The sequence below is a fragment of the Apteryx rowi genome, unplaced genomic scaffold (assembly GCF_003343035.1).
Source record: "Apteryx rowi isolate R43461 unplaced genomic scaffold, aptRow1 scaffold_8, whole genome shotgun sequence".
In the NCBI taxonomy this organism is placed as follows: domain Eukaryota; kingdom Metazoa; phylum Chordata; class Aves; order Apterygiformes; family Apterygidae; genus Apteryx; species Apteryx rowi.
The window spans coordinates 209-144,387 of record NW_020451093.1 but is presented as its reverse complement, the minus strand read 5'-3'; the positions used below and the strand labels follow the sequence as shown (position 1 = coordinate 144,387).

The window sequence follows — 144,179 nt, the reverse complement described above, 5'->3', positions numbered from 1 at the left end:
ACATGCTCACTTCATTAACTCCAYCGAGTTCCCCCAAGCCATACTGTCACAAAAGAAGTGCTCAGTTTAAGCATTCTAACGCTCTATCAGTCCTGCAAGTTAAAAATGAAACTTTTTTTTTTACATGAGGGTTTGCACCAGGGAGCAGCAATGGCCGGCTGCTCCACAAGGGAAGGTGCACCAGGAGCCGAGGTTGACCACCAGGCCGGCTGGAGCAGTGACCCTCCGACGACAAGCCGGGGTGCAGGGTGATAAGTCTGGGTCCGCATCAGGTCCGGAGACAGTGCTGAGAGTCGGACGCAGTCTGGAGATCACCTGGCAAGTCCACAGGGAGGAGGCAGGTCTGAGGCCGGGCTGGGAAACCAAACCAATACTGAATGGTCTAAGTGCTCTTAACTAAATAACATCTTTATTAGTTGCAGAAAAGGAGAGCTACCACCATTATTTGAGAGCTGTGATTGTGGTTCCTATGGGCACTAGACATGGACCACACTCTGAGTTCCTGAACGTCAGTATCCATCATAGACATGCAATGAAAGAAAAGAGAAATCCCAGGCTCCCTGAGAGTCCAACGTGAAGATGCTTGTTGGGGCTGTAGGGAAATACAGGATATATTTTCTCCTTTGGCATTCTCCCACCTATCACCACTAAATGCCTTACTAACAACACAGTGACTGTGCTGGGAGATATCAGTCAGCTTCAGAAATCTTGTATCCTGAGAATGCTTTCCCAAAGTAAGTTTATTTAAACTTACACAGTTTCAGATAGGGCTGGCTTTTCCAGATTTTTTCACTTTTAACAAATCAGGAGGGTTTGGGGCGGGGGCGGTGGGAGTTGCTTCTTAAGAAATCTAATATCTTAAAAGTTCTGAAGCAGCTCTAGTTCCTATGCAGAGTAGCTCACAGTCTAAATGAGCAAGACACGTAAAGAGCAGTAAAAAGAAAGAATTATTCCTTTACGGAGGTAAACAGAGAGGTAAAGTGTCTTGCCCAATATAAATCTTCTGAGTAATCATCTAGTTAGCACCTTACTCAGAAGGCTATTTTAAGCTTTTTAAAATGCATTCCTTTTACTTTCTGTCCTATATAATAAACACTAGACAGCTGCTTGCATTCTCATAAGTGCAAATCATTATTTCTTCTTCTGTCATCTGTTTTAAACAGCAGAGTATGATTTTGCTGTGATAAAGTTCTGGAATCATAATATATAAATCTGTTTGTGATTTGTAAATGTCAGTACATACGGTACTCAGGCATCTGATTACTGACTGCCTCAAGCATATAAACTAGCATATTAAAACCTTAGCATTCTTGTCAGAATTAACTCATCTTAATTCTTCCAAAAACATCCCTCCCATGCAGGAGCAATTTCTTTCAAGGCTTTTTAAATGTTCTTTCATTTAAGCTATTCCACTTGCCCTTGTAAAGGCTAGAATTTGTTTCAAAAAGACCCAGCTGACAACTAACTTATATGGATCACGTGCTCCAAGTCTTTCAGTTCTTTATTTTTCAGGGACAAATATGAAATAAGCAGAAGTCTAAAAGTCTTCGAAGAAATCCCAGTCATAGTCATATACCAACATTTGCATGCAGCTACCACAGCTGTGATGGTAAATAGGGATTCAGGCTAAAGCTGTTAAGAAAAAAGAAAACTCTCTTCTTCCCAGCTGGTAAAATTTCAAACATTCACCGGAAACAAACAGTTTGCCCACAAGTGTCATGACTCAAATATCACCTGATCTCTGCTGGCAAAAGAACCTKCTCTCTCCCGAGCTATCCAGTCCTTGCTCATCTTGCCATTCGATGGAGCCCCATCTCATCCTTCTTACCCAGATTCTTCTTGGTGGAATTTACCTTTGCCTTCTTGCTGCTCTCTATCACTGAATGACTTTCCTTTCAGTTCGGTACAGACTGACAAAAAATAAACATCTCCTGCTCCGTGTGCTTCCAATTTAAAGTAACCTCCATCTACCATTTTTTCCTTTTTGTAAATTCAAAAATTAGCACTTTGAGTGCTGTCTAGTACTGCAAAGAGATGCAGAGCAGTACAAGCTTCAGTGTCCCCATTTGACAGAGGCACACACCAAGAGGGACAGATAAAGCACCTTCCCTATTAAGGCTTGCTCTGCTTTGTGTGTTCTAGTCTGTCCTCTCCTTACATCGCTTGAAGACACATACTCTAAAGTTAAATTGTGCATTATTAATATAATTAAAAATATAAAGCATACATGTACTATATGTTTAAACAGAAAGCTTGATTTCTCTTCTTGTCTAAATAGAACTACATTGCATATATTAGAGTTCTATCCTATTTTTCTCAAAACTAATTCTGTAGAAGCAAGATTAGGCACTGATGTAGTAATAGTGAAAAAAGATTTTTTGACAGTAAATAATGTAGCATCTCCAGTAAAACAATCACTTGTGGATAAATGCAAAAGAATTATTCCATAAAACATATTACAAAGCTGAAAAAAAACTATAATTCCCAGGAAGCAACTCCCTGTTTTTTGTTTTTTGGGTTTTTTTGGGGGGGGGTTGTTTTGTTTTCTGTTTTTTGTCCGTGAATATCAAGTTTGAGCAATAACAAGGCAGCCCCTTTTTCATATGATTTACAGCTGACAGCATAACACATCTTCTGGAGAAGCCTGCCTCGTGAACATATTCTTGGATTTTACATAAGGGGTTTTCTTTCCAAATGAAAACAAGGTTTAGCTAAGCATATAATATAGTATTACCGGTTGTCTAAAATTCTGCAATTTGTAAGAGCCTCACTGGATCCCAGAAGATGAATAGTAACATTCCCTCATACTCACTTTCAATTAAATGAAAAAGCAGTAGGAATCCTACTATTCTGCCATGGGATAGCGGAAGGCTTCCACGGTCAGTGCAGTACGTAATTAGTGAAAAACATTACTTTGGAGTACATTGTCAGCACCCTGCCGGGGGAATTAGATGTTCGTAGCTGCCAATATGTCTGATTTCTCACATGCTGCATGGAAAGTTTACTCCACTGTGACTTGAGACTGAACAATGAACAAGAGTGAATTTACATGTGCATATTTTTATTTTGTTTTTCTAATGAAACGAGAAATAGTAGTAATTGCAGTGTGATGCAATATTAATGGATGCTTCCACATACATATTCACCTGGCTTATAGACATATATAAACTCTTTCAAAACAAAACACAGTAATTGTTAAAGCGATAGCTAAGGATTCAAAGATACAGTCACACTCCTCTATGATGAAGATGCACTAGATTTTCCATAGCAGTCTAAGGAATTAAAAATCTGTTGCAGATGGGTTTGATTCTTACCACTTTCTGTGCCTCAGTTCTGCTTCAAAAACGTGGATATAATGTGACTTCCTTGGTCTCCAGGGTCTACTGAGGATTACAGCATCTCCACAGCCACAATGGTATCTTCCTAGATAGCAAATGTTTCATACTTAGCAAGGTGATTGTGCTCAGCTGAGACCTCTGCACACTCCCACACAGAACACTAATAGTATCTCCCTTCGTCCGCTGCCACAGCAAATGGCACAAGTTCATTTTGGACAAACTGGGCATAAGTAGAAGGAGCGAACCAGTGGTGGGTGTTCTGAAAATGAATACTGAAGTATTGCAAAGTCAGCTAGTAAAAATACTAATGTTTCACTGTTCCCCCCGTGCATGCCATCAGTGCACTGTAAGTTTAAGCTTTGCTTATCCCCTTTGAAACAATAAATAGTTGCATGTGTCCGAACAAGGTGTATGGATTTATACAAAGGTTTCAGAAGTGAAGAAAACTACCTCCAACTTACTGCTTGCACTCCCAGGGAGCATAACACAGAAAACAACGTGTTGTGTAGCTGACGGTGTGCTAACTTTCCTTTACAGACAAGCCATAACAGCACTTCTAAAGGAAGTGCAGTAAGAATAAGCACCAGTGTTAAACACTCTCATAGACTTGGATTCAGTCTGAGTCCATGGACAGATTTTTTGCATCTAAAATAAATACCAAATCCCCAAATATGAAAAGGGGTAGGACTGAGYTTCTGTAACCTAGATACATTCAGTAATGCAGAATTAGCTGACTAGGCCCAGCAGCCAGTCTCGCTCTATTTGTAATGCAGTGTCAATTATTTTTGCTTCCCTTTCTTCTTTCTGAAGCTAGGACAGCCCAAGGAAAGACCCGTGCCATCTTGAAATAACCACCTTTTTCTCCCAAATTCAGGCAGATGAGTTTTTAAAAAAAAGTTCTCAGATGTTATGCATGTTTGAGAAATAAGTAAATATTATTATTTAAAGCAAAGAAACACATACTTCTAAATTTAATTACTATTTGTACAACACCCATTTATGAGGCATTTGTCATCAGAAAATTAAATTAATTGTTCATCCCCCACTACTGAAATTCTACACTGGTCTATCCTACGATGAAAGTAATTTCAAAATAATGGCATACTGATTCCTGATTATTAACAATTTAACAGTTATGTGATTAGCATTTTCAATTAACTAATACAATTCATGAAGCTGATTAAGGCAGCAGCACTCTCCACTGAGCACGGACTGTATCTACAAGCTTGTATAATTGCCTGCAACACTTAAGGAGGAGTTACAGGTTAAGGAATTAGCCTCTGGGCCACTTGCCTCATGTTGGTGATTTAAACCATATACTAGACTTCTTATTCACAACTTTTTATAATTACCACAGACCTATGTTAAGGGGATCTCTAGTTATTACAGGTTGATGCTCATTAAGCACAAAAAAAGCTACAGACATCCACACTGCAATTAAAAGAAAGGACTCATAATCTGAATATCACTGCTTGGCCAAAGTTTTAAATCCCTTAAAATCCAAATATCCTCAGGGGGCTGGATCTAGTCTGTTTGTTATATTATGGAAAGCCTACAATATCATCTGTTTCATGTTGTGTATCCTTTGTTAGCTCATTAAGGGATAACATATACCGGGCTTCCAACATTATATCTGGGGAATTAATCCTAACTTCCTATGAGCTTGAATGACAGTAACTTCTCTTCAAATATCATAAACAGTAAAAGTAAAATTTCCAAGAATTAATATCTCTCATTTCAATACTGGGGAATCAATTTCTAGAACTTCACAAATCCACATCCCAGACGTATATAGTATCAATTTATATAACTTCTTACTACTCTCAGACTGTATCAAAGCAAATTTTTGGTGACGTGTATGTCATGAACTTCCACTAGGCTATGAAAAGTCAATTTGATGATGTCTATCAGACATTTTTATGGACAGCCAAAAACAGGCAAATATGTACTAACTCCTCCTCACTTCCTACACTAGACAGAGACTCTGATGGCTAGAGCATATGCTGCAATGAAAAAACTGCAGGACTTTCAGGGAGGGCTCCAATCCTATGGAGATCATTAGAGATTAGATACTTATTGTAGCCTCCATCAGTGATCTTTGTGTTTACATCAGACTCTACCTACCTATTATTTACACTAGTAGAGGTCCAAGTGAGGTCCGCTCATATGAAATGACTATTTCAGCATAAATGGCAGGAATGTTTATGGAGATGCTGATCTTTGATTTAGCCCTGCCCCCATGTGGTCTGTTACATAGTTTTCTTTTAATAAAGTAATATTGCCGAATACTTATTAAAGTCAACACTTTTTTTTGCCTTCTATTCCTATTTTCAGTCTTCCTCATCCACTTTTTCTATATTCTCAGCTTGATCTAGCTACCACTTCCATTCCTTACCATTTCTTATTCTGTTTCACATGTTTCTGACTATGACTAGCAAGTTCTAACTAGATCACCACAAATCTTCCCATGATTTGTTTATGATATATGACTCAGTTGCTACATTGGATAAGACTCAGGTTTGTATGATAATGTTATTTCAGAAAACACTATAATTCAGAGGAAATATAATCACTTAGTTGCAGTCATATCATTGGACTGGATCTAGAAGTGGGAGGAATTCCCAGTTCGATTTCTGTGGTGGAATCCTGCTCTTGGGAATTGTCTCCTCTTGAGTGGGCACCCAATATACAGTGGAGCGAAAGTAACTCCACTAGCCTCAGAAATTCTGGACAATACTGGCATGTAAAATTGAAACCATCTCCCTTTTCATACCTTATGTTTCCCTGATCTGCAGGTTTTCATCACAGTTCAAACGGTGTTTGAAGTCAGTATGAAACAGATGGGCACACTGTCCTGCATCAAGGCCTTCTCTCCTTTCACTCAGAGATCCTGCAAGATGGCACACCGCCCAGTTTCATGCTTTTATACCACATGAGACTCCATGTAGAAATTAAGAGAGAGGAAGGTTGCAAAATCTATTTATAACAGTATAGAACAGGGACACACAGTTGTTGAAGGCATCCACAACTGAAAAGAGAAAGGCAGTTGCATGTACATAAGAAATAGTGCAAGTAAACACAATTGCCTGTTCTAACATTCCAGCATAGAGACACATCCACCAATGTAATTTAGAGTATTTTATAGTGAAGTAGAACAACTACTAAGACATATGTCAATTTTTTTTTTGATTCCTATTAGAAGCTGAAACCTGAGGTCAAACTATGCAAAGGCTGCTCCTGTAGTGGAATTTATAGATGCTGAATGAGGACCTTTGAGTTACAGGTGGACATCTCCAGAAGACATAAAAGGCAAATGTGACAAGGGAGCACTCTTTATATAAGTCTGGAGACGCTGTATGTCATGAAACTTGTTCTACGCTACAGTAGATGAGCCCCCTGTGTACAACAGAATATTGTACTTGGAAAAAAAACTGTTGTTCACTGAAAATTGTGCACCTTTGATATAATACACTGCCAAGTTACAATCAATATCCGAAGCTACTCTCTTTCCCAACTGCTACACCAGATGTTTCCAGATAATGCCTGTCCTTAGCTGAGTAAAACTACACATCCTCATGATACAAACAGTTTTCATTAGGTCTGATCTACGAGAAGATCAGGTACAGCATGAAGTCCCCTATTTCATTTTTGCGCTCAGAAAGAGCTATGTTAGAGGAACCTCAAGGCTGTAGATGCAACCTCAAGGCTGTAGATGCAACTCTTCGAAGGCTGGGACTGCCAGGACTGGGGCTGCATGAACTTCTTCATATTGCCCCCAATGTTGACACAAACATGATAAACTTCAAGATCAAATGATTCAAGCTTGTCAAAATTTAGAGAAGCTGAGAATAAGATCTTGTGTCTAGAAACACTGGGCAATGCTACTAAAAAGGGGTGTTTCCAGGCTTGTCCCTAATATGTTTTAAAAAATGACTTAGAACATGTGTTAATACAACATGCTTTCTTTCATGTTCATTAGATAGCACAAAATTAGAGAACGAAATATACTTTGAAGTTTTAAATTCTCTTTCTCACCTGATTTTTCAGACTTATATTAGCTGCAAATCTGACATTTCTCCTCAGAGGTGTGATGTCAGAAGCATTATACATAGTTTGCAATATCTTATTTTGCACCCAAATTTTCTACCTTGCAGCAGCAAGTGGATTCGCACTGTGAATACTTTTTTTTTTTTTTTTTTACCAGAGAGGGTTTTTTTTTGTGTTTGCAGAATAGACGATTGGTTAGAGATTGAAGTTTAACAAAGGAGGCTTCTGCTGATATAACCTAGTTGTGTTCTTTGCTTCACAAATTCATCTGGAAAAATACTATATGATCTTACTTACTGAACTCCAGTTCACTGCAAATCCTGAAGTTCATTACAGTTTCCCAGCGCTCAAAGAGACTTCACTCAGCCTTCTCTAACCCATTTTTAAAGGGTTTTGATGTCCTGCAATGGTGTCTGGGGACACCATTCTTACTCTGCCCCCGTCATATACCAACCATGCTTCTAAGTAATAGTAAAATGTGCTTCTCCAAAATAATTTTTTCTCATAAAATGCAGAAACTTTTTGCAGACAGCTACCCACAAACCACATTCCTGCCTTCTGTCCTGTCTCTAATTTCCTCTGGACACCCATCCTCAAAATAAAAATCTAGAGATGAAAATGTTGCCCTTGAAGTTGGCTGACCTCCTGCTCTGATCACCAAATAGAGGTCAATTTTTCCTGTTTGCTAGAAACACACCCATTTTCCCAATACATTTGTAGTCACTTATCCATGTATCTCTTTGCTGGAGGGCTTCCACCTTTCCTGATTCTGCTTTGTATCTTTGTAGAAAGATTCTGCTCTCCATCCTTTGCTCTGACTACTTCATGCTTCTCTCTCTCCAAAAAGCTCTACAGCCAAGTATCTATGGATATGATTCTCCTCAGGTCCATTGCCGCTTACCAGGAATAAGAAAACTCCATGGTGGCTTGAGACATCTACAGTCAATATAGGTGATAGGCAAAGCAGAAAATTTTCCCCTATGAAAGGAATATATTCATTTCTTTGCCCTTAAAGAAGTACATTATACTATGCCCATGTATAACCCTAGCACCAGTTAGAAATAGTTATAAATAAGTACTTATGACTACAGATGCTGACTTCTGATGATAAACTACTTAATCATGAGCTAATGGCTCTCTTACAGTCAGCTATACCAGTGCCAGAGTCTGCTGGCTCGAGTTGCCCTCTATGCCCTTGCGTTAATTACTTTGACTAACTACAGGAGAAACTTATTAAATTTACTGATTGCACTGTCCATAAACCAATATTTCTTCCACATCAATAACCAGAGTACATCTCTCTTTAGTGTTGATGATTGTCGATTGTCTTTATGGTCCGTGTTCAAACCCAGTGAAATTTCCCCTTTTTTAGAGGACCAACATGGAGCACACCAAGATTCAGCGATTAAAGTTGTGTACATGCCTTCTATAGCCTTCTCCAGAGAATAATTTTTCTTCCAACTTCAAAGCTGTTAACATTTCCCTTGATGGACAATCAGTAAAATAGACAAATATTAGACACCTTTTGACATCTAAATATATGGAAATTTACAAAATATCCACCTCATTCCATTGACATCTACTTCAAATACCACTGAACCATTCTTACAATTTTCAGAGGTGCTGTAACTGCCCAGACCTTATTATTAACATTGTCATTTTCAATTTCTTTCAAGGACAAGACAATGTGGTATCATCACTGGGTATCACTAGATATAAGTACCTCTCTTGTTCTATGGATTATGAAAGGAAAAACAGCAGTAAGTCAGACATGTCCTCAATATTACTAATTTTAATGCCAGTACATCTGTTTGTATATGTGTATCAGGTAATACATTCTTTCAGCCAGCTGCTTCTGTATTATAGTTTTCGTTCTCTCTCATAGAAAAGTCATTGCTAAATTTCCAGGTTTTTCTCTTCAATTAACGATGAGTTATTGCATTTTGCTCTTCCAAGACCACAAAATTAGATATCCTCTTTGCTCAGCATATCTCAAAGCCTAGTCAAAATGTCACCCTTCTGCCATGTGCTTTAAACCTTGGTCTCTCTCACCCAGAGCTGGTGACTATCTTTCTCCACTTTTAATTAGTATAATTACTTATCTCTGTGCTTCACCAGTTACTGTTGGTAGAATACAGAGAAGGGAGCTATACAGTATTGCTTCCATTACTACAAGGTAACAAACCCTGGGTTTTGCAATTATTTAAGAGACAGTCTGAAATGGAACAGAACTCTAATTTCTGGTGTCTCCTAATGCATTATTTTCCCTACATGTTATTCCCCTTAGCTCTTGAGATAGTTATTTTGAGTAAGAGCCTGTGTGGTAGCACAGCACAGACTGCTCAATACAGAAGGATTAAGGTATCATTAAACACCTTGGTACTCAGTCCTGGAGAGAATGCAGCATAATTAGGATAAGGACCCAAGGCTTTCTGATGCACAATAACTTCCCCAGACTGTTTCATAGCATTGCAGCATTGCCCAGAATTTCAGCAGTGCTCCAGTCCTTCCTCTAAAATCCCTTTCCAGTTCAACCCGCCCTGCGCAGTATGCCACTTACTTTGCAAAGGAGCTTTCAGGAGGCAGCATCTCATCACGCCTGAGCTGAGAGAACATTTCCATGGCCAAATGAGAGATTTTTTTGAGTCATCTTCCAACCCTTTTATTTGGAACAAGGAATCTGAAGAAGAGGCAGAAAATGAGTGTAGGTATATATGACAAACATCACAAATATCATGAAAATATTTATAATGTATTCCAAACATGGAAGCCATCGTAGAAGAATAAAACTAAAGAGCAATTCATTACACTGCACTTTTGTCACTCAGCTGCTGTTTTAGCAGGCATATGGAATACGGTAGTTACCCATGCTAGATAGATACACATAACATCATCATGCAGTACCAAGTTTTGTGAGTCCATGGCATTCTGGAACTAAGCTGGGCCATAAAATATTGAGAGATTTGGACTTGAGTCAGAAATAAATTTTCTTGAATATGAGAAGAAAAAAAAAGGAAAAAAAAAAAGAAATATTATTGACCATGCCAGAATAAGAATCACAAAGTTTTAGAAATTACTGACCATTTTTTTCTAATGTTGAAGCTAGAAAGATATTGAAGAACCTAAAACAAAATGGCCTTATTTTCCAAGATTCTGAGCATTCGTTCACACAGCTGGAGTGGTTTCTGCTCAGTTTATATTCTATCTCTTTCCTTGTAAAAGAAATAATTTCCCACACTACTGTCTGTCACCTCTCACAGTGTTATGACTACAAGCAGTCAAAACCTTACAATGAAACAGGTTTCTGTTGGAAAATGACTATTAGTAATAAAAGATGCAATGTTTCATTGCAAAGGCTCAGTTTTTACAAATTTTACAAGGCTTATCCTCTATGAACCTGAGTTAGGTTTTTCAGCTTTGGTGTCGATTCAACTTGCAAACATTTATAACACTTCAGTCAAGGAATCAGAAGCCTTATGAATCCCATTATGAATCAAAGAATTCAGAGTCAAGGCAGCGTGTGGGCTTTAATGCCTTTAGTTTCCCTGTCACAAAACTATGATCTTGAAAATTACAGACTTGCCATTCCAAGACAGTGATATTAAACAAACTTCCAAAATCTCAGACCTACCAAAACTCATATTTGCAATTGCATAGTCATGAGACCCAATTATTCAGTTGCACTGCTGCTTTTTGCAGAGACAGGTTTCACTTAAAATAAGAAGAACCATGTAGTTTTCAGTTAAAATCTCCTGAAGATCACAGGGAACATGCTTAATTTTAAAGAGATCACATTTCCAAAATGAAATTCACATAGTTTCAGTTATATGCATTTTTTCCTTGTGATTCTGGATTTTAACTCTGGGCAAGACATTTTTTGAGACAATTACCAAAAAAACTGTTAAAAGGAAGTTAAGACTCATAGCCTGCTTTAGAAAGAACAGCAAGACCCTCAAGGACCATTGTCTCTTCATATTTCTGTAGAGCTCCATGTGACCTCTTATTTGGATGCATTAAAAATAATCATTTATATGTCAGAGCAGAGTTAGAGGACTCCAAAGACACATGTGTAAGTTGATTTCTAAGAAGTAGAATTTAAAGATTCGTATCTTTGCACTTATTTCTTCTTTAAAGAGAAATAACCTTTTTAACATTGGACATTCAAAATAGTAAATGATGTGTTATGAAAATTATTGATTAATATATATTCCATTCAAGTTCCTTAAATAAGCCCTTCCACTTAATTCCACTTTATTTTAAAAACGTGGAAAAAATCTTTCTTGACTTAAGCCACAGAGAATTGAACAATGTTAAGACTACCTATGGAAAAATGCAGAAAAGTCACACATTACTTATTTAATTTAAAATATTACTTGGATCTTTGCCAGTTCAGTTACTTTATTTCAAAGAAAGCAAAAATAAGTACTTATTTGGCAGCTATACTGAGTATGGACTTATGCCACTGCTAAGTAATCTGAAAAGGCTTTTCCAAATTCTGTTTCCAGTGCACTAATAAAACTTCCATTAAATTCAACAGGTTAGGTCAATGTTGARAGATTCTTAACTCTGTAACCATCTAGTGGCACACGTCCATCTTCATGTTCTTTGTAGCATTTTAATTACAGGGGCAAGGGTGGACATCTATAGCTGTGGACATGAACTATTTCGCTCTTAAATAGACATTAAATTTTGAATCATGCACTACTTTCAAATTATTTATATATCTTTGAGCATGCTTGGACAACCAGTGAGGAAAATACCTATACTACTTTTTTGCTGTTGCCATCATTGACGGATTTGCAGTTTGCACTGGTTAGGAAAAACAATGCTGAATTTTCACATTGCAGCTAACAGAGACAACCAGTTATTTGCTCTCGGTAATATTGGTTTAATCCCATCAACTTCAGAATCAAGATGGTTTGGAAAACACATTCACTGGAAGTATCCTGGATGTTGATTTTCAGCTCCTTAGCTATTACCATACAGGCTGACAGAGCAGGGTCCAAAAGCAGCATGCAACAGCCACATCATTGTTCCCAAGACGCCAAGAGCCGAGCGGCATTTCCTAGAACGCCTTGGTTTGCGTGGCTTGTGCGATCAAGGAAAGACCTGGGGCCAATTTGTCTGTTGGACATCTTGTGGCATATGATGTGATGGACTCCAGCTAGGGAGACAGAGCTGCCCCTTCAGGCTGCTAGAGAAAGTAAGGGCACAAACCTTCTCCCACAACAGGACCTGCACTTCACCAGAAACTTGAACCTGCACATGGACTTCCTGACAAAGCAAGTTTTGGCTTCAGATTATTTTTAAATTTAGGCTCAAAAGGCAATTTAGCACTATTCTCTAATGATGCAACATAACTAGAATGCACTGCCTTACAAAGCAGGCAAGGATGGGCTTGCTGAAACTTTTGGGGATTCCTGCTGTAGTTCTAAAATTATTCCTGATATAGGTTTAATTACTATCTTGTCATCCACAGTCAAAGCATTAAGAGGAAGAACATGCACACCATAATAAAAAAATAAATAAAAAAAACTAGGAAAAGCTTTGCTGAGGTTCTTTACATTTTTATGATCCTTTCCATGTCACTTTTAGGAGGAGGAGAGAGTGTTCGGTGGCATAAGAAAGGACATATAAAATTATATATTATATACACACTCATCTTTATTAATGAAGCAAAAACAGAAGTGAAAATGAATATATGTCCTTCCATAATGGAAAATGCTAACAGGAATAGTTGTGACTAAACATCCATCTTTACTAGTGTCCAGGATTTTAATAAAGTTAACTCAAAATTGGGATTGAAATCATAAAATGTTTTTTAGCTGCCAGTACACATATTCTAACAGTTTCCCCCTGAAGGTTTGACCCATGCCCTTAATTCATCTATTCATATGTGAAAGTCCCCGGCATCCTTAGAGTACCAGAACTTGAGTCCTGGCAATCCAGATAGGGAAAGCACTCAGGATCTGGGTCCTGCAGCTTCCTGTTGTATCAGGCAGACATAAAAAATAGCCAAACTTCAGAGTCCTGAGCAGGAACTTCTGTGTCTATATGATAGTTAGCTCTGGAAGTCTAAGTACTCTGCTACCTAAAAGGCTCGTATCCTAACTTCCCTTCCTGACATTTTCCAAAGCTCACTCTGCTTTACTCGTGTCCACAGCTCCTGAGTATTTTCTGAACTATTCGCTCAAAAAAAAGATCCAAAGGTTATTGACTTCTAAAATCTTCTCTCCACAAATGGATCAATAAAGTTGCTGATGACAAACAACAGCTCATCACTCATTCTCACTGCATTTGCCTTTATATCCACTGAAAGCAGTCAGAGAAATGAGGACCCTACTGATCCTATAAACTTCCCAGGACATACGCTAGAAGGATTATGTGTGTGCACGGATGGATACCTGTACATCGTCAGAGATCTCCAAAAACATAACAAAAAAATCAGCTAATATGTAGCCAAAGTAGGAGACAAGAATGCCTCTTACAAATATTTTATCAAAGAGTTCTCAGGATGAATTGCCAAAGGTGATTAAGAATGTTCTCAGAGAATAATATCTGTGGAAATTTTTTTCCTGCTTCTTAGTAGTCAGCATTGATTGGCTGGGCTTAATATAGCACTGTGCATGCAAACTAGGTATGAAATTGTTGTTAGCACTAGAAAATCACCTGCCATTAAGCCGCATACAGTGGATGCAAATTTAGCACACTTGCAAATGGAAAGCAAGCTTGAGAAGAGTACAGCATGTCCCTAGAACTACAGCTTGGAATATTAATCAGTTTGAAACATATTTAGACTGGATGAGTTGGGATTAATAACGTCTCAGAGATAATAGATCTTTTTTCTTTAGATAATCGATCCATGTTTTACTTTATTACTATTGCACAGCTGTTTGGCAGCCCTTCAGAAACAAATGGGAGGTTCCAAAGTTTCCTAGTGAACAGTTTTGTCCACATTACAAGATCTCTCATCTCAAGCAGTATTTGTGGTCCCAGCTGACAGGTGAAGAACTGAGTGGGCAGAAGTAGTCCAGAGTGGGATTTCCAAAGGTTGGCTCATGGCACTGACTCAAATGCAAGAAGCACCTTTCTTTCCCCCCACCACCTCAGGGCTGGAGAGCTCCTTACTGACTTACCTGTGGTTACCCCAGCACTGCCAAATTCCCAACTGCACGTCAACATAGTTTTGTAGGAAAGACTAAGAGATTGGCTGCTTCCAGAGGCCAGTGGTTGCAGTGCTCTCCAGTGAAACAGAGATACAGACTTTTCTTTGAATGCAAAGGGCCACCTACTAAGTCAGGGTTCCTATTATGTATAGCCTGTGCATGAGATTGCAAGGCTCATGCCCTCTCCTCTTCTTCCTTGCCTGGAAAGTCAAGTCCTACCATGTTAAGGGAAGTTCTAAGGTACTAGATAGCAATAAATACAACATAACATTATAGCAGTTCTCTTGCACCTTGTGTCCAATGCAGATTTGCTGTCCAGCTCAGCCAGGCATATGAAGTGTCAGTTAAGGGAAAAAGCTTACAGTCTCACAGAAGTATTTAGTAGGGGAACTTAATGTAGGAGTCAGAACTTAATCTCACCCTTGGCACATCAGATCTGGGAGGCCTGCATCTGTAATTATTAAGGGAAAAGGGGAGATTCTACACTCCTGGAAGTGGGGTGGGGTTGGGAAATCCAGGTTCATGCAAGTTCGTCATTCCAACCCAGATATAGGTGCTGAGGCAGAAGAGAAATGGGACTGCATGCACCTTCCTTCTGCATTGTGTGCTGCCTGGTTCAGGTGATCCCGCAGCTTCCTAACTAGCTGCTCTGACATCCACTCTGAGGTGCCTGACTGGGAGTTAAGCAGAGTCTGTCTCGGGACATAAGTACCTAACAGGTCTGTGACATTTACTCAACAACTGAACACCCAGAAGTTAAGCCTAGTGGTGCTCTAAGTCAGTGTGATACCCTATAATAGCAGAGTTTCGTGAGATGGCTGAACCTGAACCAAGGCCTTCTTGCCTCCCAAGGTTGAAATCCAAGTCCACCTTCTTCCCCCACATTTTGCCTGAGTGCTTCATACACACTCTGGCTCTAACACTTGTCTTAACTCACAGCCAGTGCAACTCATTAAACACGAATGCTATTCAGTAAGGTAGAGAGTAGGGTCCTTTTTTTTTTTCCTTTTTTTTCCCTGAGTTGGATTTCTGTGGGTTTAGGAAGCAAAATGGTCTCACTTAATGGGACCAGAAGTTCACCAGAGATGGCAGAAGGAAAGCATAAGAGGATACCATTTGGACTAAGAGAGGAGTGGGACATCTTCTCTGGACACCAAGTCAGCTTAGCAGTCTCATGAAACCTTCCCTAAATCTTTTTTTTAGGTCAGAGTCCAATATTAAAGACACACCACTTTTCGGTGTCCATCTAAGGTTAGGCAGCTCTTTGGTCAGCATGCTCATACTATATTTTTCCCTGCTACAGCTTTACGTGCTTAACTCAGCACTTCTGAATGCCCTGCAGGCACCAGATTACACATCTTAACAGCAGCTTTGCCATACCTGAGACTCAGATCTCTAAGGGCATTTACATGGATGCCTCCCACTGTTTTCAATTAAGAAGTCAGGAGCTTAAATATTTCTGAAAATTTGATCCTATAAGTCCTCCTTTTGCAGCCTTGGCCCTTAAGGTTTTAGCTTCCGTGCCTGGAACTATCATTTTTAATGACAAAAGGCTTAGATTCAGACCTCAGTGATGGCATAAATACAAGATTTCAGTTTCTGAGAAGTGATTTTGAAATACGAGATAAATATGCATCAGTTCCTATGCAACATGGTTTCTAACCTATTTTACTGCTGACTATCAGCCTAAAATGAGATTTTATACAACCCAACTTAAAAATGGGAGTTTATCATAGAAATGCTGATAGACTCTTTGTAATATGTTATATGTTAATGCTTTTAAAAGTCCTTACTTGCAATCTAATTCAAAAAAAAAGAAACAGAGAGGAATGAAACATGACCACTAATACAGTCTTTGCACTGTGAAAAGATCTCAGGGCATTTCCACTTAAATGCATTACCCTAGGGTAATTCACCTTTCAGTTGCTAGTAAAAAAAAATGCTATCCTCATAAAAAAAATTTGCCTCAAGGAACTTGACAAAAGTTGAACTCTCTCAGTAATGAGATTTTAATGAGCTAGCCAGTGAAGATGAGGGAATTACACCAAGATTACTTTTTTTCTCTTTTACAACTACTGCTGCATCATGATGGACTAAATATATCTCCACTGATACCACTGTGTTTCTTCATGGTTTTACAATAGAGATAATTTAGGCCTAATATCTTTTTTTGTTATTCCATTGTATTAGCTACAAAAACACCTTTGTGCTTTCTTCTCAACAGAAAAAAGTCTTTGTTACTCCAAGTACTGAAAGTCAACCAAGTGGATGTATCTTCCAGGATCCATGTTTAGCTAGTGTTGGCAAAACAATGTCACTGCAGTTTTTCTTTCTTCATCAAAAATTTCGCCACAAAGCACAGCTTTGCCTCAGCTTTTCATTTACTTCAGTCTTTTGTCCCAGGAATTAAAAGGACTCCACTTCTAACCTCCCCTCACCTTTGTCATCCCAAATTGGCAGCATATTTTGTGTGCTTGCTTTCCTCTGAAGTTGGACATTGGTATATTCAGCACACTAGCATGCACGGATCTGAGGTGGCAAGAAGAATACTCATTCTTCCATGGTTTGGCCAATGTGTCTTGTTATCAGGATTATGACCATATAGATCTGGGTTCAGAAAGGAATTTTCCTTAACACTGATTGACAAATATTTTAAGGATTATGAGGGGGGATGCAAAAAAAGCAGAAAGACAATCCTCCAAAGCACAGAGGTTGAAGCCATACACACGTATTCCTTTCTTACTGCAGGAATAGGACGTTGGAGTTTCCTGCTYTCATCAAACAGAACTGTTTCTGACAGGAAACTATTTCACCCTATCTAAAGTCTGTGGGCTTAAGACAGGGGTCAAGTAGCAGTCTGTGATACAGGGGGAAAAAACAAAAATCAGATTTGATGGTCTAATGGACTCCCTGGCTTTCTTTGAGAGCTAGACTTGAATCATATGACCTTGATTTTATCAGATGGCACCAAGTACAAGACTTGCCAACAGTGCTGTCAATGTTATTGTGTTGCATTTGACTCCATGACATCTGAAAGCTCTGTTAATGTTCCTTTTTGGCTAGAACATAACTAAAATCTTCCTGTAATGAAGAGCAGTATTGAAAATCTCTGACTAGAGAAGGTAAACACAATTATTTTCCTCTTTATTCATGCCTTTTGATAAAGTTCATTTCTCTTAGCTATATTTACTGAGTTAATGCAAATAATCAGGCAACTGAGAAAGGAAATGAGCAGCAGTGAAACTCTAGTTTAAGAGAATTTATATGCAGACATACAGCATTATTCAGCTATGCAATAATTATATACTGAAAAAATATTTTGCTTAGGAAAGGTTTTTGCTGCATACTGATAAGGTTGTTACATTTCCATTATTAAATATTTTTAAGAAAAAAATCTGGAAATAAATAAAGAGACAGGCATACTGGGATGTATACCTATTTTCAGAAATAAGAATTTACTTGTTTTAGCTAAAGAAGTTCCTTTTTTGGAAGGACCAGTTGGTATCAGCCAAAGTACTGACTGAATATCATAAGCACGTAAATCAATGAGTATAGACATAAAAACTGTTGTGATACATGTTCCAGATATAATTTGAAATTGAAAAATCCATTAACACTGTGAAGGGATCTGACATATGCTGAAATATCAGGAATAAGACAAGAAAGGTATTCTACAAAAATGCCATTTTCAGGAAGAACAACAACGAAAAGATAAAAATCTCTCCCTTCTTCCCTTTTCTGTTATTACACCTGTTTCATGTGGGCTTATCACAACCTAGTACTACTTCTCATGCAACTTTTTCATGGACTGACACACTACAGCACCTGTAAAAAGGTGACCCTACCTGTGATTTGAAACTAAGTGGACCTTCATGTGTCATTGATATTGATGTCTGTAGTATCTCATAGGATAAGGAGATGAAAAACTGAGCTTTGACAAACTCAGAAAAACACTTTACTTTCACAAAGTGTTTAAGCATATACTTAAATGGCACTAAAATCAGTGTGACTTAAACATGTGCTTAAACTTTACTGAATAGGGATGATGAATTCAAGAAGGCTTAGGCATGGAGGAAGGGCTGCCCATATGCATATGAACTGAATAGCTGAAGTCAATTTAATGGTAATTCACCAGTTYGTGCTGTCTCACAGTAAACCTACAGTGATGTGAAACACAGGCAGCTGATCAACCTAGCCAATTCTTGTTTTATATCATCTACTGCCTATGACAATAAAAAAATTAATCATCAGCCAGTGCCACTTATCACCCTCCATTTTACTACCTAGACCTATGTCTATAATTTAAAGCAGCTTGCAAGAACTGAGGATATTCTAATCTCAGAAATTTGACCCATGATCTAAATTTTCTGATGTCTCTTTTAATTCATTATTAATATGTTGGTTATTTACCTATGTAAAAACCCCTTCAGATGCTCTCTTCAGGGATTTATTCTACACCATGCAGTCTCCTTACCATAGTATCCTAGGACTTTCCAGTAGTACATTATGTGCTGTTACCAGCATTCTTCTTCTCCAGTTCATTTTCTTCACACCCTCTCCCCATAAAAGAGGATGGGTGCACAGGGAGTGGGTTGCTGTGGGTATTCCCACTGACTGTAGAACACATATTAACAGATAATCCTTACTTGGGGCCTATCACATTCCCCTTAAAAATCAATGGGAATCTTGCCACCCACCTCAGTGGCAGCAGAAGGAAGATTAATCTTTTATTATATTTAAAAATCAAGGGGGAAAGAGAAAGCAATTCTACTTTAATCTGAGCTATTTTTAGACAGCTACAGCTTTTAGATACTTTTAATCCAAGATCCTCTCTGTCTCCTGCCCTATGTATTTTTTAAATAAACAAATAAATAAATGCTACCACAAAAGTAAAAAAAAAAAAAAACACATACTAATTACACACATAATTTAGGAAGAAATTGAATTGCTGTGATCAGTGACAGGGAAAAACAACACACGATACAGTATTTGTTCAATACAGATATAAAAGTAAAAGCCAAGAACAAACAAGAGAGTAACATTTCTCTTTGAACTCATGGATTGCTTGTTTTAATTAGAAGCTAACAGGCAGACTCAGCAGAAGGTGACCACCTCAAAGAGATCGGAAAGGACTTCTTCAGATCTCTTCAGAGAATATTTACAATTGCAAATAAGATCAAGGAGCAAACACAAAGAAGTAACAGTAGTCTCCTCCAATCTGAATAAAACCCAGCTCCGTGACAGCTTTCAAGTTATTTTAGCTATCCTGTGTTAATAACCTCTCTTAAAACAAAAGCAACAACAAAGAAGGTTTAATTACCAATTTTTACTAGGTATCTTAATATGTAAATTTCAGGGAACTTTAGAAATGAGGCAAGTGTTATTTCCTTCATTTTACTGAAAGCTGTGGCACAGAGAGATGCAGTGTGTTACCCAAGGTCAGGAAGGGCAGCAGCAGAGCTGGAATAGCGCCCGACCAAGCGCAATAGTCAGCAATCCCCTACACCAGAAGGCAATCAGAAAACAGTAATCAGAAGCACTGCTGCCCCTTGAGAACCAGTTTACTCTGAAGAACTACTTACACCTCTGAAAATATTCTCAGTTACTAATCTGGAGCCCATGCAATAACGAATCAGAACCAAAGAGTGCATTTAAAGTTGTTATCCTGAGCACCTGAGTAAAGAAAACTGGGCTGACAATAAACCTGCTTCATTGCATATCCATTTTCCCTTTACATTCTTCTGCACATGAACCCTCTTTCCCATTATCCATCTCACTCATTGTATATACATCATTTTAAAAAAAACAGTAAAATCCAAGTGTGGAAATAATTTTTCATAAGCGATGCAAAATCAGCTGCTCTTTAAGATGACACCATGTCTCCAGTGTTTGGTTTCTCCACTCCCACACACATTACAGATTGCCTAAAATGGCACAAGGACTATATTGGGTATGATTTATTGCCTTGATATATTGAACTGAGCAATGACAGAGCTCCCGCTTGACAAGTTTTCGTTTCTTCATGGCAAGTAATTAGCCTTCATATTGCCAAAGGGCTCCTCAGCTGCCCTGTCAATGCTGTTCCAACCTAATGAAAATACACCATCTTATCGTAAGACATTTACATTATTCACATACTGCTTTCCAGTGGTGCCTCGCTAGCTGCAGCCTGCTTAACTTTGCTAGTTTATTTGCTGCAACAGAACAGAAAAGTAGGATGCTCAAGAAGGAAAGGTATCATTCAGCTGCAACCTCGCCTCACTGTTGGATTAGAGGCCTTCTGACACTGCTGTGCCAATGATTTTAAAGAGACTGGGTGAGCACACATTTCCTAGCACACGTTTTCAGCTATATATTTGCTCTTTAGCCTTCACAGAGCTGCCTCTTGTCATTAAGCACAGCCCTGAATAACAGGTGGCATTATCATCCACACCTCATCAGAATCATAATCTCTCTCCTAATTCTTCCTCCTCCTGACAGGTAGCTTACAGCTATCTGATACTGACACCAAATTCCTCTCCTACCAAGCTGCCGGTTCTCTAGCCAGAAAGCAAAATCTATAACCATACCTCTGCTGTTCCCTAACTACCTAGTCAGAAAAAAAGCTGTAAGCAGGTCAACCACCTGGCTAACGCTTTCAGGCCTGGACCAAATCCTACAGCCAGGCAACCCAATCGGGGATGAAAGAGGAGCTGTGAGGCCATGCACTCCAGGTCACAGTACAGCCAGCTTGATACAGAGGGAAACAGCCGGGTAAGTAATCTGGTCAAATCCCTCAAATGGTGCTATGTCCAGTGCAGTATTAACATCCCACTGCGGGTATGGAAACTATAATGTGCCTCAACACTTCAGCACAGGTCATGCATAGATCTGCCTGAGCTAACTTTACTACAGCCAGTGCAGGTGTCAAGAGCAATTTTGCCTAGCAGCAAGATCTTCAGTGATGCTGTACAAGACCACCTGGGACCACTGGTCAGGAAGCTGGCTGTTCAGGCAGTCAGACTTGTGTGCAAGAAAAAGCATATGGTGAGAGTGAAAAGACAGGATGACAAGCTGCCATAAAATATGCATTCAGCTGGGCTCTTGTATAAACTTTCAAGGATGATATTAAGTCCTTTCAGAATTTAATGTATCCTCTTCATCAGTCCAATCCACATATTACATTAGATTAGAGCACACCCAATCATTTCAGCCCTCGGCTTTCCCTCGTCCTGCTTCTTCCACCTTGCAATAAATTCTGTTCCTGTTTCTCAGATAAGGGACTCAGTTCCTCATCCACAGATGAGTCAATACACTGGTTTTTCTACTGACTCTGAGCCTGAACTGCCAGGGAAAGCAAACAGGAAGTAAAGCATCGTTATGAAGTTATTGAGCAAAAAAAACCCTAATTCCTTCACCTAGAATGGATGCTGGAGAAATATGAATTTTACGTGGTGGATTTCAAAGCTGTCAGCGAGTTGTTCAGTACATTGCCAACAATTTCAGTCTACCACTAGTAAGTAGAGAAAAGAGGGATGAATCCTGCTGGGAAGCCAGCACCTGGCAAAGATACAACTATAGAAAGCTATTTCTCTGCTGAAACTATCTTGCTTACTGTCCAATGGAGTATTTAGTGTAAATTCAAGAGGCTAACTGACATCTGGACTGCTGGAGCCCTGCTTAGTTTAAGTCAGACAATGGTCTAACCCTAGGTGAATGCAAAAGGATAAAATGAGGAATAAGGACATGCCATGCTTCTCTATGGTCTTCCTCAGACCCTCTCATAGGGAGAGGAAAGCAGGTCTCACTGCCCTCTGCTTAATCCTGACAGAGAAACACAGTGAGGAAAGATGAAGCACAGTCTCTGCTATCCCACTTGATCAGACAACTGAGAAATATGGATGATAATATTATGGACTGGATGTACGATTCCCAGCACATTCCGCACCACAAAATGAGAGAAAATGCAAAAAATATTGTCGCCTAAACCCCACATTCCTCCCCGCGGCTCCTTTGGGGATGATACAGACACATGTAACTCCTAATTTTCGTCCATCAAAGGGTTTTCAACTACTGCCTTTCACCACATGCAGTAAGAATGCCTCATCATTGGCCTACCCATTACTTACTTGTCTCATTTCAGCTTTCAAGACAAACAACTCTCTGAAGTAAAACTACTGTCCAGGAGAGCAAAGCCCAAAATGGATATGGCTTTTGGTCTGCCTGGGTTTATTTTTACTGATATTGTCTTTGATGCTAACACTCTATCTTGAGCTTGCTTTACAAGGCAACGGATGACAAAACTAATAATGCCCCAGGGGGTCTTCCGTCTTAGTTCCTTGCTTACTTCAAAAGTGATCCCATGCCAGTGCTATTATGTATATAGGCACCTTGAAAACTGTGTCAGGAAGCAGATACTGGGCTTCTAATGCTCAAATCAAAGGCTGCAGATAAATAAGGTGGTGGTGACCCAAGAGAACATGCTGTATTTCCTCTAATTGCTTTTCTCCACTTTTTCAATGTTCAATGACAAAAACCTACTGAAATTTCAGGATAGGGGAAGGAAAAGGGTCTAGAAAGGAAAAGTAATCACTTTATGTGGGCCTTTTTCAAGTCTGCTTAAGCCCTAAAAGAAGTTCAGTGGCAAAGTCTTGGAAAGGAACTAACGTAGCTGCAGCTTTTTCAGTCTGGAAGAGAGACTAGTAAGAGAAAGTAWGTTAAATTTGTCTACCACTTAATTTGCATAAGTACAAAAATTAAAAACAACAAAGGCTGAAAGTTACGGTGAAATAAAGCCTATTTATAAGCATTTTGATGACAAAAGAAAACCTGATAAGCTCCTTCTCTTCTTTGCTTTTGAGCAACTTATTATCAATTTCATTTAAATCTTGCTGTGGATCATATAAGTTTCTATACCACTCTTCAGAGTGCTGAGCAGATAAAAGAGGCTTCCCAAAGACATGAGGTTTTTTGCATTCACATTGATCCCTTTTTGTCTCTCTATTCTGTCTTTCCTTACTGTTTTTATCCTTAGACTATGATACTTTGCTATGTTCCTGCCAACTATGGCAGACTCTTCCCTCCAGCTTTTTCTGTGGCATTTGACTTTCCTTTCTCTTTCTGTTCCTGACACTATACTCCCCTATACTTCATTACTTTCTCCTTTGGTCACATCTTTCTTTCTCAGTTCCCTATGGCTGAGAGGTTGTTGCCATTCCTTGTTGCATTTAACCCATCCCCAGTCAATGTTGGCATTTTTCTTCTCAAAGTGCATTTACAGTGCAACTCAACAGCTGAGCTGTTGAGACTAAAAGTCCAATTTGCAAAGGTGGAGTTCAACTAAGACGTAGATGCAGGCTGACGTAGATACACATGCCAGTTTAAAGGCAATGGCAGTGCCAAAGATGAGCATCTATCATTAGACTCTGACAGGCTGCCACTGAGCTAATGAATTAACGAGTCATGAGCAGATGATGGGAACTGAGACACCCCGCAGGATAAAATTGGTGCCCTTCAGGGACTGAACCAGAGAAGTGGAGAACTTGATTCTCAGAGAGGCTGAGTCAAGGGGAATTGCGGGTAATCAGCATCACTTAACATCCTTTCCCTCCAAAATCACCCACTGATGTGGACCCTTCCTGACTATTTGGCCATTGTGATGCCACCCATGTACATCAGGGATCTTTAAAAGTACGCCCTTCTCAAGCACACTCGAGTAAAAAAATTATTTTTCTATGGAGTTCTTAACTACAACACTATTTTCAGCTTACCAGTGTGTTGTAGCCCTTTGTGCAACACATGCAAGTCTAAGTAACAGCAAGATTTTGCTTGCAGCAATGGAGCAAATGCCAAATCTGTGTCTTAATCCAAGAAAGGCTTATACTGAGCCAATTGTTATTATAGCATTGCCAAATAACCAAATATTCTGCTTTTTCCTAGTTTTCTTGCTTTTGCAAGTTTCTTCTTTATATTACAGCATTTAAACAGACTGGACTGTGCAGAGGAAATTACAATTCATAACAAGGGGAAAAAAATCTAGTATTTTAATCTGTTCAGTTTTAATAAAAATAGGGAAAATTTGAAAAATATTATGTTTAAAACTCTGCCAAAAGCATTACTTAAAGAGTAAGAAAAAGAATTACAAGCACAATCCAGTTAATATCTGCATAATTAGTGGTTCAGGTGTCATTGAGAAGCACACTTCTCTAGCCCATGCAATCCAGTAAAAAAGCCTCCCAAAATGTAGTAGGAAGGAGCTTTGCCTTCTTAAATGCCAGGCACTCCTACAGTCTCACACAGAGACACAGAGCCTAGGAAGTAAGCTCTGAAAGACAGGACAAAAAGAGAATGGGAGGTCATAACAGCTGCAAGATGGTATTTGGATTCATTTCTAATAAACACACTTTTCTCAAAAGCTTGTCACATCTAGATTAGATGTCCAGCAGGTRAGAGGTTTCAAATGCTATTTTCCATCACATGAAAAGAGATAGGACTAAAAGCATATACTATCATATATCCAGAACACCAACCAGAAGAGCTAATGAAAAACTCACTTCTATAGGAATAGCTCTCTTATCCTCTCTATGGGCCTGTCACATAAAGCATATTAGAGGAGTAAAAATGTGACAGATGCTACTAACTCTTCCTGGATGACATTACTTGTAGCATGATTATGAGATTAAGAAGGCATAGCGATAACATCTCTTCTTTTTCTTGCAATGTATTCGTTTAATCCCAGACACACCATCAAAAAGGAAGAAAAACAGAGAGCGAGTATGCTCTTTAGCAGTGTTTCAGTCACAGAGATTAAGGAAATGGTGCTAAAAAGACATGCTTTTAAAAACAATGAATTGGAGATGCTATCACAAAAAGATCATTTAAAGTGCAAAAGAATGGGTTCATCTAATTAATGAATCTAATCTATATTGATAATGTTCAGTTAATGTATATGCCAATGGTCCCTATTCAAAATGGCTGATGTGAAATCCTTACAGAAGGACCTAAACCAGAAGTTTATGTGCCTGGATCTCGATGTACTTCCAACACAGGGGTAAAGTTAATCACAGAGGATTAAAACAAAGATGGATGGAGGTAGAAATTACTGGTTTACATCCTTTGCTGCAATGATGGAAATTGGACTTAAGTACCACTTTGAATATTTAGAAGTTCTAGTATGGAAGAAAAAGAGAACATCCCAGTATACCACTAAACCTTGATGTCAGTATTCCTCTTTGAAGAGTTTATGGCATACAGGTATTCTCTGCTGCACTTTGAACACTGTTATCTGGTACACTTTAACACTGACTGAGCTGTTTTAAATCTACTGAAGATCCTTATATCCTACTAAGAACTTTGGCATTAGAGAATCCAGCCCAATACTTACAAACGGAAACAAGATATAGTAATAATACACCAGTGGATAAGAGTATTTTTAAGATTTTTATATAGTTTCAAAAAGATCAGTCCATCTCTGTTGTATCTTCTAATGAAAGGAGTATCCGTTATGCTCTCAAAGTACTTTACTATCTCAATGCAAACCAGAGGAGATATTATTCATTTATTATATCATAATAAATCATAATTAGTGTGATATCATCTGTTGATTCTCATTATCTTTTACAATGAGACAAAGAAACAAATAAAAAGGTCATTTTCATTAGATGTTTCTTCATTGTTCTAATATTCTAATCAGTACTCATTTCTTAACAAATGTAATACAACTACATTGTCCTGTGAAGCAGGCCTGGGAAATAAGTACATCCTTAAATAAAAAAAAGCTTATCCTTTGCTTGTCACTAAAAGGTGAGAAAGCATACCAAAAATGCACAAAGGTCTAGCTGCTCCTACGCAGCTCCATAGACTCGTGCTTTTTGCAGGCCATTTTAACAATGCATCTGTGTGTCAAGTCTAAAATGTGCAACGCTTTGAAGTGCCAACAAGGATAAATGAAATTAAATAGAGTTTAATATAAAAAGAACCAACTGTAGAGCTAAAAAAAGGAGGCGATTTACGAAGCCTGTTCTGGGTTTTCTTTTCTGATACGGATTTCACATGTGATCTTTGGCAAATAATTTTTTAAGACACAACTGAAGAAAGACTTTGGTTCCAAAGTCTTGCCTAATTTCCATTTGAGCAATGCAAATCCAAATTACAGTCCTTAAAATCACCACTCAGCTGCCACTCTGCAAACCCCTAGCCTTTTATAGCAAAATGCTTTTTACCAAAAATAAAAACCTTTTAAATTTTTATTTTCCTGAGCATGTTGAGAAAGACCTACTTCGACTTACCCTCCTCTAAACTATGGCCTATAAAGAGTCTTTAAACACACATATATAAATATTTATATAGTCAAGGAAGAAGGGAGTAAAAGCCAGCTTTCTCTCCTTCTGGAAAAGCATCTAAACACTGGGCTACAGATCATGTAGATCTTGCTTGCTGTCTCTGGTACAGTGAATCTTTAATTTTGCTGTATAACATAAACTTGCATCTACAGGTGACACTGTGATTTTTTTACTCCTATCCCAATCCCCCCAGTTACGTGTACCTTGGGATACATTGTCTCTTCAGACAGTGGAGGTGTTACTGAATTCGTAATTCCCATATCCTGGCTCAGCTTTCTAACCAGTTAGCTGCTGGATAACAGGCAGCACCTTCTCCTGAATTTTGAAGGTTCTCTGCTCAGTTTTTGTTCCATTATTCCAGGAACAGGAGCAAGGCTGTGATCCTCAAGCAGAAGAAGAGGCCTCCCCATTGATCTCTGGCACCTTCTACCGTATTCCTTTTCTTAGGAAATAGCAAAGACAATGGTGCTTTGCTATATGCTCTCCTCTCAACCTACTGAGCTCTGCTATGAAGCATCTACCTTCCCCCATGCTTTTGGTGGAGAGAGTGGATGCCTAGTTTAGCTTAGGTCACATTGAGGCAGGCTACCACTAAATTGCCTTATGCTTCATTTACAAGGGGCTAAACGTTTGCACATTGGCAGTGACCCTGGATCAAGTAATAAACACTAATTTTTAAAGCCGCTACAACTCAGCTGCGTAGCTGAGCTATGCTGATTACCTTAAACTATTCATACAACAACAAACTAGGTTGCACAGCATAGCTAATATGCACATGTGAAAGTATCTTAAGGAACAGTACTAAAGAAAATGGGTCTAATCGTAAAGGGTCTAAGAATGAAAACAAGAGCACATCCTTACAGGGAGAAAATGAGGTGTCAGGGACTGTATTATTTCACTGTTTAGGTCTCTCTCTATACTAGAAGATGTTGAATGCATGAAGAAATGTTGTTGCTTTATTACCCCACTCCATGCAGACATTCATATAGAGATATCACATTGGCCACAGAGCTACCACTTTCAGTAGCCACAACTGAGATTAATATGGTGGGGAGAACAGTGCCAGAAAGTCAGAAGCAAAGGGTCCATAGAGGGAAAGGGTTGAACTGTGATCCTCAGTCTTTGCTTAGCTTCAGCCACCCTCTCTCTTAGTTGGACTGCAAAGTGTGTGTAAGCTATTGACATATTGTACGAAAGGAATGGGTGTATAGGCAGCTAATGCAGAAGACCTTAGCCTACAAGACTGTGTTCATGGACTTACCTTCAAAAGGTGGAACAAGAGGATTCCCACTAACATAAAAACAGCAGTAATTAAGAACTCAAAAAGCTGTGAAATAATATAGGGAGAGAGAGTGAGAAGGAAGAATACATAAATGTTGGACAGAACAGAAGGAACCCCATCTGAAAAGTTTAACTCAAGCAGAAAGGAAAAAAAAACATAAATAAAAGTTTAAAAAGAAAGAAATGACAGTTTCACCTTCAGATAAAAGCTACTAAAGGAAAAAGAAAGTACAAAATGTAAAGGGATATTTTCTTTAAAAAAATACTTTACATATTTCAATTCTTGTATTTCCCTTGGAGTTTCCATATTTCRGTCACATAGTTATCCAATTAAAATGAAAACTCTGTATTATCCTTTAGGCGAGGACAGCTGCCAGCTGCTAAGTTTTATAAAGTCTTTAATCTTCTCCATAAATATTTAACAGGAATTGGTTGGTACACAAGCCAAAGTAAAGTAAGAAATCAAAGGCATGAGCTCTGCAGTAACCTCTGTATTGTCTGAATGGAGACGAATTACCAGAACAAAATTATGACTTTTCTCTTTTTATGTTAAAATATTATTAAAATGTATGCAGGCAACTTTTCTGATCATTTTCTGATTTTCTTTTCCTCACATAATGTAAGAAGAGAAGCAAAGAACTAAAAAGGTTTTAAAACTGAGATTAGTCTGTCTTTTCTAAACTGAATCTATAGTTTACAGCATAGCAAAGAACCAATCTTTGCCATTTCATCCTGTATGCCTTCCATGCTAATTAGGGTTTTTTTAGGCACATATTTGAAGCAATTACTGATGCAACAGCCCCACAGCAAGCCTGGGAAGACTGTCAACCCTTGCTTGGATACAAGATATTCTAACAGGTGCTCAACTGGGGAACTCAAAGACTTGTACTTGTAAAGCTACATGTGGTCATGGTCTTGCACAATCCCATTTTTGCAGGAAGCGGAGGAATAGCCCTGTTGTCCATAAGGAAAGGTCACACAGGCCTTTGGTCCCAAAGGACCTGTCTGCAAAGGACCAGCAGCAGATGACCCGACCCTACCCAGCAGAAGTACCTTCAGGATGAGCATACAGCAGAGTTACAGCATGTACAGCAACAGCATTAAACATTATCCTCTCTTGGGCTTGAGAACAAGCTTGACCACAAGTTCCACCTGTGTTATTGGTCCTTCTTGGCTTCAGTTTCTCCCATGCCTCAGCTGACCTCAGTAATATACCTGCTTGGAATAAAAATTAGATTCCTTGATCCTTATTCCATCACCCTCCTCTTTTGCATTCACAATTTTCATGTTTTCTCTACTTAGTGAAGATAGTTTCTCGCCTATTTCATTACCAGGCCTGTAGAAACTCAAGAGATGGAAGACAGCACAATGAGCAGTCTCAAGCCAATAAACAAGCACACATTGGCAAGGACTGCTCTTAATCCTATCAGCTTGAAAGTATCTCTTTAAACATCATGCTATTTCAACAAACAGAATATTAAATAATGTATTTATATCTGAGCACAGAAACTACTCAAGAAGAGGATCAGCTAGATGACCTCATGGTTCTTTTCTACCTCTGCAATGAAAGTAGGCATCCAAGTCAGCTGAACCCAGCACACGTGAGTCAGAGAGGTGCTTTTGAAATGATTGTTTTTTACCAAGTCAGCCTCAGCATAAACAAAAACCATTTTAATTTCCAGAAAAGCTGCATCACTTACAACAATATAAAATAACTATCTGTGTCAGGATGTCAACCTTGATGTAAACAGACAGTTAGATATTGGAACTGCACTCAGTAAACTAAAGCTGCGTATACTATAAATTGGTTATAAGGCACTCCCAGGCACAATGGAGCAAAGCACACGCTAGAGCTTGATCCTTTTGCTTTCTGAATCAATAGAAATATTCTTTTCAATTTAACAGGATGGGATGAAAACACTAGAATCAGATTCACAGAAGTGGCAGAGTGAATTGTGAGGGATGCTGGAGATGAAATCAGATGAAAGGGGTTATTGCCAGGATCTTTGTGAGTGACAAGTGCTTTTCAGAATTTTGAATTTGGGTTTTAATCTGAAACCTGGAAACAAAGGAGCCTGACTTTTCAAGGGAAGATCTTTGGCAATGTTTTTTAAGGCAGGAGCAGGGGTGGGAGAGGCAAAAGAAAAGGGTTCTTTTGAGATTTCTGGAAAATAAAATCTTGAAGTATTCAAAAATCACTAGTCATTAAAGAAAAATATCACTCAGTCTCCCTGCTCTGTCAGTGATGGGTCATGTAAATTTGGCAAATTATAGTCTGAAGTACCAGTGACTACAAGTCTCTCTGAAGTTAATGAAAGCTGCAGAGACTAGGCACACTGAAAAGAGTCATATTATTAGCAACCCTTCAACAAAGTTTCATATACTTAGATGTAATTCTGAGGCAGTACCCACTCCTCTTTTTTCTTCAAGTAAACAAAAAAATCCCGTTGAATAAATCCAGGGTGGGGGTGGAGGGAGAGCGGAATGTTTCAAATTACTATGAAGAAAGACTCCAAGTACAAAGCCAATGGGGTAGTCCACCAAATCTGTGATTAAGATGCTATTTGAACTTTGGATCCAAAATAAAGATATTAGTCCTGAGTTCTGTTAGCCATATTAGATTAGAGCACAGTCCTTTGTAGGACTCTGAATAATTGAACAAAGGAATTCACTGCTATGGTCAAGGTGAGCAAAACTTGATAAATATTTTCATGGAAGAACTCATCCTCATAAGAAAATTTTAAAGCACAAATTCATCCCTGACATGTATTCATTATAGATGAGGGAGYTCGATGCAAGGATAAGCTAGTCAAGATAGGCACTAGGAGAGCCTCAGAAAATCTGCACTTAGCCTAGCAAGCAAACTCGCTTTTGTCAAAGAAGAGTTCCTCAGGCTCACAAGCCTTAGGGCAGAGCTAATTAAAGTTCAGAAAGAGCAGCAAGAAGTGATGAGCATGACAATTCCTCTGATGGAAGAATCAGTCCAGGGGAAGCCAGTAGGAGGCTGAGGATAATCACCCTGAGGTGAGATGTGTCAGAGCTGGGGAAGGCCATATGAAAACTGGTGATACATGGTTGAGAAGAGCTGGGGTGAATAGGAGGCAGTCCTATATTTTGTAGTGTGGGGAGGAATCTAGTAAACAATACTTTTTTTCTGCTTGATATGAACTTAACTTTTCTTCAATAGAAGGACAAGCAGTTTGTGGGCAGAAAGACAATCCAACTTCTGGACTAAACCTCTATGCCCAAATAATTAGTTCTTTAGCCAGCTTTAACTTTACATAGTGATATAATTCTGCTTGGATAAAGCCATGCATAGCGGCAGAAATACTAGAAGCAGCTGCAAATACATGTAATTCAGCTGTACAGACTACAAGGGACATTTGGTTGCTACAAGCTGAAATGTGGCCTATGACTGCTATGGGACAGGGAGGAGAGGGGGAGCACTTCACATCACATCGTGTCCAAAATAGCAAATTATTCAGCAGAGAAAAATAAGAATGGCAGAAGAGAATGTGATATCTTGCTTGTATGTACCTAGACAGCCCTGAGGCATCAGGAAGCAGTGGAGAGAAGCACAAACACCATCACTCTTCCATTTCAGATCTCCCCTATGGACAGCACACATAAGATACAGCACAAGACATAAACAACTTGAAAGACAGGGCATATTGCAGTTCTACTTTTACCTGATGCTACATAAGAAAAGATCGCTATTATGCTAGTAGAAACTTCTAAAACAGTGCCAACTGCCTCTAACTGATACTTTAACTGATTCCTTCAGCAAATAGCCAGCAATAGCTTTTATTTCCTAGGTTACTTCCCCACAACAGTAATCGAATTCTTGTTAACAGTTTTCAGTCATGGAGGAAATCTGAGCAAACTAATCTCTGATAAAGCACCTCTGTTCACAGCTGTGCAATCTGAAGTATTTCTGAAGGAGAGACATATTAAGCCTTGAAATTCTTCCATTTATTATCCTCATGCCAATGAGAAAATGGAACATTTTAATTGAGTTTTGAAAGACTGTTTTCAAACTGCTGASCTAGAAGAAAAGCCCTGCAAATCATTTGCCATAGATTTCTTTCAGGACTAGTGAGAAACCTGACATGAAGCAAAAGAGCAAGTCTTCCACAGAACTGGTGAATGAGTGGTGCATACAGATCAAGTTAAACGCTATTTTTCACAACCCTCAACCAGCGCTATGTATGCGTTGATTCAGGAGCAACACAACTATTTTGCAGCACCATATCATGTGCACCATTTAAGTTTTCCTTTAAAAGGAAAGAAAATATATATAAACAGGTCCAGATCCTCTATTTTATAGTTCTTGCCTCTCAGCAATGCAAACAGATAGACATTCTGCTTAAGATACCCTCTGCCTATTCCTCTGATTTGGGGAATTCCAAATAAGTTATCATAAAACTTACATAGACAGTTCATACTCATTCTGATAAGAAATGATTCAGCATAATTCAGCTCACTAGAAAATACACAGCACAGCACAATACTACTAGGCAGTAGGTAGTATCTGCTCTAATCTAACTATCCATAATTCCAGATAATATAAGTGATTTGTGTTTGTTTCTAAGACTGGATTTATGATAATAAAATGGACTGCTAAACTCAGAAATGCTTCCAAGTGAAGAAGAATGCACAGCACAGTTACCAGACAGGAAAAATATGGAATGATATAACCCTCATTCTTGCACTTTCAGACCTGGAGATTACATTCTGGATTATCTTGACAGGCTGGATTGCARTACTTGATATTTTGCTGCAGAGTATACTTGTGTCAAATAATTGTTCTATGAGAACATGAAAGAGACATTTATCAGTGAAAAACAGGTGGAAAGCAGAGATCAAGCACACTGAAACATCTCCATGAACTTTCCCATACACGTGCTCTGGTGATCTCACATGTTCAAATATTTTAATATTAGAAGTTTGACCTGGTGACAAAGGMCAAGGAAAAGGCCAAGGTACTCAGTGCTTTCTCTGTCTTGGTGTTCACTGGTGGGACTTGCCATCAGCAGTCCCAGGTCCATGAGACCAGTGGGAAAGYCTGGAGCAAGGCAGACTTGCCATTATTGGAGGAGGATCAGGTTAGGGAACATTTAAACAAATTGCGCAGACACAAGTCCATGCGACCTGATGTGATGTATCCACCAGTACTGAGGGAGCTTGGCCAGTGTCATTATAAGGCCACTCTCTGTAATCTTTGAAAGGTCATGGCAATCAGGGAGAAGTTCCTGAAGACTGAAAGAGAGRAATGTCACTCCTATCTTCAAGAGGACAAGAAGGAGGATCTGGGGAACTACAGGCCAGTCAGCCTCACTTCAGTCCCTGGGAAGGTGACGGAGCAAATAATCCTGGAAACCATTTCCAAACATAGGAAGGACAAGAAGATGATTGGAAGCAGTCGACATGGATTTATGAAGGGGAAATCATGCTTGACCAACCTGACAGCCTTCTAAAATGTGATGAGTGGCTCAGTCGGTGAGGGGAGATTCTTCTCAGTGGTGCCCAGTGACAGGACAAGAGGCAATAGGAACAATTCAAAATAAAGGAAATTCCATGTAAACATAAGGAAAAGCTTTTTCACTGTGAGGTGGTCAGACACTGAAACAGGTTGCCCAGACAGGTTGCGGAGTCTCCATCTGTGGAGTTATTCAAAACCCAGCTGGGCACAGTCCTGGGCAGCCTGCTCTAGCTGATCCCACTTTGAGCAGGGGGACTGGACTAGATGATCGCCAGAGGTCCCTTCCAATCCCAGCTATTCCGTGATTCTGTGAAATTATCATTTCGGTTAATTGTCCATATACCTTTCAGTGGTGCAGTTCAACAAAATTGTGAGATGTCTATTATTTCATCTGAAAAAGGTATGTATGCCATTAAGGAGGACATGCCTGATGCTCTGTGTGTACTTATGAAAGAGCCCAGCCTCTTTGGTAATACACAAAGAAACTATAATTTATGTTTTATATATTTTAAACCTTTCCTAATTCAAAAATATCAGCACCCACACGTGTTATTGGTCATACTCATGAATCCTAAAGTCCAGGGACTTGTCTCCCATAACCAAGGATCATCTTGGTTCTGATAAAGAGATCACCAAGATCCCTTTAATCCTTCTTCGTTTTTATTGAACCATTGCTGTTTCACCTACAGTATCATGGCACCTGCTTATAGTCTGTTAGTTGCTGCTTGATAGCAATCACTGCCTCTCCATTTTTTCTCTTAGCCTTAGTATGTGTCTCGACAGTGATGCTGTACTGAATAATCTTACCTAAATCTGTTGTATGTATGTCTCAAATAGCATGAATATTGAATTTCAAAATACCACTCTCCATTCTGGTACTTCTCTGCCTCAATTTCCCTTCTGAATCTGCTTGTTTCATTTATTTAATTTTTTGGAGCAAGGAGCATTTCAGCTGAGGCTTATAGGCACTACCATGACACAAATAGTAGGAAATATGAGCAATAAATCTCTCTCACTGCATGCTGAAAGAAGGTCTTGGCTTCTCCCTCTATGTGCATCTTCAGAAAATAGATTGAGATTATTGAACACAAGAAGGCTTTGCCCCTTTGAGATGAACATAGTGAGGAGGGAATGCAATCAAATCAGACTTGAATAAATACATTAAAACCAAACCAAAACAAAACCACATTTTCCTTTGAGAATTCAATATCATGCCCAGCCTTCTCCATAGATTTTCTCCCAGTCAGAAGTATTAAATGCTGCTATGGTGCCAACTTAATTGGCCAATAATGAGTGTCTGGGGTTGGACTTAATGTGGTCTCATCAGCATTCAGTAGCACTACATCATACTGCGGCAGGGAGGAGAAAGAAGAGGGGGAGGGAGAGGAGATAAAAGGAAAGAAGGATTAAGACAAATATTATTTCTTAAATYACACAGTAGGCTTTCATGCTAATGGATACCCCCTTCCAGACTTCATGCTAAGTAAAGAAATTGGCATAGTATGTAGTGAAGACACTAGTATGTTTATATTTCCTTTTGGTGGTCACATTTTGGCAGGAATTTTGGCAGCCTTATTGCACAGAGACATGTAGACAAATCATTCACTCTGTAAACAAGCTTTCATCAGAGCCAGAACAACATCTACTACTATTCTCTTCTTCTCCCTCTACACTCCTGAGCCAACACCGTTTTTTTGTCTGAATAAAGAATAAATAGGGTATCTGAGGTCTTTACAGCACCCCAGTGCCAGACCTTTATTTGGTGCTAATGACCACAGGGGACAAAAGACCAACATCAGTACACATCTGCTGACACTCTTCATTTGCAAAGATCCACCAAAGGCACACCTGGAATCCCTGACAAATGTGTACAGCTCACACTGAAGCCTGTGCTGCTGTAGTATCCCTGCTATCAGTATACATTCTAGCTGGAGCAAGCTGGCTTGCTTTTCTAGGCTGCAATCACATCATCCAGCTGTGGTGTACACACATCCCTTGTCTCTGTTACAAAACACCTCTAGTGCTAGTACTGCATTTAATAAAGAGTATTTAGTACAAATGTTATTCGAATTGTCCCCGAATTTTATAAGCCTATAATTACGCTTAATAAAGAAGCCATACTTGTTTGAGGATTTTATCGTATTTTCACCCTTAAATCGCTGCTTTCACCTTTTCAACTGGGGCCAAACAAATCAGTAGTTTACGCCTTTAATGGTACACTAACATTTATGAACAAAAATCCACCTTGCTTAGCATGGGGCTTGCACTGTCTCCAGGCGCAATCCCAGGAAGGGCTGTCACCCAGCCTGCCCCAGCACTTCTGGCATTCCCATTACCTTTCCAGTTCCACAGCTGACCAGCTGTTTTGGCTCCTGTGGAAGGATGCAGTCACAATCCTAGTTTCATTTCCGTGGACTCGCACAAAATTTGGTAGGAGGAAATAACAATACCATTTCCTCTTCAGGATTTTGGCAAGTACATGCACTGCAGTATAAAACAGAAAGAGGGAACTGTAATGAAAATACAAGTTTAGATAAAGTTTCACTTATAGTGTTTGACATGGTGTTACCATGAAGAGAAATGTCTCTAAATGTCTCTTCCATTTAAGAGTCCTCTCCTGATAACATTGCTGGATGCAACAATAGATAATTACTTTCAAACTTCATCAGTTAGTTACATGTAGACAGCTCTACAGCAATCTCTAACTGATTCATTCCATCTGCTTCAGAAACCGTACCTGAAATTTTAGAACTCTTATAAAATATAATTCCTATCTGGCGGCTTGCAGAAGTTCTATTAAAGGTGACCATAGATTTCTGATTCCCATTTATATTTGTAAAATTAATAATTTCTCTTATATTTTTTCATTTATATTTGTAAAATTAATAATTTCTCTTATAAAAGAAAAAGAGATTTGTTGTTAAAATGAAAGGTCAGGAGCCCATATATCTAGGATATATTTCTGCCTTGAATCAAGGGTGCCTGCAGATCTGGAGTAAATCATTCAATATTTGTGTACCTAATTGTCTTTGTAGAATAAAAAGTATTTAATTTGAAGAAGGGTTGCAAAGGTAAGGTACTGTTTATAAAGGACCTGAAATCTTCAGGTGGAAGGACAGTCTGGTATCACCAGATTAACGTTAAATATCTGTTACAAGCAATGGAAACTAAGCTAAATTGGAGCTATCAGCACGCAGCGATTAGTCAAAGCCAGTACAGTTGCCTTGATTCTTTTCCCTTTGTAAGTCCCCTCTGCACACTGAACAAGGTGGGAACCCTGTAGAGAACTAATGTACGATAGTATAATTTAAGACTCTGCACATATAGTTAATGTTGCATAGCCAACAATAAATCTGACATTTTTCAGCTTCCAAGTACTTGACTTTGCAACCTAAATAACTTTCTTTATGAGCTGCATTGGCTTGAATAAGAAGTGGACTCTAATCTGGACACACATCACTTGGAAGAGAGAAGAAATAGAAGTGAAATAAGTTTATATTTAGAAGTTTTACCCGGTCCTACAGCCTACTTCCCCTATGGTCAATTTGGCAGTCACACACCTGCTCAGCATACAGCTGCATTGCATGCAGGGTCTGGCTGCATTTGCCTTAAGCCACTTCTGTTGTGAAAGGGCACTACTGAGACCTGCAGGACTCTCAGTCCTTGGTCAAAGAAGCATTTACCAAGGAGCTGAGATGGATATAACATCTCTTTTCCTCCCTCAAGTGCTGCCTTTGCATTGGCCCTGACTTTGCCTTTTCCCTGAAACCAGCCCAGAAACTCATATCCCGGCATCTACATCCTATCACACCCCARCCCTTGGCACCTGGAAAAGTCCTAAAGACTTGATTCCAATTTGAACTAAAGCATGTCTTTCAGTGAAGGAATATTTTTGCTATCTAGAGAGGCAGCAAGACTCAAGCCTTGCACTGGCTCTTTATTACTTGTACAACATCATCAAGGGGGAAGGCTGTGTAGGTCAAATGAGTGCCCAGTTTCACCTGTGTAACACCCACCGCTGCCAGCGTATTTGCACAGCAAATGGGTCTAATGCTGAGGACAGACAAGGAAAGAACGGCTTTTCTTTGTGGTGCTGGCTGAGCAAACCTTGCAGGCACTCAGCTAACAGTGTAAAAAATCATTCAAAGCTGTCTCTTGTCACACCAGCCTCTGAGTAGTATTCTTTGAGAGCAGTCTTGTTGAGAAGGAAGATGCTATCTTTATACAGTTTCTTTTTGATCTACAAATGCATTTTAAGGTAGAAACACGTATTTTTAAGTAAGAACATAGACACCAGTTGGAAAAGAAAGAAAATATAGCATGTATTAGAATGAAGCCAGTAATGGCAAGAAAGGCAGGACTATGATGAAATATTTTCTTTTACAGTATGGATAACCAGCTTCAGCATGCCCTTCACCAGGCCCTTCACAAAACCTTGAGGGCTGACCCAGGCCCTACTGAAATGAGCAGGAGGCTTCCACACAAACTCTTTCTAGTTGCACCCTGACTTGATTGCAGATATTTATACATTCTTTGTAATAGACATAGTATTTTGTATCTACTGACAACCAGTCACCATCATTACCCAGCCTGTGGGTGACTGACAGGTTTTCCATCATGTATATGTAAAACATGCAGAACTAACTAGGCTATGATCTGACTGCTTCACGTTTCCATTTATCCTTGTGGCAGTGCCATATGACTGACAACAGGCAAACAACAGCGTAGGATCCTTCCTAAGAGTGTTTTTGCCACAGTCTCCTGATACAATGGTGCAGCCCATGGRCCGCAATAAAACATACATAGGAATGCCCTTGTTGGTCTCTAGAAGGGGCTGTATCCAGCCTTGTCCTTTGGTTTGACTTTCACAAACAGCAGAATGAAAAATTCAGCTTCTAATTCCAGAGAGTCACTGCAGTCAGACGAGCCTCCCTCCAGAGACAGGAGTGAGTGGTTGAAGGCCTTTTAAAGTAATGTTGGCATTAAATATATTCTTCCTCAACTTAAACGTWAAAACTAAAGAAATGGCTAGAAAAGTATAGTTGCACTGAGTAAATAGATTGCCCTTCATTTTACCGAGCCACGTTCCGATTCCAGTCTAGTCTGCTCTTATGTCTCTAGGAGGATCATCATTGTGTTAAGAAAAAAAAGGTCACAGGAGTTCCAAGCTGCAATGTGCAATTTCATATTACACCAAAAGCAGATACAAGCAGATACACCAGTGAGCCACACAATGTGCAAAAATACCACGTGCTCTTAGTTCAGTTCACAGAAATATTACTGGTTAGCATATAGTTTCTTTTTCTAAACCAGCATAATATGAAGTTGCCTTTGGAAAGGAGAATTAGAGCAGGGTCACACTGAGAAATAAGGCAAGTTCAGACATTTTCAAAAAAAAAAAAAAGCTTTGATTAGAAAAAGTATATTCAACACTAAAGTGAATAGAAATACATTTTGTGCAATTCTGAACACGACATTTGCAAAAATGTACTAATGTGTAAGGGACATGATGGTAAATACTCTCCAATTCTTTTATTTACAACTCTGCCCACAATTAACTATATGATATTGGGAAATCACTTRTTCTCTTTGTATCACCTGCAAAGTATGGATGACAATAATCACAACTTCCCAAGAATGTATTAAGACTACAGTAATTAATATCTGTATGTATATCTAAATGTCCCAGATAAAAATATTATTTATTATATTATTCCTCTAGTAAGCAATAAAACCATGTGGTATAACCCACCTGAGGATTTCTCTCTTTTATACAAGAATCAGTTGATATATGCCAAAATTTCCAGGCAAATAGAGATAGTATGTGCCTTCATTTTGGGATGTCCAGCCTGTGACACTTTAAGGAGACTTACTCCTTTTCGAGGCAAAACACACTGCTGTCAGATGGACACCTATAAACCAAAGCACACCGAAAAGCTCCTCACTTTGGAAAGCATGGGCCATGTTTTGTATGCTCAGAATTGAGCTACAGGAAAATGGCTATAACAGTTTCTCCCCTCTAATGAATGTTTGATCTCTCACAAAAAGATTTCAAATGAAAACCCCCCACTATCTTTGAGGAGAGATATAAAGACTCTTTCCACCCTGCTCGCTCTGCGCTGAGTTAAAGCCTATGTTGGGACTCAGGCTGCCTCTGCAGTTTCTTTAGGTTCTGTGTATTTTTCATTTCTTAGTCAAAAATTAATTCTTGAGCTTTTTGCTGCAAACACAACCAAATCCAAAATGGGATCAGAAGATCATGTATTTGAGAAACTTAGTGTCGTTTTTCATATTTAAAAAGGAATACATATGCAATGTAAATATGAACCCAGAGAGTGCTCTCTTTATTTACAACCTCCTGGTTAAGGATGGTTTCTATGGCAGCAGAAAATCAGAAGGTTTTTGTTGATCCCCATACACACACCCCAGAGGAGCTATTCAGCTACTGAATTTAGGAAGATTCACTTAGCTTATTAAAAATATTTTTTTCTTCTTTGATGATATGCCAGAAGTGATAAAGGATCAGCTATTTATATCATATTCTACTTTAAACTTTTCCTTCAATGTATCTGCAACTATATTTTCTTACTGCTGTTCTGTGTTTTTAAAAGAGGCATTTAGAGAGACAACAAGAGCATTTGATTATTCAACAACAGCTGAGGTGGGAAAACCACACTGATTAACAATATTAAGCTGGGGAGAGTTGCAAAATTAGTTACAACTTTACATTACACCTTTACAAGCAGGTAGCTCTAGGTTCATAAGAATGACATTAGTTTTTGGAAAAACAGCTGTATAGCTGATGATCACAAAACCTTGGAAAAGTAGACACATTTACATTTTCTATTTTTATATCTGATAGCAGAAGCTGTAATCACTGATTCATTGTGCAGATATGGAAAGTTACATTCTGAAATGTTTGGCTTAGGTAAAATGTTGGAGAAAAAAGAAAGACAATCCTCTAAATTACCACCTCAGAGCCACAGATTAGCAGCCAAGTTCCGAGACAAACACTGTGCTCTCTTTAGATTGCCAGTRAAACGCCTATGTACTCTCAAATGGTACAATATGTAGATACACGGTAAAAGAAACATACAGCCTGGCATTCAACAGTGGTAAACAGCTGCAAGAACACATTTAGGATATCAGTTCAGAATTATTTAGACTGTTCGGCACTTACAGACTAATCTTGTTTCTACTCATGATTACACTTCTGTTCACATCCGTGGCAGAGATTTGACACCTTGACTAGATATTTTCCCTTTTGCTTGATAGTCTTTCATGATAGAATATCTGTCAAGCTACACAGCTTCCCAGCACCAGAAATTTGTCTATATAATGAACATTTGGTCAAATCTGTGCTCAGTCCAAAGTATTACYATGTCCATGTTGTATGAACACAACTCTGGGTTTAGGACCGCATGAAGCCTTGATACTTATTAAGACAAGATGATGAGAAAGACTAGATCCCTCTTGTCCCTTGTCACAAGTCCAAATACATCCATACCTGCAGTGTGGACAGGATAGATATGCTACGTTTGACCTGGCTGCTACTACATATCCCACTTGCTCTTGCAGCAGTGACACATGGCTGATGCCAAGAAGACACACAATCTGCTAGGTCCTTCCTAGGACTCTGTTGTTTGCTTAAGAGCAAATATTGCAAGGACTCCTGCACTCTGAGCTATGGGCATGCTATAGGCAACAGTACACATACACAGCATGTGCACAGCTCTAATTTTACAGTACCTTCCTCTCAGGTGTTTGCATGGCAGACTCTCTTAGATCCAGAAGACAAGCAGCTTTGACTCAATGAAGAATATCTATGCAGATGCATTCTGCTCTCTATAGGACCTTTACCATTTTCTCTGCAACTCCAGGCTACCTTACAGAACATAGCAAGCAAACAGAGGCCACATAATTTCCCTGGTGTTTTCAGGAGGATTCAGGTACACAAGAACAGTAGCTTTAGGTCTCTAGTCAAATAACACTGGTTTATGGAATTTACATTCTCTATTTGCAATTCTTTGCAAACCCGACCTGACCTTATAACCTTAAGGTTATAAACATTTATATAGATAAGCAAGTTTGGGGGATAATCCAGTTTTGCTCAACGTACAAAACTGCATACATGGAATGCAGCTCAGCTACTCACATACCCAAACATTTGTGGAAACAGTACCCCACTGAGTCTTTCCAAAAGCTATTTAATTTGGGGCACTGTCTGTATCCCACCAGTGTACTTAGCACTTAGTATTTCCTTTTATTCCAGAATGCCATACTGTTGAAATGAACTTCATGCTTGCCTCCAGAACCCAGCAGAGAGGTGGATGGTTTTGGTCCTGACTCTGCCATCAGACACTTTCTTTCACTGACCTGAATGAGAGGTGGATCATGCCTGATAGATACTTCTTCCATCAAGAAATTCTAGTGGAAAAACAGGTTTACTGCATTTTCCTGGGAAGATTTTCAGTTCTGTGACTGCTTCAGAGAAATATTCTCCAGGTACAGAGAAGAAGTAACACCTYGCTCCCATTGACTGTAGTATGAAAATACGCTTCATTTCTATAGAAATCTCATCCTTCCCTCTCGCAGATGAGAAGTGACTAATTTCTGCTGGAAGGAGGAGAAAAAAATCCATATAAAAGGCAATAAAGTGTTAGCAATTTCCTTTTTCCTCCTGATGTTACACCTTTCTCTCTGTCTGGCAAACACTGTCCCAAAGAAGTTCTCCTTAAGTCAGATGAAACTGAATAATATATTTTAATATCACTGCAGGATAAGTTTGACCTTTAAATATTAATGTTTAAATATTAATGAAATAGCAGGAAGAAAGCAGACTGACAGGCGTAATACAAGTCAGACAAAATAGCACAGTAAAATTATATGCTGCTTTGAAATTCTCATTAGTGATAATGAGATATGCACATATAATCCACATACTGATCTGAAAATGTACTCCAAAAAATCCAGGTAGAGTAAACGAACAGAAAATTTTACTAAGAGTAATTATTCTTATTTTATAAGTTGGAGGCAATTCTTTAAGAGAGGGAAAGTCAGACACCTGTACTTATGCATATAAGTGGACCTATTTTTTTAATTGGCCCCTCACTGCATTCATTTGCCAAAATATTTTACCCAGAGGCCTATTTCCATTCCACCACTRCAGGAAAATCTTAATCTTTACACATTTCTTCATAGCAGCTCACTATCCTATTCTTTAATCAAAGTGTAATCTCTCAGACATGCCCTGAGTACTGCTTATAGCACTAAAGCTGTCTGAGAACAGTAGAAAATTACACACTGCAATTATAAACATTTCCCCATGAAGTGCAATATAATAAGAGACACATCGCTGAAGTAGGATTGGTTCTTCATTCAGGACCTTCACTGCAATATAAAAAGGCAAAATCAAACAAGTCAGGTAGGGACATTGGGGACCTTTCAAATCATTCACATTTCAAATCATGTGTGCAAATCTACAGGATGGTTTTGAAAATGTGACTCAAAGAATCTGTCTTAAAACCAATGAAAATAAGACATTAATAACAGAGAGCTTAACAGATCGACAGCTGCTGCCTTACAGACCTGTGTCTCTGCTGAAGTTGCATTGTTTAATGAAAAGATAATGCAATGCTGGAAACCATGTAATTTAAAAATTATTTACAATTAGCTTATCTATCTTTTTTGAAGACAGTCAGCTACGTGGGAAGGTATAAAAATGCCGGGTGGACATGAGGTTCAACTTCCCTGGAAAAAGTAAATATTCTACACTAATGTCAGGGAAATCAATTATTATATCTCCCAGTGCATCACCTGCAGGAGAAAAAATATATCCCCATCAGCATCAACTACAGGGCCAGACTTATTCAGAGCTTTGCCTTCTTCTGTCAGAAGAAAAGTGATTAACACTAATTTAACAGGGCAATACAAATGACTGTACTTTTGCAGGTAAATGCTTACCCAGAGCAATCAGATTTCAAAGAAAGCCTCATAGTGACCATCAAATAGCTCTACATTAGCCAAAATAAGAGTACTATAAGATCATCAATGCAGAATACAACTGAAAATGCTACTTTCACAGTGCTCATTTATTCTGAGGATGCCAAAGTCTGTATGTGTCCTAAATCTGAGTTGCCAACATAGCACCTTTTACTTTAAGTACCTGCAGGCTTAAGAGACATATTCAGTTGTGAGGTATTGAGTTTTTCTCCTTAAAGAGAGCTGTGACCTAGTCTTTCTCCTAGAAAACTAAGTGGAAGGTAAGGGGAAGTAAGGGAAACTCAAAAATCAGCTGAAATTTTGCTATCATGTATTTTTTGCCTTTTTTTATATACAAGTCCATAAAAGCTTGGCTAAAGAGAGAGATTTTCTTYCCAGTTGTTTCTTCAAGTTGTTAAGGACATAATTACAGAGGATCCATATAAATATTGAGGGAGACATTTCCAAATTGAGTAAACTGTTGTAGCTCAGATGAAACAGAAATGTGAGAATCTGAATGAAAACTGATGAAAATCATCCATAAAAGGCCTTTCTGTGTCAAGAACTACTTAGGACTCCTAAATTAGGAGTTCAGTGACTCTGTCCATACTAGTCGGAGAGGGCATGCCTTACTGTCACTCCAGTGAGGGAGCATCCAGCCCAAGTGCCCCAGCTCAGGGGACCCTGGCTGCACACACGGCATATTGTTCCTAAAGCCATGACACCTGCTCCACCTGCCCCGTCCTTACAGTGTTTCTGACATAACCCCTCTAGTACTTACTTCCCCACCTATTCATCTGCACCACGCACAAAGCCATGGCTCAACACGCAGTCCAACAAAGTGCCCTCCCACCTCCTTACTCTCCCTAATGATCTGTCATGAGTTTATTGTGCCAGAAACCTGTAACAGGCTCATGAAATTCAGGGGGAACAATGGAGGAAACTGGGGTCTGGCATCCAGCTTATCTCAGAGCCTACACTCCAAACCCATGTGAGATACGGGCTGGATGAGGCAGCCTCAAAGCACAGGAACATGGCTGACCTCATGCCAAACACATCTCCATGTTCTTAGTGAGTATCACCCACCAGCACAGACGCTCATTGTCCTTCTGATGGGAGATGATCAGCAGTGAACCATTAATTTCAGGATATAACAGGCCTCTTGAGAAAACATAGTTTTACCTTTGAGGATATGTAGAGAGAGTGGTGACTGACACCCTGTATGTGCACAGGTGGGAGACATGGCATTTTGGCATCATCAAAGCACTGTCCCACTACTGTTGTCAGGGTATGTGAGGTGATGTGCTCTTTTCAGAATAATGTGATGACATTCAGAGTACAGCAAAATGAAGTCTTCTTGTTGAAGTCCATTATCAYTTTTCTTCTTTTTTTAATCAAACGCTTCATTCTAAGGCACTTGAAACAGCGTTTTTACAAAGGAAATCTTGTTGCACATTTACTATCCAGACAGGTAACATTTTCAAATGCTTACACTTGCTATGGTGTTAAGGTCGTGGAGCCTAAGAAGTCACATAGACACCTGCTTCATTCATCATACCTTGCTGTACATCTATAAAACACATGTATGTCCTATGCTCCAAGTCTGCATGTGCATCCTCACTTTAATTTTTTTTGAATCATACAAATCCCAGCCCAGGAAATTTTTTGATATTTTGCCATCTGAGTCAGTTAGGACTCTCACTTTTTTTGCTTTCTTTAATCACAGATTAATGTATTTTGTCATTCAGGGATGATGTACTTCAGTCTTCATTTAAAGCCCTAAATCACCCTTTTAAATACTATACAGTGAGTACATCTGCTCTCTGCATGGAGCTTACCTATACAGATTTGTTACCTCCTTTTCTTCCTTCTTCAAAAATCTTTATTCTTTATGGACATGGATGAGAAAGGGTGAAACATACTATTTACTAAAAGGATGGGCATTATATTGAAGCAATGTCATTTTCAGATTACAACGAAACAAAAAACCTTTCCATTTCACTCAGTCTCACTGAAAAAACTTTCTTTGATCCTTTACCCTCCAGCAAATGAATGAAGGCATAGGCATAAAAATGCTACAAAGCAAGCTGGATATCAGGACTTTCTCTTATGTTTTGTGGAGAGAGGGCTGAGGGAGGCGAGAATTGCTGGTGGGCTCTCAGAGAGACTGGGGGCACACCAGGACAACAGAACAGCTGACTAGCCCAGACCCTGTTTCTGACAGGGAGCAGATGCCTAGGAGGAACAAACATATAGTAAAATTCCCCACAAAATGCCCTCAATGTCCATTAAATTATGTCTTCAGAACTTCCTGGCATCTATGTAGTTAAGCAAGTGATGTAGTGTATGCTAAATCCATCCACAATATTACAAACCACTACCTCATCTCAGCTGACAGGAAGTCTTCAAGAACAAAGAGGAAAAAATCACCTCATTCATTCCAGGGTAAATTGAAATGCCACTACAGAGGGCTTAAACTCACCTGCTTATTTCGTCCCAAAAGCAACAAGATTTCTCATGTGGTCAGAAGCAGCTGAGGAACAGTTCAAGGAACTGCTATTAGCAACTGTTTCTATGAGATAAAATGCCTGATCCTGTGAGTATTTCTCTGGATCTCTCCTTTGAAGAAGGATATATAGGAAAAGCAGAAAGATCTAAACCCTAGCTAAAGGAAAAGAACAAGTGAAATTTCCATTTCTCCTTCTCACTACAAGGATGAAGGCAGCACTCTTCCAGTGAAGCCTGTGACCCAGAAGATTAGAATATTCTGTGCAAACAAGATTTTGAGTTTTCTGCTTTAGTCAAGGGTGTAAGCTACACAGTAGCAAGGGAAGAGAAGAGAAAATATTTCTACCCAAGGATGAAAAGATGCATCATCCTTCAACTTTGATTCCCTACAAGCCCTAAACCTGGGGCAAAGATTGTTTGTTACCATGTATAGGTAACCATGAGTAATTACTGAACTCTGTACAAAAGGATATCAGGAACCCTTCTGGGAACTGATTCCAGCATTACAACTTAATCAGGTAATGCTTAAAGCCTACAGATCCAGATAGAACATCTACTGCTATTTTCAAAACATTCAACTTTYTTAGTTACAATTCTTTTCAATGAGATTTAATCTCATGTTAGATTTTACAAAAATCTCATTCTATGTCTAACTGGATATTAGGAATCCACTTCTGAAGTTGAGCAACTGAGGTGGCTTAAGAGAATACACAGTTTTTTACAACAGATCAGATGATGGGCAGGAACTTGTTCAGCTAAAGTAGCTCTGTTGCATTTTTGCCTGCATTCTAAATGTCTCTCTCTCTCTCTCTCTCTCTCTCTCTCTCACTCACTCTCCCCACCACCCGCCTTGGGGTGCTTTGGGGGTTGTTTGGGGGTTTGGGGGTTTTGGGGGTTTTTTTGGTTAATGTGAGTTAGGTTTATAATTCACTTCAGTGCTTTTGAAAAATGTAACCCTAGAGGTCTCACCTCAGACTGTGACTGACTTGTATCAGACAATTTACAAACACAAGATAAATGTACTCGCTACATTGAGGATTTTACCATTCAGATAGAAATGACAAAAGGTAAGGAAAAGGAAATATTTTCTCTGTTAAACAGATCTAAGATCAGAGAGCTTGAGACCTTGTATCACAAAACCATCMTTAGAGACCTTGACTATGTTAAGAGCCTATTCATCCCGTACTCCCTATAGTCAATGAAGAGAGACAGGCACCATTAGGGAGCTCACATGACATTTGAACTGCTTTCTGAATTGAGCACTTTAAAACAGGTATCTCTGTTAATGTCCATAGTTAGACAGCAGGAATGAGTGTGTAAGTGATTTATTTTAATCATGCAACATGTCTGTGGCAGACCTGAAAGTTCAATACGTATTGTCTCTGAGTCCCAGTCCCATAATTGAGAATAGCTCATACTCTTAAATAATTTTGATTATATTATTAATGTTGTTTCTTTATACCTACCAATTACATGAGAATGTTTTAAGCTGTCAGAGTATGGGGGAGTATAGAAACTAGATTGTTTGCTATGGCTGAACATTGTTTCAATCACCATGTACTTGCTTCCTTTACTAAGACATATCCTCTAATAAAGCTCTGTTATTTCCTTTCAACAGAAGTCCAATATCTGATGTGCTATTGCATGCTTGGTAAATGACCTGTGTTTTACCACTATGCAAGTTAAGACGGAACATCTCTCTCTGCACRACTCAATGATTTAATAATTATTAATGAGATATTATGCCTTTGTACATTTCTGGCAGATGATTAAGTGCACTTTAAATGTTTAACATAGCTTTTAGAGGCTTGTATTAAGATGCTGCACAGCAACTGAAACTTCATATACACAGCTAAGAAAAATTCCATTATAGCTATCTGGGAACAGTTGCTGAGTTTTTGTGAAGCAGACAAAATAACAAGCTTCAGTCAAAATACTCAGTGCTATTTGTGTATCAAGCAGTTTTATCCCACAAAGAAGTTTTGTGCTCTCAGTCTACACATATTCCAAATTTATATCCAGATACTCCTCACCATGGACATGGTTTTCTTCTACAAAATCTTGTCCAAAGACATTTGCCTTCTGCCAGATGTGCAGAACCAGCCTTCCAGCTCTCTTCCTTGCCAGGGAAAGAATGCCGCTGTGCTGTGAGAACCAGATATCTGCAGGATGTCTGCTCAGAAAAGCCGTGGCAAGACACTGAGTAACTTGCACCAAACTGAACACGATGATCTGTAAAAGAAAGGTTGACCTCTACAAACAAATGTGACATGGAGGTCTGTTATCATTAACTCAAAGAAAACCCATTTCCTTATAATACTGACAAGTCTGAAGAATGAAAATATAGCTGGACATTGGGAACAATTTATTGTTTTCCTCCTTTGCTTGGTTCTGCAATAGGCGCAGGTAGCAACTACAATACATAATATGCATTATCTGTTTTCTGTACCTCCTCACCTTATTCAGCGTTGCCTAAAGGATGTTATTCATCAGCTGATTATTGCTATTAATCAGTGAGGGTTTGTTTAAGGAAGTTTGAAATGCTTGCAAGGTACAAAGCAAGAATTTGCTCCAGTAGAGGACAAAGCAGTAGTCCAAACAATGCATAAACCTGATATGATTATGAATAATATGTGCTCTTGCTCTCTACAAAATTGCCATTCCCATGCACCTTACTGCAGTTTAAGGGAAGGAGAGGCAATAGTGAAAAGTGGCTTCAGGAGTAGAAAGGCCACAAGCGAATAAGGAGATATAAAATTATTAGTTTGTTACAATTAAATTCAGCACTGGTCCTTGGCTCTGACAAATCCTTGAAGACAGATTGCAATTTTCCTGAGCTCTATTTGAGTAGGACTGTGACAATATGGACAAAAACTAAATTTAAGCCACTTTCATGCTGCCCTGTGTTGGAGTCCCTGCTGCTTACTCTATGGAAAAATATGGAGAGATGAAAAGTTTATGCTTGCTGCCAACAGCTTAAAAGAAACTGATATCTAATACCCTTGTACAGTTCTATACACCATATACGACCAGGTCAGACAGGGGTAGCTACTGTCATTTGGAGACAGATATTATTCTCACAGTATCAGCTTTAACGAGATCTCTACAGAAAGGACACACAATTACTTCTCCAGTAAAAATATCCAGTCACATACCTCAATACAGTGGCATCCCACCAGTCTATAAATTGACGTGACACAGCTTTTTGTCAGGTCACGCAAACCAAAAGCATCACAGCCAGTTAAAGCCATCTTGACTCCCTGTGAAGGCACTGAGTTGCAAGGGTCTGTCCAAGGATGGTGACTGGTATCTGATAAGGAGCAAACTAAGAGAAACAAGGTCAGACAGTCTCGAGGAAACGACATTTTTACTGGTTAAACACCTGGTAAGTTAGACATGCATGTACTATGTTTTGTTCCTAAGACAGCTTTCTCTGAAATACTCTTTCTTCATATAAAGTACGCAGAGTTTTAGGAAGGCTGCCCAGTCATTGACTTCTACTATTAGTGTTACCAGGGAGAAGAGAACTGTAGTCAGACATATTAAAACATCCAGGTAAGGAGACTGCACTAGGGCCAGCCTGAAGACTGGGAAGATTGTGATTCTCCCTGGATGTACATGATTGTTCAAGATCTGACACCTGGGAGAAAAGGCACTGGAAGATACCAGAAGGGTCAGATGTGCAATGACTTGCTGTGCTGGCAAAATAAGAAGTGTGACTCTTCTTTCATTTCATTTAAAATTTTTGCCTACTTTTGGGGCACAAGGACAGAAAATCTTTTCCTTTTAAATTGTCCCATCAATCTGTAGAGTACAGCTAATCACATGAGCAACAGCAAATTATATGAGCAGTATCACAATACCAAGTTTATAGTCTTAATCCTATACATGCCCATAACCACCAGTAGAATTTAACTCTGAGCTATTAAGAAACATTGCCATCTACTGGTTTCTTCAACAAGTCTTCCACAGAAAAAAGAATWGGTCTAGTTAAAGCTTATGGCTGATCATAAAGTCATGCTTGCTCTGAACTTTTAAGGGAAAATGTCACTGATAATAAAGGACAGGCAAGTGAAAGTTGCAAAGGCTAATGCATTATGACTGCACTATATAGGTTAAGCCAACGTGCGCAATAATTATAACTATCACAGCTTGACACAGTTTATAAAGGCTTGAACTATAAAAGCTCAGAGTTCAATAATACAAGCTATTGAGCATCTCTTATGGAGTGCTGACTGTCCGAGCTCCCACTGAGTTTCAATCAAAAAGTGCAATATTAAAAAATAAACTGTGAATTAATCATTCTCATTCTCAGGAATATTAAAATCCCTTTAAATGGCAATCTGAAAGGGTCTTAAAATTAAAAGTAACTTGCACCAGTTTTGAGGACATGCAATACTACCAGAATGGCATAAAGCAGGAGAGTAGTGTAAAACTATGGATATATAAACATGCCAATATTGAGCAAATGAGGGGTGGGTCACTCCAAGGAAACCACTAGTAAGTGTATTTCTACCTCTTTGCACCTTGCAGCAAATGTCAGTCAACTCACTYGATATTTTGCTGAGGGATGAGTCACCTTGTATTCACTATGGTGTAAAAGCACACATATGTACCACAAATTAGTTGACATGCTCTACGTTCATCCTTTAGTTTCTTCCAGTGTCCAGGTTTGTAAGAATCCAATTCCCTGAGAGTTATACTTTGTACCAACATAGTATTTTATTAACACTTGTGTGTTTAAGTGGTGGTAGTTAACAGTAACACACTTGTGTTTACTTAGTATTACAATAGTGTCTAGAGTTCACAGATATATATGGGCCTTCTTTGTTCTAGGTCCCATATAAACACATTTTTTAAATTAGTCCTTGCTTTAAGGGCTTGCTATCTAAATAAAAGCAGGCAGTGGGAGTAAAGAAATGGTTATCTTCATCTTACAAATGAAGACATTCAATATTGTCATTGTATAGATGTAATAAAGGAAGTTAGAGCAATCACTTAAGGTAATATGAACATCTAGAGCACTTTGAATTCTGTCCTCTGAAGTCCAAATGTCTTGACTGCAAGACCTTATTTATTTTTTTTATACAGGAAGAAAACAAACATTTAAAGCATAAATGTCATTCTGAATATATGTATGCTGTCTGTATTACTGAAATCAGGTGCCTGAGCTCAAGGAGTATTACAATTTAAGGGATCAGTTGCCCATCCACATTCAGAAGATTGCTAACGCCATCATTTAAATAATGTGTTCTTTAATTCAATATGTTCATTCCCTTCTGTCCTAAAGGAAGAATGTTACATTGTTTAGAATAAAGGCAAAGGGAATTTCAAACTGTTTCATAAAGAAAATATTACTCTTCAGCTCAAAAAGGCTTACAAAGTTTAGGAAGAAGCATAAAGATTTAACTATGTGATGTTATCTGAAAGTTTTTCACAACAGTTGCCATTTCTTCCTTCTCTAAATTTTGGACTTGTAGATGCACACATGAAGTTGAATGAGACTAAAGAAAACTCAGAAAAATATTGCACTCTGTTCTCCATTGTCTTTTTCACCAACAGCTACAAGAAACATAGGGCTACTATTCAATGAAGCCAAACTTGGCTTCAGATTTCAGGACCCCACTTTAAAACAAACTAACAAAAAATATCCTCAATGCCATGAYAGAATTGAAAGGTTCAGAAATGTGTAGAAAATTTTGTATTGAAACTGTTTTGCAATATTTACTAATTTACACTTGTTGTAAATGAAGAAACAGACGCGATGGACAACTTGTTAAAAAAAGAAGTAACCTCAATTCTTCCTTCTCTTCCCTCTTCAACTAATGTCATTTTTGTTTTGGAGCTATCTCACAACTAGGGTGACATCTTGTGTTCATTCTCTCCACAAATGCCACAGATCTGACTTTATCCAACTACTGTTGGATAAAGCTCTATCCCTATGATGCAARTTTTATCTTCCAAAGGGTTGCAAAGAATCTTAGCTGACACTGTGTACTTCACTTACTGTCTCAGATTTCATATTCTTTCTGAGTTTATTGTGACTTTATATTATTTTAACAGAGCTATTCTAAATGAAGATATGTTAATGATAAGGCAGTATAAAAGGCACACCCTTGCCAAAAAGGAGACTAATACTTTTATTAGTATTCTTTAAATTAATAAGGGCAATGTAAAACGAAAGCTTTTTACACCTGATAAAATTATTTGAGAGATTATGGACCTGTCAATCTGTAAGTTATGAGCTAGCTACTATATCTGCAGTTTGATTAATCTGTTCATTAATCCCTTGACCCTACCAGTAGCCCTTGCGGTATTTTGAAAAACCTTCATTGTGCTTACTTTTCAAAACCTAAAATATTAAGAAATGGATCTTCATATGTACAAAAAGAATATAATGACTTAAAATGCTATGTAAACAAAAGTGACTGTACCTACAAAAAAAAAGATGATTTTGCAAGGTCATGTGCGAAAGAGGCTATTTATCAACACTTAAAATGGATCATGGAATGACTGAAACAAACAGCTGTAAATAGCCCCCTAAAATAAAATAAAAAATAAGTTTGATTATTATTTCATCCAATTCAGAAAACCAGTTAGGTTCTGAGAATCCCAAAAGTATTGTGTAAGTTTGAATTACAAATGTCAGAAAGAACTTTCACACATTTACACTGCAGTTACCCCCATGGCACCCTCATGACTGCCAGTAGTACATTATGGATGTGCACTGCACTTGTATTATGTGTTGTTTCTTCTCTCATTGCCTCTGTGAGGAGAAAACTGTGTATAGCRCCTTGTTTTCCTGCAGCCTTTTGGTTTGCAGTGTGTAGGTGCTAAATATAAAATGACTATATAATTATCCTGAAAATAGCAAAATTTTCGTAGTAAAAATGAGTTATATAATAGAAAGTTCCACTGTGACAACCATGACAACAAAAGGGAAGTGATCCTTCCCCTCTGCTCAGCAGTGGTGAGGCCACATCTGGAGTACAGTGTCCAATTCCAGGCTCCCCAGTACAACAGAGATGGACATACTGGAGTGAGTCCAGCAAAGGGCTACAAATATGAATAAGGGATTGGAGCACCTGGCATACAAGGAGAGGCTGAGAGAGCTGGGATTATCCAGCCTGGAAAAGAGAAGGCTCCAGGAAGATCTTATCAATGTTTATCAATACCTGAAGGGAGCATGTAAAGAAGATGGAACCAGACTCTTCTCAGTGGTGCCCAGTGACAGGATTAGAAGTGATGGGCACAAACTAAATACAAGAAAATTATGTTTTAACATAAGAAAAAGCTTTCTGCTCTGAGGGTGGTGAAACACTGGAACAGATTGCCCAGGCAGGTTGTGGAGTCTCCATCCTTGGAATGTTCAAAACCTGACTGGACACAGCCTTGAGCAACCTGCTCTAGCTTAGCCTGCTTGAGCTGGGGGGTTGGACCAGATGATCTCCAGAGGTCCCTTCCAGCCCCAACTATTCTGGGATTTTGTGATTCTGTTTTCTTCATTTCAGAGATTTAAGCAATCTTTTAGAGAATTGGGCCCAAGTGATGGTGCATTTTGGAGAAGAGAACCAAAATACTTAATTCTGTAAATTTTGGTGGGAAGCAATGTCCAGGAAACAGGCCACTTGTGGTAGCCTCTGTTACTGTAGGGATGAGCTACAGCATTTTATACTAGGTGGCATTCCTAAACACTGAAGATTTTTGCCCGGAAACATAACATAATCTAGCTCACTTCAGTTTACTTAATCTCCTACAATTATTTGATCACCTTTGCAGTAGCAGAGCTGATGATGTAGTAGTCATAGATGGTAACAAATACACATGGCTGGGTATCATCTGCAAATTGCTAGGGTCTTGAGTCCAGCTGCCAATGAGGTTGAATTCCATTACTAGAAAAGGAGACAAGAGAGAATTGATTTTTGCAGGTTTTCAGCAGTGAAGAATCAAGTGGGTAGGAATCACTTCAGGAAAGGCCCAGACTAGGGTAGTACAGTACCTTGGACTCCTGCCACCTAGCTCATGTTGGACAGGAGGATTTCATGGTCAACCATGCTAAACTCTGCAGAGAGGTCTAAAAGGGTGAGATTAGACATTAGTCATCTATCTGTATAAAAAAGGAGATAATTCATTAGAACAATTTCAATGGTTTCAGTTCCTTGTCCTGGCCTGATCCAGACTATGCCAACTCTGGAATATTAGCTTCCATTTAATGAACTAAAAAGGGCAATGGTGATAGCCTAATACTTTAAAGTATTAAGCTGATTCTCTGAAACACTTGAGCAGTCATAGGTTCCAGACAATCCATAAGAACTATGCAAAATCTACAAGGTCTTCTATAAAGTGCAATTCAATCTATCTCTACTTTTCATCCTAGCTGCAGGTCTGCAACTGGTTTTGATTTGGAACACATTCAGGTACATACAGATCTGCATTTGCAATTTGATACACAGAACAGTTTCAATTGTAAAAATTGGGGTAAATTAGAAGTTTACTATAAATTTACCTTAGGAATTTTATTTGATCCCACTGTATTCCATACTCTACACAAAGTGCTGATGGTGTAACAGTTATAACTGGGATAATATCTCCAAATGACCTACAGGGGAGACATAATTTGGAAGCAATATTACACCAAAACCTTTAAAATTTGTGATTATGATAGTCTAGCCTGCTTTTTGCAAACAGATATGTTAATCTTCCTATCTTAAACTCAAAAGCTTACTTAAAATTTGCTCATAGGTTCAGTGATATTCAATAATATACTATGGAGATATAATTYGCACCAGCAGTTTTTAACCCAAGCTGACATTAATATGTTCTATAAATCACATCATCTGTTCTCCATGTGATACATCTTTCAGACTACACCATTTACATCAGTTTAGGGTGGGTATAGCTTTTCTCTTTGAAAGCCCAGATTTTAGAAGTATATATTTCAATTAAATTGGAAAAGTGATTATTTCTGCAAATACCTTTATATTCATGACTTGCATACGTATACAATTTTTTTCTTATGTAACAGACAGATTTGCAAAAAAAACTAGTATCTGTCTATCTGATACTTGATTTTAAGACCAGTACCTATCCAGAACTGATTACTGTCTGACAGATAAATTTGATCTAACAGGTAAAATTATAATCTGTTAAAAGATGTTAAAATGTTAAAAATGAAAAGACTGTTTGAAAGGCTTTCTGGTTTGTGGCTGTAAGCAATAAAAGCTCTAATTTTCTAGTTCAACATTTTTAGCTTAATGGTGCAGATGTCATAAACGGCTGGTGATTTTTTCCATATCCAATCTAAGACATCAAAAAGAACGATATTTTCAGAAATTCTGCTTTCTGAAAATCAAGCCTGTCTGCACTATCTCAGCTCTGTACAGCAACCTGAAGTTAACAAAATGACTATACACTTTTGTTTCCTGATCTTTTCTATATAGGATTTTGATACCTTTTGTATAAATTACTACCATATACTCGAAATGATACAACTGAAATCAATGATTACTTTTGTGTTACATTGTTAATCAACACAAGTAGCGAAATAGTAAGCGGGAACAGAGATTTGGAATTTGGCTTTAAAGATGAATTTACTCTGAGAGATAAAATAGTGACATCAGCAGACCATTATGGTGTCAAAAACATTTATCTTCAGAGATAAATTCAGAGTCTCTAACATGAACTTCTTCAGTGCTATAAAAACTTTGCTAACCCAAAGCATAATTCCCCACAAACCTTCCTGCAAGATCATGTGTCGAGAATTTGACACATTTTGACAGCAACTCAATAGCCATTTGTGAAAATCCTATTCTTAGTAACGATTGCCTGATAAGTCAAGCAATTAGGAATGAATCTATCGAACAGAAATAAGACATATGTACCAGGGGGAATTCATATGACATCTAAAAAATGCCCAGCTTCAGAGAAAAAATATTAACATGAGTTAGTGGTTTAAACTATTGTCTGGACCTGTTACGAAGGAATTATCATTAATGCCTTCTGAGTATTCTTTTTCATGACCCTTCAAAATTGCTGTTTGAAGAAAAACTACAGACACAAAGGAAGAAGTGGACAGAACATGCTTTGAAATTTCCACAGTAGTAGACACAAATGTCTTCGCAAACTCTAAGCAACAGCTTTTATAAGAAGATACTGAGACAAAGCTATGTTGTAGCACATGACACATGGCCACCTAATGAAATCTATAATTTCCAGATTTCCATATATGATGTCATGACATTTAGACAGATGAAAGTTCATCATTTCTCTGCAAGTGCACCAGAGTTTTCTTTGCGCTTCTAGCTGATAAAAGCAGTATGACCATGCTGTCACATGCCTGGTACAAAACTAATATATCCTTCTCAGTGGGATATAATACACCTTCTCAGGAGTGTTTATCAGTTTGGGCCTTGAGCCACACTAATGCAATTTCACAAAGACTTGCCAAGTCAGCCCTCTATTTAGAGTTTTGCTTGACCAGGGTTCTCAGGTCCTAATTCTTGGCAGAGCTGGGGGTGTGAGGAAGTGGGTGAAAGCAAAACAGTGATGATCCGGGCAGCACTGGTTGAGATAGGAACATGTGGATCTTGCTGTGCCTGAACGATGACATTGTCTCTTCCCTTCTTGATGTAAGTATCAGTATCCATTCCCTCCTACCCAGATTTTTAATTCACTCTATTTATTAAGTGAGCATATTCCAGAAAGGAGCATTGCCTGGGCTAAATCTGGATCCAAATAGTAAATCTAGTCATACAGTTATAAATCATTATAGACTGGGAAGAGCAAACTCGTACTTATTTAAAAATGTGTTATGTAACATAATGTAGTGAGGAAGAAAAGATGGAAATGTATATCCAGAACTGAAACAACACTGAGCCACAGCAACGCACTTTTACCTGCCTAGAATTCAGAGCTGAACTGACTTCCCCTGGAGTTTTGTACCAAAAGCCTTTCTTGTTGAGGATAGTTCAGTTTATTTTCAAAATGCAGTTGATGGAAACAGCAATTATCCTTTTAGTGTTATAAGCCAGTGGTTAGACCTGTTATTCAGTTTGTGGAAAGTTTGGGTTAGGCTACCTTTTCTGCTTCATAATTTCAATGTCACACCCTTAAGGGCAGCATCTCAACAATCAAGCCATACTTTTCAAACTGTCAGGAGTGTCCCAAGAGGAAACCCCTGTGAACTTCACTACAAGCAAGGTGACGCATCCTGCTGCACAACCATGGCAACTTCATGCAGTAATGAAAAATGAAGAATTCTCAAAGTAATGGAGTGAGGTATGGATTAAAATGGTAAAGATGTGCTGCTCTAGAGCATCCTGAAGTCCGGATTACTCCTCAGCTTCTCTTGTTGATGCTGTCCTACTTTGTACACTGGGAAAGAGAGTGAGTTTGACTCCATCACCAAAGAGTTATCCAAGGGGACACCTGGATTTTAGTTTCTACTCAAAAAAACTAATACAGAATATTGACATTTTTGTTTCTCAGTTTTCGTTCAGTCAGCTGGAAGGCTCCAATCTCAAGTGTAAAGCTTAAAGGTCTTAGGATATGGTTTTGGCTTAATCTTATTTCAGTGTTATTAAGGCATAATATAGAGATAGGGACATCTTTTCTTGCTCCAGTAATGCTTGCTTAGATTAAATTTTCCTCCACACTAGTATTTCCTCCTCCTTTCAAACAGTTTTCATAAACAAGATTATTCTGTGAAATTGCAGATGTCTTACAATTTCTTTAAGTCTGTCTCTTCCTTATGACTTTTTATCATTTTMCCTTTTAAAATTCTTGGGATAATGAATCCTTGTATTTCTGGAGCAAGGTGTTCACACTTCAGAAAAGTGGACACCTCACGTTTCTCTTGTAAAGGACTAATAAACATTATTAATTTGAATGTAGACACAAATAAAAGAAATTTAAAAGATTGTATGTCTCTCCCAGTATTTTGAAGTTCTGGCAAAAAAAAAAATAATAATAATTCGTATCCTGGTGATCCATACAAACCCTGCAAGACAACAATTACAGATGGTGAAAAATCAGTTGTTTCATCTCAACATCAGTAGCTTCTTAAAAAATGAATTATATGTAATAGAAACTATGAAAATACCCCAGTAATAGCTCTGCACGGTGAGTTTAATCCCYGTTACAGCACGATATCGGAGGCTGAACATTACGCTATTTGCAGCCATTCAGATTTCCAAGAATACAATGGTTATTGATTCAGGATAGCAGAGCGCTTTGCTGCAAATTCCTGTACTATTTGTGCCACCTGCTGGTCACGGAGGGCCTGGAGGAGGCCGTACTTCAGGGTGTGGGAACCACACTCTTCGGGGGAAGAGCCGGGAAGGAAGGAGACGCTGGGCAGAGGTCGCACTGCCTGCATCACTGGGACTGCAGAGCGGCTGGGAAGCCCGGCTGGAAGCGCTGCCCAATAAACCCCTAAGAGACCGTGCCCGGGAGGGGCAGGCTCGGCCGCCGCCGCCGCCGGGCCAGATGGCGGCTGAAGGCGCCGTTCGGGAGAGACTCGGCTGCGGCCGTCACCCCGCAACAAGATGGCGACCGCGCGCCTGCGGGCGGAACGCGGCGCCGCGCTGCCTCCGCCGCGCCGCTGGGGGCCGCTGCGGGCCGCCCGTGAGGAGGCGGCGGCGGCGCGGCGGGCCCGGGCGCCTCCCCGCTCGGTCTAACGTGTCTCCCCTCTCTCCCCCCGCCAGGCGAGGCGGCCTCGCTGGGGCCTCCGGAGGAGGAGGAGGAGGAGGCGGCGGCGGCCCCCGCGGGGGAAGCAGCGGCGGCGTCGGGCCCGGACCTCGCGGAGGGCGCGGAGGCCAAGAGGAGGAAGAGGAAGAAGAGGAAGGGGCCGGCTGGCGCGGGGGACGGTACGTGGCGCGGCCGCAGGCTGCGGGGCTGCCGCCGTGCTGCCCCGGGGACGGCGAAGCCCCGTTTCCCGCCGCCTGCGCTGTGGCAGAAGCCCGGCCGCTGCCGCGGGGGCGGGTTCGGCCGCCGGGCGCGCGCGGGGGCCGCGTACGCTCCGCGGGCTTGGAAGCTGTCTCGCTCGCCTGTGTGGGCGCCGGGCCGCAAGCTGCCGTTTTGCTGTAGCTCTCTGGGCTTAGCACTGAGCACGGACGGTGCTGGAGCCTGGCATGTCTACGTTACGAAAAGGAAAGAGTTTTGTAACTTGTTTAAGGCTAAATTACCTCATTCCCCAGCTARTTTTTACAATATAAATTGCATTTCTTTGTTTTACTCTGTGAAGTGGTTTGTACGCAGGAAACTTAAACAAAGTTCTTGCTGTCAGCATCTTCAAATTTCATAGAAACCTGTTTAACTGCTCCTTTTCTGTCCTGTTAATATTCTTTTCTAAATGTACATAACCTCATAGACATAGCAAGCTTCCCTCCAGACTGGAGGTGAGAAAAACATGAGATTTGTAAGAGTGATTTTCAGACTGAGGAAATGCATTTTGTGGCCCCCCCCCCTTTTTTTTTGTGATGAGCATATTCTTCATGTCCGTAATGGAAAATGACTTATTTGTTTTGTGTAAAATAACACACTACATACAGAAACTAAAAAAGCAAAGACTGAAGAAGATGAGTCTGCACAGGTAGAAGATGAAGATGGGCAGGATTCTGGAGAGAAAGAAGTGGAAGAGGAGGAGGAGGATGAAGTGCCCAGTTTACCACTAGGTGTAACAGGTATCTTGTGTCCTCTTTTGCATATATGTGCTAAAATCCAAGTTCTAAAACTCTGTTCTAGGACAAGTTGCCATTTTCCAATTTGTGTTGAGAGTCAGGCACTTGAATATATGTAGCATGATACTCGTATCTGTAGAACTGCTTATTCAGTTAACTGTTTTTTGAGATTTGTATTTTATATATATATATACTCCTTATTTAACTATTGGTCTTAAATTTACCAGTAAAAAGCTGTTTGAAAACATACATTCTYTCTMTATATATATACGTACTGTGTGTGTGTGTATACATACACACTATACATACACACATATAGAGCATGTTTTCAAACATGTATATATATGTATGCTTAATTATAGAAGGAAAGAATCAAGAGCAATGTAGAGGTAGATGACTACTAAATTTGCCAGAAGAAGCAGTGCATTCATGTTCATTTTAACAGTTCTATCTGGTATTTATAGGAACACATTAGTATAGAATATTTTGTTRTGTCATAGGATTTTATGGTAGGAAGGGATAAGAAAAAGTCCTTTACTTTGATTTTTTCATTTAGGTAAATTTAACTGGATAATTCCAGAGGATGGATGGAGTTGAAGAAACAAGTTTGAAATGATTTTTTTTTTCTCTGTCTCTCTCTGTCTCTCTTCAGGTGCTTTTGAAGACACTTCATTTGCTTCCCTTGCTGATCTTGTCAGTGAGAACACCCTGAAAGGCATAAATGATATGGGCTTCACGCATATGACAGAAATTCAACATAAAAGTATTAAACCTCTTCTGGAAGGGAGGTAAGAAATGTATGTTTATTTTATATCACTGTATTGATCTTGAACGCCATGTAAATTTTGCTAGCAAATTAAATACATGAAACATGACTTTCTGCAGCTAAATTTTAAGTATGTTTTCCTCATCTGTTTTAAATATTTTGTTCACTCTATTTTGTTTATAATCATTCGTACACGTTAGCAAAGTATATCTATGGGGTGTGTGAAGAAATACTTGGGGTAAGTTCATGGAAAATGCTTTGTATTTGGTTTGAAATCAGGGAAGTCTGTTTTCATTAGTCTCTTGTGTTAGTGCGTCCCATAGAGCCTCTAGAGACATAGATACCAAYGGACAAGATTTGCCATTGAGCTCTTAAACTTACTAGTTTCTTTTAAGTCATGTTAGGTTTTCACATTGTCARCATCATTCAAAACGGGATTGTTTTTTCTCTCTGTAGAATTAACTAAGAGCTTCTCTTTCTAACTTTGCTGTATACAGGGATATTTTAGCAGCTGCGAAAACAGGCAGTGGCAAAACACTCGCGTTTCTTATTCCTGCAGTAGAGCTCATCTACAAGTTAAAATTCATGCCTAGAAATGGTAAGGCTCTTCCTTTGTTCCACTGTTGAATTTTACAGTGGCCCAGCCATTTAGGGATAGGGCCATGAAAGGGATGGGATGAGCTATTGTAACTTATACTGATTGATGTATTTTTTTTTAGGAACGGGTGTTATTATTCTTTCACCTACTCGAGAGCTCGCTATGCAGACATACGGCGTTCTTAAAGAACTTATGGATCATCATGTTCACACCTATGGTCTGATAATGGGGGGCAGTAACAGATCAGCAGAAGCACAGAAACTTGGAAATGGCATCAACATCATTGTGGCAACACCAGGAAGACTTCTGGATCATATGCAGGTAGGTAAAATACTGACTTCTCATATGCGTTATTAAAACAAAGCAAGACCCTTGTCACTGTCTGACTTTGAGCTTATTAATCTTCTAGAACACTCCAGGTTTCATGTACAAGAACTTGCAGTGTTTGGTAATTGATGAAGCAGACCGTATCTTAGAGGTTGGGTTTGAAGAAGAAATGAAACAGATCATAAAACTTCTACCAAGTAAGAAAAAAAAAATCTATCTTTCCTGGAAATCACTTGACTAACATTATGTCTCCTTTATGACTCAATTATTGTAAGAAAAGCCATTGATTTTTATAGTTCTGTAAATGCACTTCAGAGTGATTGTCTTACTCTGTCCTTTTTTCTGATAACTAGTATGTATTATTTTATTTAGCATCATTCATTTGAAACACAGAACTTCCATATGCACTCTATGGGTATTATTCTGTTCATGTGAGATCCTTTTAGTTTAACTTTTACATTATGTCATTCATCTTTCTCTCAGCGCATGTTTATTTCCTACAGTTCCTTATTTCCTAATAATGTTAAATATTATAAGAAAAAAGGTCTTCCCACGTGCAGTTAGAAGTTTCTTCATATCTCCAAGAACAGTCTCTTCAGGAAGTTTATTTGAACACTTACCTTTAARTTTTCCTTTCCTAATTTCTAATTTAGTTATTCCATGTAATTGATCTGCAAAATGCATTCAGCTTTTCTCAGAGTTACCAAGGYTTTTCCTTTAATTCTTAAAATGTAGAAAAAAACATGAAATAGTATATTAATAAAACAATGTTAAATTTCAYATCTTAAATTTTATATTTCAGATGTACATATTTAATATGCAAATATATAAATCTAATAACATTCTGTGAAGAATTTCAATGCACAGTGCTAAGAAATGGAAAGGAAGAGTGGAAAAACTACATGTTCTTCATGAAGTGGAAAGCAATAGACAGAAGAGATTTTTATTTTGCATGAATGTGTTTTACTCTTGCCCTGTTAGGAAGGAGTTTATATTTTATACCAGAGACTTCAAAATAGAAAAGCAGCTTTTCAAAAAATGGTGGAACCAGTTGTCCAAAAGAACAGTTGGTACTGTTCTTGGAGCTGTGAAATGGAATATGTTTAGGTCCGTGTTTTCCATGCATTCGTGTAGCAGGAAAATGCCCCAGGGTCAGGATATGTAGTTGAGCTGAAGGACAAGATGCAGGCATGGGGATTCTTACACCTGCTGTGAGACCCATTAAAGTCACTGAGGATCAGCACAGAGGTAATGCCATGTGACAAACAGCAGGCACAAATGTGTATGTTATAGACTGTGAAAGAAAAACTTACAAATCTGAAGTGCGTTATTACCACTTACCTTGTAAAACAAATTTCCAGCTTTTTTTTTTTTTTGAGAAAACAAAAGCATTTTAATGTTCATGGAAATGAAATCAATCTGTAGTTGGAATTRCAAGGTAAGTATCTATTTAAATCGTTGTTTGCTGCCTAAATTGGAGTGCAAATGTTTATTAACACTTTCCCAGCAAGAAAGAATATTTAATTTATAGATAATAGTGTTTTGGGGATGAAGGCAACCTAAGTAAATAGCATATACAATATRTAATACAACTACACTTAGCTCTGTTTTTCAGTAGCCATATGTTTGAATCAAAATTCAATAGGAAAAAAGGAGAAGAYTTGCTCAGGAAGGACAACAATGACTTGCTATTTTAATTTTTCTTTAAAAAATGAGACTCTGTTTCAAAATTAATATTTACAGAGCGCAGACAGACGATGCTTTTTTCTGCTACTCAAACCAGAAAGGTTGAAGATYTGGCTAAGATCTCTCTGAAGAAAGAGCCACTATATGTTGGGGTTGATGATAACAAGGAGACAGCAACAGTAGATGGTCTCGAACAGGTAAGAACAGAAATGTTATTAAAAGGGCTGTGATCTGTGAACAGATCAAGTTCTACATGTTTTTAAATGACTTGTATAGATACTGCCTTAGAGGGTGTTTACCATCCTAATGAGCAAAAGCTATCAGTWGCCTAAAGGGATTTATTCAGTCTGCTCTCTGCAATAAATTTTATGCATCTAGTAGACTTTTGCAAGATAGATGATATAAAAAGTCATGAAATAGTAAYGCTTAGTTACATTTATCTGTTCCTACCTATATTACATACATAAGCTTCAGTTCTTATTACTGTAGTCACTATGTTGTTAACTAGAGAACACTTTAGATGTATTTAATTGCTGCAGCTTCAGGTAATAACAAAATGGTGTTGCACGGTAGTTTCTGGATTTGTGCAGTTGACAGAAMAATGAGTGTTACTATAAAATTGCCAGTAGATATGTATTACTGTAAAAGAGTAAATTTATGGCAAGAATTCTTTGAAATAAAATTCCTGAAATCATAAAGAATTTTAAGAGCCCTGTGCAGTTATTTTCATGCCTAAGGTCAGTAATTGAGAAGTTCTTRAAATGGGTTATTATTGTATAAACAAACTGCTTTTCACTGAACTTAAATGAGATTATTTTGGAGAAATAAGTAAAAATTACTTCTTCATTAAAAATTATTTCAAGTTAGTACAGTAAGATTCTTGCCAAGTTCATCATCTTACTTCAAGAGCTTCATATACCAAGGTGAGGGACAGACCATAAAAGGAATGGTTTGGCCTGATGTTGCTGGAAAAAACTAGCTATCTGGCATATTGTTTCAGAACATAACACACCTGAGATATTATTGTATTAGTGAAGTAAAAGTGTATTTCATACTGCTTTATTTTACAATATCTGAATTAYTTCCAGGGCTATGTAGTATGTCCATCTGAAAAAAGATTCCTTTTGCTCTTCACCTTCCTCAAGAAGAATCGGAAAAAGAAACTAATGGTATTTTTTTCTTCATGTATGTCAGTGAAGTATCATTATGAATTACTCAACTATATTGATTTGCCTGTTATGGCCATTCATGTAAGTATTTTATTCATCRACTTGTTTTTAATCAATCTGATAGTACCTGTAAGTTGTTGCTGGCCTTTCTTTTGCCTTCATTTCAGTCCAGTTTCTAATAGAAAGATATGCTGCTCAGAAAGTGGTGATGATCTTGAGACTRGTTTGGAGGAAGGAGATAAAGCACTATCTAGTAACAGCGTGTCGATATAGTTAATCTTGTTAGTTTCCAAACCAGGGCTGAAACACTGATACTGATTTATGTTCTGTGTGGAAAGCTTTTTGTTTTCCTCCAAGAGATGGCCTTTCACAAGCACTAAAACTCAATTTATGGATCAAAGTTATTGTCACAGGAATCAAAATACTTTGATCGTTGGAGTTCTGGGTACTTCTTCTATGGCTAGGGCGATGTTTGGTTTTAGTGTACCAGTTCTCACCATTCGGATGAGTATCTTCAACTGTTATCAAAAAGACAAACTTGCATAGTTTAGAAGGGATTGACTGAAAGTTTATGAAGCAGTTATAACTGACCACAAATGTACTTGTCTTTTTGATGTGTTGGAGATATTTTTGATGCACTTAAATAGAACTATTTATTACAAGTTGGGGAATTTTTTGTTGTTTTTGTGGGTTTTTTTTTTTGTTTTGTTTTTTTTTAACCTGTAATCTAATATATTCCTAGTCTTGCAAATATCCTTTTTCTGAACTTCAGGTATTTATATAATCCTCCTGAAACAAATGCTCATGCAACTGAGTTTTTAGTGCCTGAAAACATAAAGCATTACCTCTGATTAAACCATTTTATGTGGCCCTGTGCTATTTACTGTGGTAGCTTTGTTTCTTCATTGTGAAATGGCATTGCTTTCAGAAATTGGTGTTGGTCTATACAAGAATATAAGATGGCAAGATGCCCTAAATTATTTTATATTTCTGCCAGTGATATAATATGCAAGATGGGAAATGATATTTAAGCTTACAAGTTGACAGACTTTCTTGGTTGAAATTTCATCCATAATGTGTTTACTTCCAGGGCAAGCAGAAACAAACCAAACGTACTACAACATTTTTCCAGTTCTGTAATGCAGAATCTGGAATACTGTTGTGCACTGATGTAGCTGCTAGAGGACTGGATATTCCTGAAGTGGACTGGATTGTCCAGTATGACCCTCCAGATGATCCAAAAGTAAGTTGAGGAAATAGAATAACTTCCTAGCAACAAGTCAAATCCTAGCTACAAATGTAGCTGCTGAGAAAATCCGAATCTGCTGCTTGACAGAGGCCAGGTTTCAGCCATGTTCACATATATCAGCTAATTTCTTCCACTTCCCTCCGACTAGCTCCTAGAAAATGGGTGAAACCCTTGGTATCTTTTWAAAAGAGTTGTTTTTTAAAATATTACTCTTCATGCTATTAAAGTAATTTAAAATCTAATCAGCTAAACAACAAATTACTTTTTAAAAGGAGTATGGTGTTACATATGCATCCCTGAGTCTCCTAACAGCTTTTCCAATGGAAGTCTGATTTTTATTTAAAAAGCAAAATTCTCATTTGAATAAATGTCCAGTGCAAACAAGCAAAACCCATAAAACTCATAAGTCTTCAGAAATATGCAGAGCATACATATCAAAAGTTTAATCTTCAGCTACTGCAAACCAAGTTATTGTTCACAGTGAAAGGTGAAATACAATCAAGTATTCCTGTCTCATGTCTTTACTAAGAATGAATTTTAAAACATAATGGATGACACATTGAACTTTATTAATGTTAAATTTGTTTTTCTGTGAGGCTGTTCATATTATTGCATGTCTGAAAGACTGATTGGACTGACTTTCCTTTATTCTTTCCAAAAGGAATACATTCATCGAGTTGGTAGAACTGCCAGAGGTATAAATGGTAGAGGACATGCTTTGCTCATTTTACGACCAGAAGAACTGGGCTTTCTTCGTTATCTAAAGCAAGCCAGGGTAAACTTACATATAGCTTTTTTTTTTTTTTTTTAATTGTGCAAGCAGGATTTTAAAGACAGAAACTGTAATGATTAATCAAACATTTTAATTTTTAAGCAAAAATCATTTTATTGCTTAGGAAATATTCAACTGAAAACTTAGTTGAAGTGTAAAGTGAGCAGCACAAAGGTAACTATCAAGTATATTTAGAATTGCTTTGCAACTGAGCTTAGAAGTGTGCTATAAAAAAAGTTTTTTCCTAYGACCTCTCCATGGAAGGATACTGGGAGCTTGGCCCTCCAGTGGGAATTAAAACCTGGATGTTGTTTTTTGCAGTTGTTATTTTTCTGCTCAAAGAATATATTGCATTTTATTCAGTTTCAAAAGAACAGTAGCCCTCTTCGAAATATAATTGTTTTAATATGATAGAACATAGTTTCTTAGTTACTTTCCTTATGGGTTTGTTTACACTACAAATTTTTACCACTTGTAACTAAAGTGGTATAGCTTAAAGTGATAAAGCATCGTAATGAGCACCTTYACTACACTAGTTTAAAGAAAGTGATAATCCTGGCATATTGGTGTAAAGGCACTTTATAAATATATCTCTTATGAGGGTAATAATGGTGGGATCATTGTTTTGAATGAAAGATGATGTCAGAATCCTAAAACATATATCCAGGTATGCTTTTCATTTTCAAAACCATCCTTGAACTTYGGAGTTATAATCACGTATCAATTGACATAGCTGTGATATATATTAAAAAAAAAAAAAAAAACAACTTCTATTATCTAACAGACCTTTTCCTATTTGGCTTAGGTCTTAAATGCAGTCACTGTTTACATAGTATAAATAATTCATATACTTGATTTTTCTGTTTTTTTGTTTTGTTTTGTTTTTTAAGGTACCATTAAGTGAATTTGAATTTTCCTGGTCAAAAATCTCAGACATCCAGTCTCAGGTATAAAATGACCTCATACTATGGCTACTTCGAACATTTGTATGACAATAATTTATATAGAGAATGTTATAGTCTTTAATGACTGAAATTTTTTTTTAATGTGAATGCTTTGAAAAATTCCTATAAATAAGTACTCTGTAGTAAATCCTCCTGTCATACTGCCCCTSTGTGACATTATAGTGATACAGTGTTTTGAATTCAAAGATGTTTTATTATCCAGTACCAAATTGTCATGATTATGAATTTGTATTTAAGAATTTTTTTTTTCATTTATGTCACAATGCCACAGTAATGTGGAACTTGCTTTCAACTTCTGAGTACCTATTTGTCTAGCATAGCAAACAGATTTCTGAAAGCTTTTACTGAAGTTACGTATGTTCAGATTAATTATTAGTAACATATGTCTTGTAAGATGACTTCCTCAGACTTCAGCAAGCTGAAGGAGATGTAGTACCAACACTTAAAAATGCTAGTATGTATTCCAGGTATACCAGTTATATTTTTAACTATTTGATGGAAATAAAGCCTGGCAGCAGCCAAACCTGTTTTGCGCTCAGTGCTACAAAAAYAGCTGCAGAGCACAAAGTTGAATGGAATAGCATAGATAGGTCTGTCGATGTGAATTTCTATTATGTGAATCATTCTTTTGTATGAGCTCTGTAAAGCCTCTTTGCCATAACTTAAACTTAAAATAGCAAGTAGAAGAAACACTGAAGACTGTCCTTACAGAAAGAGGTTCCTGGTTAGCAATAATTAGGAAGAAATTATRTCAAACATAACTTATTTTTAGTGTGCCAAATCAGTGTACACTGAAGGTCAAATGAGACATTCGGATCTAGAGAGGTGACAGTGTTGGGAACTTAACCCTCAACTCATAAAATGCCTCACTTAACACTAGTGAATGTTCATTTTTGTCTTATAATTAATACTGCTTATTTTATGATGAATTTGCAGCATTATAGAGACACTACATGCAGAATCTGAGACGGTACAGTTTAGATGACCGATTTAAAAGCCTAGTGGTGTTGTCCATTAATTTTCAGTGTATCTAGTTTTGTGGGGTGGCCATAATTATATGTTAGTTTGATTAGGAAAACCTAATTGATTATTTTTGTGACTTTTTCACATCACTGAGGCTATGTACTGTAATCTACCTTGAGGGTTTTTTGTCCATTTGTTTATAAAAGCACTCCGATACATATTTATGCACTCTGCTGTAACAGGGCTGTTTTACTGAGGTGAATAATGAACATTACTGCAACTCACGCAGTAAGTAATTTGTTTCCATGTAATTTACACAGTTGCTACAGCCATAATTGGATATGTCTCTTGCTTGCTTTTTTCCTCACCAGCTGGAGAAACTGATTGAGAAGAACTACTTCCTTCACAAGTCAGCCCAGGAAGCGTACAAAGCTTACATTAGAGCTTATGACTCCCACTCTCTAAAACAGATCTACAACGTCAATAACTTGGATCTGCCCAAAGTCAGCCTTTCATTTGGTTTTAAAGTCCCTCCATTTGTTGACCTCAGTATCCTTTTACTGCAGTGTTTCAGAACTGAATTTCTGCTCTAAAATGTTCAGTGCAACTTACTGAAGTACCTAAGGTCAAATGTTGATTTTCTCTTTTTTTTTCTTTTTTTTCTTTTTTTTCTTTTCTCTTTTGGTATTAATCACATAAATGCATCGTGCTCAAACAATAGTTTGTCAAAGAAAACATTAAATGGCAATTCTTCCAGTGTTAATACTTGTTTATGAACACCTGTGCACATATGTTAATGCTTCAGTTGCTGCAGGTTAGCAGATTTGGGAGTATTACATACATGTTCTAGAGTAATGTTCTCTTTCATGTAGCATCATTTTCATTCTAAGGTATGTRCTGAAGTGTAATAATCATGGAATATTGAAATAGAGGGACATGAAATAGAAGACTGTTTCTAGATTATTTTCAAACCTGCCAGAAGATGGAATTTGAAGCAGTGATACTTTRGCCTACTCAGCTGGACAGCTGGAGGATAAAAAGCATTCATTAGAATGGCAGGCACTAAGTAAGTTCCAGACGGTTTCTTCTGTAGTTACACAACTAAACTTTTTGTATAATGCTATTATTTTTTCCTCACCTTAACTCTTACAGTACCTAAAAAGCAGCATTTCAAATGGTTCCTTTTTTAAGTTCTTTAACCAAAACAATTCCAGATGTGAACAGCAACCAAGGCAGAAGACTACAAAAAAGAGGCGGAGGTGGAGGATTTGGTTACCAGAAATCAAAGAACGTCCACAAAGCTAAAATCTTCAAACACATTAACAAGAAATCAGACAATCGGCAGTTTTCTCGTTAATCAGATCTTCGTTTAAGTGACTTCTGTCTTTAGAATAGACTACTTTGATCAAAACTAGCTGACAGTTACTTCCAGTTTAAACTGCTCTGTTAATATTTTAGGGTTTTTTGGTTTTGTTTTTGGTAACATCTTTATCTTTCATTTCAGGAAGACTTTTGGGGAGGGAGAATGAAGATAAGTAGTCTGCTAATTTTGCCATGCTCATTGTAAGGAAGAAGATAGTTGAATATAAATATTTTAAGTCAGTACTATAGTTCTTTTTTCTTTTTTAAAGAAGAATATTTTCAGTTTTTTATAAGAGAATTTCTTTTCCCTTTTCCCTTTTTTTCTATGCACGCGCACACCTCAAAAGGTTTGAAGTAGGTAGAACACAAGGACAGATTACAGTGCGAGAGAACTTGCAAGCAAGAGATCTCAGAATGCTCAAAAATGCAGAAGAGCTGTAGGTCTGAAAATATTTTTACAGTGTAAAAGGGATTTTTGTTCACATGAATCATTGCAGTTTCCTAGTGCTACAGAACTCTGCTTTGTCCAAAAAATATGCTGAAAAATATAGGCAGATTCCTTCAGAACAGAACATGTCTGTTAATCTAATTAAGACTATGAGCTTGTAATTATTTTAAGTCATGGCACCTTTATAACAAATACAATGCCAGAGACAAAATCACTCTTTTATACCACATCTGTGACATGCTTAGAACTGCGGGGGGGGGGGGGTTAATGTTGTGATTAAAATGCTAATATTCTAGTGAAATGATCAGATTTGCTTCATGTTCTCTTTAATCTGAATTTACCCATCTGGAAGTGTCTAGTGTATTCTCTTATGAATATGCAAATAAAATTAGGCAGATTACATAATTTGAAGCACTCAGCCCAGATAATGATTTTAAAATGCTCTGTAAACTTGATGCAGTGAGAATTGTTGCAGTTTTATTTTGTAAATTACAGAAGTGAATTGCTTTTTAGTCTTAGTTTATCAGATCACTGATGGAAAAAGATATTACCACAGGATCAAGGGAGTGGAAAGACTAGATTGTAAAAGTGCTTGTGCCCAAGTTTTAAAAAAAAAAATGAAATGGCATGTAAATGTACTAGAAAGGTATTTTGAGGAAGAAATGGAAAAGACTGAAATAGAAGAGGGTGGCATGCACATAGCAAATAGAACAATTACAGAGAATAAGTAGAAAGAATATACAAGGTGGGCAAAAGTAAGTAGAGAAACTAGATTGCATGTATTACTTTCAAGTCTGTGCCATTGCAGAAATAGATAACTACTATTCTCATGAGGCTAAGGTGGTAGAGGGAATGGTATTTCAAAAATGTATATCCATCAGTGCAGAGAAGAATTAAAATGTTACAGAATGCGGAAATTCAGGCCCCAAATGATTACAGTAAAATAGCTGTAATTCATCTTATTCTGCATTCTGTATAATCTAAAATGTTATCCAGTACCACTTATGAATACAAAGGCATCAATATTTTTTCCAGTGTAATATGGACCATAATCCGTAGGTTTTTTAAAGTAGCATGTCAGATTTAACATGACAATTTGTGCATAGAAGTATTGGAGAAGAATGTTGGAGGTCTTTCTTTTCCACCCTAAGAGAAACCAGATCATTCTTTGGAAAAACAGTATGACCAGTATGCTATGACTAGTATGACCACTATGACTAGTATGCTWGTGCTTACTCCATTCAAGACTGAGAATGTTGCTTTTTTTCTTTACCTTTTTGTGAAACAGCTGACTTATAGCCCTGGTGGGTAACTTTTAAAGGTTCTTAATTAATATTGGTCAGATATTAAGAACTCCTGATATGTCAAAATACTTTAAAAATATTAAAATATATTACTTCCATTGTCAGGGTTTGAAGGTCTCTTGCTTCCAGGGTTGCAATGAAAAAGCTGAATCTGCTCTTATGGGTAGGCAACATTAATTAGGAACATGATACCTGATTCAGTGAGCTCTAATCTTTGATTCTGGGTTTGCTTATAAATCTATAAATATAGATGTGAAAATAACTCTCAAGACTATTTTGTAATAGTACATTTTAAGAACTATCTCTGAGATCTGCAGCATCACACAGTTGAAAGGTTTTGTCTACACTTGCAAGCTGTGCAGTTACACTATGAGAATCAACTTACATCACAATGAAATTAATTCTGTTGAGGGACTCATTAAATGAACTGCAAAATTAATCACTTGGGAAGAGATGTAAACAAAGTTGCAGTAAACTACTATAAAGATCAAAATATGGTTACATGGGCACAAGCAGTGTAAATTAAGGAGTATTGGTTTGGAATAAAAAAAAAGGCTGTGATGATGGGCACAGTCAGTTACTGTGTCAGAGTAGTRACTCCAGCTGCTGCATAGCCAGAACTAGTTTGGCTTAAAGGCACATCAGAATTCATGCCACTTCTTTGTGTGGGCAAAAATCTGTTTCGCAGAAAGCTGTTTTGTTCTGTCGTTCTTGGTGATTCAGGGAGCAGAAGACTCGCTGCTTTCTAGGCAGCCGACAACCTCCAGCTCCACCTAACTTTCTCTTTGGAAGAGTTGAGGCACGGTCAGTTTTGGAAGTCTGACATCTGGAAAACTAAAAATAGGGGTCTGGTGCCAGAGCACCCAGCTCCTCCTATGTAGTTTTGCTTTGTATTTTCTTATGTACCCTAATATAAGCAAATCTTTATTATAATCTCATCTGGGAGATAACAAGACTAAATGATACTGCTCTAGAGTAGCACTAGCTTACCCTAGAGAGGATATTTTCACAAGCAGATTGGAGTATCATCTCCCCGCCACCTCACAAAARTTAATGCTGTTGCTTTTATTTAAATATTCCTGATGTCTAATGGCTGCACAGTCTGAAGTAACTATGTAGTGTGCTATTTCGAACTGCGATTTCCTGACCAACCAGAAGAGAAATTCCAGAGCTGAGACTAGGTATTGAAAAAGAAGGGTTTCAGCTTYCTGGCTTGTATTCAGTTTTCTTTCTCTGTTTATGAAATCACAAATGAAAAATAGTTTCTAATGGAAGATCTGCTTGTATCAGGCAGCATCTATTCTACTATGATACAGCAAGTTTAAAAGATTGTCAAACTGATTGGAAATCTACCGTTTCCTTTACAACTTACCCTATTATCAATCTTGTGAGCAGTTAATAGACTTCAGCCATCAGACTCTCAAGGCTTGTCTCATAACAGTGACTGATAGGTTGGGGACTAATATTGTAAGTCTTGAGAAATTGTCGTCTTTCTCTGAGAACCTTGACAAAGAAATTGGACTCTTTAAACCACTTAAAGGGGTGATCAAAACTGTCCTGCTTGAACTGGAAGATTTTTTTTGACAGTTCTCGGAACAGGTCCATAAAGGAAAATTTCATTGCTAAGCTACTGCTCATAATCATGAAAAACCTTGTCATGATACAAGTTTCCTATGCTGTAATGCTGCCAAGTTATAGACAAGAACAAGACTAGTCAAATAAAGCACTGCCATCAAATTTTYCAGGGTGAATGTCATGGGTAGAGGGCACAGGTTTATCGACAATGTAGAGCAAAAATATTTGAGAACTGGTAGGATRTTATCTACCTATGTCTGCTCCACTGTGAATAAGAAATGTGTTTATTGCTTGGCAGTAATTAGCCATTTTGTTTGGTGCTTAARTTTAAGCTCAATTTAAGTAAGCTACCCGAGCTTTAGATACTCCTTCARGCTAGTAATCTAAGGTTCAGGGGAAGCAAGCTCTCACAGGAAGGGCAAAAAGTAAAGATTTTATGTCATTCAAAAATAACATTTGAGTAGAGGCCTCCAACTTCTTCCCACTGTGAAATGTGTAAGGAAGGTGTGTACTGACAGGAGACACTGTCCTATTCAAAAGATATGTGTCTAGTTACTTCARCCCCTATACCTGCAAGGTATTTTACAGAAGTCTAAAATCCTAACAACTACAAAAAAGCCAGGTATTCTTCCTTAGAAGACAGGGGGGGTTCAAACTAAAATAATAATGCTGAATGGAGCTCAGAAGCAACTCGCTGGGCATGCAGAATAAAATCCCTCTGTTCTTTACTATTGACTTCTGCTCTCTTGGCTTGCTTTTTTCAGGATTTTACCTGCTTGGCTAGATAAGAGTATTCACACAACTGTTCCTGATGCTTTTGTTTGCTCTAGGTTTATAGAGGAGCTCTGACAGTAGGAATCCTGCCGCTTGAATTGGAATGCTCTTTCCTTCTAAAATGTGCTGGCTTATGTCAAAGTCATAAATACTTTAATGTTTGTGTCAAATCTCTTTATTGCAGGGCCACATGGGGAAGAGATTACCTTTTCTTTCTCTTGGCCATACTTCTGATATGGAATTGTGAGAAGAGTTAGATGTAGGGTGCCATTAAGAGGATGGAAGATGAAACGAAAATCAGGGTGCTGTCTAGACACACTATTTGTTAGATCAGTGTCATCCAGCTTAAGAAYTGCATTCACCCTTTCAAAAAAAAATCTGAGCGTACTCTATGATTACAGAAGTATTTGGGAAGATGAACTGTTAGCTACAACACAAAAACATAAAGTCYTCTACTATTTTTTCCTCTTGGTCAATTGGTCATTAAAAAGAAGAAAATCATAGGCCCTGTAAAATCTTGTATAACTCCACAGTCTTCCACATATTCCTCTTTCTTTTGGCTGTCATCTGCAGATGCTTAGCCATGCAGGGGTTTCTGGGCTCRTCTCTAAGTGGTTGCAATCACCTATGAATGTTGAGAGTCACAGGAGTATTAAAAGTGCTGCTCTGCCTACCTAAAACTAGACATTTATTCTTAGAGATTGACAGACCATGTGAATCTGTAAGAGTTACTGAGTCTTCCTTGTAAGCTCCTGATAAGTGTTCTCGATATATTGTCACTTCTAATTAATAAAACCCTTTCTTTATGGGAAGAGGGATGAATAAGAAAACAGGCTGGCTACCTGAGTTGGTCCCTGCTGACAAATACCTGCTTTGCAAATGCCACCACCAGTGACAGCTGCTTCTTCTGTTTTCAGTTCATTCAAAAGCTGAAGAGAAGTGAGCACAGGATTTCTTAGTTGTATATGTGGAGGCCATTTTGTATTGCTACCGAGAGATAACAAAGTACCTTATTTGTGAGGGTTCCTAAGATGAACAGATCTTAATTCATCTCAAACTGATTCAAAGAATCTTTTTCTTTAAGTTTTTTTTCCTATTCAAAAGTACTGCACAGAAAAATAGACAATACATATATCGATTCCAGACCTGCACTCATGATAATTTCATACAAACGCAGGTGAAAGATGATGTTTTACTCTACATTCACTCCACRTTGTCTGTAATGGCAGTGGAATAAATTAATAGTAATATGTGGGCCATATGTGGAATGTTTTGTAAACTCTATGTCTGGGGAGGGAATGCCATTTCTATCAAACTTACAACTTTCAAAAAATGTGAAGAGAGTTGCTAGACAGATTTGAAGTGATCTAGAACTAGAATCCAAAAGGTATTTAGGCRCTTCAACTCTCTGTCTTCAGTTACAATAGAAATCAATGGATGTGGGCTCCTAAATAACTTTGAATCTGACACTTAAAAACATTAAAATCCAGAAGTGGAAAGTCCAAGACTTCTATAGCATAGTGAAAATAATGTTTAAAAAAAAAAAAAAAGTTCCTCCTCAACCTTATTGGTGGTAGCAGAAGCCAATAATCATGGCCAAGCAAATTAGTTACTCAATTCTAGATTACTAGCTGAGTTTTTTTCTTGTGGCAGCTCTAACAGAAGAAATGCCTAATGTTAGCAAAACTCTTAATGTATAATCCCCTTCATAATAGCCTTACCTGTGCTAGGGCTTGTATCTGTCTAAAGAACGTATGTGCACACATCCCTGTGGCAAACCTAACTTATGCAGGTATCCAAGTCTTTGCAGGCTGGCCCTTACATTTGAAAACCCCATAGTAGTGGCTTGCATCCTCATGGGTTGCATAAACCTGATTATTTGAATGGAAATTATTCTGTCAAAGATTTGGTCATTATTAATAATAGTAGCTAGCATTTATGTGACATTTACATTCTCTTTATCACATTTTCAGTCATAAAAATATGGATCCAGCTGCCAAAAGGCTCTTGAGGGTTTGTTTTTTCCTAGAGCTGAAAGTCTTTCTAGATATTTATCAAAATAATTGCAGCACTTATATAACAGTTTTCTGAAGAGTGTTTTATAAAGGAGGCTGGTTTTCTAATAAAGAGCTAAACAGAGAACACAGAATAGAATAAAAATCCATCTGCTAGAAGCTCTCACAGGACCTCTGTACCTAAAACAAGAAAGAAAATGGAAAATGCATCAGAACAGTAAAGTTCAGTATAGTCCCTATGGTATAAAATGGTATAAAAATAATCCACTTCTAACAGATAAAAGCAAATTTGTGAAAAATGTAAATGATATTTAAATTGTATGTATTTGCTATAAAAAAACAGCAAACAGGAATATGAAAACCGGCTCACCAGTTCATGTAAGGAGTTAAGCCTGTTATCTGGATGAATCATCATCCTCCAGACCTGCTCCTAAGCAGCATGGTGTTCCTGAAAGTGCTGTAAGACAGAGAGCTATAATGAAGAAGGTCTGGGTAGCTGTGTGACGAAGACAGCAGCATCTTTAGCACAATTGAGCAAGGAGGAGATTGGACAGGAATTATAAAGGTGCAGGGAATATTAAGCTATGCTAAAAACTTAAAAGATTGACAGAAAAAAAAAAAATCTAATTATGACAAGACTTCATGTGATTTCACCGATCTGAATGGGATATAGCCTCTACAGGAGGGTTGCAGACTTTTGAGACAGAAGTGTGAGTTTTGCAGGTGGTACTTCGTAAGGTGATAAGAACTGGGAAATATGTTCCGGAACTTTTTACACTCTTCAACTCTGTCACAAGTCCTTTTCTCTCTTAGCAAATCTCAGGACACCAGGGAAAAGTGAGAAATGTTGCAAAGAAAGAAGTAAGGACCTTCTGCATAGTCTGAGCATAGATATTTATTCTCCACATGTAGTTATAGAGGGACTAACACGTTTAATTCTGTACTGTTATGCACACTGGCCAGCATGTGTTGGCCAAAATGTGAGCACTGTCTAGCTTCCAAGATCAAAACTTAATTGATTTTTGCCTAGAAATCCTTATTTCCAAAGATGCAAGAAGTCATGGCTGCTGCTATACCACAGAAATCAAATGAGAAAGCTCCCTTCAATCCTAACATCATTGCTCACCTATGAATGGGAGAGTAGAAGGATATAACTGGACTGACAATCATCAGAGGGCAGAGTTTACTTGATGAAATAATAGTCACTTCTCACAGTAAATCCACATGTAAATTAGAGATACAATTTAATCAAAGTCTAGATGCAGATACATCTAACATCTAAATTGGATTTCTACAGTTAGACTTATAAGTAGATTGCTATTTTCTACCATTTTGTGTTTTGTATCCCTCAGACTTCTGAGCCCACAAGCCTCCAAACGTACAGTATTTACTGTTAATTTCCTCATCTAGCTCTAGGTCCTTAGCTATGTATTTATTTAGTTATTTTAAGAACAGTGAAGCAGTTGGCAGTATCGATCATCTTTTGAGGATATATGTACTCTGAGAGATCAAACTATGAAGATGCAGTTTGTAGCTTCTGAGGTCATTGAAAAGTATTATTGAATGAAAAGTGATTTTCATTGTTTTTATTGTGCTTGGACACGATATCAACTTCTAATACTGTAACTGTAAACAAAATTAAAATAGATCCTCCTTTAGTTGCTTAGTAGAAGAAGCAGTCTGTTGTGCTTTTGTTTGGTTGTGCGTTTGTGGGTTTTTTTATTCTTTCATTTGATATTACTTGCTTTTCTGCTATTTAGAATACATGAACATCTGCAGTTCTCCTAATTTTTTAGAAAGTCCCTCTTCTACTTGGAAAAGTATACCCTAGTCCTTGAGCTACTGTAACGTGTTGCCATAGCAATCTTCCAGGAGCACTAGGACTTTGCATTCACAGGACAAGAAAGAAATAGAGTAATTAGCAAGGAAAAATAAAGTCCTTTAAGATTTTATTCAAATCTCAATATTCAAGTCTCAATATTATAGGACTAAGTTATTTCAGACAAGTGGAAGCTTTCCGAGAGCAAAGGAAGAAGCACAAAATTTCAGTGCATTTGATTTGTGGATTGAAATGTAACTAGGCAAATATGGCATATACTGTATACATAATTAATAGGAGTAGAGGGATGGGGGAGACAGGGCTTCTAAGAAAGAGAGATTTTGACATCATCTAGGCTGCTTTCATAGTGGGTTTCCACACATAGTCTGCAAGCCATACATTAAGTATCTTTGTAATAGAATAAGACAACATCATTCCTGCAGGAGCAGGAACCAACATGAGATCATATTCTGACCCATTTGGGGCCTTAAACATGAAACTTCTACGTTTAGTCTGGATTTTTTTGTTTGTTTCCTGTTTTTCTTTTATACCAAGTTTGTGCTGAGTTATTCAGATTGTGATGAGATTTTGTTATTCCTTTTTTAAGCTCACAGAATTGGAATAATGATTGTTGCAATGTGAACTGTGAAAAGGCTTTTTTCCTTGTGAAGCTCAGTCAAATTCTGCTAACTACTGGGTAGGGGGGAAGGTCAGGTGGCAAAATGAAAGATATTTAGTTCTTTTCTCCTAGTAAGGAAAGCTGATACGAAATGCAGGTAGTTTTCTCTTTGTTCCCGGATTACATCAGGGCGTCTGCTAGAATTACTACRTGAAAGACCAGCTGAAATCAAGTCCAGTTCTTGGTTCTGTATTGTTCATCTAGTGAGTGAAGTGGCATCCAAAAATTAACCAAACAAAACAGCCTGGTTGTTCTGATACAATCTGTGTCTTTGATTTCTATATTTTATTGTGTGTCAGCTTCTGAAGTCACGACTCCTGAGTAAGCCAACCTAGACCCTTCTTGCCGCGGGGTAGTCAGCGGTGTCGTGAAGGTTTTTATTTTGTCAGATCATGTTATTTCTTCAGTGAAAGTGAATATTCCTTATTTCAAATATAAGCAAACAACCCCGTCCCAAAACTCTATCCTGTTACAGTCATTGATTATAAGTGTACATGAGCAAATGAACTTCACTGACCTTCATTTTGACCGTGAACGATTTGAAGCCCCGTTGGCGAGCTCTCAGCAGCACTACATAGCCTGGTGATTTTGAAAACAGCCTGAGGTTTTGTCCAGTAACGTCCACTGAAACTGTGCTAGCAACAGACTATGGGGAAGCCGGGTGAAACATTAGTTGTGTGTAGCAAAGGACCCCAGGAATGAAAGCAGGCTGGATCTCCCAGAGAAACACAGCTTACAGATAAAACCGCATCCACGTTGCTGTGTGATGATACTGTCAAAATAGCCGTCACCTCGCAAAGCGACGACGCTCGTCACTATCCTTCCTTCACACATATCACCCTGTTAAAGACTATTACAGACCTTTAAAAGAGGTTTTACAGAAGGTGTAAGATGATTTTTGAAGCATCTCCATTTCGAGGGCAATTATTTTGAAGCAGCCGGGAGAATTATRCGCTTTCAGAGGCCGGGTGCCCGGTACTTATCAATAACTCGCTCCTGCCATTACCCTGCTTCAAAACAGACCTAAAAACGCAGGGAAGTTTCAGGAATTTCTTTTCAAGCGTGAAACACTCCCCTTTGAACGCTGCAGCCCCGACCCCGTCACTGCCCGGCCGCCTGCGGGCGCGCTGAGGGGAACATGGCGGCGGGGGGAGGGGGGGCGCCCCTCGCCCGCGGGAGCGGCCGCGGCGCCGCCGAGGGGCAGGGGGGAGGTAGCACCGGGGGAGGAGGCGCCGCCGCCTCTCCCGTGCCCGCCCGTGCCCGGGACCCCGCCGAGCCTCCTCCTCCGCTGCTGCCGCAGCCACTTCACGGGGGCGAGGGCAGCGGAGGGAGCGGGTTGCTGGCAGCGGCAGCGCATGGCGGCGGCGGCGGCGGGCGGCCGCTGAGGGGGAGCCCCGCCGTGGGCGCTCGCTCGCCGGCACCGCTCGCTCGCCGGCACTGCGGCTGGGGGCGGCTCCCGGCGCCGCCGGCGGTCGGGGAAGGGGAAAGCGCTTGCGAGGCGGGGAGGGAAGGGAAGGGGCGGCCATGGCGGGGACCCGCGGCCAGTGCCAGACCAACATGGACACCAACGGCTCCTCGGCCGACGCCGCCTCCGAGCTGGGGGGCGGTGGCAGCATGTGGAGCGGCCGGGAGCCCTTCTCCGTCTTCAGCATCCTTATCCTCACCCTGCTGGCGCTCCTGACCCTCRCCACCTTCCTCTGGAACCTGCTGGTGCTGGCGACCATCCTGCGGGTGAAGGCTCTCCACCAGGYGCCCCACAACCTGGTGGCCTCCATGGCGGGCTCGGATGCGCTGGTGGCAGCGTTGGCGATGCCCCTGGGCCTGGCGAAGGAGGCAGCAGACAGGCGGCGGTGGCAGCTGGGCCGGGAGCTGTGCCACGTGTGGGTGTGCTTCAACATGCCGTGCTGCACGGCCAGCATCTGGAACGTGACCGCCATCGCCCTGGACCGCTACTGCTCCGTCGCCGCCACCTGGAGTACACGCCGCATGCCTGCCGCTGCGCCTCCAACGCCATGGTCGCCCTCGCTGGGGCCCTGGCTGCCGCCATCTCCCTGTCTACTGGCGCGTCTATCGGGCGGCCCACGGCCGCCGGGGCAACGCCGTGGTGCCCCTGCCCCAGGCTGCGGAGGTAACGGCGCAGGGCCCGGCCGGGAGAGCCCCGCGCCGCCCCCCGTGCTCCCGCTTGGCTGCGAGGCCGGCTGGTGCGCTGCGCGTGGCGAGGAGCCCCCACATCTCCCCGGGGCCGTGTGCGCTTAGCCCGGCTACAGCGCAGGCGTGGGCTGTAAGCAGCCGCTCARAAAGTGCCACTCGGGGATGAGAGTTGTTTTCTCATTTTTTTCTCTCAGGTGTTGTGCTACGAGAATGTGCACGGTGAAATGACAGGTGCATCCATTGCAAATCTCAAGACCCGTTTTAAAAATYGGCTCTTCAGTTTGAATTTACTCATTTTGGAGGGATTGCCAGTATGTCTATACTAGTTTTGTGTTACCAGCAAATGTTTTAAGCCAGCGGTTCTTCATCTTTCTTACCTTTGCAGCAATTAACATTTTAATTTCTCCTTTTCTGACAGTGATTCTTGAATCTACATTTAGTATATAGTGGCAACTTCCCCTTGGTCCCAGCAGCTTCATTTGCTGATTTAAGGAAAGAGACTTCTGTGGTTCTCATAGAAATATCCACTCGCCACCTAAAGGAAGAGCTGATGACCTGCTGCAAACATCTGTACCTTTAATGAACCTGTAGATGAAGGAAGCTGGCATTTGGGATGCATTTCTTCTCAGTTTGCTTTCTGAGCTAACAGATGCATTCACTGAGTTTTATCCTGGACCCATTTAAGCTCACAGGAGCAGGATTCATTGTGACCACTGGCAAAGTAGCAGTTTTGTAGTTAATTTTGGAAAAGAATCTTCAAATACATCACTTCTGTTTTCCCCTGATGTTACTACTGTTCCTTTGGGAAAGCAGATTTTTTTCAGATGCAAACACAAAGATAGCATTTCCAGGGTGAGAGGCAGCCCTAGTGAGGTGACTCAGATTTGCTACTCTACACCCAGGTGCAATTAGACGGGCTGTCTGCTTCAGTACTTTTCCACACTGTCCCTCTCTGTGATGGGGCAAGTTCTGTTCCACTTCTCTTGTTTCGCCTACTTACTCACTCTTATTTGCTGTTTCTTTCTCCCCTAATGTCTCTCCTTCGTCTGCTTCCTTTCTTCCTTCCCTGCACCTGTCATCCTCACCCAGCAACACTCTTCTTTTTCACTGTTACTCTCAGGGTTAAGTGCCCTCTGCATSTCTGTCCATTCTCACCCCAGGCACCCTGGATTCACTGTTTTGACTAATATTAGGTGGGCTTTCAGCAGCAGATGTCAAAGGCTGGCAGTGCTTCCCACCTGAAGGCGAGTAGTAACGGCAGGAGTCCCTGCTGGGAGAAATCTCTGTGTTGCRCTCAGGTACTGCATGCCAAAGCTGCAGGTCGTGGGCTGAGGTATACCCAGCAGTGCAGCTGGCTAATTCTAGCAAGGTAACCTAAGGAGAAAAGGATCTGAGGTCGTAGTACTCACATGGCAGTAGAAATGCCTGAAGAAACTGATGCACCAACTGGAAGAATTATAATCATGCCTTGGTGGCTTGTACATGGCTTTTCAGCCAGCAGTCAGACCCCAAGGTGCTTTGCCGGCTGCTACTGCACATACCTACMGAGAAAGGGCAGTTGTCTCCAGGCTGAGTTGGCATACATGGGGTCAGTTCCTACACTCTTACAGCGATGTCTATTCAAGTTTAAAACAACTATTTTGAGTAGTCCTTTGTCTTAAATTTACTTGAGTTTTTGAAAAACATTTTTTTAAAGTCTTTTAAGAAAAATCTGAAATTTCTGAAAAATATCTGAGATCTTTTAATATAATACAACATAGTGCAGCCTCCCTCCAGAAAATGAGCTTGTTTCTTACTTCCCTTTGAAACCTAAAATTGMAGAATTGAGACCCTAAATTAGGCTGATGCTTGTATAATTCTTTGTTTGCTTATTATGAACTCTGAAAAGTCAATTCTACAGTCCATACTGATGTGAGTGACCCTCATGTAAAAAAGCAGTGACATACCTTCTCTGACAGAGAGCTATAGTCTGTCATCCCCTGTTGAGAGTAGGTAATGATTCTCTCTGTAAACAGACCAATTGAAATAAATGAGACTGCTTGAAAAACACCAGATATAGTGCTGGATAGTGCCCTTTTAAATCARTGAACTCCCTTGTACAACAGGCTTTGCTCAGCAAAAACCAGGATGGCATAATCTGAATGTCAGGATTACTTATATGTAACGATGCAGGATCAGGCCTCAATTTCAGCATGATGAGCTAAAAATCAAGTTCTGTTGATGCTTTCCCCCCCCCAAGGTACCTTGCATAGTTTATGTATAATAAAGGCCTGATCCAAAGCGTATCAATTTTGTGAGAGTCTTTCCCATTACTTTGATGGGATTTGGGTCAGGTCCTCTGGTTTTATGTTCAGTGCTCCAAACTGTGCAGTGTCGTTCTGCACCTTGGCCAGTTGAGTCTCCCCAATGGGAAAGAAAGCATGTTCTCCTTCTCTGAAGGAAGTCTCGGCCTTGTATTTCTTATTTCTGTGCCTGGCTGTGCAAATAGATGAGATATACAAGAAAACAAAGCAAAACTGTCCGGAAGAGCGTGTTTYTTTGTCAGGATTGGTGGAACATACAAAAAAAGTGTAGACCTTCATATGTTTTGATTCTTTGTGGTGCATTTCAGTTTCTCATGCTCTTGTTCAAAGACCAAAAAGTATGTCAAGACTGCACCGAGACAATAATGATTTTTTCTTTGCTAAATCACACTGTAATAGACAAAACTCTAAATTTGCGGTAATAAGGTAGATTTGACTGGTATTTATCATGATTACTGTTATTTAAATTGGAAGATATTGCAGACCCTGGAGGTACAGTACAAATACGTGCACAGTGTCTGCCATGAAGGACCTGTAATAACAATCGTTAAAGCCTTAAGGAACAATTTAAATCAAGGGATTTCAGTAGAAGTTCTTTGGTGGCATGTTTTTTGTAACACTGTTAGGAACATAGGAATTAGGAACACACAGCTCTGTGAAGCAACATAAAGCCATTCAGTAGAAGTAATTTCCTGGGGATAGATGGAACAACAGAAGTGCCATTGAGCTGTGACTGCTAATCCACATAAGAGTAATAGTCGAATGAACTCTGAATCTAAAACCAACCTCCTTTTGCCAGTGATTCCTTTGTGTCTTTAGTGCAGAAGGAGAACGTGTACTTGAGAGCCCGTTTCCTTCATTCAGCTCTCTTTATGATACTCTCACAGGAAAGTGGTCCTCTCTTCACTTCTGAGAGTCTGTTGTCCTGGAAATAGCTGGTTTCACAAATTCAGAATCTAATTTTGGCTTTAGAGTAGCAGTCTTTCACTCCAGCCTTTTCCCTACGGGCCCTGACTAGCAGTGGCTAAGGGAACGAAGTCTGTGCCCAAAGCATMGTGTGCTCCTAGCTGCTGAATGAGAACTATGTGCAATACCCTATAGAGGTGCTTGTAGATTAGAGAGTTCCCCCGTATTAGCAAAGGCATCTTCATGGATTGCTTTAATTTACAGTCTGTGATCTCCTATTCTTCTGTCACAGGCTGTTGGCTAGAKCTCATCACTAAGCCCTAAATGGGACAAAAAGTTTCATGTTGGGCTTGTCATTTGTTCCACATGACACAGGAATAATGGTCGAGTGTATTGCAGGGCCAGACTCTTTTTCAAGAGAAGATGGTAATCGGATTATGAAGGAAGATTGATTCTTCTCAGAATTTTTTCAAAAGACAGAGGAAGCTTTGGTAATCCTCAGATTGGGGAGAAAATATTGAAAGTTAYGTGGAAAACTATAAAACAAGACTGGCAACACTCCTACCGGGGACTGGCACCCCACGCCGGGAGTGCACAAAATGCAGGTGTTACAGCAGGCACGCCTGACAGAAAGGCAACTGAGTGAGCGTCATCCCCAGTGCGTGCGGCTGGCCAGCTGGAAACGGTGTATGGGGATGAGAATTAGATGCTGGGATGGTCATGGAAGGATGAACTTTAATACAACTTCCAACGTTCAAATGCTTGTTGAAGTCACAGGCTGAAGGACTTTTTGCTGAGCAGCGATATCCATTACCTTTTAAAGAACACTTTGTGTATTCTTGGCTTTTGAAAGCATTTCTTAGGGAAAAGTGAAGCAAAATAGCTCCAGTCTGCCAGAGATATTTATGCAATTTACTTAATAGAACATTCCATGGGAGAAACCACTGTTTTTMCTGAAGTGATAGGCTTCTACTTGCACTTTTATTATTACTATTATCACAACAGTATTCAGAAGTCCCATACAGAACTAGTAAAAAATTATTTGGAAAAAAAACACAACTATGACAACAGAGGAAGTAGAAATTAAGTAAATATGAAGGGAACTGCTATCCTGTAATTTAGAAAAAATAACATAATCTGTTTTTACCTTGCTGTTTAGTATTCAGAGGTCTGATCTACAAACCAGTGGAGTTTGTGGGAATTCCTCTGATTTCAGTAGGAGCTGGATCAGGCTGTAAATACATGTTGCACTAGAGAAAACACTTGAGGAGTGTGGTGTCATCTATCAAAATAAATTAAATCACTTTTACCCCTCCACATAAAATTAAGTGATAGAAGAATTGCTATCTGCAATTTCTGCAGTTCAGTCACAAAACTGAAGACTGAAAGTACTGAAAAGAAACTCTGATCTGATGATGGCACACTGTGAGCTCTATCTTTTGAGTAGGGGTTGAAGGTTGAATATAGTACCCAAAATATGTTCTATGCAAGTGACAAAATCCTTTGTATGGCTCTTCCCAAGGGGCATGCTTATGTAGCCATTCCTCAGCGCTGAGACGTAATCTTTCAGGGTTGCTTGTCACAGATTCGCCCTCATGTCATACCTTCATCCCTTTTTGCAGAGTATGATTAAGGTTATGCAGAGCAAGTCCTCCTGCAGACAAATGATGTGATCCTTGCTACATGAGGGGTGTCCCRTTTTAATTGTCCGGACAGATRTGRTTTTCATTTTCCTCTATTATTTGCCYGCACTCATAATCTGCTGCTCTTTCATTCTGCAGCCATGTCTCATGTCTGAGAGTGAAGACAGGGATATCCATCTTGAAGAGTGATTGTCTGGCCTTTGCCAGTGCTTCACTCGCGGAGTTGCTATGCTCGTATGAAATAGAGGCGCTTCATCTATTATAAAGCTTGCATGAAGGAGGCATGTGGATGTAGAACAGGTAGCTAATTTCTAAACCACAAGCCATCTTTGGAAAGATGTCAAGTTTTTGCAATTCCTATGAATTATCACTTGGACAAATTTTAGAGCTGCAGGTTGCATCCTTAAACTGTTTGCTTTAGTGGGCTTTCCTCATAATTGTAGYGCTTAGCAGACCTGTAAACTCACAGGTATTTCAATCATGAGAGCAAAATTACATGGGAATATCTTCTTCTGGGCAAATTCTGAGCATAGTACTAATTTGTGTGCAGAACCTGTTTGGCACRGTCTCACTGCCAGCCAGAGCTGTGTGCTGTACTCACTGTGCAGTTGAACGTCTTGCCCTTAGCAAGAGAGAAGGAGACGACGCACTGCCAGCAGCTCGGCGTAGCTGACGTTCCGCCCTCTCATGCAGCTCCTGTGGAAGCCAAAGTATGAACTGAAGGATGCTTGAAATGCTTTTTTTTCCAGCAAYGAACTCAGTACTTTTTGTGAGACTGCAAGTAGAACTGAGCAAAATGAAGGATAGATGATAGAAGAGGGGAAATGAAAACCACACGGTGATGCTTCCCCAGGAAAGTGGGGTTTTTTAAGTAAATACTTTGATTACTGCCCAAGTATTTTATATCTTAATTCAAAATGGTAGCACAGTGCTTAAGGGTACATCATTTCAGGTGCCTTGCTGTGCTCCCATTGTCACAAGTTGTGTGGGCACTCTGACCAGACCACAGCCCCTGTGGCACACTGCTTTGTGCCCCTTTACGATGGAAAAGTGCCTGTGATGAGACAATCTCCTTCAAGGAAGAGCAGAAGGCACCTGAATTCTGCCTCTCATAGTATTGATGGATTTACTTTCTGCTGAAGTAAATCCAAACTATTCAGTTTTATTTCAGGCATTTAAGACTACTTTTTTAGCAATGAAATACCGGTATTTTCCAAAGATCAGACACTTTTTWAAAAAGATTTCATTTCATTAAAAAAGGTTCTGATGGAAAAAATTGCCAGCAGATTTAGCTGAGAGTTTTTGGGTGTATTCTGTCCCTTCTGAAGAATGAGTAGCGGTGCCATGCTCCAGCAAGGACAAAGGAYGTGTGCATTCGTTATAGGGACCCCTGTAATACCTTAGGGAAATGACCCAAAGGGCCTTCCATGGAATGAAATTCATTTACGATTCAGGCCTGAGAAACCCCAAAGATCATGTAACAACTTGGGATTCTAATAATTTAGCGATATGCAGAAGGTACATGCCTTCTTAGCCTTTCTTAACAACATGATTTCCCTTTAGGAATCAATGCATCCAGTAAAATAATCTGAGAAAGAATTTCCACAACACACATGGCATCAGTTAGTCTTTATTTACCTTTGTTTGTCAGTCACACTCAGAAGCCTTTCTAACATAATGAGAAGTCTGGTAATTTTGGCGCTCTGGGACATTTTCTTTTAGCATGGAAGGAATGGAGTTGGGGCCTTTTGTGGTAGCTGCACAGATGTCGTGCTGTCATTTAAAAATAATACTTCACTCAAACAAATTGTCTTGGTAAGAATCCATGTTTGCTTTTGTTTTGAGGTGAAGGAAGCTTCGCATGAACCACAGATGGTGTTTACAGCTCGTCATGCAGCTATCACTTTCCAGACAGATGGAGAAACATGGAGAGAACARAAAGAGAAAAAGGCAGCTTTGATGGCTGGCATCTTAATTGGAGTTTTTGTACTGTGCTGGATGCCTTTCTTCATCACAGAATTAATAAGTCCCCTCTGTTCCTGCAACATCCCACCCATCTGGAAAAGCATCTTTCTTTGGCTTGGCTACTCCAATTCTTTCTTTAATCCTCTCATTTATACAGCATTTAACAAAAATTACAACAATGCTTTCAAGAACCTTTTTGTAAAGCAAAGATAAAAGGGGACATGGAGGAGAAAGTGATTCCTTTATTGCATAATACACAGATTTCTTGAGGGAAYGTGCCTGTGATATGTACAGTTTTCAAGTGCAGGAACTACTTAAGGAGATTTAGCAACAACAAAGAAAAAGATGRAAGATGTTTGGATATAAGTGTACTGACAGTTTACAGTTCCCCCTTGGAAATACACACATGGTGCTCCAGGGTCTGGCAAAGAAAGAAGATTGAAGCGGTGAATACCCCCCTTTAAGGTCTGGAAGCAAAGAATTATACGCGTATAATACCATGACTGTCAAATCTCACCAGACTAATCTCATCTAGCCAATCGCAGCTGCCATTCTGTAGCTTTTTCTTCATTAGCAAAAGTGTCAATGGGAACTGCTAATTGAGCAATACCAAAATGTTGTGATATGGGCAGGATGCTGGCTTCATTTTTGAAATTTATTTGGAAAGGAGGAAATAAACATGCTGTATTCAGTCATTACTTGAATTGATGTGAAATTAAAATAGATGACTATAAAGCAGTCCAAAACCACACCCTAATGTAAATGAAGGGCCATGTGTTCACTAGCAAGCAACAGTTTTYAGCTAGAAGTCTTGGTGAAGTAAAGGTTAGTTATGTCCCCTGGGGGTTAAGTGGAGTTTTAGAGTCAATTGCAAAGCTATTCTGAGCTATTTAAAATACTCCTGCACTCACTTCCACAACAGGAGGATCTAGCCACGAATTTTCATCTGCATTGCACCCACTCACCCTGCAGGGCTTATGCCCTCCCTGCTTTCTGAAACCCAGGTGAGCTCAAGGTAGACAACTGATACCTCCACATAAATGGGGATGGCATGTGCTGTTATTTCACAGTACCAAAAGGCCTGGGATGCATTTGCTGCTACAAAGCATCAGACAAGCTTGCTGGCAGCAACACCTGGGCTGCTTGTCAGTGGTATGAGGTGTCTGCACTGCCCTGCCTGGGGTCCTTGCACCACAGGTGATGTGCTCTTCACCATGCCTGAGGAAAATCCACAATTCRTCAGCTTGCATCAACCTTCTCCTACCCTGAGAATGCTATTGATGCCATCGGGTCAAAGTGACCCCAAAAAAGTACTTCCAAACCAATTAATTGTTTATTCAACATCTAAAGCCCCTGTTTCACAACAATTAAAAAAGAGAGAAACAGATTTCCACGCATACTACCSAGCGTACCTGTATCCCTCCAATTTGTTTAGCTTCCCCCCCGTTCCTGGGTTAGGATACTGGAAGTATTTCTGAATATTTCTAGCTCAACTGACACGGCCCTGGCAGACCCTCTCATCTCCTCCTAAAGCTTCTTTAGTTACTTTGAGGACAAAACATCCTAGCCTGGATGGGGCCAGACAACATTTTAGCTYCTTTTGAAGCTGAGATATAACCTTTTAGGCTGCCTGTCTTTGTCATAGTGTTGCCTTTGCTGCTTCTTAAGCAACCCGTCGATTCAAAGCAGTACCCTGAGGCAAGCAGCACAAAACTCCACAGGATGACTGAGCCGCAGATTACAGCTCCACCACTACTACCACCACTGGCATCTTGATGTCACTGCAGTCCCTCACACTCAGTCTGATCTCTGACAGGTACCAAGTTAACAGGCATCGCATCTGCGAGAGTGCTGACTGCAAAGCTTCTACCAAAGTTTCGGTATTCTGGCAGTCTCTCATCGGGAATAGCATCTAGGTTCATTTTCCTTCCATTAGGGACTGACACACTTTTCAGCCTTGTCACATAGGTATTATTCAAAGTCCATATCTTGTATTCTGAAAATGGAAAAATGATGCAGCCACTACAGGAAAAAATGGTCTGCCATTACTTGCTCAACTTTAAGCAGAGTTTATTGCAGATTCATATAGCTGACTTGATGTCAGTTTGAGCTCGACGTCAGATATATGGGCAACTTAGAGACCTAGGCAAGTTTCAACTCCTTTCTGAATAAGTGTTTTGAACAAATACTGTCAAAACTCACATCCTTCCAATTTATTAAGGGAGGCTTCTGGTCTCATCTCGCTAATACAGTGTATGGTGAGAAAAGGTTCCTCTGTACTTTATACCCTGTAGTACTGTGGAACTCCCCCATGGCCTGTTGTGCTTGTAGCCACAGACACCTCTATCTTAGGTACCTATAGAGCACCCTTCCTCAATTTCAGTGGGAATGAAGAGATTTTAATATCCTAGATTTTCAAGAAGTTGTTAAGATAGTGGCTCAGACTTGTAAATGCCAATTTAAATACCTCTTTCCCTTCTGAATCTGAATTGTCTGCATATGGAATAGATGTAGTTCAAATTAGTGTTTGGAGGCTTAATTGAAATGGAAGGAAGACACATGCGTAAGAGTCTAAAACTTAACTAAAGGCTGAAGACCTCATTCAGAACCACTGATGAATTTTCCAAGTGCCCATGTATGTAAGATGATCACTGCTCTATAAACCTTCCAACCCAAATAGCTGACACAGAAGGAGATTCTTTTATAAAAGAGAAGAGACCATCCTAAGCTGGTTGTTCAAGATTGTACAAGTCTCCTGTAAGCAGCCATCCTTGTAGTTTCTAATGACCATGCTTTGGCCAAATTTTAGTGCCTATACCCTATCTTCAAGACAACTATTTACTTGCATGCAGACCTGATAGTGACCCTCTTGCACTACAGTTAAGGTATTTAATACTCAGAGGCTGCAGCACCAGTGAGAGATTTGCTTAAACTTTAAACGTCAGCTGGCTGGAGAAATACCTGGCTCAGGTTCTGGTGTAGGAATACTTCTGAGAAATGATGCAGATTATGGGTTCCATTTTACTATTTACTTCTGCAACTTGAGAAAACTAGCGTAAAACCAGAAGACTGCTGTGCAATTCAATATAGTTGTATACTTGCACTGATACCTTCACAAATGCTCAAGAGGTAGCACAGCTATCTTCAGCTAGCTCCAGAACTGGTAGCAGGGCTACTGATGCAGCATAGAGYAGAGCTCTCCACCTCATCAAAAATGAGTTTAGCTTCCTCAAGCGGTGAATTTGGGTCTCTATAGTTTTACTGTGAGGCATTCTCAAGATAACCAGTTTACTGCTCTGCCCACTGAAGTAACTGACAGCAGTGACTTGTCACAGAATGACATACTTCCACTGAAAGCAAGCTGGCTTTAACTCATTCAGAGATCACAGCGAGGGGAGCTTTCATTTCACTACAGTGCAATTTTAGAAAGCTCTGAACAAAATCAGCTTCTSACATTGGCTCTGTGAATGTCTGTGTTTAGAGGAGCAGCAACACATAYTCAGGATTTGAAACCCCCAGTGCATTTTAATCATACAGAAACTGAGCTCAGTGAGAGGGAGGGAAGGTATATGTTATCTGGGGTTATGGCCTAGCCTGCTGCTTCCTGTTTAAAGCCAAAAAAGGCATTGCCATCATCTGACCTGCACAGCAAACAAAGTTTTACTCACTGATTCATGTACCAAACCCAGGAACTTATCTGTTGGAGAGTCATCAGCCTTGATTAAAAAATTTGGAACAGTGCATAATTTTCTCTCTTGGTATTTTATTTCAGTAATTAATTAATCACTCTCACTATTAAAACTTACAACTTTATTTTAACTGAAAAAAAGAGGAAAGAAAGTGAAGCATGCAAGCATTCCTCTTTCTGCCACTTCMAGCATTAGAGTTCAGATCTTAAATTATTGCTGTGTTGTCGTCCTGAGCTTCAAGATGGACTGAAGACCACACAGAAAATACAGTTCCCACATGTACTAAGATGAATGATATAACCTTGAATATCCAAATAGAAGAAAACAGCTTTTCTAAAGAAACATCATTTGGCTGTGCTTAGATATACATTCATTTATTTCTCCAAATGCAGGTAGCCAATTTGGAGTAGACCAGTCATCTCTGCTTACACACAGTTGACTATTAGTTTCAGTTTTATTTCCTGACACTAAAACTCATTGGAGGCTGATGCTCAGCAGAAAGTTACTGTCGTATCTTGTGGCAAGGCTCTGCGAATACCGCAGCTGYATAAATTAAGGCCTCAGTTTTTCATGCTGGTGAAATCCAAATTGTGCAGAAATCAAGTATTTTGGAAGATGAAAGCAAACAGAAAAATGCTAGTAACTTTACGTGCTCCTCCCTCTGTGAAACCCACAGCTAGCGCCCATGCTACAGCTTCCAGAACGAAAGCTGTTCAGTAATTCATTACCMTACCCAGGAGCTCCTGATTTTTCAAACATACTTTAATCTCTGTTTCTAAATAGCTATTCTTTCACATTAGAATTCCCAAGCACTTACTACATGAAGATTGACGTAAAAAGAAATGAAGGATAAGCCTGAAATCACAAGTGTGTGAGAAACTCCTTCCACGAAAAGCAAGTCAGAAGCTGGTATACACCACAGTCACCAAGCAACCAGCTAGTAGCAGCAGCTTATTTTGGCAAGATGCTGCTGAGTGCCAAGTGGCTGCAAAACCTGCCTGAAGAGCTGGGAAATCGGCAGTTCTTCCCTTAAACTCCAGGGACAGGAGCTGCACTCCTCTTAGTAGCTCTCATCTCAGCTGGCTGAGTTTGCATAAGCTGCAGCCATAGCTGTGTAGACACTGCACGAATAAATCTGCTTGCGTTCMAAATGTTTTAGATGAAAGACTGTCCTAAGAGTGTCACCCACCACCCAATCCAGTGAGATCTGCATACTGCCTTGCACGGGTGCCCTAGTCACTCGCCTAATTAAGCAAGCTGGCTCCAAGGAGTTGGGGTGTACCAGCAAAGCACAATTCTCCAGCTGCCTGTTTTGYGCAAGTACCGACACCTTTACAGAGTGGAGTCTAAAGGAAGTAACACCCTYTATCTCATGCAAATAGTTTTGTATGTTTCTAAAGAAAGTTTTAYAGAAATTCCTTATCTCCTGCATGGCTGTAACAAAAAGATTGTCTGGATCACGCTCTGATTTGCTGAATGCCACTGCTTTCACTCTGAAACGATACTTTAACAAGTATGCACTTGTGGAACAGCATTTCAAGAAAGCTGTCATAGTCTAAAAGGTTAATGTGCCTGCCTTAACTTCACGGAGACTGTCTCAGGTTCTGGAACAAAGAGCAGGCTTATTTTGTAGAAGTTTATTCATCAGCAGATCAAAACAGTTAAGACTTACTGAAATACAAATTAAACCTCTGAGGAGGCTCTATCAACTAAGATCCTGTAAATCTTATTTTATAAACCTGGTAATACTAATGAATTCAGGGCGAGATGACAAGAGCTCTGAGAAACTCTTTGCCTCTTCCTGGCAACCAGCTGAAAGCAACAACTATGACAGATTCTGCGTGCGTAGGTTGCATTTGGGGAACTGGGATTTTGAAGTTAACCATCGAAGAGTCAAAATACACAGAATATACACCTTCTGATAATAAATTACCAATTTAAATGGAAAAAGAGCTGATCAGCTTCCASTTGGTAAAATATGTATTTTCATCATTCATGATGATTCCCATCCCTTAACATCAATGCTTTCTTAATCGTTTTGCTTACTTGAGAATTAGATCATCACTACTGTGCAACACAAGATCTAGCCAGTCTGTACTGTCTCCAACAGTGGCCAGAAGAAGTTTTCAAAGAAAGCTTAAGATGCTCATAGTGGTAATGAATCTCCCAATGCCACCGATCACATAGGTAAAATACAGTTCTTACATTCAGCAGACCAGTTTCTCATACCTTCCTACTGCTTTTGTCATTTTGTTCTGTTGTTGGGGGTTTTGTTTGTTTGTTAACTCTAMGCTGGTTTTGAATTTAGAAGTGCCTTAGTTTCAGCACTTGGAAGCCTGCTCAGTTCAGCTATTTTTAACGCTCTGAACTTTCATTTAGCATCTGTCCAAACTTCATCTGCAGCTTCAAATCATTAKTCCTAACCCAARTACRTTCAGAGACTAAATATATACCAACYTTTATTTATAGTAAAGCGGAAAGTAATTATAGGCAGATCACATCTTTCTCAAGTCTTTCCTCTTCAAGTCTACATGCAACATAGCTCCTTTTCTCCCAGCTAGCCGCTTGTTTGTGTTTTATACTCTTAAAATTGCTCATTTCTGATGTCATAAAGTTCCTGTTCAGTGAATCCTACTCTGACTCCTTTTTCTACCAATCCTCCAGCAATGCTCGTGTCTTTAAAACATTAGTACAAGTCTTTAACAGATGAACAGGGAAACCACCTTTGGACACCAGATGGAACAAAAGACTTCTGTAAGCCTTTATCTTAAGTTWAAAAACAGCAATAAAACCATACAAGAACTACTACCACCACCTTACAGGCAGCAATAGAGTATGTTAACCTGCAAGCTGTCCATCCCCTATTATAGTWTAAAGCAATGTTTTTGTCCCTCCTCCTTCACTCACTGGTGTTAGGTCTATCTGTACTTTTCACAGGGGACAGAGCAGAGATGTGAAGGACGCCCTCACAGTTTCTTATGAGGACAGTGAGAGCTGAGGGCATTGAACACTAGCTTTAGAGCTCTGAGAACACCCTGTTCCTGATGCACACTGAAATAGTCCATGCTCTTTACTGTAAACATTTTTAACACAAAACTTTTGCAGCAGCTACCTGCAACTGAAACACAAGAAATTGCACTTGAACACAGGAATACACTGCTTCACTGTGAGGGTGGTTGAACACTGGAACAGGTCGCCCAAGGAGGTTGCGGAGTCTCCATCCTTGGAGATRCTCAAAACCTGACTGGCCGCAGCCCTGGGCAACCTGCTCTAGCTGACCCTGCTTGAGCCRRGGGGTCGGACCAGATGATCTCCGGAGGTCCCTTCCAACCCCAAATATTTTGCGRTTCTGTGAATGTCATAATTATGCAAAAAGATCTTAAATCTCTAGAAAAGTCATGGTCTACACTGAAGCCTATTGGCTTAAAGGAAAACAATAATCACAATATTCACTGTCCTTCTTCCTTTAAAATTCCACTTAGACATTCCCTGCTGATACTGCCTTTTGCTTTGACGAAGGTTATTGTTATCATTTTAATGGAAGCCAAAATTAAAGTGGATTTGTTTAGCAGAACTGTCATGTTTGTAATACCAAAACAACTTAGATACTGTTCCCAAAAAACACTTTCCCATGAGTAGCCATGGAGCACAACATGTAGTTGTTCCTCTGCAGTAAGACTGACTGGGCGYCATCTCATTAGATGACAGCTAAGCATGATTGTCACCAAGTTGAGCAGAAGGAGAAACAAACTGGGCTGTTAATAGAGGTGCCATTTCTCACACKGTTTATTGATTCCTCCCCAGTTATCAGAACCAAAGGTTTCTCTAACATACACAGACWGCCTACAGAAAGCAAAAAATAGTTGACATAACGTTTTCCTTACCTCTCCAGCCTCTCCTTCCTCTCCCTTCCTTCAACACTGGGGGCTGAAAGCAGGGACAGTGTCCGTCTGCCTTGGATTTCAATCTGTTATATAAAGAAGTTGACTCATTACAATAAGTTTTTATCTCAGCTCTGATTTTATTTTCTATCAAAAATAACTGGATCTTCACAAAACCCAGATTAATCACTAGCTCCTAACCAGAGTAATGAATGTAAAATTTTTATATTCTGCGTTGAAGTTTCCAGATTACTGTGTTTGAAACAGGTAAGCATAAAGTTTAATGTTATACTGAACAAAAACTCATGTCATTTATTCTAAACACAACTAGTATTTATTAATCATCCACCTAGGAAATGTTGATTGTTGCTTTTAATATTCTGATTAAACAAGTAAAATGTTTAAAATACGGAGTAAAAGTTCTTGTCTGTGATAAGTACAGGCCATCTCTCACTGGTCTGTAGAAATCTACACCTGAAAGCTTTTATTTCTTTTTAAAAACAACTAAAAATAGGGCTTAAAGCAATTTTGATAACTATTTTTAAAACCACAATTGAAAAGTCAAAATTACTTTTWAAAAAAGTAGATCATATGCAAATATGTCAGAGCTTGAATTCACTAACAGGTTATCTTGATTCCTAAGTCAAAGTATTTGTTTTATAAATTAGAAAGAAAGGGGGTAAAATTGTGAAGTGTGTGGACTTTAGCAAAATTATATCTTGTGAATTAATATCAAAGCTGACTGGAGAATGCCTGCAAGCAGCACTCAATGCAAAGTTCCTTCTTCAGGAATTCTGAATGCATTTGTCTTCATTATTTCACTAGCTCCAGGAAGACTGACTTTCTGAACACATACAAGAGGATCAGCCTGCACATATTCAGTCACCAGCTAGCATGGGGAGCAAGGTATAAATTGTCACAGTAAAAAGCTTTGCCTTCTGTTGGTACTGAAGGAACAGAAAAGGCGTTTCAGGCTGTCACAACAGACAGRCTTGTTTACAAGAAGATATATCACATTGAATCTAGTCCCCCATAGTTGTGGGGGACATGGGTAGAAGGGGAAGCTTGCAGCATTTTACCCAGACTATCAATGATCTTATTAAATATTTATATTAAAAAAAAAGCATCCACTCTCCCTTTCAGTGCTATGAAGTTCACATAAAATTGGACACAAATGCTACTTTCTTCAAAAGGACTGGAATCAGATACTGTAGTGCAATTAACTTGTACTATCTCCACTGAGAAAAATTCTKTATCTTAAACTGATGCTTAGGTAAGAGAAATCTAACCTTCAATGAACCTCCCTGGCATCTACTAAGTTTGACAGCTTGTTCCAAATACCAAACTCTTAAAGAGCAGCAAGAGAAGACAGAATGGTAGCAATTGCCATGTGACACATGAAAACATCTCTGTGAAGGACTATTTACATTTATATTACATTTGCACAATTCATCTTTTAATACACTTGTAATTTAAAAGCATATTAAGGCTTCTAAAGCAAAAGTGTGTCACCTTAAAAAACACAATAGCAGAAGGTCACTGGATTCCAAACATGTTTTTATTTTGTATTCACTGCCATAGAAAGTAATCTAACAGCATGGTCATCACTGTTAATGGGGGCGGGGGAGGAAATATGGTTTTTCTTTTCCTGAACAAAAGATGTGATGTACATAACAAGTCCAGTCCAAAATTCTCATGTTAAGTACAAAAACAGCTATTTGAATTATAAAATACTGTATGTACAAGTAAAAAAATGTTCCAGGAGGTGCTCAACAGATTTTCTAAACTTTCAAAGGCAAATCTTCAGCCAGGGTAAATAGCTTGTTGTCTTCAAAGATGAGCATCAGTTCATTTGAGCAGAATGCCTGAACCTTTATCTTCCTACATTACAGCTGAAACAGACTGCTTTTCATCCCAGCCAGGGTAACATGATGGTCCTAGTGATTAAGGTGTGTTTCCTCGAGCTATTAATTTAACAAGCACTCTCTGTATATATAAAAATGGAATTTCAAAAAAAAAATGTATACAACAACTAGACTTTATAAAAATATAAATCTATAATTTTACACCAGGAATTATCCAAGTTAAGTTTCCATTTTCTTAAGTCTTAACCATTAGGAATTAATTTTTGTCTTTTGGAATCTTATCTATGGCTAGAATGTAAATTTAAATAATGTGAAATTATTAGCTAGTGAAAAGAATTTCAGGAACTATTTTCTGTGTTTGTTTTGCCTAAAATTATCAGATTTCTGCATTCTGCAGTACTCCCTTTATGGTATTTGCACATATTATTTTCAAATATGTTACCAACAAAGTCCACATCTACTTCTTTCAGAATTTTGACCTTTTTCAGTGTTAAAACCCAAATAAAAAACATCCCATCATCCTCACTGTGAAAAAAACCCAAATAAATAAAGTTAGACAGTACTTTATTTTTCTGTACTGCATTAACTCTTTACTGTGCAGTGGAGGCAATAATAATACAGCCATTAGATGAAGGAATGTAAAATAGAATACATATTGGAAAAAATAGACTTCTACAGAAGTGTATATATATATGTGTATATATATATATACACACACACATATATATATGTCTACAATGCAGTTATTGTCACTTCACAAAAGATTCAATTTACGGACTGAGCAATTGTTTATAACTTCATCAACTGGAGTTCTTCAGGAAGAACTAGCTTTCAACTTGGACAGCAGCATTTCATTCTTACGGCATTCCTGTTAACAAAAAGCAGACAGATCAGGTAGTCACTCTTAACTCTTTCAGCTGTGATAGAGATCTTCACATCATCAAACCAAAGCCTCTTACTCTGAAAGATCTCCAAGATGCAAAGTAGTATGGAGTGAGTGATGAGCTGCAGATATTTCTGATTCAYCCAAAATATTGTTCCAATGGCATATTCATTAAACTTTATGAGGTACAAGCCAAAAAGAATGTTGCTTGATCATTAGTCTAAAATTGTTATAAGCAGCTAAAGCAAATCCACCTTTTTACTTATAAATTGAAAACCCTGAAATCAAGAATACTGATAGGTGATCTGGAACATCACAAAACCATTTGCAAAAAAAGTTAGTGTTCATGGAACAACTCTAAGTCAAGAAATGTATGTACATATGCACGTACTATCTGGTCTGAAACCACTGCCATTTTAAAATGTGTGTTTGTTTTTAAGGTAAAAGACAGGATAGACAARGTAGAGTACAAATGCTCTCACMAGGGCAGCAGAAGACAAATGGCTTCTGTACGCTTAAAAAAAGGAACCGAAAACCAAAAAACCCCCACGTCTAAGTGCTGCAAATGGGGCATAAAATTCTGTCAGTCATAAATGTAGCTAAGCCATCCCTGTCAGTCTCCCAGAGCACACAGTCCACAACAGGAGGRAACTGTCTCAGAACAAACCAGGACAAATTAGAGAAAGATGTTTTTTCCCCAAACGTTGGAAGCCAAAAGACAATTTTGTTGGCAGCACTACTTTGTCATTCATTATCAAGGAGACAATAACTAATAGAAGCACATTATGATGATAAACAGAAACCAAGGAGAAGCTAAATCAATGAAGTATTAAAGAGTACTTTCACAGTGGTTAGACAAGAAGGCTGGCCATTTCCTTTATTAGACTTTTAGGAAACAAGTACCCAGGACAAACTCAGTAATCCACCAGCTCTCATCTACAATACAGATTCTTCTATCACAAAGGGCATGCATGCACAGGACACCTAATTAAGTCTTGAACTAAATGCCTTCAGAAAGTATTATGACTAGCAAGACTCATTCTGATAAAGAATCTCGCACACATTTCCATCGCCCTCTCTGCTCCAATACCTAACTGCTCACAGATCTCCAAGAGATTCCACTGGGAAACTTAAATACAACGCTTGCTCAATAACAAATTAATACCTCCCCAGAAACAAGGAGGGATGCAAATCCATCTGTGACAAAAGAGTTTTCAGAGTCCAAGAATCATGTGGAGAGATCCACCAAGAGACACTGTGAACATGACATTATAAGCGTTGTATAAACACCGATACATAAGTTAATGCTTAAATCAAGCCAGAAACTGTAAATCACTGAACATCAGAGCTTAGACACTTCTAGAAATCTTAAAACATTGAATCGCTTCATCTTCCATTTTCTGAATTTTTTTATATATATATATATATATATATATATAAAAATATATATATAAACACAACACACCCCACAACACACGCATGCACATTCACTCCTTTATCCACCAGCAGGCATTTTCACTTGTAGACTAGCTTTCATATAAGGCTCTAACATTATTCTGCAATCAAGTTTCCTACCTAGATTACTGGGCTACTGTATATTACCCCAATTTTGCAGAATTTTTAAGCAACAAGGGTCAAGGATCAATCCTTTGTGTTTGTTCCAAGATGACTTAACCTACTTGAATTACTTCCATTGTCAACTCCTAAGCAGGAGTCATGAATTGAATTCCAGAAATTTGCCTTTCCTCCCATTACTGTGGTACAATGTACCTCAAAGACCTAACACCTCATCCCAAGGATACGCATGATACACAAAGAGAAGAGAGTAGAAGAGGTCTCATTAGCTCTCATAGCATTAATACACCTAAAACAATTATTACTTAAGCCACTAATATTATGCCGAAAAGTAAAGCAGCCATTAGAATTTACTCCTGAAAAATGAGCCTGTGACCTGCCTCTGCCATCATGGACTTCAACGGGAGCAGAATTAGTCAGCTGTTCTTCCAAAAACCCAGCCTTATCACCAATTAGTTGCTGAGATTTTCTTTAATGTTTAGGCAACTCTGCAGCTGATTGTCCTCTAATATCTAATTATAGTATTTATAACAACAGAAGTCATTTATTGCCCTCTGTCAAGTTGCTGCTCAATTAGATTTTAAACAAGCTACATTATGAGCCTTAAAAAACACACAGTTAATGTGCTGAGAAAACACTTCAGCCATTCCAGCAATCAGAAAAAATGCCCATTTCTCTGTAACAGAAAGCTCATTCTCAAAATGAGACCACCAGTGGTCCCCAGACCACTTCTCTGTGATTTAACTTTGAGAAGACTTCAGAAGAGAAATTCAGAAAGAAAGAAAAAGTTCTGGGCAAATCTGTATATCTAGAAATTTGCTCCTTACTAAAAGCAAGGTTTATGACCCACTTCAAAGCAACCAGCATCGCTGAACAGAACAACTTCATAAGCAACTATTTACCAGCTCAAATACTCACCAGTCTACATTAGCAAAAATGCTCTTACCTCCTTAAATTCTTTCACTGTTTTAAAGTAAAGCCTCTGTTTCTCTAGAAGCTCCAAATATTCATCATTCAATTGGTCTCTTCGCATTTTGTTTTCTTGCTTCTTTTTTTCCATCTGTTGGTATATAAGAAGAATAGAAGATCATATACTGTGTGTGTATGTATGTATGTATATAGGCACAGATATATACATATATACAAAGAGACACAAGTGTCTACTATAGACAATGGGAGACAGATCATTCAAATGATACATAAGTGATACCACTGGCTGGTGCTTTCAATACAATGAACTTTTAGGCCAATTCTTAACAAAAACAAACCAAAATACCCTAAAGCTAAAGTCTCAGTGTCAGTGGCACTACAGGTAACATTCAGATTTGAACTAAGGTGTACATCTCTGCAAGACCAGAATCTTGCCTACTAAACAGTGCTCCATCAAAGATGATTCAGTGAAGTTAATTAACAAAAAAATTGAGATTTTGGATGAAACACTGAGATCTTGATTTGGTGCTTAAGTTTGCTGTATCAGTCACAGGGGGGAGGCATCTCTACCTTACTATACAAGCTGTATTTGCGCAAGACCTACACTTAAGAAATCTCTTTTCTGCCCTCTTAACTTCATCCAGAGTGGAACATGCCAAGTTGTGCCAAGCATAATGTAAACCCCTAAGAGTGAAGGGGATCAGTACTTATTACAGAACAGACTGCCTTCCTCTCAGGAGTAGTCCTAATGAAGTCCTTCCATCATAAGCACCACAGACAAGGTTGCTGCTAGTCTACAAAGTAAATTTTTCCTGCTCTTCTCTGGTGTTAAGGAACCACCACATGAATATGCTTGTTGTATTCCTCTCCTGTTTCAAATGCCTCTCCACAAACAGAACAAGACAAGAGACAGGAAAAGCATCATCATATGCATCCCACTCCTTTAGGATGAGGATAAGAACTATATTGCTAAAACCTCAGGTTCTGAAGAGATAAGACCCTATTACTGTCCTTCAATAAATTTCTTCTTTTGTGCGTGATCATGAAAAAAATCTTTCTTGACATATTCTTCACACTGAAAACTAACTGTCTCTCCTCAGAAAGTCTCATGAATATCTGTTATCACACAGAAATTCTTGTTTGCAAGTTACTTTTTCTCAGTAACAAGTATGTTTGTAAAAGAGGCCTAGAGGGAAATCAATGTGGTTACAATATGATGGGCTTTGAAGACTGAAATTTATCCTCAGGTATAAGGTCTTCAGGTCTGTACAGAAAACAATTTAAATGGTCTTTAAGAGAGAATCAGGGTAACTGACTGTGARCACTTCTAATCTACTGCAGATGGAAGTGGAATGGATCAGACTAAATCATCAAGGTGGTGGATAACCCTTGCTGCATACAACTAGTTTGTCTCTTCAAAACAAAGCAATTCAAGGGACTATTGCTAGGTGAGGAATAAGTTAAAAAAAAAAAAAAAAAAACAAGGCGGCTTCCACTGCAGAAGCAATCATTTGTTGTCAGGTTCTTCACTGGCATTGGTAAATCAACCATTAGAAGGTACCGTTTGATTATCTATTCTATCATTAATAATTCATTTTTGCTCTCTATGCAGATAGGCTTAACTTTTTCATTCAGAAACTTTCCGGTTAGCTTCCTCAGTTAGCCGCAACTGCCAACTCCTGCTCATCCAGACGCTTATCAAAAAATTAAATATTAGTTATTAGCTATAGCTGTGACCTCACTCACAATATACCAGTGGCAAAACTGCCAAGGGAGAATACAGCACAAGTGAGGTAAGCTGCCATTGCTTTCAGCCACCATTAGAGGTGCAGAGATTGTATTTTTCCCCCAAAATAATGACCGCCATCYGACATGACATCTCCCGTTCCCTTACCCCTCCCTTCTTTGTGCATGAAGCAGCTGAAACTTTTGATTCCATTTGAGAATACAGTAAGAGTACTGCATAATTTTATGGACTTCAAGGTTATAAGGGTCCATTTGCAAGAACCTGAAGGAAGCCACTGCAGAACTCTCAAGCTGCTATCACTCCTTTGATTTGCTGAGCTGTTACCCATTTCTATATGCAAAATGGAGGACAGGAGACAAGAGAGCACTGAACTCATGGACAGTGTTTGCTGCAGTTGCTTTCTGCTGCAATTAAAAGAATGTCAGTCTTCCAAAAGAAATATATGCAACTATCTTCAAGCTTATCTTCACTAGAGAACTGCACTGTTTAAGTATTTTCATAATCTTTTTCACCTCAAGATCCTCATTGCATCAACAGCCTTGATGCACAGCGGTTTCAAGTGTCAAAATCACTACAATGCCACTCAAACTCCAATGCTACAAGCTGCCTGCCAGGAGAGAAGTGTTATAACACCTCTGCTCTATTCTATTCATTAACATTTTGGTGGTGAGCACTTCCTCGTGGATGTGAAGAGGAAAGGACTTGTAAGCTGCTTAAGTAATTTGCACCYCACACAGATTTCTCCATACATAGTTATTATCCAAAAGGTTTTCTGAAATAATTCTGAGCTTCTAGCAAAGAAAGTGAGAAGAGACCTTCATCCGATTCTGTTTAATGCCTTCTACAATCTGCTCCATCTGCCGTAAAAACTGCTCACGAGAACCTGAAGAAGCCATTGCTCTGGAAAGAGAAAAAGATAGCAACTGATAGGAATGCATGGGACAATGTTTCATCGTATCTTTTATATATACCTAGGTTCAACTATACACATTGCTTAGAATTCTAAGTAAAAAATAATCTTTAAATCACTGATTTCAGGGAACATGCAGATCTTCAGCTGGTATAAACTAAGAGAGCCCGTCACAAGTGTTCTCCCTGGCAGTACAAGCTTAATGCTTTCTCAGGAGAACAGAAATAAATTGCTATTACCTAACCAAAAGCAATGCTGCAAACAAACTATGAGCAGCTGATGTGAAAATAAGGAAGGTGACTAAAGGACTAAGAGGTCAGTAAATATTCTAAACACAGCTTTGTATCCTATTAGGAAAAGCCCAAAAGTGATTTTGGGCTCGTAACATACCTTGAACAAATTAAAACAAAAAACATTCACAACCCCCCAAAAATGTGCCAAACTACAGCACAACTTTCTACTGACTGGACAGAATCAAAAGGATTTAAAATCGCTGAGCAAAACAGATCTACGATCTCTGCTGCAAAAGAAAACATCTGAAATAATTCCTGGGTTTTGTACCAATTAAAGGTTTTGGATATCACAATAGGAAAAAAAAAAGTGTTTAAAAATAACTCAAAATTTCTCACCCAAGACAAAAGGACACAAGTATATGGAAACAAGTAAAGAGATCATGAATTGCTGTGGAAAAAGAGTCATATAACTTCACAACAGAATTTTAAAAAGATATAGTAGGAAGAACTGTTTAGAACTACTGAAACAGCCATTTACGCCAGACTTTTTTTTTCCAGAAGCCAAGAAACCAGAAAGAAACAAATGTTGGCTGCATCACAGACTGATATTTGATCTTGAACTTCCAGTGGGACCATGGTTTTACCTAAAGACTTCACACTTCATCAAAACTTTATTAAACAGAGTTACTCTCTAATAAATATGTCTGAAATATCTCTGAAGTCTAATGTTTTGTACATAATGCAGTAACCACAACTTCACAGAAATGAAAAAAATATTTCAATTAATGCCAGGAAAATTATGACTGAATGATTTTTTTCCACAAATGCAATTGAAGAGCCAGATATTAAAAACATATGTTGACTATATGTCAGGTAATATCAAGTCTATGAGTCCCCAAACACTACTTTAAACAGAATTCATCATTGTATTTCTTAATATAGTTTAAATGAAAAAAATTCTAACCAATTTTTAGACTGATGCCCCCTCCTATTTTTCCAACCAGCCCTACTACTCATCGCAACTACCAAGAGAAAATTGACCATTACTTACTGATGGAAGTTGTCGTGAATAGAATTCAGCAAGTTAACCTGTGAATTAAAAAAAAAAAAAACACCAGAATAYATACACTGTACTTTGTCAGAAAGGATTTTCACGAACAGTAAGATGAAATTCAGATCCAAAAACTGACCAYACAAATATTGCCCTGACAAGCAGTCAGCTGTATGAAAATCACTATGGGCTTCTTCTTGGAARAGAAAGCACATCCCCTCTGTGTCACTGAAGTCTATCCCAGTGGAGGAGCCACAGTAAAACGAAGCAAGCCTTGCACAACAAGCGAGACTCTTACTCATACTGATGCCCCATTGCCCAACTGAGAATCTTCCTTTAGGATGACCTTCCAGATTAAACTAATTAAGTAAGAGGGCCTACACATGTGTTGAAGCTTGACATACAAATACATGACAGGTAATAGCTCAGTGTTCAGCACTGATGGTACACAAGTGTATGTAGACGCTGTGTTAGGTTTGCATAACTGGTCTTAGTTGTAATGACAAAGTAGAAGAAACAGGGTTTCACAGATACGTAGCCCCGAGTATGCTTACAAGCTGAACAGAATAACGAATGAAAAAATATCTTTAAAAAAACAAAACAAACCATACATCGAATATATGAAAGACCTGCGCTTAGACATATTTTTCATCAGTACAAATGTTAGGGCAAGTCTATACTGCACCAGCTTGCAGAATAGCCATACCCACCCCAGTACTGAAGATGCCAGCTTTGAGACTGAGCAGCGGTAGCTCTGTCGAGAAGCTGCAGTTCGGCTCAGTCTGAGCAGAATATTCCATCAGCAAAGAACTGTCGCTTCGGAGACCAGGCCGCTAGCTCCCTGCAATGATGGGTGGACTCACCAAGCAGCGCAGGAATAGCAGCTGAATTTCCACACYGTATTCCTCGTGCGGCATAAACTCGGTTAGAGTTTTACTGGAGTTTCTGAACAACCTGTGCATCCATACTTGCTTTGCTTATACATACTTTACAGGCTCTTAAAGGATGAATATCTGAAGTATAGAATGGCTCTTCACATGCAACACAGCAAGACTATGGCTCCTGCTATGTGAAACGAACACTGCACTGAGTCAAGWTTTATATAAGAGTTTACAACAATATAACAGGGATATTTTGTTGCTCTTGGTATAAAACTCCTCCACTAATTGAATTATATATTCAGTATTTTCCATGTAACCTCCTCCGATTTTTTTCTTGCTTTCTAAATATTGCTGAGAACAGTAAAATTCACCAAGTAGCAACTAACRTGATTCTTCATCTTGGCTTTTAACACTCATGCAAGGCTCAATGAGGTCTAATCTTCCATGCAGTTTCTCCTTTTGACGAATAATTTAAAGTGTTCTGTACTGTACAAATCTAAGCGTTGCAAACAGAACCACTTGCCCCACTACTATGAAAAGCTAAACTGATCCCTTGCAGATCTAAAAATCTTCCAGATGAATGACAGTGATAGGCACATGCATGACACAATCTGCACAGTCATTCCTGACCTTTTAAAAACTCARACAAAAAAAATCCAAACAAAATCCAAAGAGGTTAAGATGTTTAAGAATTCCTGTTATTTAGAGGAAAAAGTATGTCAATTAAGGGCAGTGACTGCATGACTTACAAATATTTGCCAAGTCCATACCAGTGCCTYTGCCTCCAGATACTTCCAAAAAGCACACTTAAGAATGCGATTACACAGTTCATACTGCAAAACATTCATGTAATGAGGACTACTATTTTGCAACTATGGCAAAGTAGGAGTGTTGATGTGTGACATTTCAAAATAGGAAAACAGGTGCCAAACCGAAACAGCAAAAATCATTAYGAAAAAAATGAGTTCACAATATCTGCAGCATTTTAAAAATGAATCTTCTATAAAATACAGTCAAAACTATCAACGATACAAGCAGAGATCTTTCACGGCACAATGCTACTCTTTACAGCCACTATCCCATTGTATGGTAATTTTAACTTCTTATTTTAAAGCAATTATGCTCAGCCTATTATAAGAAAGGGGGGGGGGTTCGTTTGAAAAGTTTTTCTGCATTTAAAAAGGCATCTTTCAAAAATCCTTATGAAATAAAGGTGCCAAAAGCATAGAAATCTTTTGCACATGTATTATTAGACAGCATTTACTTGCTGCAACTTTATTTCTAATGTTAAAAGCAATGCAAGGAAACCACATACTTTCAGGAGACAAAAAGGTAAGTTATACCTGTAATTCCAACATAATTTATTTGACAAACCTAAGGACCATGATGTAGAAAWATTTTAAGAAATAGCAGTATCTTATGCTAAAATGAAACCTCTCCCACAAATTGTGTATTTCTAGAGCACGAAACAATCATCAAAATAGGAAAAATTACAGCTTTCTGTAAGATGCTGCCTCGTACTGATCACTGATCTAATTCAAAATACATAATTCTATAAAAAAATTGCATAATTCAGCACCAAACTTACATTTTTACAAATATTATTTACATGTTTTGCTAAAAAATTGCAAGTAATATTTGTAAAATATGCATTTGTGAATTGTAAAATAGTTGTGAAACATTCAAACTGCCATCCAGTCACAGAAGTTATTTTAAAATTCCTTTTGATGCAGTCTGGATTCTGACATTGTTTATATTGCACTAAAACACTTTTTTGTAACAGAAAAGGCCATATCTACCCTAACACTGCTGTCATGTCTTAAAATACTTGTATCAAGGTAAACCAGGGGAAGTCAAAGTTTAGAATAGCAGTATGAAAACAGCGTTCTGGTCTTTTTTTCCACCATCCTGGCCTCCAGAAAGTCTGTGAGAAAGCCCAGTCTTGTATGATTGCCAGAGGAAGACGACGCTGTATCTCCAAGTTCTGCACAGAAGCAGAGTATCCGTGAGCTTTCCAGCAGACTTTGGCAGACTCACATGGAGCACTTTTTAAGGTTATTAAAACCAAAGCAAGGAAACTGTATTACGTTACTGTAGAATTAAATAAGAGAACCAGAAAAGGATGAAGTGGGATTTTTCCACAGTTAACATTTTTTCATACATGCCTAACACGTTATGCTCTAGCCTGAAGGACTGCTGTTTGCCAGAAGTTCCCCTTCCCCCTGTAACTACGCCTCTCAGAGTTTTATCACAGGTACAGTACCCGCAGCGTAACGTTCTTGAAGAACACTTCTGTTTCTAAATCTATTCCATTAGCTGAGTTCCATGGCAAACAACTGCCAAGATCACATGCCTTCAAAAAAGGTATATAAATTACTGATTTTCCAAACTGAAAAACTGAAAACTCTCTAGCTCATGTGGCAGAATCAAATGCTTAAGGGAAGGAAATGGATGTTCACCTTCTTCAATCCTAATCCAGAAAGTAAAGTGCCTTTACATAGTCATAAAATTGACTATGGCTCGTCTCACACACTAAGCAATCAAATATTTAAGTAAGGCAAAACTRGTTAAATCATCTTCTGTTCTTATTTTATTAGAATCAGGGAAGCCTGAAGTATCAAAACCTTTCATAATTTGAAGTGATGCTGTCATTTTTTAAATCACACTTTGATTGCTTCTATTTCTGCACCTTTACTGAAGTCACACGTCTATCATTGCAAAAAACCCCGCTGAAATTACTTGATTAAGTCATCCTTAAGAAAGAGCCCAACTCTGTATAGTGGGGACAGAGAGAAGGGAATAACAACTTGTGTTCAGGAAAATTTTCCTTTCATCCTGATCCATTAAAATCACCAGTGACTTCAGCGTAAGCAGGATGAGACCTTGAGAATTAACTATGATATTGCTGAAAGCAGCTGGAATTTGGTCTCCAAAAGTCAATCATTATAGCATTGGCTCATAATAAAAAGTAATAACCAGGGGGACAAAAGGAGGCYAATTTACTCCTGTAACACCAAGACAGAGATATTTGCCAATCAAATGTCTTTCATTTTTTGTGAACACAGTAATTTGAACACGTCATACTAATGATAGCACTTTTTTTAAATAACGCAGAGCATTTTCTCGTTAATATTACTGAAGCATTCTTATGAAGCCAGTTGTTTCATTTTTACTTGTAAAGATTATTAACACTTCTCTGACAAGGCTGAGTATGAAAGCTATGTAAGAACACCGCATCATCCTCTCCATAGACTAAACATTTAGAAAACTGTAGTATTTTCTTACCTCCTTCTCCAAATATACTTTCTTATCATCCAGAGTGTTATAAAGAGTAAAGAACTGTTTGGTTTCTTTGTGAGTTGCTGACACTGCAAACAAAAGAAGGGTAGAATAATAAAAGAGCATTAGGTGAAACGGAACCTATAAAAGTACTTTGTAGGCTTTATTGTTTGCTGTAACTTTGTACTATTAATAACGGAAGACACTCTTTAATACATTCTGAAAGAACATTGCATCTGCATGTAAATCTCCAGCAGTTTGCAACTAGCAGATTATGAGAGCACTGGACTCCAGAATAGCACAGTTCAGTGTCTAAATTAAACCTCAACTGTTGACCACACTTTATGTGAACATAACTTGGCACTGTCAACTGTGCTTCCCTACCACTGTCTTTCCATACTTCTTTCATAAGCTTTTCCCTTGCACCCCACAGGTTGCTGTGCTGCTAGCAGTTGCCCTAGCCTAACTTGTGTGTTTGTTTATGCATGGAGGGAGAAGGGATTAAGCAAAAACAGATAGGAACTAGTTAATCCAGCACTATGGGAGGAGGGCTGGATGGGGGAGAAGAGCTGCACATTTTATACTATACSCACCAAGCTACAGATGAGCTTGATACCCAAGAAAGCTTTGACAGCATTAAAACCTCTTTTTCCTTCTTACAACTTGTTTATGCTGATATAATTAAACAATACCTTCTTTTCAAAAGGCTGCTTTAGGCAACTATAGCATATGGTCACAGCTTGGTAGGGAAGGTAAAGCTCAGACATTCCTTCCCTTTGGGCCTTTGGGACAATGATGACTGATATTCCAAGGCTGCTAAGTGTTCCTCTGTTCTTTAGTTCTTCAAGGTCTAAGGAAAACTGAGATATTTAGGATCCTCGAAGGAGAAGTTCAGCAGAGAAGGACAGTTGGCAAAAATTATTATGGTTAATTAAGCACTGTCTAGAATCCTGAACCCAGAAAAATGCATGGGTCAAAAAAGATGAAATGATTTAATGATGAAAATTATCCCAGAGGTCATGAGCAAGCCAAATAAACCAGAATGAAATCATCTTCATTGCATTATAGTCTAAAGGCTAACGAGCTGCCATAAAATCTTTACAAAACTGTGAGATGATTTGTAGAATTCTGTTCTCAAACAGAAATCAAACCAGCAACCTACAGCTCAGAGATGAACATTTTAATGACTCAAATCCAGAAAGGCACCTGCAGTCCCTTACTTCTGCAGTAGTGAGATATAATGGACTGAAGAACTTTCTTGTCACTACAATACAACTGCAATGCATATTCTGGATACGCTGTAGCCTATAGAAGCACATTGAGTACAAGGAGTGTGAAAGCACAGAGGAATCAAGAAAGGTATAAAGGCCTGCCCCCAGCATGTTCCATGAAGGAGATTTTCCAAATGCTTAAATCAGGTTGCTTCTTGGCAAACTGCATGAATCACAACTGCATGAATCACACACAATAATCTCCAGAAGGGCTTTCTCCAGAAGATGYGCTTTTTTGATCAGTTCAATTTTTGTAGGACTCAACTGCTGCCAGATGGAAGAGCTCTAATCATGGATCTTCTACGATTTGATTGCATTTATTAACTCGGAAGAAAACTATCCATGTTTTCCACTGGTTTAGCAAGCTGTATCAGCTCACTGAGACTCCAACACATACCAGAGCCCATGTAAGGTAAGGAGGAGGAAAAAAGGGGAAAAAGGAGCCAATTAGCTCACTGATTCTCTTGAAACTATAGCTCAATGTTTACAAAGGACAACACTTCAGTTAGGTTTTGAAAAAAAAAAGAAAGTGGCAGCTTGGCACAGTGAGCCAACTTGCAGCTTTCTTTTAGTCAAACATACAGAGGGACAGGGAAGGGCTAAAAACCCMTTTGTAGCGTATTTTGGAACAGCCTCCTAAATTGTTTTCTGAATGGACTAGTTTTCACAGAATCACTGAGGCTGGAAGGCACTTCTGCAGATCGTCTAGTCCAACCTCTCCATGCAGAACACTAGAACGGGTTGCCCAGGACTGTGTCCAGTCAGATTTTGAAAATCTCCAAGGATGGAGACTGCATAGCCTGCCTGGGCAATCTGTTCCAGTGTTTGATCACCCTCAGAGTAAAAAAGTTTTTTCTTACGTTTATATGGAATTTCCTGTATTTCAACTTGTGCCCATTGCCTCTTGTCCTGCCACTGGGCACCACTGAACTGGCTCCATCTTCTTTATACCCTCCCATCAGGTATTGATGCACACTGTTAAGATCGCCCTGCGCCTTCTCTTCTCCAGGCTGAACAGTCCCAGCTCTCTCAGCCTCTCCTCATATGACGGATGCTCCAAGCCCTTAATTATCTTTGCAGCCCTTTGCTGGATTTGCTCCAGTATGTCTGTGTCTCCCTTGTACTGGGGAGCCCAGAACTGGACACAGGACTTCAGAGGTGATTTCACCAGTGCTGAGCAGAGGGGAATATTCAACTCCTTTGATTTGCTGGCAATGGTCRTCTTAATGCAGACCAGGATACCACTGGCCTTCTTTGCTGCAAGGCCATAATGCTGACTTGTGGTCAATTCGTTGTTCACCAGGACCCCCCAAGTCCTTTTCTGCAAAGCTGTTTTCCAGCCCGTCAGCCTCCAGTCTGTACTGGTGCATGGCTTTATTCCTTCCCAGATGCAGGACTTTGCACCTCCTGTTGAACTTTGTGATATTCCTGCTTGCCCAATTCTCCAGCCTGTCGAGGTCCCTCTCTGAATAGCAGCACAACCAYCCAATGCATCAACCACTCCTCCAAGTTCTGTATCAACTGCAAACTTGCTGAGGGTGCACTCTGTCCTATCATCCAGTCCATAAATGAAGATGTTAAACAGTACTGGCCCCAGTACTGGCCCCTGAGATACACCACTAGTAACTGGCCTCCAGCCAGACTTCATGCAGCTGATCACAATCTTTCAAGCCCAGCAGCTCAGGCTGTTTTCAATCCACCTCATCACCCACTTATCTAGCCTATACTTCATCAGTTTGTCAATGACGATGCTGTAGGAGACGGTGTCAAAAGCATAGCTAAAGTTGAGATAAACAACATCCACTGCTCTCATCTACCATGCCAGGCATTTCATTGTAGAAGGCATTGCAGAAGAYTGGTCAGGCATGATTTGCCCTTTGTAAATCCACACTGACTACTCCCAATCACCTTCTTGCCCTKCATTTGTTTGGAAATGGTTTCCAGGAGGATTTGCTCCATCACCTTCCYGGGAACTGAGGTGAGGCTGATCGACCTGTAGTTCTCAGGATTCTCCTTTACCTTTTTGAAGGCAGGGGTACATTTATGAAGCAACAATGATGGAAAACAACCTCTTTAAGAAACTCTTAGTAGTTCTTGACATAGTTTGTATATAGAACCAGGTACCTCATGCCAAAGAAAACAATCTCATGTTAAGAGCAGAGTAAACATGACTCATACGTACAGCTACCTCATTTGTAAACAGCGGTCTAAACACACTGGTCATTGATCCAAGTGACTGAATCTTCTGCAGACAAAATTCACTCCAGACAGCTTGTGCATCAAGTTTCATCCTCAAAGGCATTATTATAGCCAGTTTATAAAACCTTGAAAATTGGGTGTATTATGTGTCAAATGACCCTTAAAATACCACAGAATTAGCAAGTGCTGTTGTTACACACCATCAGCTTATAAAGCAATTGCCCTTCTTCCACGGCTTTAGCCTTCAGTAGAATGTTTCTGTTTGATATACATACCCTGACTGTAAAGTTCAATAAATCTTTTCTGATACTGCGTTAGCTCAGCTCGGCTGGGTACTTCATCAATCTTGCGTTGTAAAATGGCTATTTCTCTGTTTCTTCGGGCCTGAATAGAAAGGAAGGAGGACAGAAAACAAAGCCTCTGCTAGTTCTCTTCTTAAAATGGATGAAACCCATCCAGCCAGATTTCGTTACTAAATACTTAATTTAAAAAAGAGTATTGGCTGAGGCTCAATTTTATTTACATTGGTCTGTGACATAAAAACTTTTTTAAAAAATTACAGCAAGTAAAAGGAGTATTAAAAGCCAGAAGATGAGAAAAACATAAATAATATTGTCCTAGTAAATTTACAAGGAGTTACTCACCAGTAGTAGCCGGATCTTTTGAAGCTTATCTTTCTCAGTTTTGTATTGCTGGTCTATAATCTTATTAGGCTCCTAGAATTTGAGAACGTAAAAGAYAATTTTGGATTACAGTAGCAAATCAGATCTGTAATTGGAAAAGTGTGCAAATTGGATTTCTTTTTTGTTTGTTTKTTTTTGGCTTTGTTCATCTTTCATTCAATGAAACTTACTATATAACACCACCATTTGCTTTTTTTTTAAACAATGAATCATGATTTGCATCAGAGATATCATTAATATCCTTCACAGCAACCAACTGTATTTTGCTAGTTTTTTGCAGTCTTTCATAGTTTTCAAGATTTGTCAATAGCTTTTCCACTGCTTAGCAACAATCACTCTTACRAAAATGAAGAGAGAATAACAGATATGTATGGGAACATTCTTCTCTGTGCTCATTTTCTGAATGTTCATACTTTGATTCAGTGGAGGGGTTAATGATAAACATGGTCCAGGACAGAAATCAAACCCTCTGACACGCATTCTAGATTTGCTTGCTTGTGGATTTTGTGATCATGTTTTCTTCTGTAAAAATTTAAGCTCTAAGCTTACATTTTAATTTTCTCATGCTGGGTTCAGGAGGACAGCAGCATTGTGGGACCTATAATCTACCTGACTTCAGACACACAAATATATCAATGTTTATTCATCTAAAATACAAGCGATTCAGCCTTTTCCTTTTCTTTATTCTTCATTCACTCCCATCAGTCTGGATGCACTTGTGTAAAACCCAAAGTTTTGGCAGCTGCTTACTGCACGCAGTGTACCAAGCCACTGAAAACCTGTGCTTTCATCTATCAAACAAAACCACTTTAAAAAAAGAACAATCAAAGCAAACACATTTTTGAGGAGGAACTGTTTTTGTCAGAGGTACACATGGCTCCTAACACCCAGCGATTCTTCTCTGATGCTACAAAGACAGTCTTCTCTGATGCTACAAAGACAGTGGATTTTAATGCTTACTAGAACGTGCCAAGAGTCAGAAGGACCTAAAATAGGATTTTAAAACACATATTAAAAGTAAACTCTTAGACATTTGCTATTTACCTCTTCCTCCCCATTTTCCACTGCCTCTGCTTTCAAATTCTCAATATTTTGTTGAAGTCGCTCCATTTCTTCCTTTAAAATAAGAAAAAAAAGTTGTTGTTGCTTTTAAGASCTCTCTTTTAAACTCGGGATAGCAGGAAGCTTGATTCCACATAACTATAAACAATTTCTATAGCTGACCACACACTTTAATATTTGTAAATTTGTAAGATTAAATGTCATTCTCTGCCTAGGGTTAAGGCAGCCATTATTACTCATTACATAAAACTGAACATCATCTTCTATCAAACACAGGAACAGCTTTATTTCTTATCTACAAATATCTAGATCCAGCTAAAATGAGTAATGAATGATATGAAAAATTGGACTGAGGAAGAAAAGTAATATTACAGTATCAATAATATGACACTGGACTGTAACACATGGCATTCATAATAATGAATGAATCGAAGGTTAGCTGCAAGACATTTTCCATTACAACCCTTTACAACTTTCCAAAGAGGTACATATGGGAAAATGAGGTGTTCTATGTTCAATCTCTGCCTCAGGGCAGTATTTCTTTTTACTTTTCATTGCATTAAATCCCTTCCACTATTGTTTAAGTGGAAGAGAATGAAAACAATTCTTTCTGATAATATTTCTAGGCAGCCCATCAACACAGCAGTAAACAGGGCAACAAAACACAGTAATTAAGTACTAAAACTGAAACATGCTCTGAAAACTGAAACAGCTGCATCTCAGTCTTGTCTTTTCTGGTGGGTTGCTCCAAAGCCGGGGGCCTTCAAGAAGCCTTCATCTTTGGCGCTGTGCCCCTCAGGGCGCTGTTGGCTGCATTATCCAAGAAGAGACAATTTGTCTCAGGTTGTGAACAGTGCAGGTGSGTGTCTAATAACAGCCAGATCTCAACCTTACGTTCTGTGTGGTCCCCTCCCACCCCACCCCAAGTTACTCTCTGTAGAATGGTAAAGGGAACAAAAAGAGCCACYGCTGTGACCAGCACAGGGCACATCTAATATTACATCTAGCAACCGTCTTTTATTGAAGAGTCCCAGGCACTACAGAACCTTGAGGGCAACACTAAATTAGATATCCCTGCATCCTTCCTTATACCTCCCTCCTGCCTCAGGACAGGGTACAAGTCCTTCTGGTTATTCCAGTTCCAGCCTCCTTGGGTGTCCAGCCTTGTTGCAGATATGGTATACTGCAGAACTGGGAAAACTGTCCATAATTCTGCCCCAAATCAAGTTGGTGGCAGTATTCAATCTGAACCAGAAATACCAGTAAATGGAGGAAGGAAAGGGGAAAAAAAAAGAAAAAAAAAGAGACACAAAGCAGGAGCTTTGCATAGCATACATAAGGCTCGTATGCTTGTTTATGAAGTTTTATATCAATCCTTGTATAATAAAGTAAAACTTACCCTACAATGTGCTTTGAAYTCTTGCTCCTGGCTTTTGAGGCTTTCATTCATAGCCACAAGCGCTCGCAGGTTCTGTAATACGCTAAATTTGGAGACCCAGAAAATAGCATTAGTCTTTTAGTTTCCAATTTAAACAGATGGAGAACAAAAAGATATTAGAACAAGATTAGTTCTAAGTAATTTTCCTGTAAAATAGAAAGCCACGTACCACCATTGATCAGTCAGAACAACAACGTAGCGTTACACCAAGTGTTTTGATGGCTTTGCCCTGTTCTTCCCTCATTACTGCAGAAGTTTTAAGAGGTCCTCCTATTAATTTCTGCCAGATTAAGGCTTCARTTAGGAAGAAAATAAAGATAGGAAGGCCTCATCTACTTGTCAAATGGGTCTTGGGTTCTTCTGCTTGTGTTACATATTTAAGCAAGATTGACACTTAATATTCATTCAGACTTAATAACATGGTAACCATGCCCTGTCTTCGGAAGGGGAGCAGGAGAAACCTTTTGTTTAATTTAGTTATTTGTTTAGGCTGACAAAACAACAAAATTAAATGATTCATTTTAAAACAATAGTTTTTCAGATCTTAAAAGGTCACAAAGGAAGAACAAAAAAAAACACAAAAAACAAACAAACAAAAAAACCCAGCAAAACCTTACCTAGAATCTGCTTGGGATTCTATTGTTTCTAAGGCCGCCAATTCCTTGTCCAGCTTTTCACTGCAACTCTTAACCTAAGGGTTGTAATTAATATTATATTGAAATACACTTGCACCCACAGAACGATTCATGGTGCTCAGCTTTCCCATACTATGGAACCTGTGAGGTAAGTTGCACCATGAACACAAGCTTTAGCAACTTTCCTACAACCTTTGGCTCTCTTTTGCCATCGTTAAGACCTTAAAAAAAATGCCCAAAGGAAATATTAGTAGAATTTGCATATTTATGAGCTTTGCACACATCTCAATTACCCTCTTGAGTTACCTTTACCCACATCTAGAAACCCTACTTTATATCAAGGGAATCAGATGAACTATTTAACGTGGTTGAGCCAGAAGTTCTTATCAAGGTGGAATAAAACAGAACTGCTGTTTCTAGATTCCTTTTCTCCCACTCCAAAATACCATCATCTAACCACAAAAAAAACTTTAAATTCAACAATTTCTGAAATTAGAGTAATCAAGAAGACCTGAAGACTGACCTCTTAAATTTCTCCATCTGGTCCCTGAAGGGCAAGATTGTATTCGAGACCATGCAGCTAYAAAGCAGAATAAGACTCTCCCCTTTACACAAGCTGTAAGGAAAAGGCTCCAAACAACAGAGCAGAGAGAACACCGGCTACAAAAKGGGCATAGCTTCATTTCTCTGTTCCATGGTCTGGGCAGCTGAGATAGTCTGAGATCATTTTTATTTACTGCCAGTAGCAAACAGAAGTAAAATTATTACTCTCAGGAAAGTAAAAAAGGCAGAAGACTGAGAATGATTATCACACAAGAAAATATAACCCAGCTAAAAATCTTTGTGGGAACACTGGTGTTTACTCTGTGGCTTAGAACATACTGAATACAATGACTTTGGGTCAAATGAGGTTTYGGGAGGGGTTAATTACACTAAGCCAGATACAAGTTACCAAACCTCTCAAGTCAAGTTCTTGACTGCCCAAGATCTCAGGGAAGGTCTCCTTGCCTCTCTGAATAACTGCCAACCTGAATTGCTCAAGGTACTGCTCTTAGAAGTCCTGTATTTTGCCACTCTGTGCAGCTACATCAAGAAGGAAATCATATTAATTAAAAGATAGTTCTCCGAAACATGCATGTTTGTTTTGTAAAGCAGAAATCATGATTATCCTCTACACTGAGCTCATTCACTTCAATATGCTCATCTTGCTCCACACTCCAACAGAACACAGCACAGTAAAGGCAGTAATACCACCTTCCCACAACCTGTGAGTGCAACTGAAACACTACYAACACAGTAAAAGGCAAAAAATTTAAAGCCTTAAGTGCTGAATTTGCACAAAAGTGCAGAGACTTGCATAGAGCCAAGCCCAATCACAATGAGATTTTTTAACCGGCAGAGCCTTCTACAGCTGACATATGATCAGACAGTAAAATGGATCAGATGCAACTGCCTGTTTCTGGCCAATRCCTGTATTGCAATCCCTTAACTTTCATTGAAAAAACCCTACTACTCTTGACGCTTCAGACCTAAGTTGTATAGAAACATCATGACAAAGATATGCAGAGCAAGAGTTAATTCACTACAATGATCTAAAATTTAACAGCCAAAACCCTCAAAAAAGTAGTTTGTTTGGKTTTTTTTAAACACAAAAAAATAATTCAAGCCAAGAATAAGCTCCATACAGTTCAATAAAACTAACATTTCACTTCAGGCAAATATATTTACTAAGAGATTCACTGGTGCCATTAAAATTAATGTTGTTTTCAAATTTTACATTGTGTTGCAATCACAGATGCATTAGCGTCTTTGGTAACCTACAACTGACATGTATTATTTATTAAAAAAAAAAAGCAATATGCCTAAATCCATACATTTAGAACAGATGTATAACTGAGTACTGGGTTTTTCCTACAATCACACAGTGTGTTAACTTCAAAACCAACTTGATATTGGTATTCTGCTGGATTTTTTCCCCTCGTTTTATTTACAAATTGGATGTCCTCAAATAAGTCATTTTCTGATAGTAGTTCCCTTCTTCCCCATCTGCGCAACATCTTTGCAAAATGCCAGTCAAATGGTGTAGGAAGAGAAGTCCTGTAATAACAGCATGAGTAAACTATATTCTACCTTGAGCAAATAAAAATCTTCTGAAAACTAGGTAGTATGTTAAAAGTATTTAATAGCGGTATATAAGATGTGTTGAACGGGAAAGGCTGCCTACCATACAGCATCCTGCAAAACAGCATAGCCAGCTTATACTACTGAATATARGATGCTGCAGCAGAATGAAACCAAGGTCTTCAAGAACCTCACTAACAGGTCTCCCTGTCAAAATCACCTGAAAAAAATCTCTCTGCTTTTTTTGGACTAGAAAAGCTACTGAGCAATAACAAAAGAAGAAATCCACATCCTCATTCCCAAACTCAGAACCTTAACAAAAAAAGCTTTCAAATGGCTTCACAATTTAATACCCCTCTCCACAAACACTACTTCTCAAACAAATTCTCTCAATAATGATTCAGCGAGAATCACTGTTTAGTTTAAATAATATTGAACTAAATGTCAAACCACATTAAAAAAAAAAAAAGAAACAAGTGACTCCAGTAAATCTAACTTTTCTAAATACTTTGAGCTGTTCAGAGTTCCTCAGAACTGTTCATTCCACAGCAGCTTCTCAGGCTTTTCTTCAAAGTACATGTTGTAGAGATGTTTTAGAAAGCAAGTAAAGCTTGATCTTTATATGCACTTATTTCTCAGATTGACCATGACATGTATCCCCATGTCACAGTCTAAAAATGCTACTCATCACAAATACATTGACTAGTTGATATGACAGCATGGAGAAATCATAGATGACATTAGTTTCAAACTAAAACAACCCATATTTCTTTAACTATTTTGTTAAAGAATGGAGAAAGCAAAAAGATGTTTCACTATCCCAGGAGGAATATCCACGATCAATGCAGAAATTCTCTTTTCACCCTTTTACATGCACAACATGTTCCCCCAAGAATAAGGCAGACAGATTTTCAATTTTTACATAGAAAAACAAAGATTACCTCGGTTAATGTCTTCTTTGCTTCAGTACATTTTGCCTGCAGATCAGCACATTTAGCTTGTAGCTGTTATCAAAGATAAAGAAGAGAGTTTTGATCCTATATTTACTCTAACTATACCTATAATGGAGAATAACAATATTTGAGCTGCCAAGTTCACAGTGGTTGCCTATTAAGCAATGAGCACACCACCACAGTCATCGTCTTTTCCTGTCAGGTACTTTGAGTGCATTTCATTGCAAGAATTCTGATTGAATGATTAAAAACAAATACTTTCCATCTGACTTTCTAGATGTATTAGGTCCTGGAATAAACAGTGGCTTTTACAAAACAGATGCCAATGGAATGGTAACTTACTGGAGAAAATCTCTTCTAAGTTGTTGAAAGTTACTTAGCTGAGCTATGTTAGCTTTGTTTCACACGAGGCTAATAAGACAGTCCCATTTTATACTTTTCCAAAAAAGTCAGGATGATTCAAAACTTGCATAAAAGCGGCAAGGCACCAAACCATAAAATTGTACCATACCAATAAAGCAAACTGTTGTAAGATTCTCCTTTGTGAAACTATGGAAAACCTAAAAGAAGCTAGTCAGCAAAACGYCACTGGTTATTTCACTTGTCAAATAATTTATAGAAGGTAAATTTTGGAAGAGTATCCTTCTCTAGAGTTCTTATAATTTAAGATAACATTACAAATAGTAACAAAAATTGGACTTGGGTTAGAAGAGAGGAATAGAAGTGCTGCAAAGATGCATGTTTGGCTTTCTGTTCTACTTTTTTATGTTGGTTTAGTTTGCTGTTTGCAATATGGAGCTATGGCTCAACATTCCATTCATCCATTCCCAGAGCCAAATTTGTAACAGTAAAACTCTTTCATTATATATTTCATTTTTTTCAACCAATAATTCAGACTGAATTCTACTTAGTTGAGGGGAAAAAAAAAATTAAAAAAAAATTCACAATTTAAGCCTGCAGTCCACATCTCATGGGGACTGACAAAGATTCAAGAACTATTTGATCTAAGAATTCTTGCCAAAACTTATTGCAGTGCTGAAGCCAGAACTTCATAAACATTTTTTAAAAGGAGGTCTTGACAGCCACTCTCAACTGATTTCAACTTCTACTTCACTCCTCCAAAAGCTGTCTTTGGCAATGGCAAAACAATTTCAGCCRGGTAAATGCTTTACTAGAATGCTAAAAGGAGGATATGCTTGGTTTATATCTGCCAGCACTATTCTTCCATACAAACACAGAACACTGAGACTGTTATGTACTGCAAATAAGCAAAACGGAATTAAAGAGCCTTCAACTGTCAAAACGGCAAACAGCATTACAACAGATTTAGAAAATACTTAAGTTTTCCTGTAATATGAAGTTTATCTTTGGCAGTTAAAAGYAGATCTAGAATGAAGTACGGACTCTAACCAATTTCTTGTGGTTTACAATCAAATTTCCTCCCCTCCCCAAACTGCTTTCCTCTTCTCAACAGTCTGTGGAAAGCAAACATATTCATTCATGTACCAGAAAAACTGGGTAATAAGTAAAGGAAATTATTTGGGCCAGAAATGAAAAAGTAAAAAACTCACTCAAGTTACAGGAATAYTCTCCATTACTAATTTAGCAGACACGCTACGCTACAGTTTGGTAGAACAGAAGAGCCACCTGTTCCAGGAAAACATTTCTGAACATCTCAATCATTGACACTACAAACAGGCATCAGATCTTCCAGACTGTAAAGGCACAACACAGCAACACAGTATGGCTGCAAAGGCTACCCACAACTGCTAAGCTGGTTTAGCTGTCGAGCCTTACTGCTCAGGTAGGCAAGAAAGAACAAGGAAACAGCATGGCTGGAGAACAGGGTGCTACTGCAACATAGAGGGGTTTTKGTTTTGGTTTGGGTTTTTTTAGCCTGAGATAGCTGTTGCAGTTCTCTAATGCTACCCTTACTACACAAAACGTACCTAGGTTCTCTTTCCCAAAATTAAGCTTGAGCTAATTGCCTCCGAGAGCACCAACAGCTCTCACGACACAAGCACGCAGAAGAGGTGTGGGGCAGTGTTCTAGCATCTGCATGTTCAAATTGAGCATTCAAGTAYGTACATACTGTCTGCAGAAAAACTGCAGACGTGTGATCTGGCTAGATACAACCCAGCTTCCATTCAAAAGCTGTACAACTGCATTAGAACAACGCTAAACCTGAGCAAACGTGCCCTTTTCAACGTAGTGGAGTACTTGCGAAGTGAGTCATTACAACAAAGCTTCTCATCTGYAACACGTTTGCAGCCAGCCAGCTCTGAGCAGATGCAGAGAATGCCTGTATCTGCCTCCATGTTGTAATATTCAAGCAGGACACCTGTATCTCCTGTTGTTTATATTTAAGCCCTTTTAGCTAAGGTATTTTAGCCCTTGTGGTTTAAAAGAAGAGTTAGTGTGATTTAAGTGTGATGTAAGTGTACTGTAATGTACACTTAGGATTCAGTGGACGTCCTTTTCTTTTCCCTGCTTCTAAAACTCCAGAAGACCCCATTTTGTCATCTCTGTTGCCACTCCAGAAATAATCCACAAATCCACAAAGGAATTTAGGAATGATGTAACCATCTTTAAGCCCATTTTATGATTTTGAAAGCTTGACACTTCAACCTGCATTTAATGCTAGGTACTGTCAATATTGCGTTAGTAATAGTCATCATTTTGATAGGGAACCAAAGTTATGTTTGACATAAACATACCTGGAAAATTCATACTAACCAAGTGTTAAAAGGATACAAAATTAAAGTAAAAAAAACAGCATAACTAATTTTAGTATACCATAGTAGCATAATTTGTCAAGTTCTTATATGTGTTGTTTCCTATATACTTCATTTTCCTCTTCTGTCTGAGGACAGACGGACTACTTTAACAGCATTATAATGCTGTGTATGATGTAAGGAGACCTACATGCAGGACCATTTATCCYAAAGCAAATGAGTACACTTTTTTAATGCTTTCCAATATTTTACTCTAGAACAAAGAGAAAATTATGACAGACATTGCTGAGATCCAAAGCACAGCCCAAACATTAATTGCAGTGTTACTGACTAGAAAAAAATGCTATTTTTGACAGATCGGGCATGTCAGAGGGCAATACAGAAATGGGACTGCATCAGCTTTGAAAGAAAAATGAATCTAGTTCTACATGTTCCATAGAAGATACATTCTAACATTTTTACCCATTAAAAACCACTTGTTACAGTCTACCATTTAATTTTTTTCAAAGAGTTTGTGAAAAACAAATTAAGAATCACCTGCACAGGTTCTTCATTAAGCATTTTGACTTAAGTTGAAAGAGAAGAAACAAGTTAACAGGATAAGCAATTAGTCTTTCCAATTTTCTGTGCTGAAGTTTTATTTCTATAGCTTTATTTAAACTTAGTATTACTTGAATGTTAGTTTAGAGACTTAGAAAAATGGTTCCCAGCATGTTTCACTGAAAGGAAATTTAAGGGATATCTATCCCCTCAAAGCTTACAAGAAAAAAAAAAAATAGATAGATAGACCACAAGTAGAGACTATTTTATTCTCATAAAAAAGAAAAAAAAAAATCAGGTCCAGTAAGTGGCTAGGCACTAGAGTGAAATATCAGCTCGCCTTTGCAAAGGCTTTATTTCAAGCACACACAAAGAAGGTTCATTTTCAGGACTCTCCAAATCAGCTCCAAGAAACAAAACTATTTTATTCTCATAAAAAAGAAAAAAAAAAAAATCAGGTCCAGTAAGTGGCTAGGCAGTAGGGATTAAAAGCTAGTGCTCCCATAGTTATACTATAGAAGGTAAATATTTCAAAGCTATCATTCTTTTACCCCTGCTGTTTGTAAGACTGGATCCATCACYGTCATGAGATACACCACACAAGTCTATCTTTCGAAGCCCCTGTACTGTTGATGTTTAATGGGTACAACRAGTTAAGATGTAAGGTCTGTCTTACTGACAATGAGAGCAAAAAAGGAAGGGGGAAGAAAAAAGAAAAGATGTAGGCTGCTAGTGCAGTGTTGTACTTGACAGAGTATCAACCATAGAAGTCACCAGCAACAATTTTTCTCCAGTACTCCTTGTTTTCTGGCAAGCTCTTCCAATTGCTGACAGTGATATACAGTGTGTTTTCATCAGATTCTGCAAGCTACAAATGCCATGGCACTGGTTACAACAATATGCATAATTAAAAGCAGCATTTCATTACTGACAGTTTTTCCACTTACGCTTTTTTGCATTAAAATGGCAAGAGTGTAAACAGGTTAAAATATGAGAATGGYGATTCTTACTTACAGATATGAACACAACACTAGTCACAAATTCAAGAGCATTTCCCCCCCCCCCCCAAAACAAATGTTTGCTTGGTTTTATTTTTTTTTTGAAGTCATGTCAAAAGATGCAATGAACAAGCTCAAAATAAAATAAAATAAAAAGTAAACAAACAAAAGGAGGAGCTCAGTGAGCAAATCTGCAGCTGGCTTTTATTCAAACATATAGAAGAACAGGCAAGGGCTAAAAATCCATTTGTAATGTATTTTAGAATAACTTTCCAAATTGTTTCTTGAATGGACTTGTTTTCACAATTTCAACACTATACCGAACAAGTCAAATAGAGAGAAACACAGAAAACTCTCTAAAAGAGGTATGCAACAAACAACAACAACAACAAAAAAGAAAAGCATCTTTTGATCAGCTAGTCCTCTGTTCACAGGGCTTTCCAATCCTAAATATAAGAATAGCTGCATTGTCTTAGTAATAAATGTGCAAGCAAGACATTCAGAGATGCTGAAACGAATGTTCAGCGTGACAAATTGCTGGTATAAAAGATACTTTGCAAGTCTTTTCTGGATAGCAAAAACTTTATGATCAACCACATTGATAAATGTTTTCTTCTTTGTTACACACACAGTACTTACTTCTTCCAGGAGTTTGGTTTTCTGCAAAATCTGCTTATTCAGAGATGCCACTTTCCTTCTGTGTTGTTGGGCAGCTCCAAGTCTTTCTGGCCGCTCCTCAGCRGAAAGCTCAGACTGCTAAAATAAACAGCAACAAGAGCTTGTTGAACCTCAGGCCATTACTTTTTGCCTCTACAGAAACTCAAAAAATGCCGGACTGGGAGAGACCTGTGATATTGCTCATCCCAAACTGTGTCCCACCTTCCAGTACAAAGAGTGACTTAATAAAAAAACAGATTTATCTTCCTACAGACTTGAGCCAAGGTCAGGAAGCAGCTGACCAACTGAATTATACCTCAGAGGTACCAGATGTGTCCTTYACACTGCTTATTTTAAGTAAGTTAAAGTGAGGTGCCCTAAGACAGGTTAAAGATACTACAGTAAACCAAAAGAAAGAAATCAGCGTTACAATTAAACCTGGTAGGGTGTCTAAATGGAAGAAATAGAAAAGCGCTAAAAAAACACCTTAAGCAGCAAGACAGTTTTCCAGTGTAGGTGATATTTACTCAATTTGTTGAATCAGAGATGCTTCATATCCCAATATTTAGATTCAGAACTACTAAAACCTTGAACAATAGGGTGTTTAGATTCTGCAGTACTGGCTTGGATCCATCTTTATGCTGAATGACGTACTCAGCACGGTAATTACTTGTACCTCTCCACATCTTATTTATTTGATTTTATTTGCTACAGGCACCAGTCTTTGAAAACTGCTCAATTGAGGATGCACTGCCAAGAAAGTGTTGTTTAAAATATATAATGAAGACAGCAACCTGGATGCAGTTCTCTCTTATCTCTTATTTTAAAGGGACAGATGCCAGAAATACAATTTTTATTATAAATGTTATCCCTGGTAAAAGGTATATTTGCAACAGATTAAAGAGCAATTAAAAATCAGTGATAGCTATATGCCTAAGAGATTATTTGCCTCAACATTATTTGTACCTTTTGAGAGTTCTCACTTTAATCTTACATCCATCTATTTTGGTAATTTGCTTCATTCACTTGGACTTCTTTTTCCGGTTAATGTTTTCCAATATTTCATTAGCAAAACAGTTAATTTTCAGCTATTTCAGGTGCTAATTTGCAGAGTCTGTCAAATACTCCAATACTAAGTGCATTTTGAATGATTACCAGATGTTGACAACCACTACAGTGTATAATCAGCAAAACGTTACAAAAAGCATGAAATATTCCTCACAGGTATTTGTTTCTGGTATCCATCCTAGACAGATGGGGAAGCAGCTTCATTAATGTTTTCTTTTTAAACGAAAATGAGGCAAAAAACTCTTCTCTCCCTCTTCTTCATTTTATGTTATTCATACTGAAAAGCAGCTTAATGACTTGCTACCCTTTTACATTTACAGCAAGAAAAGGCTAATTCTGACATTTTAGACTTGCTTTATATTTGTTAAGAAAGGAAAAATGCCTCTAAACAGCTGTAACACTGAATTATTGAATAAATGCACACTCGGATTTACTCATTTCTCTCATCATTTAGGCAAACCACATTGCCTCCTGATGCCATGCTTTCCAAGACCCCATCCTTCTTTCCTTCACATGATTAGCCAAACTACTATGCATAACATGCAAGTCAGGATAACTGGAAATGCAAATGAAAGACAAATCAATTAAAAAAGCCTGAGACCGATCACGTAATAAGACAAAGAATCCATACAGTTCAGCCTCAGCAACAAGTAGTTCAAGCATTTCATTAAATTTTCAACTTAAAGTCTACAAAGCATGGCCTTAACTCACTCTGCCAGAATCTGCCATGAATATATTGACTTCAATGATTACACTCTGGGTGGAAGGGGGAAGAGAAGTAGAAACCTGTAGTGCAAATAAAATATTTACATTCCCTTGAGCAGAAGAACTTCCCTCAAAACTTTAACTTCTCGTGCAAGCAAACACAGAAGGGAAACACTCTTCTCTCATTCTATTTCCTATGTACACCTAGGAGAATCCAGTCTGAATCAGCTCTTTCATGGAATCAGCTCTTTTGTGGATGTTTTGCATGAATGATCAGAAATAAGATAGGAAAGCACTTGAGATCCCATGAATCATCCTCACAAATCCCCAAGGAAACAAATTAGTACAGCCTATATTGACTTACTCCAGCATCCACTCTCACTTTAGTCTCTCCCTGTCCCCAGTTCTCACAGCTTACTGTCTCTCTGCAACGACACCCACCCTTTTTTGTGTTCTCCTCTCTCCCCAAAAGCAAAGCCCATCCAACAGCTATGGAACTGGCCAGCTACAGACTTATTTTCAAAAATTAGCATGATTGGCATCCTTTTTAAGACTTCTAAAAATACAGTAAACCTTTGTTCTCCAACTCCACATCACTACAGAAGAATCCAAAATGCATTTGTCCACTTTGAAAATTTCTCAATCTTCCAACATGTTTCCTCAAAATAGGCCGTTTTTTCAGTCTTTACCTTTAAGTAGTAACTGCCTAAGCTTAAAATGAGAATGAGGAAAAAAATTACTGAGAACAGCTTATTAAGATTTTGCTTTAATTACACTGTTAGCAGTCATAGTTAGTCTAGTTCAAACACTACAATGAAAGATGACAATAATGATATGACGTACACAAATCATTGGCTTTTGTTTTGACTAAGTACTGGCAATGTGCAACAGAGATTACTGCAAGTAGCGACTTATACTTATCATACTTGTGATTATATTTATGGAACTTGTGATTTAAAAACCAATAAAATCAAAATATAAAATATCTTTTTATACTTAAGTATTTTTATGTGTTTTAAATAAATATCAAAAAACACCTAATCCCTAAAGCTCCCTTTGCTGGTAAGCACTGTCAGAAGATTTTTGCTGTCTCCACAAAAAAATAAACTTCCTACTTTTTAGGGCAATCTGCTTAAGAATTCCTTTCTTACTGTCTTCACTATCCAATATCCTTTTGCTCTTGATTATGCAACACGTCCATAGAACACTCAGCTGCTCTTCAAGTTAAAGCTCTAAATGGGAAGGAGGCAGGAAATAGAGGCAATGAATTTTATCTTTCGTAATGAGATTCTCTCTCAGATATTACTACTAGAAACTCTCCAAAGAGTTAAAAAAAAAAATTTTTTTGAATCATTAGTTTACAGAACTTCTCCTTCCTAAAAAAGAGTCTCTGTACTGAAACACAAACTTTGTAGCAGTAACTAATTTTGTAGCAGATTTTGGTCATCCCTTCTGGTACAACCATCTCCTACTAGCAAATAGACTTCAGAGGTTCCTATCTGTGACTAACTTCAGAGTTGCCTCGATTTGAAGTTCATTGTCTGAAGCCTAAAGGGAAAAACAAAAACAATCTCAAACCCTGTAACAGCTCAAATCTATTTTCAGTCTAGATCCAATTAGATCCTTAGCAGTCATTTCAAAATAATATGCATCTTTTCTTGATGTTTTCCCAAGGCTCAGGAACTCAAGAATAAATGACAGAATCTCACCTTACCTTTCAAGGTTCTAGCAAGCAAATAAATATATAAATATGCAATTTAGTATCTTCCTTCAGTGACTACTCTTAATCATACCAGACTGTTGAAATGTTTATTTTATGCTATTTCAATTGAATGCACAGGGGACATAGTAACATCCAACACAGGATTCCAGAAGTTGAAAAATACTGAGTCAACTTCTCATTATATAAGCAACTTGCAAACAGTGTTTAGAACTGCTGAAGAGGATTCTCCTTTAGGCATTTTTAAAGGTGGTAATTTTGAGACAGTACTTATCTAGTTTTAGTCATTCTCTTATTTTAACAAGCAAAACCTCCTGTTATATAAGGGGATGCTTACAAATTCTCAGAGAAAGAATCCCTCAAACACAGTAAAAGCAAAGCAACATTGAATAAATTGCATTTAAAAGATTCTAATGGACAGGCAGATAAAAGCCAAGTTAACAACTTTCTCTCAAGATGTTTAGAAAACAAAGGAACCCCACTAGAATCTTCCCTTCCAGTTTACCCAGTAAGTTCACCCAACAGCAGAAAGAAGGGCAAATGCAAAAAAATTGTACGTGCTGATCTTCAGCAAAAACACTATCCTGTAAGAATGATCCTGGCATACAGCAATAGCAAATTTAGAATTTTATTTGCCAGCTGTCTTCATGGGCAAGAGCCTGTGGATCAGGTCCTGATTAAGGCCTGACAGACAAATAAGCACTGCTTTTTATCAGAACATGAATGGTTACAAGGGTTTAAAGCTGTAAGAACCATATGCAAATATTGTTGATGCTTCTATAAGCTGTTTGATAACATCCCTAATTTTCTTTTCCTGGTACACTCATGCACACACAAAGATTTTATTTTTTTGGTCACAACCAGTAGATTTGATTTTTAAAATGATATATTTTTAGTTTGACTTGAATCAGTTCTTACTTTCCAGAGTATTAATCACTGCTCTACTATAATAGTCAAGGTCCTGCTGCCTTCTCTCAGAAGAGAAGAAATGTAACATTGAAATATGACCCTTGGGCTTCTGTTCTTCCAATCCTCTATAATAAAGAAAGGCCAAGAATTTGCTATAGACTCTGTTGAGTTATAGGGTTTATCTCCCAAATGGGAAAGCTCCATACCTCATAAGTGTCAACAAAAAGGRAGAAATATGAGAAGACTATTGGACAAATAAGAGCGACCTATAACTCATAACTGGCAGTGATGTATTATATGTATTAATTGCTTGAAGAGCCAGATTTTCTTTTCACATTACTGTAAAAGCAATCACAGTTGAACATAATAAATGGAGCTAATAAACAAAGTTAATTGCCTTGACTTCTAAAAGCAACAAAGGTTTGTTTTTTGATGATACTAGCTTTGGAACCAGAGATCCAGTACACAACTGGTAATTGGAGCCAAGTGCAAGTAAGATCCCAGTGCCTGAAAAGAAGTTAGGCCAGTTTTTCACTGAGCAGGCCCACAGAGCTGTATTTCTGAGCTTAATGCGTTTTTAGATGACGATTTTTAAGAATTTAGGCCTCTGGTTTCAATAAAATATCAGCTCAGCCTCTCATTCATGAAAATATTTAAGCAGGTGTTCAAACCTTATTTACTCATGAACACAATTTAGGAATACGTGCTCTCACCCTAAAAGCTTGTGCATGTTCGTGTCTCAGTTGAATACTTTCCTGAATCCCGATTTTGCTGTCTTCCGCTATGAAGCGGTGCTGTTTTAGCAGAATCACGCCAGTTAATTTGGAAGCTTAAAACCTAAATTAGTGAGCTACCAAACATGACCTGGTAAAGCATAACCAGGTAACACGCTTACCTTTTCGGCATATTCTGACACTATTTGCTTGATCTCATCTGATTGGAGTCCAACAATCTGGCCTACTGTGCTTGCTGTCAACTTGCCCTGCAATTGAATGAAGAAGTGTTTGAGTTTTGGAACTGCTTGTGTTTTTATATGGCAATCTCCCCAAGCTCTAATTTTTAACAGAAACACAGAAAACTTAACTACATTGCATTAAAATCCCTAATCATAGAAAAGCCCAACAAACATTCTACCCCAAAAGGATAGAAGCAAACTTCATTGATAGAAATTCCTTCATTTCGAACCTTTGAGCAAACAATATTAGTAATTTGAATTCAGATTTTCAAATATTTACTTTGAATTGTATTTTGCATACTGAATTTTACAGATGCAGTAATTAAAACTCTTTTAGACTACACTTTGAGTCAAACTATGACTATGTAGATGCTTAAAAGCATGCACCTTTAAAATTAGATGCAAATAGAGAAACAATCTTCCACTTAATAGGACTGAATTCTACAATATATTTCACTACAAAATATATCAATCTACTTTGAGATTAGACTGCTTATTGCCTTCTCTTCTGCAAATTAAACATATTATTTCTGTTTATGTCAAACAACTGAGTTTCTTCCAACTACCCTCACCCAAAAATGGAAGCGTAAGAGTTTCCAAAATAATCACAGCCCAAAAAGTTCTGCTACATCATTGATATACTACAGCCAATTAAGAATGTGAACAGAAAATATAAAAATTGTATTTTCACTGTCTTATACTAATGGTACAATTTATCAGTGATTTGAAAAAAACCTTTGAAATGCACACAGTTTTCTTCTCCTCTCCCCAGTAAGGCAATTATTTCTGTGGATATCTTCACAAGATAAATATATATCGTATTACTTCTTGGGTAGCTGCACTATGATATTTTTGCCCTGAAATCCTCCTTGTAGAATTCATTTGAAAGAGGCATTTATTTAGATTATTCTAAATAAATACTCTAATACTCTACATAAAATTATTTTAAGGCGAAGGATTAAGTCAGGATTAAGCCCTGTAAAAAGTGCTGTCTTCCTAATTCAACCATCTTTTCTTGCATTCCCTTTACGAAAACTTATATGCAAGATTTTTTTGAAGACCTTTAGAATCACAATTAACTCAATTTTAGTAACAACTACCTTAGGAGTAAATGACAGCTAGAAAGTGCGTGCCATAAATAGCATGTTGAACTGCTCTCATGTAACATTACAATGCAAGAATGAAAACTCTGACTGGAAAAACAATATTAATCTTTGTGTGAATATCCTTATACTTGCATCTTAATGTACTGTATGGCCTGACAAAGTGAGATACTCTCCGATGGCGAATTTGAACTGGGATTACTAAAACATATCCATCCATAATTAAAACAAAGCCACGTTAGTTTTAAACATTGCTTACCTCTTCTGTTGCCATCGCAGCCATTCCAGTCATCAGAGTTTTAATGCGAAGCTAGGGCAAGATGTGAGGTATTACACAATGTTATTTAACATACTTCTGTTAAAATTTATGTGTATCGATAGTGACATATATATATGCAACTAGTATCATCTAGCATGCTTATTTTAATGCATGCAATGGGACAGTAATTCTATGAAAGTTAGAGAAGGGGCGGCTGAAGTTACCAAATAAAGGAGAATTCCTTATAACAGTAGAGGCTACCTCAGAGTAGTCAGCTACCAACAGCAATCCAGAACACATACACTGATCTCTTAAAAATGCTCAGATATCAAATATTCAACTTTTGTTTTGGAATTAAATATCAACAAACATTTAGTTTTGTGCTTCCATTTCAGACTCCATATTCGCCTGCGGGAAGGAACTCCCACGTCAGTCAAGCACCGAGATTTTCCTCCTTGCAGGGACTGTGCAATGCTTACTGCTCCTTTCCCCCAGCAAGTAACATCCATGCCCACTATGCATATGGCACACCTCTTCAGCAGCCTGAAGGTCATCTTCATCACAAGCCTCGGCTTTTCCTGCTGCTGCAAGCCCTGGAGGTAGCACAAGTTTTTTATCTTCAGTCTATTTAAAAGAAATTAAGAAAATATTATATCTAACTCCAGTAATCTGACGTATTAAGACAGACAACAAGGAGAAAACTGAAATGTAACTGCTCTGTTTTTACCCTGTTTTTACAGGTAACACTGGAACATCCTACAGTCCAGTTCACGCCAACTGAAGTGCAACCCTCACTGACTTCACAAGTATCCCAGTTGTTCAAAACAGTGCCGCTGGCTTGCTATGCACACATCTGGGGCAAAGATCCTGTATCTCACATCCTTCTGAGACCTACAACCTCACAAGTCAACTGTCTAGTCCAGAAGTTTGGCCTTAGACAAATATACAGGGGAAAGCTGCTATTTATGACAGAAATTAAATTAAGATATGAAGAATGATTCAACTGGTGTAACACACACATGACATTCAAAAGGTTTGCCTAGTTCAGACAGAAGTACACATACCACTAAATTAATGAGTACTGACTGACAGACAGACTCAATTTCTAGGTCACGCTATTGTACCACTGACCAGACTATTTAATCTTCCGCTTCTACCTGAGTGGTAACTCAATTCACGCAATAAGCATGACAGTCTAATATACAATATTCCAAAGTCAGTAATATTTATCAAGAAACAAAATAAACTGTATAAAACATGACCACAGCCTGGCAGCAACTTTCAGGGAAAAAGAGGTGGGCATGGATTTGGAAACATCTCCATTTATATAATTTACATGTCAAATGTATATGTGGAATATTGAGATAATGAAAGAGGGCAACCGTAATACGCTCAATATACTGTTAACACCATATCATGTTTAGTGTATTTCTTCATTAACACTGCCTGTAATAACTTGTAATCAAAGTAATATCTGCACTGAAATAATAAAATTGTAAAAAAGCTCTGATTAGTACAGCTTATGATTCCATAACCATCAAAGCACAGGCAAGAATACTACTTTTCAAGAGACACTACGATTTATTTATGACATTGCACCATGCTTCTCTATCACACTAAATAACCTGGTATGTAATAAATGCCTACAAAGTTTCTTACCTAGATGAATGATTCTTTAAAAAAAAACAAACACTCTATAACAAATGCATCTTGGAACACTTAAAGACAGTCATTAAGCAGATAGGATACATGGTTACCCCACATTAAAAAAAAAAAACAAGAAGCCTCTCATTTAAGCAACCTGTGTTTACAAAAATGTAATCTTTGACAGCTATTGGCAGATGAAGGAAATCACTTAAAAAAACATGCTAGTAATCAATAGCACCTTTCACGGCATGCAGATTTTTAGTGTCAGCCATTTTTAAGAATAAAAGTTACAGCTGTCTATTCTGTTGTATTGCTTTAAGATCTTACAGTAACCATCACTCCAAGAAAAATAATACAATACTCAAATTGCTGCAAGAATTAAAAAAAAGAGAGATATATATATATCAATAGTAACTTTACCTGTTCTGTTTTTCCTGCTTGTCTGCTAAATCCATATCTCCTAAAAGAACAACAGTAACATCAAAAAATTATATTGCTGTTTCCAACATTCTTGATTTCACAACAAGCAAGTTTCTATCAGTTTTCAACATAAGAAGCCCACTAAAAAGTGAATTATTTAACAAAAGCAACATCCAAAGCCAGGTTCACGTTAGTTATGGAATGCTTCAACTGAACTAAACAAGCAGGTACTGCAGTGTATTTACAGTATAATGTCAGCTCCATCTACTCCATCCATTATGATTTGCAAATCTAGACTGTTCCTAAAGCATTGTCATGTAAAGCTAATGGATGGAAAAAGCAATGCTCTCTTTCCACTTGGAAAATGATCCTGAGCTATAAGGCATATATTCCCGAATTCCGGACAGGCCTTAAGAAATTGTCAGTGCAATCTCTACTCCTAAAGAACATTCATGCTTGTGTGCTTTGATGAACTTGCAATTCCTTTCTGAAGCATGGCCTTAAAGCTTCTGAGCTTTAAATATATATTCAGGCAAACTTTCTTACTTTTTTTTTTTTTTTTTTTTAAAGAGGGGGAAAAAATGACATTTGAGTTATGGTGTTAGTTTAGAAATTACTATCCTACAGAAAAGGCAGGTAAAAAGCATTTTTAGATCTGAGCAAGCAGTCACCCTCATTATCAGGAAGCACAAAAGCCAGTACACACATAGCCATGAAAGATGTTCCCAGTTGACTAATCTACAGCTAAGTCTAATTCCTTATCTACTGCAGAAGCAGAACTATTTAAAGGCTCTAAGTTTATTTATGGCTCTAAGTTAGAAGTGATCCTCAGAAACAGTATCAAGTGTCACCAGGTCTCCATTTATTCAACATTCATAACTACAGGGTGAATTCAGTCATATTTTATTGTAGCATAACTCCAAGCTCTCCAGAATTTCCAAACATTAAGACCTCTCTGCATTTTAAAGCTTATCAATACAGGGAATGTGACAGAGCACCACCCCCAGGAAGAATATACATAAAGTTGTATTTGTAAAGAAGCATTTGATAGTAGTACCGCCATTCTTGTACATCTTATTGCTTTCTGCAGGAGTGCAAGGTTATTTTCATGCAGATAATTGCATCCAAGAAATGAACTGCACCAAAATAGCAATAATAAAAACTTGAACATCAATTATACCAACAGAGAATCCATGTGCACCCCAGGCCTAACACTTCACATGTTAGAAGAACTGACTTTGTACTTTATTTGAAAACTATCTGAGAATATGCAAAGACAGGGCAACAAAAGCCCTTAGTTGAAACAGGCTACACAACTACATGGAAAGATGCTCCCTGACATCACTTCGCTCTCAGAACAGGTTCTGGCTAACCACGTCACACTCATTTGTGATGGCCTTTAAACTGAAGGCCACAGGAACAAAACCAATTCAGAATACAGCACTATATCACTGGCTGCATTTGGCATCAAGACATGACAAGACCCTCTATTATTCATTGCACTGAGAGAAAGAACTTTTATTATTAGTGTCCTCTGGAAGGAGTCATTTCTATGATAACTGCGCAGCATTTAGGAGTAAAAAACTCTACTCACATGATTTTAAGACTACCACCTACACATAATGAAAGAATGAGAAGTTCACTCTATTTGAATTTTAAAAGCATTCAGCTTTCTATCTAAACCTACCAGCCAAAAGTTTACCATCTGCCTTTTTAGCAGCGCTCTAGTTTCCCTAAATGTTGAAGGGTGGACAGTAATCACTACTGCCCTCCCAGATGTCTGTACACATCTCTAAGTCCTTGTCCTCTCTCGTTATTTCTTAGTAGGTTCAAGGCAGACATACAATTGCCTTCTTCAAGATTTTCTTTCTCTATCAAAACACAAGAACTGGACATTTACCTGTCTTACTACTGTCATTTTCTCAATGTTTTTCTTTGGTTTTGCACTATATCAATAACAGTTTTCTGGTCAAGAATTGTATACTTTGGGAATTTATTAAAAAAAATCACTAGAATGCATTTAAAACCTGCAACTATCCTAATTTTCTCCCTCTTCCATTCAATTTGTAGGCTGAGCTTAACTTTTCATATTAGAAGACAGATACCGCTAGTTATCGCTAAGTACTGTCCTTCCTCCTTATCAATTTAAATAATCAGTCCAACAGGTATTCTGTCATGCTCCATGCCTTTCACAGACCAAACACCTCTTCTCCCTTTGTTTTTCTACTAGGGCTGTACAATATCATCAAGATCATCCTAAAACAAAAAACAAAACAAAAAAACAACCACACAACCAAACAAAAAAAMMCCCACAAACCTCTCAAAGAAGCATTTTCCTTCCTGAAAGTTCATAAATTTTTGGCTGCCTTTCTCATTAGAAAAATAGTCCCAAGCCACTCCTCACATCTACGTACTGATATACACTGTACGTTGTAATAGCAGATCCTTTACATCTTCAGTGCCTCCTGCTTTCCTGTTCTTATTTCCTCTCTCTGTACTTGAACTTCCTCCATCATTGATTTTCATCTACTTTTATGTTAAAGTTTTATCTGTTCTTCCAGCAGAAAGGAGCTTTTCTCTCAAGAAATACTTGAGTCTCAACTGTTCCACAATACCTAAAGCTAAAACAATTTGTGATGATCCATGAGATGAAATCATCATCTTTTTATTTCAACTTTCAAGCTTCCCGATTTCAGGTTCTCTTTTGTTTTTAAACTAACTATAAAAATCATAAACAAGAATTCCCTCAAACCCCATAAAGTATTTCACATTCTTTTTTTTTTTTTTTTTTTTTAATTAGGAAACATGCCCATCAACACCAGTATGTAGTAAAGACACTGAATCAGTACAAGAAAGGATAACTAGACAGGAGTATACCAAAACTTCAGCATTTCTATACCAGCTCTTTTGGATTCTCATTGTGACCACTGATTAGGCATCAATGAGCTGATCTAAATCTAAGGATTTCTGCATGCACACATCTTCCCCTGAAGAGCGAGGGAAGAAATCCAAATGCCAAGTAGAATAATGCCTGACAATGTCATCAACTTGCAAATTCAGTTTTCATTCAGGGAGGAAGCAGACTCTGAAATGGATGACTGACAGGTAAATCAAGCCTAACACCTTAAGAGTATTAGACAAATAGGAGTCACAAGATTACAGTCCACAAAAATTTATGAATGTTCGTTCTGTGAATAAAATCAGTGGTTAGTATACACAGAAGAGGCCCCGTATTTCCTTATTTTTTGAACAGATTAAACAAATTTATTAGAGCAGTCATTTTAGGCTTTTAAAGCAGCTTGCTAATACTTCACATAACTGCTCTGGACTTTACTGATGTTGGATGGATGGGAAGAGTTCTGCAGTTAGTTATTTAAACAGAGAGTTTATACAAAGTCAGACTCGGCTGAGTAACAAGAGACCCAAATGTCTCCCACTAGTTTCATTCCCTTAAGAACGCACTGTGGATTTCATCCTGCTTTAAAGGAAAACAAGCTGAAAGACGTTAATTTGTCCATGCTGCCATCATCAAATACCATGAATGAAAGGGGGAAAGGTTGTAAACAATGTGCAATCAGGACACCATTTGCTGACTTAAACTGTATGTCAAGACAAAGGGACAAAAAGGAAAAGAGGAAGGTCCTCACATTAATGAGACAGAAAATCTACAGCTTTGGGGGAGAATAAGCCATAAAAGATTCAAAAAGGAATGAAAATATGATTTAATACTGATTAAGTATTAAGAACTTAGCAGAAAAGCTCTCCATATTACCACACTAAGAAGAGGCTGAAACAGAAACTCTAAATTATTTTTTGTGTTTGGTGAGCTCACAGAAAACCAGAGAGACTGCCAGAGGTAATGGATATACGCAAACCTTTAGTAGTTTTGTCTCTAACTGGAAGTTTGTGAAAGGTAAGTAAACAAAGCACTAAACTATAATTCAGCCTCCCAATGTAACAATTACGTTAGAAGTATAAAAAGAACCAGTAACAGCTTCAGTTTGTTTTCTCCCCAGTTTCTGGAGGACTGCTTGCAAAGAGGCAATACTTTTTTGACAGTCAAGGTTGAGAATCTCAGACTACCTAGAAGCGTCATGGAAGCGTCATTTTTTATGGAGCAAAGAACAAGCATGTTCAATAAACATTTCCTACTTGTACTGCAGTACAGCTAATGACAGAGTCAGGGTTTGGGCTTCCCTTGTCCAAGACATTATTCACTTATATAAAAGGACTGTGCAGTTCCCAGTGAATTTACAGGTAAAGTAAGCAAAATCTGAAACAGTGTTCTCAAGCAATTAAAAAAAAAAAATGCAACCCAAATCTCATTTGAAATACCTCTAACCATACACAAAACAACACAACTTATACAGATTGAAGCCCTTCACCTGCCATATTCCAGAAGTGTAGCATGAACCTTTGATTCCTCGTCTAGCAGTTCTTCAGCTCCCTCCTGACGTTTATATTTTCTCTGGGGTTTGTAAACCTCCTATAAGACAGCGAACAAATTTAAAACTTGCCCAAGACTTCTCTTAAAATAAATGAAGAACTTAATTTTTTTAGAGTGAGATATACCAGTGGTTGTTTTCCAATTCAATATATTCACCCAAATAAATATCCCTGACTTTCTCTTTCTGGAAGTGCATGAATAAAATCTTACTGAATTTACCTCTAAAGGATTTGCTATAGGTCTGTTTTCCATTTAAAAAAATAATAAAAATAAACAAGTATTTTACGAAAAACATGATTTCTTCAACTACCTCCTCAATCACATCAATCACACTTGAGAGGAGTCAAAAATAACAAAACTGATGCCTATTTAAAATGAAGTTCTATGATTAAACTGATAATTCCAGTGTCCAGAAATGTTATCTTCTTTGCTAGTTAATTTTATTTTTATTCAGTTATTAGGTGATTAAATGTTATTATTATCTACTCAATGATCACAACTTTATCTGGTCACAATGGAATTAAAGCAGATTTTACTGTAATTTAAGGAAGGAAAAAATGTATTTTGAGAAGTCTGCTACTAAAATCATTCAATCTCACACTATCCCAGTGTGATCCTAGCTGGGCAACAATCCAGCAAACAAAACAAAGATTCATAGGTGCTCACTATTTTGTACTGATAGAGCTATTTTTTGTTTAAAAATAAAACAGCCAAAAAGACAGCTGCTATCCTGTGAGAGCATTAACATCAACACAACTGTTACAGCACTACAAATATGGCTTACACTAAAGTAGCCTTCTTCCTCCTTCCATACAGAGCAACAATACCAGCATAATAGTCTTTATACCAGAATCAGAAAAATTATTCCATCTCATGCACAGACAAGATTAAAGGATCCGTTTCTAACTTTTCTAAAATTAATAACTGGAACTAAGATTAAATTTACTTTGATTGTAATCATTTTTGTTGTTTGTTTGGCAAAAGATTAGAGTGCAGCAAGGCTGAACGGCAACATTTCTTTTGCTGACACAAAGATTTTTAAAGACATTACTTAAAGGCTAGTATTTAGTGCTACCCTGCATGCAAGGATACTGGCAAAAACTACCAAGAAGTTAAAATTTCAAAGACAGCTTTATGACTCCAGCTGGTTTTTTTTGTTTGTTTGTTTTTAAGAAAGTCCAACTCCTCAAAGTCAATTAAAACTACATTTGCTCTTCTCTTTTGTTAAAGTGGAATTCTAAGTTTTTCTCTGCTGTGACAATCACCCTCAAATACTCAACATCAAAAGGAACATACCCTCCCCTCTTTTTTGGTCATTCATACTCGTATCTTTCACAAAGTTTTGTGAAATGCTTAAAACAAATATATTATAAAAACAAAAGCTGAAAACAAAGCTTGTGTTGAAACGGGACAAAAGATTTAGTGCAAAAAAAAATTGCAAAGACTCTAAAAGAAAATAAAAAGGAGGAATGTTTTTTGTTTGAGCTGATTTTCTATACAACATAAACTGATTTTCAACTAGAAATTCCTGCACCATAACATTACCGAAATAGCTCTCTTTTTCAAAGATAGGTAATCCCAAAGTAAAGGTTTCAAACAAATGAAAATAAATCATATTCTTTTATAAGTTTCTGATGAATTTGTCAGTTACCCTTATTAATTTTTACTCCATTTCTAATCTGAATTTGTCTTGTCTTCGTTTCTAGCTATTAAATCACACTACACTTTTGCCCGTCACATGAAAAAGCTTTTTATGATCAGGATTCTCCTACAACATGTACTTTTACACCTACAGAAAAACAATAGAAGTCATAAAAGCAATTGTAGCTTTTATAGAGGTATTCTGTATTATACCTGTGCTATATAAAGTGTAGACCTCATACCATAAACATTAGTAAACATAAACATTGGCCTCAGATAACTGAGCAGGTGAACAAAATGACTGCAGGAAAAATCTCAATTCATGACATATTCACCTTTCAGCAGCAGCAGTTCTTATTCCAATTACCATTCCTGATATTTAATATTCTCTTTTCTAACCTTCAGGCCTGACCGTGACCATAAATCTCACTGCATTGTCCCCTTGAGAAGAGTAGGGCAGGTCCTTAGACCAGAGTTCTAATAATGAATTCAGACAACAGACTAGTCTTTCACACTTGCTGATCCTCTTTTAGGAGAGCTGATCTCCCTTCTAATTCTAATGCACAACAATTTGAAGGTGATGTGCAAAAGAGTAAACTGAACTTACACCCTTTTTTCAGTTCCTCAGGAAAGGAGAGCCTGTGAGGCTTCTCTCCCTTAAAAATTCTGCACGTTCCTCTAGATTGCACTCATGCCTTGATGCCTTAAGAGATCTTATGGTCTAATCTTCCATTAAGAAGATTAGGTGTCAGCAGTAAAGGCTATAATCCCGACAGAGCTCAAATATTTAATGAAGAGGCGTTGTCTAATGATGCTCTGAGCAGTGATGAATGAACAAATGAGAAAACTTTATCTACCATGAAGATGCAACTAAAACCCAGAGATCTGTGACCTGGAGGAGGAGAGAGACAGAATATACCTTCATCACATCTGCAGATGAATCCAAATTGGGGAGAGCAGCTGGTATGCTCAAAGGCAGGGGCACTATTCAGTGGTACCTAGACAGGCTAGCCAAATGGTGCAAGACAGTCTTAAACTTTTAAGGCAGCACTTTTATTTACTTTCCACTATCTGTTCCACTCTTGGACCCTAAATATGGAACTATTCTCTTGGCTACAGAAGTAGGCACATGCATACCTGATTCCTGGACCATCACCCATGAATTTCAAAGTAATAACCCTAAAAAATTTGGCAAGTGGAAACAACTTCACTGACTTCAACCAGCAGGGAAATATCTGATCTAGCATACCTGTACCTGCTTCACTTCTACCATGTCATTCTCTTTGAGCTCTAAAAAGCAGTTTTACGTATCAGCTTGCCTGTTTTCTAAGGAAACCCAATCAAACACTGCGGGACTTTGCACAAGGCCCCTGTCTGGACCTATTTTCATTGCTTTCATAAGTAGTAAAACTGAAAACAAGTTTTGAAATGCAAACATTTAAATTCAACAGATCATTGCTATTTTGATTAATTAGAAGATAAATATAGTCCAATTTCTGATAGTTTCAAATAAACACTTAGTCTGCTAGGAGTTTAATAGCTGTGAGCTACCTCACGACTTATTTGATGGCATGGAACAACATATTCTCTGCACAAGCAGATGACATGGTTTACCTAGTGGTACACTGTACACCATACACCTAAAAGGTTTCCAGTATCAAGCACTGGCATCTGTCCCCTTTCTAAAAATGAAGCTTAACATGCTACATGTAACTGGAACCTTCTCATGAGAAAACCCAGGAGTGGCTGCATTAAATAGAATTCACCACCACCATTTCATTACTGAAAGAACTTGCTTCTTGATTGTTAAAAATGATCACAAAAAGATCTATTATACTTACAAAGATATCGGTAACCGTTTTGATAGCCTTCTCTTTTCTTTGCATAAATTCATCATCCTGCAAGACATTTAACAAAGGTGATTAAAAATACCGGAACAGAGATTAAATCTCAACAATGGTAAAGAGTTTAGCAATCAAACTCGTCAAATAGTTTCTAATTGAGATGCTCAATTAACTGTTTGGTCAAATAGCAGTGACTTCCTTCATTCATCAGGTAAGCAAGTCTTTAAAACTGTATCCAGATCAGTAATCTTTCTGGTGTCCGATTATACAGCATCCGACAATTGCAATCCCAGCCCACTACTGGGATCTCTAATTGTTACTCCAGCACAAAGAAATAATGAATGGGATGGGCTTAGTGTGGGAAAGAAAATTTTCCTATCATTATTTTAACTTCTAAGCATTAAAAACAAACAGAAAAAAAACCCAACAAGCAAACAAAATCCTGCTGTCATTCCCAGTAATAAGGAGATCTACCTTTAACGCAATTACTGAATTAGAGGCAAAACTTGCGTTCTAGGTTTTAAATATGAAAGGGCCTTTGGATAAAATGCATGAATAGAACTGATGGCTCTTCACTGTAGTCACAAATGCAAACTCCCTTCTGTTCGCCTTCTATGCCAAAGAAGCTTTAAATCATTACTGTAGAATAGAAGGTTCCTCAGCAGGAGAAGAGGGGATCACATCATCCTTTAAAGCACGTAACTTCAAAGCAGTCAGCATTTGACTATTGTCAGATGGAGAAGGAATTTCACCAGGGTACCTCAAACAGTGCATAATTACTCTTACCACTATGCTTCCAGATAAAACAGTAGCTCTGACTCCTCTGGCAACCATATTTGAAAGAGACAAATTTAATTCCTTTCAACCCAAACCTGTCCCTCTCTGCCTTTCCACAAGCTCAGTTTTTGAAGAAAGTCTTTTAAGCATCTATCTTTCAAGAACAGACTTGGGGTTTGGATCCAGGGAAAGAAGAGCTGCCTTCCAGCACTCTAAAATAAAGTCATAAGTCACAGATGACACAGCATTAATGGCATACCAATTCTCAGCACATCCCTTTTAGCTAGATCAGCTTCTCCAGAGCACACTGGTTGTTTTCAAACCCATTCCATGCAGTGTAGTTCCAGTTGCACAGTGAGCGTGGATACACGGCACAGAGCTCTATATCCACTCCAGGAGCCAGGTACCTTGCAAGTCAGATGGACAGTACCAAATATTGCAGAAAAACTAAAGCAGCTAGAAGGCAAAAGGAAACCGATATCTATAAACCCTCACTCATAATAATAAACGGCTGGATCCTCAATTTAGTACTGTTCTATTTTTCCCCGATGAACTCATATTTGGATTCCTGCAAGACCAATTAACAAAATGATAAAAAAGGCAAAAAGTACACACAGTCTGATGTAAATCAGCATAGTCTCAGCAACTCCAGTTGCTGTACAGTACATCTGTGCTGATTTACAGCAGCTGCGGAGCTGGTGCTGCATCTGACCATTTGACATATAATAGAAACAAGAACTAGCTTGACCTTACCTCTGGTAGTCTATGAGTTTTTTGAAACTGTGATATAGAGTAAGAACGGATGTAGTCTCCCATTTCTTCTCTAGTTTCTATTGCACGTTTCACCAGCCACTAAAAAGAAAGTTTGTATCACTGGAATGGGGAAGAAAAACAACGGCAAATACCACCCCCAAACAGCTGTACATTTTTTTTTTTTTTATAATTATGTAAATGTAAAAAGTACATTTTAAGCACACTAACAAGAACATTTATTTGTAACCACGATAACTGAGAGAACTCCTAATAAAATAGCTAATGTTGAATCATTTTGTTACCTTCGTATTTGCTGTTCTTGTATATACTTAAAACAAACTATGAACTAAGAAATACCAAGAAACATACCAAGAAAATGCATAAACTAAGAAACCACATGGCTATCCTTATAACCAAAGTTTTACCTATCAAAACCTATACATTCTTTATGCTATTGTCAATGAACCATACTGTTCACACTAGTGAGATTCAACAGTCCAAAGAAGATGAAAACTGCCTTGCCTTATAAACTCCTTGGAGCAAGGAACGGATCTTCTTAGGTATCCCCAAAAAATTCTTTTCTAACCATTTTTGTAAATAATATATTGTAAAATTAGTTATGTTCATGCATGATTTCCCCTATACTTAGCTGGCACTGTATCTTCTCGCACACTGAATTTTTAAATTCTAATTAAATTTTTTAAATTCTAATTTAATTTCTTACAGTAAGTACTAAAAGAAAAATTATATGCTAAAATCCTATTGCAAATTTCCCCTAGTAGGAATACTTAATTAACAAAATGATTTATAAACAAAAACATATGAAATCATCACAGCTACCAGCAAAGTTCATTGGAATTTTGCCAACATGGATTTTTGTAATCCAAATATTTGTATCTCACACTAAGTTCATTCCAAGAAAGGAAAATAAAAAGGATCTGTGAAATGGATGTGGGCCACTTTAAACATTACATTTCTCTTTTAGCTTGCATCTTTAAGGGAGAGAAAAAAAAAAAAAAAAAAAGGCAAACCTAAATGCCCTTCCCCAAAACCTGACAGCTGCATAAGCTCTGCAACCTAGCAAAAGAAAGCTACTGCTGAAGCAAAAAATGTTTTAACAAAATACATTTCACCAGATTAAATACTGCTATATTACCTATAGTATTAACTGTTATTACTTGTTAAATGTTAAACATACAATATACGCTATAATAATGTAGAATATACAATAATACATAATGGTAGTTCACAAAAGAGTGGAACTTCAATTTTCCGGCTTTTCATTTTGATCTATACCGCTGAACAGCCAGCATAACTTGTAACTCACCAGACCAAGACTTCAGCTGCACCAGCCAGCAAAGCATACATCCTACTCTATATTCAAACAACTAAAAACTCTACTGTACTTTATAAGCCATTAGTGCCCATTTTTTCTACTGAGCAGGCCATACCAAATATGCAATAATCCCCTTGGTCCCAGGAAGTGGGGAATCTACAGTATGTATACAAGAATGTGATTATACTCGGCATGTATAGAGGTACACCCCTCTTTACTCCAAAGAAGCCATAAATGGATAGTCCAGGTGGCTGTTATACAGTCTGTGGGCAATGGCATGGGCATCCTTCTAGGAAGCAATCTTGAACTGCTCACAGCACCCACCTCCATCTGTCTGAGTCAGGTAGATGGGCTGGAACTCCGCTGGAAGTTGGAGCATTTGAGAATTTGAACAGAACATGTGCTGAGCCCTCAATGCCAAGGTCCAACACAGAATCCATCTTTTAGCATTACCCCATAGCACTCTTTGACAGAGGACGCCACTGAGGACACAACCTTATCTCATTAATCTTGGCTGTACACCAAGTAGGAGCCATCACAGCTAGGTTATCTGCATTTCTATCAGATATTCCTACTACAGATCACTTCTCTTTTTCAAAACTACAGCTCCACCATAAAAAGTCATATCTTCAAGCCCATGAACTGTTCAAGAACCAAATACTTATGTAAGAAGATCTCTTCCGACATTTATAAGACCACACAAAAAGCCACAAGAGTGAAGTATATTTTAACATAATTTTGGAGAAGATAAGTCTTGTGGGCTGTTGACAGCCTGTGCAGCAGGTCACATCTGAGATCAGATCAAATCACAGGATCCAAGTTTGAGCCAGCAATAGTTTTCAGTGCTATAACCATGAATCCCTGGAAAGTGAGGGGAATAAGTTGAAAATAGGAGAGCTGAAAATGCTGGCTATTAATTCCAAAGCACTTCCCAACATAAGATTACATATGCACTTTTCTTTGGGGATACAAGTAGGGTTTATTAGGAAGAACAGCACCATTTCTGTTCACTAGGTTTAGTTGTATTTTTTACTATTCTGTTACAGTATATGGCAGTCAACCAGCTCAATGTAATCCAGGCTGGTAAGGAATCTGCAACTAAATTCCTGCCATCAAGTTCACTGGATTAGCACACACA

The 144,179-nt window shown here is 38.4% G+C and overlaps 2 protein-coding genes and 1 pseudogene across 9 annotated transcripts; 2 read left to right on the top strand and 1 right to left on the bottom strand.

The window, feature by feature from the left end:
- Window positions 1-58,668: 58,668 nt before the first annotated feature.
- On the top strand, window positions 58,669-71,515 carry DDX18 (DEAD-box helicase 18). The gene is made up of 14 exons (XM_026088970.1): window positions 58,669-58,747; window positions 58,828-58,989; window positions 59,674-59,805; window positions 60,455-60,590; window positions 61,066-61,166; window positions 61,288-61,487; window positions 61,576-61,690; window positions 63,237-63,376; window positions 64,268-64,429; window positions 65,439-65,591; window positions 66,259-66,372; window positions 67,260-67,316; window positions 68,669-68,846; window positions 69,512-71,515. The coding sequence occupies exons 1-14, from the start codon at window positions 58,669-58,671 to the stop codon at window positions 69,652-69,654; spliced, it is 1,872 nt and encodes a 623-aa protein (XP_025944755.1). The 3' UTR covers window positions 69,655-71,515.
- An 8,282-nt stretch (window positions 71,516-79,797) lies between these two features.
- On the top strand, window positions 79,798-94,803 carry LOC112977115 (annotated as a pseudogene).
- Window positions 86,909-142,031, bottom strand: LOC112977118 (coiled-coil domain-containing protein 93). Of its 8 annotated transcripts, XR_003257340.1 has the most exons (21): window positions 141,706-141,838; window positions 140,173-140,229; window positions 136,629-136,729; window positions 132,244-132,283; window positions 130,708-130,800; window positions 130,177-130,227; window positions 128,755-128,841; window positions 123,440-123,556; window positions 118,516-118,578; window positions 115,436-115,509; window positions 114,780-114,861; window positions 113,363-113,434; window positions 112,280-112,351; window positions 111,911-112,019; window positions 108,172-108,254; window positions 104,006-104,043; window positions 102,627-102,711; window positions 100,081-100,194; window positions 97,455-97,544; window positions 94,815-94,897; window positions 86,909-87,179 (listed from the first exon to the last, which is right to left on the bottom strand). XR_003257340.1 is itself a non-coding variant. In XM_026089111.1 (20 exons), the coding sequence occupies exons 3-20, from the start codon at window positions 140,215-140,217 to the stop codon at window positions 97,491-97,493; spliced, it is 1,380 nt and encodes a 459-aa protein (XP_025944896.1). In that variant the 5' UTR covers window positions 140,218-140,229; window positions 141,212-141,408; window positions 141,706-141,810; the 3' UTR covers window positions 96,352-97,490. The 8 variants fall into 8 exon arrangements, 7 of the variants coding, with proteins under 7 accessions (XP_025944896.1, XP_025944897.1, XP_025944895.1 ...); XM_026089111.1 differs by lacking the exons at window positions 86,909-87,179; window positions 94,815-94,897 and adding an exon at window positions 141,212-141,408 and having other exon boundaries at window positions 96,352-97,544; window positions 141,706-141,810; XM_026089112.1 differs by lacking the exons at window positions 86,909-87,179; window positions 94,815-94,897 and adding an exon at window positions 141,212-141,359 and having other exon boundaries at window positions 96,352-97,544; window positions 141,706-141,805.
- Window positions 142,032-144,179: the final 2,148 nt, after the last annotated feature.